At 36.5% G+C, this 144,179-nt stretch overlaps 7 protein-coding genes across 9 annotated transcripts; 3 read left to right on the top strand and 4 right to left on the bottom strand.

The window, feature by feature from the left end:
* Positions 1-9,465: 9,465 nt before the first annotated feature.
* LOC106058199 (uncharacterized) lies at positions 9,466-11,885 on the bottom strand. Its single transcript, XM_056036372.1, has 2 exons — positions 11,754-11,885; positions 9,466-10,575 (listed from the first exon to the last, which is right to left on the bottom strand). Exon 2 carries the CDS (start codon positions 10,510-10,512, stop codon positions 9,487-9,489), a length of 1,026 nt encoding a protein of 341 aa, XP_055892347.1. The 5' UTR covers positions 10,513-10,575; positions 11,754-11,885; the 3' UTR covers positions 9,466-9,486.
* Positions 11,886-13,562: 1,677 nt separating this feature from the next.
* LOC106076169 (cytochrome P450 1A4-like) lies at positions 13,563-30,252 on the bottom strand. Of its 3 annotated transcripts, none has more exons than XM_056036563.1 (8): positions 30,098-30,252; positions 26,118-26,326; positions 25,164-25,367; positions 24,072-24,263; positions 23,522-23,635; positions 21,248-21,536; positions 14,298-14,470; positions 13,563-13,996 (listed from the first exon to the last, which is right to left on the bottom strand). In XM_056036563.1, exons 2-8 carry the CDS (start codon positions 26,324-26,326, stop codon positions 13,663-13,665), a joined length of 1,515 nt encoding a protein of 504 aa, XP_055892538.1. In that variant the 5' UTR covers positions 30,098-30,252; the 3' UTR covers positions 13,563-13,662. The 3 variants fall into 3 exon arrangements, with proteins under 3 accessions (XP_055892538.1, XP_055892539.1, XP_055892537.1); XM_056036564.1 differs by having other exon boundaries at positions 29,994-30,104; XM_056036562.1 differs by lacking the exon at positions 30,098-30,252 and adding an exon at positions 29,477-29,580.
* Positions 30,253-35,003: 4,751 nt separating this feature from the next.
* Positions 35,004-58,158, top strand: LOC106076170 (serine protease 30-like). Its single transcript, XM_056036254.1, has 8 exons — positions 35,004-35,236; positions 42,883-43,014; positions 43,416-43,581; positions 46,719-46,829; positions 51,089-51,297; positions 54,825-54,980; positions 56,017-56,165; positions 57,875-58,158. The coding sequence occupies exons 1-8, from the start codon at positions 35,164-35,166 to the stop codon at positions 58,031-58,033; spliced, it is 1,155 nt and encodes a 384-aa protein (XP_055892229.1). The 5' UTR covers positions 35,004-35,163; the 3' UTR covers positions 58,034-58,158.
* A 7,769-nt stretch (positions 58,159-65,927) lies between these two features.
* On the top strand, positions 65,928-77,010 carry LOC106077908 (serine protease 30-like). Its single transcript, XM_013238610.2, has 8 exons — positions 65,928-66,172; positions 69,701-69,850; positions 70,111-70,285; positions 71,055-71,165; positions 72,087-72,253; positions 73,986-74,144; positions 74,688-74,830; positions 76,577-77,010. Exons 1-8 carry the CDS (start codon positions 66,103-66,105, stop codon positions 76,745-76,747), a joined length of 1,146 nt encoding a protein of 381 aa, XP_013094064.2. The 5' UTR covers positions 65,928-66,102; the 3' UTR covers positions 76,748-77,010.
* A 12,576-nt stretch (positions 77,011-89,586) lies between these two features.
* On the bottom strand, positions 89,587-91,940 carry LOC129927334 (trichohyalin-like). Its single transcript, XM_056035869.1, is given in 2 exon segments — positions 89,587-91,308; positions 91,896-91,940. Coding segments are annotated over 2 exon segments (1,767 nt in total).
* A 137-nt stretch (positions 91,941-92,077) lies between these two features.
* LOC106077507 (serine protease hepsin-like) lies at positions 92,078-97,013 on the top strand. Its single transcript, XM_056035874.1, has 6 exons — positions 92,078-92,184; positions 93,796-93,926; positions 94,125-94,175; positions 94,739-94,891; positions 95,720-95,871; positions 96,805-97,013. The coding sequence occupies exons 1-6, from the start codon at positions 92,078-92,080 to the stop codon at positions 96,958-96,960; spliced, it is 750 nt and encodes a 249-aa protein (XP_055891849.1). The 3' UTR covers positions 96,961-97,013.
* Positions 97,014-113,662: 16,649 nt separating this feature from the next.
* On the bottom strand, positions 113,663-134,462 carry LOC106052274 (trypsin-like). The gene is made up of 6 exons (XM_056035568.1): positions 134,304-134,462; positions 125,517-125,685; positions 122,866-122,996; positions 122,414-122,548; positions 120,751-120,905; positions 113,663-114,036 (listed from the first exon to the last, which is right to left on the bottom strand). Exons 1-6 carry the CDS (start codon positions 134,359-134,361, stop codon positions 113,878-113,880), a joined length of 807 nt encoding a protein of 268 aa, XP_055891543.1. The 5' UTR covers positions 134,362-134,462; the 3' UTR covers positions 113,663-113,877.
* Positions 134,463-144,179: the final 9,717 nt, after the last annotated feature.

Here is a 144,179-nt window from a genome sequence, read left to right on the forward strand (position 1 = left end):
CAAGTAAGGTACTTGAAGTACTAAATGTATTGATTTACAGATTAATGATTTTAAAATCTCATTAATCTAAGCTTATCTAATGTAACTTATGTATTAATGTAACTTATGTATTAATGTAACTTATGTATTAATGTAACTTATGTATTAATGTAACTTATGTATTAATGTAACTTATGTATTAATGTAACTTATGTATTAATGTAACTTATGTATTAATGTAACTTATGTATTAATGTAACTTATGTATTAATGTAACTTATGTATTAATGTAACTTATGTATTAATGTAACTTATGTATTAATGTAACTTATGTATTAATGTAACTTATGTATTAATGTAACTTATGTATTAATGTAACTTATGTATTAATGTAACTTATGTATTAATGTAACTTATGTATTAATGTAACTTATGTATTAATGTAACTTATGTATTAATGTAACTTATGTATTAATGTAACTTATGTATTAATGTAACTTATGTATTAATGTAACTTATGTATTAATGTAACTTATGTATTAATGTAACTTATGTATTAATGTAACTTATGTATTAATGTAACTTATGTATTAATGTAACTTATGTATTAATGTAACTTATGTATTAATGTAACTTATGTATTAATGTAACTTATGTATTAATGTAACTTATGTATTAATGTAACTTATGTAACCAGTGGCGTAGCTAGGAATTTAACATCATTCGGCGGCCCAGGGGGCTTGACCTCTTTGGGGGCCCCCTGCATTTCGCTTAATATTTAATGTAAAAAAACACTCATTTTAGGGGAACCATCAAGTGGGGGCCTGGGGAGATTTTCATATTCTCCCGCTCCCTTCCCCCACTCTATCTACACCTCTGTATGTATATATATATATATATAGTTCGTCCATCGTGGTTCGATGATGACCACTTTGTCATCCAGTGCGCTGAGGGTTTTGCACTGGGGTTTTATGCCTCCTCATGTGGCTGGTGAGACCTATGTGAGCCCGGAATGTTCGGCCGCACACTGGGCAGGTTATTCCAGCTGGAGCTAGTGTCGTCTGTCTTGCTTTTCTTTTCTGGCGTTTTTCTTCTGCCTGCGTTGTTCTTTTTTCCTCAGCAACCTGTGCGCCAGTTTTCACAGCGCGAAGCCATGATGCTCTGTCATGGGCCTCTGTCTCCCAGGTGCCAGGGTCTATGCTGAACGCCTTCAGAGAAGCTTTGAGGGTGTCCCTGAAGCGCTTTCTTTGCCCACCTTTCGAGCGCTTTCCTTCGCTTAGTTGGCCATACAAGAGTCGTTTTGGGATGCGGTGGTCTTCCATTCTGTAGACGTGACCTGCCCATCGCAGCTGGGACTGCATCAGGATTGTGTGGATGCTTTGCAGACACGCTCTTCGAAGGACTTCTGTATCTGGTATTTTGTCTTGCCATTTGACATTTAGTATTTTTCTCAGACATGTCATGTGGAAGTGGTTTAGTTTCTTTGCATGTTTACTGTACACTGTCCATGTTTCTGAGGCATAGAGCAATGTAGGGAGGATGACGGCTCTATAGACCCCTAGCTTGGTGTTTGTGGTGATACCACGTCTGTTCCAGACATTTGTAGACAGTCTGCCATAGGATGCACTAGCCTTGGCGATACGCAGGTCGATTTCACTATCGATTTTTCCATTTCTGGAGTGCTGCCAAGATATGTGAATTTGTCCACTGCGTTTATATCCTGTCCATTTATAGTAATGCTTGGATCCGAGTAGGCTTTCCCAAGAGCAGGTAGATGTAAGACTTCAGTCTTGTTTGTATTGATGGTAAGGCCAAAGTCTGAGCATGCTCTTGAGAAGTCACTGACGATGCTCTGCAGATCGTTTTCAGAGCAGGCATTTAGGCATACCTCTGTATGTAACTTGCCATTGTCACATATAATGGTAAAGAGAAACTGGGCTATGAATGTTTATTTTCTGTCTTATCGTACACATTGTTTGCTCTATTATTATTTATAATGCACAATTGTAAAACAAATGTTCTCGAAGAATATTATTATTATTATTATTAATTATTATTATTATTATCATTATTATCGGCTGGAAGGGTTCTAAGAAAAATGACTTGTTTTGTTCACTGACTGCATGTTCGTGTGGTATGCGCTCTGCACTTTAGTCATTCAAAAATAAAATTGAAACATCAGAGGATACGATTATAAATTCTATTTTTATACACAAAAGTAGAAACATACTTGTTAGATTTTCAAACTTTGGAGAGAGATAAAAACAATTGCACACAATGACAAAGACATGCTTCCATTGTTAGTACCTCAATTCCATTTAAAACATTAGAATAAACCTGACCCCGACCTCTACTCACAACACAGTCTTATGTAGTCCTTAAGTTAGTTAAAAGCCAAACATTAGATATAGTTTCAATTTTCTTTTTTTTTTTTTTTTTTTTTTTTTTTTTTTTTTTCTTAAGTGTTTATAGCTTTCAGTGTATTTGTATAAAAACAACACCAACAAACAACTTTGTTAAATGTTGGCAATGCAGAGCAGGACAAAAGATACGAGACATTCCAAAGGTCACTCTTGCTCCACGTCCATTTTCTGGCTGCCTTGACCTTGTAGCCAGATTTCTAAGCCTACCATTATTTCCTCTAAGCAATGCATGATACGTTCTAAGCACAGAGGAGTCAGGTCAAAATACATGCAAAGGGCTATAACACCGATTCTTTAAAAAAGAACTTTATAATTTTTTAGTTTTTATTTCCCTTTGCGTAAGTTAAAATAAATTTGTAGACATTTTAATTGGTAGTATTATTATATAAATCGTTTATGTTCTGCCCATTAAAACTATATGCTATTCATTTTAACATGGGATTTATAAATCTCCACTGAAAAAGGTGCGCACTGGACTATTAGATTATGGTTTTCATAAACTTGAATATATTTGCGAAACACCACCCACTTATTCATTCATAGAAATGATCTCAGAAGCAATTATCAGAACCAGCGAACAGATTCGCATGAAATATTGCGTAGTTTCTTTTTTCACATACTCTTTCAGAAACGGTTTTGATAGACTCGCAGTCTGAGCGCGGCTATTCATGAAACATCGCAAGATTTCTATTCAAACTTTATATTTAATCGCCAGTATTTCCCCAAAATGGCCTGAGTCTATAAATAAAGCTTAATTACAAATGTTTGATGTTTTTTTTTTCTTTTTCCATAAATATGAAATAGCTGATTAATTCGGTTCGTGGAGAAAAAAGGGGGGGGGGGACAACACAGAGCTTACTAAATATTTCTACATTGAATTGAGAAGCCAAAGAAAAGATGGGGATGGTATGTAGAACTATGTGTTGAGAAGTGGGGGGTGATACTAGAATTTACGGAACAAAATCTATTTTGGTGAGCATTACGATGAATAGGGTGCAAACAACAAAAGGTGTGGTAAACTTATAATCTTGTTGTTTTTTTTTAAATTTAATCAAAGATCATTAGTTGTGTCTGAGAAAATGTGACATTTCAGCTGCATGTTGTTGGTTGTTATATTAGCACTTCTGCTACTGTTAGACTTAAACTGTAATTAAACAAAGTTAAATAGGTCAAATAATAAAAACTTCGTCACATGATCACTTGCTATCCCGTTATCCAATGTCATATAATTTGTAGAGAAAAATAAAAGTTTTAACTTTTGCTCGGGGATCTTAGGCATCTTGTACAAAGTGAGAGAAACGTGGCTTTGAAGTTGGAGCTCATTTTCAGATAGATGAAAAACGTAACTGCGGCATTAGCAAAGTCCAATACGAATAGAAACCTTGTCACTGTTAGGAATAAGTAATGATAGTGTCTTAGGGAATAGAATTCAGGCTCGACCAGCTGCGCTGAGTAAACGACCATCCTCGGAAACAAGTTCCCAATTTTGATAGCGATGATTACTAAGAGCATGCTGGAAGCTCTCCGTTCACGTTGGGAAATTCCCGAAGCTGATTGGGTTTTCCCGATAAATTGGGAAGATTTTCTCAAGTAATAGACTGTGATTGATGAGGAAATACTAAGAACAATGAAACTTGTGAATGGAAGAACTATGGCCATGGCACTGTAGTAGGGTATTGCGAAATGCTGATTTTGATAGTAGAAAGTACTGTAGAAGAAGATGGGGGCGGTGGCGTTGAACTTAGAATAATACATGTAGTAGATGTCAAAGTTGAAGAAAACAACGAAGAAGGCGCCGAAAGTGAGCAAGGAAATGGCCACGACCATGAAAAGAGTGAGTTTCACTGTGACGATGGATCTGACCTTTAACGGCATGCTCACGCACAGACATCGCTCCACGGAGACGTAGGCCGTGAGTGCGTAACTGACGAAGCCTGCGAAAATGGAATTGAACTCTGCGTGATACGTATAAGTGAGCCAGATATGAGAGACCCACAGAGATATCGCTTGTAGTGGGCCGTACATCCGGTGGATCAGGCCGGATAAACACTTGACCAGGTCCCAGCAAGTAATGGCCATCATGGAGATGCTGACGCTGTCTTTGAGCCCCTGTCTGATAAAGACGACTGCATTGAGGACGTTGGTGACCACTCCAAAGCACGAGAGACAAAGCATCGTCCAGATGTTGATGGACTGATCAAAATAGGAATAAACATTTTCGTCGACAACATAGTTTAATACAATAGTGGCTTGGGTAAAGGTCATTTTGAGGTCGTGAATAGTACGTAAGTAGAGTTTACGCTGAGGTCAAGTAAAAGTAACCATCAAACGAAAAGGTCCGTAATTGAAAAGCAGAAGTACGTTCAGATAAAATAAAAAGTCGACAATGGTAAATAAAGAAACAAAGTTTGGGGCGCTCTTCTGTGTGAGTGAAAGAAATGTACCATGACCTTTAGAACAAGATAAACACAGATGAAACGTAGTCTGTATGTAAGATTGGAAACCATAATGGAATGCATTCTTATTTCACGTATTTTAAAACTCACACATAAATACAGCATTTTTTTTCTCTTAAGAAACGGGGGGAGTCAATTCTGCCTATTCATTGTCCTAAAAAATATATAATTGTGTAATCTTTAAAAATTAAAATTCAAAGATAATTAGGTCTACAACAAAATATAAACAATCTTTTGTTCAAAGAAACCAGTTTTCTGTGTATTATGTCTTTGAATGTCTTTAATTGGATGTTTGTATTGCCACAAGTTTGTATAAAGACATGTTTGTATTTGTAACTGAAGCGAGACATACTGCTTAATTACTGTAGAGGCAAGGGAGATTTCATTTTCTGATTGTTCATTTTAAGTCAGCATTGCTTACCTCGCTACCACTGGCCAAGAATTAAATTGAAATGATTGGAAATGATTGGTTCAGAATGGAAGGAGATATTTGTTTTCAAAATAAAAAAGAGTGACATGTTGATTTTGGTTAAGGACTATCTTGATAATCATATCGAAAACAAAATATTTTTTACTTTGAGTCACCTGGATCGCTCATCTTGTTGCAGATCAGAGGCTTGGCTAATTAGTGTTTGACTATAATTATTATTTGTCGAATGAGACAAGCTGTAGCTAATCAACACGTAATACTATTTCTTTGTCTCTCGGCATTTGGACCATTATATGTGTGGATAGATTTATGGGTGTCAGTATCATTCAATATGTGTAATTGTGCGTGTGAATGTGTGTGTGTATAGCGAATCAAAAAGAAGAGCTCGGAACTCTGTATACTTGAACCAAGTTTATAAAGGTCATATCAGTAAAAAAAAACAAAATTAAGTAAAAAAAAAAACATTCGCAGATCAAGTTGACAAAGGTCAAACTACCGTTGCCTCAGGCAGAAGATTGTCAAAGAATTCAAGTTCTCGGAGCAAACGTAAATTGACGTGATTTGACCCTAAACAAGACACTGTCGGACACTAAAGCTTGGACCCCAACAAGGCCAGAGAGCGATCTTACGGTTGTTAGTAAATGAGATTGTGCTTATGCTTCTCTGCGACCGAGGCGCTACGCGTACTCACTATGCAGTTCTCAAACAAGAACTCTCTTCATCTAACATAAACTTGTTTTATTACAATTTCCTTCCTCTTATTAGCTTGCAAACTCTTAATGAGTAGATAATGGAATTGGAAATTGGAAACAATGAAAGGTATATACAAAACCCGGCTCTAACGATATTCCTAGAAATGTGACAGTTTAGGTATATCATTGGAAGAAAAAAAATGCTAATAACGCAACACAGTGAAAACCCTGATTTTACCATTATAATTTTTCAAAATATCTATGTGGGGAGATTTAATTGAACTATTCTGAACACGCTTTCATCGGGAATTTTTTTTTTCAGTAACGAGCTGAATAAATAAATAATTTTTTGCGCGTTAGATAGACTGTAATAGAAGAACTTGATGGCCCATGAAAAAATTTATTCGGTTACCAAAACTTGGTCGTCTGTGGCGTATTTCCAATGTTCAGAGGTGATATAAAAACAACTAAACTCCATACCGGTAACGCCCTTTATTTTCTTTCCACAAATGTTTCTATAATAATTTGTTTATAAACCATCGTCTGATTTTAAAGATATTTTCAGATATTCTCATTATCAATTTTTTTTTTGAACTTTTTTTTTTTGCTCTAGGAAATAAATGAAAGCTGGTAGCCAAGAAGGCAACAAAAATACAAAAGACTTTGTAAGTCCATCTTGTACTAAATTAGTCTACCATTATTGTTCTCTCTCTTGTGTACAACTTGTACTTAAGAGTTAGCCACTATTACTACTGCGTGAATGTACATACAGCTTGTAGAGATGTGTACGTTTAAGCTTATCATAATGTATATGAATAAAATAAACATCTCACAAAGTCTATATACATATGCCTTATTCTAGTTGTGCAGTGATCGGGACGAGACAGCTGGAGGTCACTCACGAGGGCCGCGGGATACACATTAGAGACCAAAAGAAAATCTGCTGCCGAGGACAAACGCACAGGGCGAAAAAAAAAATCTAAATCGACCACCTTCGGACAATGGTTATGCTTGCCAAGCATGTGGCAAAATATGTAGGTCACAGCTGGGACTGCGCAGCCAAGGGAAATATTGCATTCCTCACTAATCTTCGGACTCGAAGACTAGCCTTATTATTATTGTTGTTATTATTAGTGGTCGAAAACCTTTTTGACGTGGTGGGCAGTTTGAACATTTGTTCCAATATTAAACCAATGTCACACATTATTTTCTATTGCAGTGCTTTTGAATTATAATTTGACTTGTGATTTGGTCCTATCATTCTTCAAAGTTTACTTTGGAAGTTTCGTCTGATGGTTTAATTTTTATTTTGTGATTTTGTAAACCGCATCTCTCGAGCTTATAGAATTTTAAGTGCGCTGTGGTCCAATCTCTCCTGTGGACATGTTGCAGTGGTCCAATCTCTATTGTAGATAAGTTGCTGTGGTCCAATCTCTATTGTAGATAAGTTGCTGTGATCCAATCTCTATTGTGGATAAGTTACTGTGGTCCAATCTTTTTTGTAGACAGGTTGCTTGGTCCAATCTCTTTTGAAAGCACAACTAAGCTAGAATTACATTGCGACAATTTGTCTTTGATACAATCGAAAAACCTATTTCGGTGGCCGCACCCTTATCTAGCTTCATCTGTAGTGACTCTCGACTAAATATCTCTTGCCAAACTTAGGTCGCTAACTGATCATCCACTATCTTTAAATAGATCTTGACCTGATGAGTCTTGTACAAAGACGACAATCATGCCTCATACAAATATAAACATCTGAGCAGTGTCAGAAATTACCCATCTCAAAGAGATTCTGTTCAGTTAAGCTTTGTAGCTTTGTTAAGAAATTCAAGTTTTCTGTCATTTTACCTTTTTAAGGGTATTAGTATATTCTACAACAGTGGTTCCCAAACTTTTTTGTCTCGTAAACCCCTTGCCTTTTTTTTTTCAGTTTTCGGTAGATTCTCTTCATTTTTTGGAAAATTCATCAACTTCAGATGTGTTTTTCTCGCTGATTTCTAAGGTACAAATCATTAATAGAAAATGAAATTTCATTGTTCAGAATATTAAATTATACTAATTGTTAGGCACCTAGTTTATATTATTAGTTAGTTAGAGACGCACCATAGAAGACGTATATTGAACGGGACTAGTGACGCTTGGGATATTTTGGGTTAGAGACTGGAAAATCAGTTAGCGATAGAATTCTCTTGGGTAAAGACGTGTTTATTTGACAGGGACACTTACTGTGGCCTTTTATTGGATTAAACTTATTATTCATTGTTCATCAGTGTTGACCACATCTCTACACTAGTTAAATAGGTTGTCTTGTTTATTCTGTATTGTTGATCAACTACATTGAATACACCCGAACAATAATACCCAAACGCTTGCAGAGTAATTGATTGAAATTCAACAGTCATCTATAGTTGACCTCAAGACAACCTGAACAAGGCCATCACATAATACATTTTACAGCAGTGCGTTTGTTTTTAGCAAAGAATATAAAAAGTTTCAAACAATATAGCTTTATAATATTGGTAGGACTGACTCATTAATTATTTGTCCAAACAATGAAGTACATTACAATTTGTTACAATTTTTTTGAAAAAATTATATGTCAGAAGTATTTTTTTTTTATCAAGATCGGCGGATGTCTTAGGCGAGTCACATGTTGCCACAATATACCAAAAGATTAAATTCACAACTGGCAGACCAACATTCAAGTATACTTGGTGAAGCATCTCCAAGAGATTTTATTCTTTTCATAATGAGCTTTAGCTCAATGAATTTAGCTCAAACCGGTATCGAACTCGCGAGTTTAACACCGCCAACTCCTTATACTAATGATGAGGCCAGGGGGCATTGTATAATTCAGTAATTTATTTTGGTACTTTCATTATATAGACATCTAGAACTAGATCTAGATTTCTGGTTTAAAATTCTTAAGATCTAGTCTAGATCTAGAATCTAGATACAATCTATAATAGATCTACGTGAAAATATTAACAAAGCTTAGATAATCTATTATCAAAATGTAAGAAACTTTAAATTAAAAAAAAAAAAAACAACTCCGTACACTACGGCTGACTACGCTATGTTTTTTTTACTCTTACTCCAATTTATAGCCAAATTTAGATTTATCTCACATTTACTTGAAAAATGATTACGGTCAAACTCGAGTTTTCCTCGTGTGGCCGACGAGCTAGTAATTCTTTTCTGAGCGACATAGATCAACTAGGAAAATCATTGAGTCCAGATTCAAATCTTTACCAATCCTCCTGGTTCCAGGTTCCACGAAGCTCTCACTTCAATATAACTAGACTACCAAACTACGCTGCATATATACATTACACTAAACAATACAAAATATTTAACACCCCAACAGTAGGCCTACAAAATACACTATAAAATAAATAGCACAATAAAAAATACACCACAAAACGTAACACAACATAATAGAGACCATAGCAGTACAGAAACACAAGACGAAACACACTACACTCTTAGGCTCATTTATTGACTTATTCTTTGGTCCTTTGAATATTGAAAAGTTTATCAAATGAATTCTGGAAATTGGAACTCATATTAAGGTAGATAAAAAACGTAGCACTGGCATTCACAATGTCTAGTACGAACAAAAATCTGGTCACGGTCATAAATAGATAGTGATAATGACGTAGTGTATAGAACTCTGGCTCTATCAGCTGCGCAGTATAGCAAATCATTCTGGGAAATAGGTTTCCAATTTTGACACCAATAACTACAAGAAGCATTTTGGATACTTTACGTTCTCTAATGGAAATTCCCGAAGTTGAGCTGATCTTGCCTGTACCTTGTCCGGGGAATTTAGAGGATTTCTTTAGATAGATAATTGTGATTGTTGAGCATGCGCAGAGAACCACGAAGCTTGAGAACGGAAGTAGTATTGCGATGGTGTTGTAGTATGGCATGACCACGTTCTGGGCTCTGTAGTAGAAAGCGCTGAAGCGGAAGAGGGGCAGTGATGTGTTGAACTCTGGGAAGTACACGAAGTATATGTCATACAGGAAGTAAACCACGAAAAAGGCGCCGAACGTTATCATGGAGATGACCACGACCATGACAAGCGTGACCTTCACCGTGATGATGGATTTGACCTTAAAAGGCATGCTCACGCAGAGACACCTCTCCACGGAGACGTAAGCTGTGAGAGAGAAGTTGACGTAACCGGCGAAGATGGGCGTATACTCTACGTAGTACGTAAAGTTCTGCCAACAGAAAGACAGCCACGGAGACAGCGCGTAGAGGGGTCCATACATCCTGTGTATCAGACCAGAGAGGCACTTGACCAGGTCCCAGAAAGTGATGGCCATCATTGAGATGTTGACGCTGTCCTTGAGCCCCTGTCTGATGAAGACAAGGGCGTTAAGAACGTTGGTGACCAGGCCGAAGCAAAAGAGAAAGAACAACGTCCACAGGTTGATGATCACCTCGAAGTAGGAATAGAGGTTCTCAGTAACTATGTAGTCCAGCACAGGATGCACCAGGGAAGAAAGTGTTGAGTTCATTCTGAGGTCAAAATATAAATCCAGAGCTTACTGTTGAATAAGTGAATTCTTAGAGACATTGATCTAGAAAGGGAGAGAGAAGAGAGTATTATATAGAGATATAGAGCGAAAAAAAAACAACATAAAAAAAGACAACTCAAAACAAGCAAAATATTTATGATTTGTGCTGTTTAAAAAAGCTAATTAAATCTCAAAGTTCAATAAAATGAAGTTTACTAAATTTTTTATTTAGAAATAAGTAGATACTATGTATTATGGAATGTATGCGTGTGCTTCTTTGGTAACCGTGTGGAACGGGGAGCGGATAGTTTTGGTTGTGTAGGAGTTTCTGATGAAACCTGGAGATCATCTGGAGTAATATAAGTAAAACAAAAGGACTGGTGTAAAAGTTGAAGAGAGGATCTACAAGAGAAAAGAGAAAGTATAGACGTGTATTTGTAGAGAGTAAGGTTTTGTTTCAATCATCATTCCATGTGTTACTACTGCATCTCATTTCAAGTTGAAGCTACGTATTTTTATGAAGCTTTTTAAAGAGAAAGTCTAATTCAGTTTATTTCAAGTCAATACTCCTACATCGGTTTAGTTGTACTAGCTGTTTGGAGCTACAAACCAATGAGCAAAAACACTATGCTTTTTGGCTTTTTTAGCGGCCCCCGAAAAGGGAAAAGACGCTATTAGTTTTGTGTGAAATGTCTGTCCGTCTGTCAAGTTTAGATCTCGTAAACTAGAAAGGATATTGAAAACCCGACATCATATTGACATATTTTTAACACATTTATGCAAACGGTTTTTGATTTTTTGTCAAAAAATATTTTTTTTTATAATATAAAAGTTGGACATAATTTAAAACAACAATTAATAAATAAGTAATTTTTCATATTATCGCGTAAACTGCAACATCAGAGTGTATCCACGAAACAACCAACTAAAGGGTTTTTTTTAAAGAAAGTTTATTTTAGGAATTAGAGATTGTCCATTTAGAAAGCTTTCAGAAAAAAAATTGGTCCGTTGAGTCAGAACTTTGTAATGTCTAAAATATTATGTTGTCGGATTTTCAATTTTTTTCTAGTTTCTGTGATCTAAACGGGAAAACGGAAGAACGGACAGACAGACCACACAAAACTAGTAGCGGCTATTCCCGTTTCGGAGGCCGCTAAATAGACAGAGAAGACAAAATTAGACTTTTTTTCAATACACTTTTGACAGATATTCTACAACATAACAGTGTCTCTGCCACTAACCTTGTTGACACTACCGATAATACCCCAGCCCATTGGAATCAGCCGATAACTCCTCTGAGGAAGTTGTCTAACAGCTTGCTGTTTGAACGAGCAGTGTTTAAATTGAAGGGGCTTAACATGTTCAAACGTGTTCATTTGTTTTGTTCAAGACTTTGAGAAGAAACATTTCTTTCATGACGTCGTTCTTAGGGTTTGTTTCAACTTGACAACAATTAGTTTTCTTTCATAATTACATAGTGAAAATAATTAAAATCACAGTGGTATCTTATTATCTTGTTAGACATCTTCTGGGGTTAAGTTAAAAAAAATAGTTCTTACATTTGCATGGGTAGGTTGATATTAGATGAAAATACAAATGTGGCTGTAACAAATGTGATAATGACCACTTTGGGTGTTGTGAAATTATGGAGGGCGTCTGTCAGAGCAGAATATCTACAATAATTGGCACTTGCATTCGTCAACGCTATAATTACAAGGCATGTCTTAGTGAGAGAGGAGACTCCGGAACCATTTTGTTTTTAACAATTATTGTAGCCACAATTATAGTTTAGTACTTTTGGAGTTGATGCGTCTTCTTGAATTGAGGGAAGTTTTACTTTTCACTGCGTGAGTACCAATGTACTTGTCCTGTGTGACTGAAGCGTGAGTAATATTGTAATTTGTTTGGCTAAATATTTGTGACTTTACATTGGTGCAGGTGTAAAGTAGTTTCTAATACTTCTATGCGGCACCATGAAATTTGTGGCCACAGTGCATACTCAAACCTTATATGATCGGCTCCATTGAAGCATCTTTGCGATAATGCGACCAATGAAACAAATGTCGTAAATTTGTATTGCCCCATGTTTGAAAATGGTTTGACACCTACTGATCTAGCACATGTAGTTTTTTTTTTTAAGTTGAAATCTTGCCTTCAATTTAGAGTAGTTCTTGTTAGACTTTGGTGTTCTAGAAAAAGAATCAGCACAAGAAATGGATGGGCTTTACATGAAGCGTTAGAAGGAGGGCAAGCTGATATGTAGGGAACTGATAGTTAATCATTTTAAGGGAACCAGGGGTCCATCCGAGATGTGAACAGTCCAACTTGAAAGAGTTTAGCAAAACGTTTAAGGGGACGTAGTCTATTCACATTCTTGTATCTGCTGTTTTCCAGCCTCATTATTTGTGTATGTTTCGATCACGAAGGAGGAGCTATAATTTGTGTATATGTGTTTAGGTCTTTGATATTGAAAATTTCTTAATTTAAAACCTACATCCCCATTAGGTACTCTGAATAAAAAATTCTCAAAAAACTAGTAATAATGTAAAAGTTATTTCCCTTATTTGACATCAAACAAAATTAACAGCAACTATGTAACGAATTTGGTATTTTAGTTTATTGGTTCATGTTTTGTTAGGTACAATAAATAATTATTTAAAGTATCAACTTTATCGGAGGTAGCGTGAAGGAGAAATAGAGTTAACAATTATTTAATGGGACTAAACCCAACAAATTTAGCCATAGCTGTGAATACTGAATATTAGTTTCCCTTGCTGCTATTAAACGAAATAATGAATTACCAGTAATTATCTAATTGCCTTTTTTTTTATTGATTCAAGTCTTGTCAATGTCAATGAATAATTGTACGAAGTTTCAGCATTATCCGAAAATAGGTGTGGGAGAACTAATGTGCATATACGTTATACTAGACAGACAGAGTGAGTTGATATAAGCTTTGTAAAATAATGCAGTAGGTGTGATAGCCAAAATATCCTCACTATATAAATAGCAATTACAAATAAAATACAACTGTCATGAACAATGGAGAGTGTAATACTGAAGTTTTATTTTACATTCATGTTTAAATCAATTACTATCCAAACACAGAATAATGTACATTTTATTCTAACTTAATTTTAGTCAAGAAAATTATCTCGGTGTAAATACTGCGTTAAAATCCAAGGGCTTTAACGTCAGCCCGTACTTGCTGTCAATGATTGGATTGTCTCCCTTGGCGCAGGACATCTTGCATGTCTGAATGAGTCTGGTGAAGAACATGAAGATCTCCATCCTCGCAAGAAACTCTCCTGGACACTTCCGTCGACCTGCTCCGTACGGGAGGAAGTTGTCCACCATGCTGCGATCCACCTGTCCGCTGGAGTCCAAAAACCTGAGTGGGTTGAAAGCTTCAGGCTCCTGAAAGTAGAAGTTGTCCCTGGTAACTGACCAAAGATTCACAAAGACAAGAGTCTTCTCCGGAATTCTGAAAAAAGTACGTCAAAAAATTGTAAGCAATTGGCCAATTTTACTTTATTTATCAGACCAACAAAGAGAACAGTCCGATTCTATAAACATTAGGATTTACAGCACCAACCAATACTGCCATAGTTAAAACATTAGGAATAACAACACGAACTAACTTTGCCGTACTGTAAACATTAGGATTTACAGCACCAACCAGCTTTGCCATAATGTTAACATTATGATTGTCAAACACAAAAAGAATATCTTTAATCTTTTCACATTGGTGAAGAATGGATTTAACTTATTTTGAAATGACCTACCTGTGACCATATAAAGTGGTTGACCTTGTGGTGCTGTGTGGTAAGGCAAAAGGAAATATACAAGAGTGCCTCATGACCTCGAGGATGGTGGCCTCGGTGAAAGGAAGCACTGGTAAATCTTCAAGCGTTGGTTGTCTCTCTTTACCTACAACTTGAAGAATTTCTTGATACACCTGAAAGAATATGATCAACAATGAGTCAAGTAATAAAATAAAATAATTGAATTTATACATGACAGGGAAAAAACAGATGTATAAACTTATTTCATGTGGGATGACGGTTTTTTTTAGTGCACCAAATTTGTAACATTAATGCAGAATGTAAAACCAAAAAACAAAACAAAATATTTTGAATGGTTGAAATGTTTGTTAAAACGATTCGAGCATACACACTTATGATGAAGCTCCTTGGGCACATGAACATGCTAAATAATGAATGAATCTAAGAACATTTACCGTTGACCTGTGTAAATTATTTCATTGTGGTAACTTTTAATGTAAACTTGACAGACTTCTTAATTCCTTCATAAGCTCTATGTTATTAGCTAGATTTAGAATAGTTATCAAATGTCATATTTCATTGATGTGATAATGCTACATGCTTAATGTGATTTAGTTTGAAAATTTACTTTTCGGACCTGTTATTACATCATAGAGCTGGGGGGGGGCTGTGTGGTAAAAGGTAATTGGATTGGAAGCGGTGCATTTCTACTAAGAACAAAAAAAAGCTGCTTAATTATAAGTAACTTTCACAACCTCAAGTTATGTACAAGTAGCATCAATGGTCAAAAGTCTTTTGTTTCTTGAAATCTTTGTTTCTATTATTGTATTATAGGTTTTGTGTATAGTTTGAGTTGAATGATGTCTGTATTAGGCTATTTATTTAACCATAGACATTACTAAATACTTTTTTTTTATGTAGATGCATTGTGTTTGGAATTAGAAATTGTGTTTCTGAAAAACTGACATTCCAAACTAATAATATTTATCTTATACTACCATCCTCAATTTTCAATTCTTCAGAAAAAAAAATCAAAGGGAATTGTTGAAATTAGTAAATAAAAAAAAAAACTAATTCCTTTGTCGTTAGTGTATAGGTACTTATGTTTGTTCTGTTCTTTTTCATTTCAACATTGTGTACATAATTTCATGTTTGATGCATTAGCATGAAAAGTTTTGTGATAATAAGCATATAAAGCCCAAAAAAGAGGCAAAGAAAAGAGGCATAAGGCCCAAGGATTCCTATGATGATAAAGCTAAAACTGAATAGCGCAAATTCTGAGGTTTCCTTTAAAAAAAAAAAAAAAATGTTTGCTGGACAATGTCAAGGTAATTATAAATTTATCGTTGGAATTGAAGATCACCAATGACTTTCAATAGTGTAAAATAAAATAACTGTTTTAACATAGATGTTTTGTCACCTGTTACGTTGATGTTGTGGAACTGTCAGGACAAACATAAGACGTATAAGACATTTTCTTTTTATTTTTGTTTTACTTATGTGTGAAAACTATTAAATATTGACTAAACTCAAAATTTTTTTTTTCAATTTAAGATATTTAATATCCAAAAGCCATACATAGAAACCCAGCGGTTGCTCGTTATCGAAGTCTGCAAATGTCTTTTCAGACCTGTTGAGTTGGAGCTCGACAAGCCAGCGGGCATTCAAAGCAATAAACTATTAAATAAAGTCAACGTTTAGTTTACAAAGTCCATTCGTTTCAGCTGCTTGCCTTTTGGACGCATGTTTGTGAGTGTGCGCGTGCGCCTGGTGATAAAAAATAGTTTGGATTATTCCAACAGTGAGTCTGATTGAATAAAGATGTTGGCTGGTACTGATTGGTGTTCACTTATCAGAACAACGTGTTTGATATACATCAGTTATCACAAACAAAGTTTGAAGTACTCTCTTACAAGTACAACAAACATTTCGTCTTCTAGTTTCTATTTTCGCCTTAAACTCTCCTTTAAGATCACACAACCAATTGGTCCGTGCATGTTGATCTATTGGTCCGTGCATGTTGATCTATTGTTCCGTGCAGGTTGATCTATTGGTCCGTGCATGTTGATCTATTGGTCCGTGCATGTTGATCTATTGGTCCGTGCATGTTGATCTATTGGTCCGTGCATGTTGATCTATTGGTCCGTGCATGTTGATCTATTGGTCCGTGCATGTTGATCTATTGGTCCGTGCATGTTGATCTATTGGTCCGTGCATGTTGATCTATTGGTCCGTGCATGTTGATCTATTGGTCAGTGCATGTTGATCTATTGGTCAGTGCATGTTGATCTATTGGTCCGTGCATGTTGATCTATTGTTCCGTGCAGGTTGATCTATTGGTCCGTGCATGTTGATCTATTGGTCCGTGCATGTTGATCTATTGGTCCGTGCATGTTGATCTATTGGTCCGTGCATGTTGATCTCTTGGTCCGTGCATGTTGATCTATTGGTCCGTGCATGTTGATCTATTGGTCCATGCATGTTGATCTATTGGTCCGTGCATGTTGATCTATTGGTCCGTGCATGTTGATCTATTGGTCCGTGCATGTTGATCTATTGGAATTGTGCATGTTGATCTATTGGTCCGTGCATGTTGATCTATTGGTCCGTGCAGGTTGATCTATTGGTCAGTGCATGTTGATCTATTGGTCCGTGCATGTTGATCTATTGGTCCGTGCATGTTGATCTATTGGTCCGTGCATGTTGATCTCTTGGTCCGTGCATGTTGATCTATTGGTCCGTGCATGTTGATCTATTGGTCCATACATGTTGATCTATTGGTCCGTGCATGTTGATCTATTGGTTCGTGCATGTTGATCTATTGGTCCGTGCATGTTGATCTATTGGTCCGTGCATGTTGATCTATTGGTCCGTGCATGTTGATCTATTGGACCTGTGCATGTTGATCTATTGGTCAGTGCATGTTGATCTATTGGTCCGTGCATGTTGATCTATTGGTCCGTGCATGTTGATCTATTGGACCTGTGCATGTTGATCTATTGGTCCGTGCATGTTGATCTATTGGTCCGTGCAGGTTGATCTATTGGTCCGTGCATGTTGATCTATTGGAATTGTGCATGTTGATCTATTGGTCCGTGCATGTTGATCTATTGGTCCGTGCAGGTTGATCTATTGGTCCGTGCATGTTGATCTATTGGACCTGTGCATGTTGATCTATTGGTCCGTGCATGTTGATCTATTGGAATTGTGCATGTTGATCTATTGGTCCGTGCATGTTGATCTATTGGTCCGTGCAGGTTGATCTATTGGTCAGTGCATGTTGATCTATTGGTCCGTGCATGTTGATCTATTGGTCCGTGCATGTTGATCTCTTGGTCCGTGCATGTTGATCTATTGGAATTGTGCATGTTGATCTATTGGTCCGTGCATGTTGATCTATTGGTCCGTGCAGGTTGATCTATTGGTCCGTGCATGTTGATCTATTGGTCCGTGCATGTTGATCTCTTGGTCCGTGCATGTTGATCTATTGGTCCGTGCATGTTGATCTATTGGTCCGTGCATGTTGATCTCTTGGTCCGTGCATGTTGATCTATTGGAATTGTGCATGTTGATCTATTGGTCCGTGCATGTTGATCTATTGGTCCGTGCAGGTTGATCTATTGGTCCGTGCATGTTGATCTATTGGAATTGTGCATGTTGATCTATTGGTCAGTGCATGTTGATCTATTGGTCCGTGCAGGTTGATCTATTGGTCCGTGCATGTTGATCTATTGGAATTGTGCATGTTGATCTATTGGTCAGTGCATGTTGATCTATTGGTCCGTGCATGTTGATCTATTGGTCCGTGCATGTTGATCTATTGGTCCGTGCATGTTGATCTCTTGGTCCGTGCATGTTGATCTATTGGTCCGTGCATGTTGATCTATTGGTCCATGCATGTTGATCTATTGGTCCGTGCATGTTGATCTATTGGTCCGTGCATGTTGATCTATTGGTCCGTGCATGTTGATCTATTGGTCCGTGCATGTTGATCTATTGGTCCGTGCATGTTGATCTATTGGACCTGTGCATGTTGATCTATTGGTCAGTGCATGTTGATCTATTGGTCCGTGCATGTTGATCTATTGGTCCGTGCATGTTGATCTATTGGACCTGTGCATGTTGATCTATTGGTCCGTGCATGTTGATCTATTGGTCCGTGCAGGTTGATCTATTGGTCCGTGCATGTTGATCTATTGGAATTGTGCATGTTGATCTATTGGTCCGTGCATGTTGATCTATTGGTCCGTGCAGGTTGATCTATTGGTCCGTGCATGTTGATCTATTGGACCTGTGCATGTTGATCTATTGGTCCGTGCATGTTGATCTATTGGTCCGTGCATGTTGATCTATTGATCCGTGCATGTTGATCTATTGGACCTGTGTATGTGGAGATAGCCGTTACCGTTTGATCGTCAAAGAGCTGAGCCGAAGGCTCTTATAGCTTTAGGTTTGAAAAAAAAAAAATGTTAATAATAACAGTAAAAAAAAAAAAACCTGTTTGAACAACCGCTTTGTCTGGAAGAGATCCAAGTCAATGCCAATGTAAAGCATTGATATTTTCGATATATCTGGCAGCCCGGGCGCATGGACTAGAATGCATGGCCGAAGGCCGAGTACACCGGGAACCTCCGCCATTTTCCTATGTTGTACCAAGCTAACCGCGGAGGACTCGCCATTAATTTAACGGTCCCTTGAGGAACGCGCATGGATTATCGACAGGGCCGTAGGAGCTCTCTTTCAACTCCGCTCCGTGCAATGGGACCACTCTCGCATTTCCTTGGACACTCCCACAGGAGTTTTGTTTTGCTATCCATTTAACTTAACGACTTCTTCTAATGGTCGTTTCCACCCGAGTGCCACGTTGAGGCAGAACAGCGTACCCGGGTGGGGAGATAACCTACTAGGCTTATTGACCAAAAGTGTACAGTGGAAAGAAAATAAACCAACAGATGTAATGTAACTAAACTGTGAGTCTTAGTGGGGATGAGATTAGGGGAGTGACAAGTAAAAGATATAGATCTAGTTATCTAGATTTTTTTTACAAGTTTTATATAGTTTTTTCAATCGAGCCCCAAAATGCTGGACTGAACGATTAAATTAACATGTATTAAGAAATTTTACAGAACAAAAGTAATCTCTGCGATTTCTTCCAAAAATTCAAATGTTTGCGATTTCTTCCTAAGTGTCAACTTTTCACGATTTCTTCCTAAATGTCAACTTTTTGCGAAGTCTTTTTCTTCTTTTACATGACATTGGTTACGAATAGAACGGGACACAAGAATGCATAAAACTTTCATTTTTATTTTCGTTAGGTGTTATCAGAAAAAAAAACACACAACTTAACACCATGAAAATGAATGCAAAAATGTTTCCATTGTTTCCATAATAAGACTGAACCAGTGGCGCCCTCAACAAATGTTTTGTTACTCACACTTTAAGGCCGGTTCAGATATGCGTCTATGTGTGAATGAGTTTTCATGAATAAATATTGACCACTTGTATGATACAATATACAAGTTTAAAATATGGAGCCGTATAAATAACTGCAGCATGATCTGCTATATTCCGTCACAGGTGACGGCCCGATGTGCTAGACGTTGGCATTTTTTTCCTTCTTTGATTTTAAACAGGTAGTCGTCACTTTGAATTAGAGAAAAAAGAAAGGATTCGTTTTCTCGTCTAGATCAAAATTTAATTAAAGCGCGTCTAGTTTGTAAACTTAAGTGTAACATATGTTCATTTTGTCTTTCTAGCCTCTTCCTCACACTAGAGCCAGTATAGAGCCAGTATAGAGCCAGTTTCCAAGCTGATAATCAACAATGATTTCATGGTCTCAGTGCACATCACACATGCAAAGGTAAATGACTCTTCGTGTGTTTCTTTTAGCAAAGATTACATTCAAACTTAATTATTTTAAATTAGATTGACAAAGTCCTAGCTGTGCTTTACATTGATACATTTTAGCAGTGCAGCAAATTTGGGTTGTCAATTGTAGGACCCCTTTACATTTCCTCTTGAGATTATTTCTATGGGAATATTGCGAACAAAGGTTTAGTTTTTATAGCTTGTACATCCAGTTAATATTATGTTTTCACATCTACCATACACTTGCTCATATATATTCTATATAAGGTTTCCTTACCATTTAATTGAAATAAAGATACCACTTAGTTTAAATAATGCAAATATTTAGTTTATATACAGGTCATATTGGCTTATATAATGCTAGCATAGGGTTTATATTAAGCAAAAATAACATTTATAGGAAACTTGAATTTGGTTTACATATAACTTATAAATATCTTACGCTTTGATTTTATAAAGCTTACATTTCATTCCTATAAATCTTACATTTCAGGTTCCTACGTTCTATTACTTCAACGACTATGGCTATGAAGAAGATTCCGTCACCACAAGTGGATTAGTTACAATCAGCGGTACAATCAGCAGCACAACAATAATTACAACGACTGAATTGATTGATTGATTGTTGATTTGAGGCACATCGGCACAATTTAGGCCATGTCGTGCCTGCAGTCCCTTAAGGACTACTCTCTCTCTAAACAACAAGGGCCAGATTCTATACAGTCATATAATTAAAATCAAGGTCTATTCACAGTTAAAATAGTAAAGGTAGTAAAAATTTAAATATTTGGTAAAAATCTAATGTACAACGACTGAAACAGCCACTAGTTCCAACACCAGTACTACGACTGAATAGAAACTTAAAGAAGCCCCCAAAAGATGCTTCTTCAACAGAATGCTAGATTTAAAAAAATGATTTGTGATTTTAAAAAAGATCTACTATATTGATACGCTTCTTTTTCATGTGGAAATCCTACATCTCATTTTCTAAAAATCCTTTTTCTTTTAACTTTAAATAATTGGTAATGCAAAAACATAAATGAAATTGATGAACAAGTTATTAAAAAAAAAAGAAACCTCACCATTTCCTGTATATCTGGATGTGTCACCATGTAAAGTACTGCCCACTGCAAGGTGCTTGCTATGGTATCAAACCCTGCACCAATAAGTTCTTGTACCGTGGTCAAAATGTGCTCGTCGGTCAGGCCCACAGCTGCCTTCTCTTCAGCAGCCGTCTCGTGCACAGCCCGGATGAGGCAGTCTGTGACGTCACGAATGGATCTCTGGTTGTAGGTGGCGATATGCTGCTCCAGTTTCTCTTTGCAGAAAGTGTCCATCAGCTGCAGGATCCGGAGAAACCCGTTGAAAGATCTGCTCGGTGCACACAAAGACATCAAATAAACAATTGAATAAGTAAACAAAATGTTAAGGAAACAGTAATATACTTTATTTAAACAAGATTACAAAAAGTTTGTGTTATCGCACAAACTCATAGACCGCTCCGACCAGATCCGCTCATGAACAAGGAATATTCAAACCATGAACTTATTTTGATTGTCTAAACTCTAAAGTAATACAATTTTAAAGAATCATTTGGCTTTGTGTCATTTGAAAACAAACTGAACAACCTATTACCGATAGAGGGACTTCTGACTTGTATTACATTTAAATTGTTTTCCAAAATGAAAAATGAGCTTTTCCTTTCTTTTTTTTTTTCATCTAAATATGACAGACCGGATGGCAGACGACGCAAAAGTGGTCATTTATCTTGCAGGAGCTGCTAAAAACAAAATACAGATTATTTGAGATTTTTGTGGCATTAATATAGTCTCCTGTGTACAAGAAAGACACACCAATGCACGAACCACTGTGTAGTAAAGTTTAGACCTTTTTTTTTTGAACCAGTGGGGTGGGAGGTATCTTGGAAAAAAGTTTCCATGCTGCCTTTACAAAAGCAATTTAAAAAGAATTTTTTTTTGTGCTGGAGTCGGGAGTCGAGTTCGAGCCCCTTTGAGAAATAGCCTATTATTTACCTCACTTGAAGTTTGTCATTAAACAGTGGTATAAGTTTATGAAAAAAAAAATAGCTTGCCGGTTTACCTTTAAAAGTTAAATGGTTCTGTTTCAGACAAAAAAAACTATGCAAGATCTAAGTAGTCATGATATCGGATTCTCAATTCTTGTTTCTGTATTCTAAACGGGACGGACAGACTAATAGGCCATACAAAACTTTCTGTATGTGTGTGTGCAATATGTGTGTATGTATCTGTGCTTGTGTTCTTTTCTCGCTTAAAATTAGGTAAAATTATATGTGTGCGTGTGGAAGGAGTAACTAGTGCACTGGTACAGAAGTAAAAGAAAAGGTTCTATTCCCTTAAAATATTGTTCTAAAAAGTCAAGTACAACAAATCACAAATCAAATATAAGTATATAATGTGTAGAAACTTCGCTTATATTTAGAGAAATTGCATCAAATGTTTTGAATCAGTCCAACTGTACACAAATTACTCTCCCGTCACTGCAATTTTTACGTATCTGCTATTTTGTATGTTGACAACAGTTCCATTCGTGCTTCGGGGGTAGAGCACCTGCTGTATCTATCATTATTGCAAGCACTAGCTCTCGTTAGCTTAGTGCATGTTTCATATAAAACTAAATTAATTAATTACGACTAATTATTGAATCATGTGTTGTCATCGACAAAGGATAACTGCAAAGTTTGAACAAGATCCGAGAATGGGAAGTGGGAGAAATAACGTGTAAAAGATTTCGACAAGACAGACAGACAGACGGAGTGACTGAATACAATCTTGGTAAAAAATAAACCTTAGTGCTGCCTTAAATGTCAGTGCTCGTAACTAACGTATTTAGTTTAATGATCCATATTAAGTCAAACTTTAAAACATGAAACATAATATATTAATGGTCCTATTCTACTGAGACTTGTTAGCGTAAGTTCCAACTCAACGATTACATTTCATTAAAACTATAAAAATAAATCTTGGCCTTTAGTGTCTTTAATAGTACGAATAATTTAAGGAAGTCATCTGGTCGTGCGGTATACGTGTTGGACTGTCGTTGGATCGTCTCGATGGTAGCGGGTTCATACCCTGCCCGCTGCCATTCTCCGTCTTTCTGTGGGAGTTTTGGACTCCGAAGTAGATTATCTTTAACTCCGAAGGAACATTCGAAACATGTAAAACAAACAAACAGGACAGACTCGTTTAAACAAAAGTTTACCAAACAAGTAGCAGCGCTTTGGTCGTTGTGGAGCCTGTGACTGATGGAGAGAAATATCTTGAGAAAATCTCAAAGCAAACGTTACAGTACAGAATTTATATAAGTACAAAATTCACCTTTGTGTGAAAAACCTCGTCCACGGCATGATATCCACAGGATTTCCTGCCCCTGCAAAGGCCATGAACTCATCGTTAAGCTTCACAAGCGTAAGAAAGTCAGAGTCGTCTCGCCTGAAAGACAAGAGTTATGAGATTCTGAGAAAGAGTGCTAAGCTAGACCCACTAAGATGTGGTGGAAACAACAATAATAAACATGAAAATAGAAACAAAATAGAGTTTAGATCTATCAGTGCATTGCAGAGTGAGCGAAGTTGATAGTTCTCTAGACTCATTAGTGAACATCTGTATTTAGTCTTTGAGATGGATTTTAAACATTAAAAAAAATAATTTATATTTTTAGTCATGGTTTTCTTTCTTTTGTTACAAATTAATATATTGATGCGTGAACTTAAAAACTTCAATAAAGTCTCCCATTCCTGAGAACAAGTCCAAATATTTCCAAATGGAATTGAACCCGCGGTGTTCGAATCATGGACTGAGCACTAGTGAGAATAGTAAAGCTTCAATACAGTTGAAATTTGACAAATAAAACTTTAAAAATTCTAACTTGTATTTCTTCCCAAAACAAATGTCGCAGATGATAGAGCCTACAGACAAGTAGATCTCATTGTGTGGGTTCACTGGCTGGCCGCTAGATCGTAGAAAGATCGATACCAACACGTCTGCTTCCGTGGCAATAGTTTTGTCAATTGGATTCGATTTCTTGTTGCTGAATGTGGCCAACGCGTTTTGAGCGATTCTGTAAATTTGCAATGAAACAAAATTAAAAATAAGTTCTGTTTTTGACAGAAACAGTCAAACAAACTTACAAACACAAACATGAAACATCGAACAAGACTCAAACAGTAACATCTCTATATAAATAACTTAATGAGAAAAATCGAAACACTCAACATATTTGTTGGAACTGGAGATAAGTTTCAACATACATTTTTCAGCACGAAACAAAGAATGTTATGTAGTACAAACTGTCGGCAATTACAAAAATCTTATATTTCCTGAGGATGTGACAGGATAGGTGTATTGTTAACTAATAGAACCAAACTGCTGGTAGATAACTAAACCAGTATATATTTTAATTTATAAAACTTAACTTGAATAACATATTTGTAAACAAATCGAAATATACCTTTAATTACAATATAGAGAAATTTGACTTGAGATGAAATGAAAAACTTTTATTTGAAACAACTCTAACTCACTATAAAAAACACGTCGTTACTCTCTGGCATCCTGGAGTCGTCTGGGGGACTTAGCTAACGACTGCGTCGCTTATCTTGCATCATTCTACTAGACTAACATTAAACTCTCTCTCTCTCTCTCTCTCCACAACAAACAATAATACTCCCTTTCTATATCACCTAGGAAACACACTTACGCACACATTCACACTCCATATCATATATAACTATTAAATCCTCCTGAAATGAAGATGAACTTAAAACTACTGGTTTAACAAGAATTTTCATAATAATTAATTTAAACAATAATATTTATAGTATTATATTATATTTTATATTATATTAAATTATATTATATTTATTATATTATATTACATTACATTTTTTTCTTATTGTGCCTGCTATTTCAGAAAGCTTGAGAAACTTCCCCCATTATCTGAATGGTGTATGTAACTTACTTTCGGTGCATCTTCCACCGACCGCCATAGTCTCCAAAGCCCATGCTGTTGCCATTGCCGATGAACTTGAAGGAATAGAAGTCTGGTCTGCCTGCGAAGTCTCCAGCTTGCTTCACCAGAGCTTGCTTGATTGTCTGCACTCCGTTCAGCACCACAGCCGCTCTGCTGCCCATTGTGATCTGGTAGACGTCTCCATACTTAAACCTGAAAGTGATCAATTCATTGGAAACTTTAACTCTCCTGATAAACAACTCAAGTCTTAAGACTTACATAAACTTATATCTTTTTTCCCTGCAGTTCGGCGCATTTTCGGTAGCCTCTCTCCACATACATCGATCTTAAAGGAACTTTCATATTGACATCCTAGCTGGTGCCTACGAAATTTTTGTTTTCTATGAATGTGTGAAGCCATTTTACACCTGTACGGCCCTCTTTTTTGGCCTCTGTACTATGGCTGTCTCAGGTAAACGTGTAATGATATATTCCGCGAATTTCACAAGACTTTTCGTTCATTATTTTGATAAGGAGAAAGATGGTGATCACACCTAGACATTCTTAAATAAGAAAAAGGCTGAAAAAGCTGCAGGGTCTGGTTATTACCATGGATGTATATCAAGGCTTCGTCTCTTTAGTCACACTACAAATTGAAGAATGGGGTATATCATATTCATAGATGTAAAATGACACATACATTTAGCTTTAACAGTTGGTTTCATGATTTCTCAAAGTAGCCTAACATGACAATTTAGATGTCAACTGACAAAAACTGTTCCTTTGTTTATGTTAGGGTCTTTACTTTGGTATCTGACATTAGTATTATAGATCACGGACACGTAGTGGTGATGTATTTGACTACGCCTTCATTGGATGCATTAGAAATACTTAGTCCTAGAACAGAGTAGAGCGCAAAGACAGTACCGAGCTATCGTTGATATCGATGCAGTGCTGCCTTACCTCCAATCGGTCAACGTCACATGAGGCTTTTTTCCAAGCTGTAGAAGATTGCCCAAAAGAGGAATTCCGCGAGGACCTGGGATGACAGCTGGTGTCACCGGAATAGACTTAATCCTCCACAAGGTGAGGGCGACCAACAGAAGTAGAAAACACGCCAAAGGGGTGGCTGTTAGTGACAGACATACATCTTGCAACCACAGCAGCGACATCTGTTAAATGGGAAACAGAGAAACAATGTTACGATCATCATAGTGTTAAATTAATGATAATGAAAAAAATAAGTTCTAGTGCACTAGTGGCGTTTTGTTTCTAGTCGCATTGTTGTGTAAAGTGTCTTTCATGTAGTAAAGAACAAAAAAAATAAAGTTTGACTTTCAGACATTTTGATCTATGTGGGCAGATTAAGTAACACCTGTCTGTTAATATGGCGACGGTTAACCAGGATGTCATGTGGCCAGTACAACGACCAACCGACTTTACTTCTGCAACGTATAATTAAGAGTTGGATAAATTCATGGGCGCCATACAAATCTCGAATTTCAAAATCCCAATGGTATCCGTGATTCGAACTCGACACCCGTCGATGCGGTAGACAACCGCTTTATCACTCATCCACCATGCCCTCCAACCCTCCCTTTATCTTGCAGGTAGCTGTGAATAAAGAGATTAACGTTTGCAGCTCTGAGACGGAACATTCTGACTTGTTCCTTGACACAAAATGAAAACTCAAAGACTTCTCCAAAAAAAAAAAAAAACACAAAAAACTATTATTCATTGTGAAAACAATAAACTCAAAATAACATTTAAATAGCTGGTGAAATAACAATTGACTAAGACATTTGTAAAAAAATATCGTGTCACTGGGAAATAAAAAAAAACTTAAAAAAAAAAAAACAAAGCTTATCTAAGGGAAAGAACTCTACTTACAACTGTATCTCCCAATACTTTAGATGTTACTTAAAACAATATAATTAATTACCAAAAATTAATGAAATAATTGGTTAATTTTTTTTATTGTTTCATGTCTTGTCTATGCCAATAATAATAATAATAATAATAATAATAATAAGATGTAAGATGCAAGTTTTAAAAATACGATCAAAACTGCTCGCCTCCAGCAACAAATTAGTTTCCTTCCTACGGAAATACGACTCCGATGCAACCCCTCTGAACCTACACAATGCTGATGTCAATATCGGTTTGGACGACGTAGGGCATGAGATTCGCCAATGGGAAGAAAAAACACTCCACGGAAAATTTCCGGCTTCATTACATGGGGACAACATCGACAAGGCTGCTTCCTTAACATGGCTCAAAGCAGGTCATCTCTACCCTGAAACAGAAGGCTTTGTTACAGCAATACAGGACAGAGTAATCAGGACAAAAAATTACGAGAAGCATATCCTGAAACTCAATGTTGTCGACAAATGCCGAAAATGTGGAAATGTGGGCGAGTCGATTGAACACATTATGGCAGGATGTCCAGCCCTATCAGAATCAGCCTACCTAGGTCGCCATAACCAAGTTGCAAAGTTAATACACCAACACCTGGCTTTGACGTACAAATTGATCGGTAAGGACACTCCCCCTTATTATAAATACTCTCCGCAAGAGGTTCTCGAGTCTACTGAACATCTGCTGTACTGGGATAGGCCTATTCTGACCGACAAAACGGTAGATTTCAATCGCCCGGATCTGCTGTTCATCGATAAAAAAGAAAAAACCGCTACCATTATCGATATCGCCGTACCACTGTCTCATAATTTAAGAAAAACTGAGATAGAAAAACAAAGAAAATATGGGAACCTAGGCTTGGAGATTAAGCGTCTATGGAAATTGTCCAAAATAACAATATACCCCATTGTTATATCAACCGAGGGGATAATAACAACTGACCTCACAGACACCTTCAAGGCCCTTAACATTCCTAGGAACATCTTCGTTGCCTGTCAGAGGGCGGTACCGCATGCAGACCTGCCACATCACCAGAAAATTCCTCAGTGGAAACTGTTAAAGGGACTACGATGAATTTTGTTTCTCTTTAGCGAAACTCGACCCTGGCAGCGCCAGAGAATGACTACTCGTTCATTTCTAACATAATAATAATAATAATAATAATAAAACTCGACCCTGGCAGCGCCAGAGAATGACTACTCGTTCATTTCTAACATAATAATAATAATAATAATAATAAAAATAATAATATTTGTTATCCATGAGAAAAATTTTTTTATAATTGTGCATTGCAAAATAAACAGTACATGATTGGAGCAAACATTTGTTTACAATAGCACATACGAGAGTTTCTCTTTAACATGTGAAGTTTACAACCGTAAATTACATATATTACTTGCAAAGAAAAAAAAAACAGCTTTTGTGTCCATTTGTTTTTATGATCGGGATCTTGGAACTTTTTTGTAAAAAGTTCAAATGAGGAAGAAGAGGTTCTGATGTTTTTATGCTTGTTGTGCATGGCTATCACGTGAACATAGAGACCTACGTCTTTTAACAAAGGAAATGTCAGGGATTCATTCCGAACAGAAATTGAATAAAAGCAATCAGAATAAAATGTAATTGTAAACAACGCCATCAAACTATCAACTATTTAATATAGGCTACAACAAAGTATGGAAACTGCCTTATGCAATACTTCCACGATTAGCCTCAAATCTCCGGCACTAACAATAAACAATCTCTTAAGGGCCGTAACTCTACTTTAACTAACAGACCATCGAATCAGAACAAATAAATAAAGAATTCGTCCTAACTTACAATAAATAATATTGCGAAGTTTCAACTTGATCCGTGAATGGCTGTGGTAGAAATAACATAGACAAACTCTAGGAATCAGCTATCAATATAAAAATAATTGAAAATAAATCCAAAACACAGGTTATGACTATTTCTTTATAATGTAAGTTCGAATGCTATTAATGTAGCGAAGTGATCAAACTATTTCAAACCAAACTAATTAGGAGTGCTAACAACACTGAAGTTTTTCTGTCCTCCATTCCAACGACTAGAAATCCAAATTCTGGAGAGACCAGTGGTTTACAATTTAAGCATAACTATATTTGTTTTCAAAGTGTTAGTAAGCTAGTATGTACTATCTGAAAACATTTATCAAATTATGTTATATCATTTACAACTCCCAGTCTCAAAATTAAAGTTTTATTGCTGACGAAATGTAATTTTATTATTTGTAAATTACTTTTATAGATATCTAATTGGACAATTCTAAAAAAAAATAAAAATGGCCAAAGATTTTGTTTAACAAGAAATATCTTCAGTGAAATACTGCCCCTTAACCTTCGGACTCGAAGCTAAGCCTTAAGTCAAACAGTAAGAGAATAACTCACCATTGTCTCCAATGTGGATATTATTTCTTTGTTATCTATTTTATTTGGCCAAAAGTTTCCTTTGATTTCAGTTTTTTTCCATATAATATTTTGATTTGATACTTCTGCTTTAAAAACAAATGTTAATTTAAAAAACAACAACTTTTTAATACATCATTTTAGCTATTCGTATTCTATTTAAGTTGATAATAACAAATAATAAAACAGTTTAACTCTGTAATGGTATTAGAGAGGCTTGAGCCTACTTCTAAGATTTGAATACCATTACATAAATAACAATTAGTATTTTTAATATAATGTCAATTCTATTGAATTACTGCAGCGATTACAATACACAAAATTAAGGGTAGGGAAAAAGCTGGTTATAATTTACATCAACAGATACATGGCATCATTTAGGCCTGATAGACCTGACAATGTATTATAGCCTACATTTTAAATGGAAACATTATGTACACATTTATAAGTACCATCTCTTATTTCTTTCTAGAAGACTAATTATCTGGATGACGCCTACCAGTGCAAAAGGAAAGTAGATCAATGCCTATTGACCACTTTAATGTGTTATCTACTTAACAGTGCTATAGAGATGAACAGCTCAACACATTCGAAATGCCCTACCTTGAACCACGACGTGCCGTTGAGTTGACAAAATTTGACCTGAAGATTCTTAGCGGGTCAATGGTCATGGTGTGTGACCTTTTGTTGGTCGCCTCGGGTGGCGGGGTTCAAAGGGTCACCGGCGCCGAGACGGGAGAGCTGTTACAAAACAAGCCAGATGGTGAACAGAGAAAGAAAAAACAAAACAAAAAGGGGGGGGGGGGTGGGAGGGATCGGGACGAGGCGGGTCCAGGCGAAAGAATATATGTTTAGAGATGTGTAGGGATTTGTAAAGATGTGTAGAGATGTGTAGCCAAAACATAATTCAATTTTAAAGAAGCAGTTGGCGATTAAAAAGAGACTGAGCGAAAGAGAATATAAAAAAAAATTAAAGAAGGGTGAAAAAAGAAAAAAGAAAAAGAAAGAAATGAAATGCTCATTCTGTAGAGTAACAAAGTTAAAATATTTCCCTGTCAATAAACCTTGAGATTTCAGTTAGAACCAGGTAATGGAACACGAGCATAAACTATTGTTGGATTTCGCTTCATCAAAAAAAAAAAACAACATTACAAAAAATAAATAAAAATATATACATATTTAGTGAAGGGAGAATACAAACTAATTGCTGCTATATTGCTATATCTCTCAATATTGCAATATTTACCTCGACCTTTTCAATATAATTATTTACCACTAACTGATTAACTAATTATTTTTTTTTATTGATTCATATGTTGTCATCGATGGTGAATAATTTCAACTTGATCCGACAATGGAATGGGGGAGAAAAAAAAACATGTAATCCACCCAGACAGACAGAAAGACAGACAGACGAAGAGTATTTATATAAGCTCTGAAACTAAACTAGAACCGCAAAAAGCGACCAATGAAATTTTTCTTTTATAAAAGGTATGTCAAGGACGAACTCAATCTTTTGGTGTATAAACACTGGAAATAACTCACTAATTTACTACCTAAATGTCAGCGCCCATGTTAGTATTTAGTCAAGGATGCACCCAGTTCACGAGGTATGCGAGGTAGGGAACTTCTTTTCTGGAAGGCAAACACTTCCCGGACTTGAAGTCAACAAAGCTGTTAAAATAGGGAGAAATACATGCGCCATGTTGACGTGTGTGATGTAGTCTACACTGACACTATTTAGCGCCATGAGACACTTGATATTTCTTTAGGAATAAATGATCTTTCTTTCCTAGTACCATTAGAGAGTGAAAAGGGTTGCCTTAGTCAGGCAGGGAAAACGAGAAATACGTAGAGTTATTCTCTCTAATTTGTATGACTTGACGATTAAGTTAACACATGGGTTAGTGTATGACGTAATAACCACTGACCAATGCTAGAGATCAGGACCAACATGATGACAGTCCGAAGTTCATACTACTCGGTCAGACAAACTATGATCACTGGGGTAATCCATTGTCAGAAACAACTACATATTACTAAAAATTTTAGGCATGATCTTACACTTGCCTGGTCGAGAGGTATTTTCGCTGGACTGTCGTTCGGACTTCTCGATTGTCCTGGGTTCAATCCCTGCCCGCCGCCATCCGCTGTTGTCCTGTGGAGGGTTTGGACTAGGAGGTAAATTATCTCCCACTCTGAAGAAACATCCGAAGTATGTGATATATTTGACAAACTTACAAAGTTATATTTGTACATGCGCTCCACTGAAACATGTTTAAATTTTCTGCTTATATTTATTGAATACATATATATATTTTCTTTTCATATAAACTGTTTAGTTTGAGACTTAGGATGCAAGGAATATTGGACACGACAAACGTATGTCACAGTGTCGAGAATAAGAAAAAATGATCATAAGCAACCAAAGTGTTGAGAAAAGATTTTTTTTTTTCAATATCCCAACAGCCAACTAGAATTTAAATATAAAGGGACCTAACCATAGCTATTTTCTAAACCTTTCTTTGCTTCGTGGTGGTCTTCCTTATGTCCGAGAATACACTTCACATTCAACAGTAAGGGGACTTAACTGGTTAAGCCAAAAGATTACCAATAGCTGTATGACTTGTGGAAATTAGCACCTTGCTGTTGCACACCTGTCCTGTACGCCAGTCTGACAGAAGACACACATAGTTCAGTTATAAACACAGCGATGAGAAACCAATTTCTTATTTGCTTAAAATGTATTTTTAAAAAAAGCCCACATCCCAGGGGCCAGGTGACATAAGTTGTGGGTCAATGTGAGGGTTTTTGTGACCCTTATTTTCAGCATTATACACAAGTATATGCACCTTTTCGTTCTCTTATTGCACACGCCTTTGAAGTACAGGCCATAGGTCGATGGGGCTCTACTACAGATTCTTTTACACTTTCACGACATCAGACCAGGTGACTTAGAACCGTACCTAGAGCTTTTCAATATGACTGGAAAAAAACTCAGCTGCTCCTATCCAAAAACTTTCACAGCCTCAATGTCCGTTAGAAATATTATGGATGAAACGAAGTGGCACAATCCGTATGGGTTGAATACGGAACTGGGTTCATTGCATTTAGCATAGATGAAAATAAAACAACTTTACTTTTGTATACGATGTTCTAGTTTAGCTGTCCAGAAACAATCAACTAAACACTTTTTCAAGAAGACTTAAAAGTAAAAAAAAAAAAAAAAAGGGAAAGTTTAAAGAGCTCATTGTTATCTTTTCACCAGGGAAAAGGAGAATTACTTAGATGTCCTTGTATGAGGAAATCTGCTCTGTCCATTGAACCATTGTCACGTAATCATCACTGTTAAGGAACATTGTTGTGGACGGTCGTTGACTTGTAGCACCAAACTGCTGGTAGACAATAAACCAGTGTAGGCGTTTTATATCTTAACCTTATAAATCTTGAAATAAATAGAATAACTTCCTTGTGAATAGAACTTTTATTACAATATAATCAAAATCAACTTGAGATAATATGAAATCAATGGTATTCTAAACAAAATCAAACTAACTTTTCAGACTCGCGTTTTTGGAGTGTCTGTCCTAGGACCGCTGACGACATTGCCGCATATCTTGCATCATTCAGAACCAATCGCTAACTTCTTCCCACCGTCACCATAGAAACACGCACACACATAACACACACTTCATAACAAACATCAACTTCTTTCAGCCTAAACCTCCCGATTTTCCACGAATGAGGCTTGAAGGTCCTACCACGTGGTTTTGATAAGACATGTGTCGCAATGAGGACATGTGTCGCAATGAGGACATGTGTCGCAATGAGGATTTTACAAAAAAACAACAACTCACTTTTCATTTAAAATGCACTCAACTTATATTACTTGAAGTGATTTCCAGTAGACGCCGGTGCTAATTTATAAGTCAATAATTCTATTTAACGAGATGAAAAATTATTGTTATAAATAGCTTCAGGATATTCGCGAGTGGATGACACATTCGTTGATATTTTGTAAAACCTCCGATCTGGCTAGGCAGACAAACAGACATCGTTTAGTTGGGAATTGAAGTCTATGAGACTTTCTTCATTCGACAGACAGTGTAGAAAGTTGTTCATTTTATTTCTCTGATATTTTAAATCCAATACTATAATGATTGTTTGGTTTTCTTTCTTTCTTTTTAGATATGTTTATCTTTTTCTGAGTTTCTGTCTCTGTTTCTCTCACACTCTGTTTCTCTCTTATACTGTTTTCTCTCATTTCTCTCAGTGTGTAAATTTTTATGGAGTGTGTAAGCGTGTATACAGAGTGTGTAAATGTGTAAGGAGTGTGAAAGTATGTATGCAGTGTGTGTAAATGTGTATGGAGTGTGTAAGCGTGTATGCAGTGTGTGTAAATGTGTATGGAGTGTGTAAATGTGTATGGAGTGTGTGTAAATGTGTATGGAGTATATAAGTGTGTATGCAGTGTGTGTAAATGTGTATGGAGTGTGTAAATGTTTATGGAGTGTGTAAATGTGTATGAAGTGTGTAAGCGTGTATGCAGTGTGTGTAAATGTGTATGGATTGTATAATTGGGTATGCAGTGTTTGTAAATGTGTAGGGAGTGGGTAGTGTGTATGCAGTGTGTGTAAATGTGTATGGAGTGTGTAGTGTGTATGCAGTGTGTGTAAATGTGTATGGAGTGTGTAGTGTGTATGCAGTGTGTGTAAATGTGTATGGAGTGTGTAGTGTGTATGCAGTGTGTACGAGTGTATGGAGTTTTTAAGTGTTGTTTTAGCACGATTAGGAATTAATTCTTTGTTTCGGAAATAGGGGAAGTTTTGACTTAGTGACAATGACGTGATTAGTTAAAAACAAGAACGGGTTTTAGGGATAGAACGAAATATCAGCCGACGTAAACAGACACTTCCAGAACAACGTAGAGATAGAGTTAGCTGACATTCGATGGTTCCCTTCATTGCTATTAAACTTGTTCGCCATTCAGTATCAGCGTCGTCTAACTTCTGTTGCTTGTTCGGCCTTTCGCCGGTGCTATTGGATTCTACATTACGTTGAGTGTTACCTCCAATGGGTTCATTAGACACCTCGGAAGCGCCTAACAGTGTGTATGGAGCAGGAATGAATGTGATTGCATTTCATCCAAAATTGGATGTGGGATAAAATGCAAGAAATAGAAATTGCATTTAAATATACTAAAAGAAAAGATAAATGAATGACTCCCCCCCCTCCCACAAACCTTCATACTCAAAAACTTTTCATTAGCAGTTTTCTGAAAGTACACCACATCTAGACCACCTCCCACCAATCTTCATCCCCCCTTAAAGATAGTAATTAATACTTACTAGTGGCCTGCATGAGACGGTTGCGGTGGAATGGGAAAAACAAACACTGTCAAATGGCTGGGTGTAGAGGAAATCGTGACACAAATATTCATCCCTATACAAACATCACTTGCAAGGAGCTGGGTTTTCTTTTTTCTCGACTTCTTGGGATTTTTTTTTTTTTGCTTCAAGATACACACACTCATCTAGGACCAAGGGAGGGAAGTTTTCTTTAAAAAATTCTTTGATCGCTACATTGAAGATTTGCATCTTTCGTTTAAGTCTCACTGTGGTTCTGCTGGTTCTGAAATTTTCAAGTCAGAAAACAGATTGACGAAGAAGATGCAGAACTTAGTCGCAGTACTTGGATTGGTACTTATATGCTTGGTTGAAAGTGCTCTAACTGGTGGAAATAGTACGTATTTTCTATTTTTAGATTCGTCTGATATATTTACTTTATTGCAATATTAAGTTTTTAATAGTTTGACCTCTGAAACATTGTTTTCAAGGGTTTTCTATGTATGTGAAGAAGACTTGGTGCCTGAGCGTTAAAACTCTTGGCTTCCCAACATAGAGTGGTCTTTGGTTCGAATCTTTGTGATTTTGAATTTTAGGATTTTAGGACGCTCCAAGGTCCACTCAAATCTAATTAGTACCTGACATTAGTTGGGGAAAATAAAGATTGTTGATTGTGCCGGTTATGTGACACCTTATTACCCAACTCGAGCAAAGTTGTTTTTTTTCTGAAAGTTTAAAGGTAGCTTGGAAACTTTTTACATGTCCACATAAGAGATTGGACCATATCGCACTGAGCGATAAACAAAAGTAATTTTTAAAGGTGAAACCTTAATTTTAACCTTAAATAAACTAATGTTCAATTCTTCTTTATAACTAGAAGCTGTCTTTTTTTATAATTCCAAATGACGAATTTTTTCCTTTGGGAAAAAAAAATGACGAATTTTTCAGTGAATGAACGGCAACCCCAATATATAATGTGCGTTAGTGTTATCTGCCCAGCATGTATTTATGTAACATTGTGTGAAGTAACTCAAGTAAGCAAGGGAAACAACTATTGAAACAATGTGTGCAATTATGTCACTGATTACATCCATTCATTGGCGTATTCCTTTTCTTTCTTTACCATTTCGAAATGAACAGGTACACATTTTGTAGTGTTCAAAGGGGCATAATCATGACTCGGCAGTTGACGTTCTGTTTGAGTTCTGTATAAAATAATTTGAAAGTAGTTAAAACTTCCTTCAATTGACTACCCGTTGTCAGAGTTCTCTGGCCCTGTTCTAATTTTGTGTCAATATTATAAACAGCACATTTGGCAAAGCACACTTTCTCTAGCCTGGGTTTAAAACAGTCGAAGAGATAGAAATGTCAACATGAAATAACGAATGCTAGACATACGAAACAATTATCAGTATAAAGTTGGATACAGCTAATTTTATGTCATCCAATATAAATAAGGGAGAAATATACAGGAAATTTCACTTAGTCCAAACATCCGATTTGGCAACCATGCCGGATCTTGCCAACTATTACAGTTGTAAGATCCTTAATACATTTAAGAAAAAAAATCATTTACCGTAACATTAAGAGATTCGAATGAAGAGATGGGTGTGTAAAGGGTTTGAACATTGCCTCAAGTAGAGGAGGAATTGAAAAAAGTAAACACCCGGGTGAGACCAGTTTAAACACAAGGCCAGGTTTTACTGTAGGCTGACGTTGTTGTGACTTCAACAGATTTTGTGTTGACTGTGTGACGTCATAGGTCATGCAGTCTACGTTTTGAACTTCTAACACCATCGTTTTCTCTCTTTCTCTTTCTCTCTTTCTTTATCTCTTTCTTTCTCTCTTTCTATTTCTGTCCTTTCTCTTTTACAAAAGTTATATCAACTCTATATGTCTGATAAAAAGTTTGTACACGTTTGTTCTCCGACACACAATATTGGATCAAGTTATTTCTTTTACCTGACAGCACAAGAATCAATAAAGAAAAATAACCAATTAGTTAATAATTATTGCTACTTCGAACAATGGAAAGAAATCGTACTTAACTGAAGAGGTGGTATAAGCTGAATTAGTCCCCATTATAGGTCGACGCTGGAAAGTAAGTTTGAAACAAATATTAGATAAATTGACAATCTTCTATTTTCACAAGCACTTCACTAGCAGAGTTGTTAGAATGTTGGCTTGAGGCGCCTTGAGCCATGAGTTTGATTTCAGGTCGTTTCTCCTCATTTTTGTTTTTACAAAGCTTATATCAACTCCATTTGTCTGTCGTCTGGTAAAAAATTTGTACACGGTATTTCTCTGACACCCAAGCTTGGGTCAAACTGAAAATGTGCATGAAAAAAGCATGAAAACAGAAACAATTGATAAAAATATTTCTAATTATTGTTGGTCTAGATCTATTACACGACTGATCCAAACTAATTGATGCCATCACATTGGGTATAAGCTGAGATAATTTTTATGTTTTCTTGTTCTCTGACTGCCACCCTCTACCAATCACTTCCCTATGAATTTCTTCCCTTTATTACTTTTAATCATTTTCATTCATTTTGCTGTTCGTCTGTCTGTCTGTCTCCTTCTCTCCCTATCCCCCTCTCCCTCTCTCTCTCTCCTTCTCTCTCTCTCCCCCCTCTCTCTCTTCCTCTCTCTCTATCTCTCTTTTTCTTTCTCGTTCTCTCTCTATCTTTCTCCTTCTCTCTCTCTCAATATTAATGTCGCTTTCTTTCTGTACTCATTTCTTTTCACCTTCTCTCTAAATATTTTAGGAGATTTCTTTTCATTTCTTCTATCTCCCTGTCGCCCTCTTTTATAATGTTTCTGTGAGTTCTACTCACATTCTTTGTTGTCTATTATTCCTGATCTCACAACTTCGCGCGGAGCTTTATTTCTCTCATTTGTTTTATACTTTCACTGGAAAACTATTTCACAAAATAGTGACGAAATACTTTTACTCTCTATTGTTAAAACTTGTAGTGTTTTGTTTAGTCAAACAAAACGAAGAAGCGATGTGACGAAATGTGGTGATGAGATAGTGGAACCCAAAGAAAAACGTATGAAAATGGATAGAAGATATTTTCACACAGTGACAAACGGACAATTTCGAGAGTGTCTCATTGAGAGATGATTTGTTGACATTTTAATACTAGACAAAAGATTGTTAGAACTGAAGTGTAGGAGTTTAGACATTTGATTCTCTTTTGTTGGTGAGCTAGTGTGAGAGCTAGTGAGTTAGTGTATGTGCTAGTGAGGTAGTGTGTGAGTAAGTGTGTGAGTTAGTGTGTGAGTTAGTGTGTGAGCCAGTGAGTTGAGGCTTTCGACATCTAGATATATAGATTGATATATTGAAACCCTCACTTGTCTCCCATGCTCCAACCTAAAATAGAAAGTTTTTAATTGAACGTTTTGCTTTCAAATCAAGGCCAAGATAACAAAATAAAGTAAATCAATCAAGAGATTGAGTCTGAACCTGCCCTAAATCAGCTAATTTACTTTTCTATGAGTTGTCATGGGTCCATTTTTAACTCTGTACCATTGAACCTTTCACAAGACCTCTCCTCAGTAATAAAACAAAAAAAAAAACATAATTTCCCAGGTCTCGAAACCATGCCCTTCTTACTGATTGCCAAAGGCTTCGCCACACGACTATCCCTCCCCTGGTCATACTAGAATTATCTTTTACGGAACAGATGTCTCATATTAGTGTCATTGAGTAGCATTGGAATTCTTTCTGTCAATACAGGATGTGTGTCCGAGGCGCGTGCACACACACTCTGAAGACATCTACGCATTTGCATATATGGATGTTCCAACACTGTCTCCTCAAACATCCTGGTCTAACGTTGAACACTCATTGACCATTTCTATCAGCCCCAAACAAAGGAAGGATGTATTGTATTTGCCCACCATTATTTTGAATATCCTATGAATACTGTTAGATATGTGGGTGTACGTGTGTGAAAGGGCAGGGAAGAGCAATGCGTTCCCTAGGGCCGGGGTCGGCAACATGCGGCTCGCGAGCCACATGCGGCTCTTTGGATGTGAAGCTGCGGCTCTTTAGTTCCATACGCAAATATTATTAATTGTTCAGAAATTTAAAAAACCTTTCTAAATCGATTAACGAGCATTAGACACCGATTCTATCTTTCAGCCTTTTGTACTCGCTTTTTACCGCACCCCATCCTCGTGACACGCCTCGTCACTGTCGTCAGTCTGTGAAAGCTCTCTAATAACGGTTTTAATTTTTTTAATAACATAATTAAGTAATTATTCAATAATTCAATAAATATATATATATATATAATTTAATTTGTTGTGAAAACGCTATTTATATATGAATAAATAAAGATATTTTTATGAATAAATAGATTAGTTTTTAAAATAAAAAACTTCATTTATGCGAGTACTTTTTATTGTTGGCAGAAAAAAAATTTGTGGCTCTTTAAAAACTTCGAAATTTTTAAATTGCAATTTTTGACTCTTCCGACTGAAAAGTTTGCCGACCCCTGCCATAGGGTCACTAAATCGATAGCTTATAATTAATACATTCTACAATAGTAGCGTCGAGTAACAAGCCTCAACTTTGTAAAATCTAAATTTTTTATTGAATTTTTTTCCATTAACGAATATTTATAACTAATAAAGTTGCACATTTCCAATGTTTAAATAATAAAAATTAGTGATTTAAAAGTGGTCACTCATAAGTACATTATTGTAATGATAAACTGGAAGAACACTGTAGGTAGATGTGTGAATTAAATTTTTTTTGTTCAATTCTACCTATTACCATAATAAACTCATACTTCCTTCAAACTCAAAAGAAGTTGAAATGATGAAGTTGAAATTAAGATGTTTCAAATTTAAAAAAAAAATCCAAAATTTTATTTCAAGCTAAAATCTCGCACATGATGAGACATCTCAGATAAAAGCGCGTCGCGCTAAAAACGCGAATATATTTGTTTCTCGTCATTTTTAAATAATACATTATATATGAATGATTAGTTTAGCATTTGATTGAAACCTAGAATAGTAAACTAATTTTTTAATATCATTTGTTTCCTCTAAAAATTTAAGGTTCTTAAAATGATATTCTTAAATATACTTCTTGTCACTGACCATCAAATACTAATTGTTATGGGGAATGATGTTTCGCCTACTTCTGGTTATACTTTTAAGTTATAGTCTGTACAGTGCTGGATATACCTATAACATAGCGTCTACATTTTTAAGAAAAAGCGATGGAGTAAAACGCCTTATGTTGATTAAAAGAGGTCATCGTCTCAAAGAACTAAGGGCCTTATCAAGTCTAAGACCGGCCCTGAGATTATACCGTGCTACGACTCAATTCGCTAGAAGTTCTCGAGGATGCACATGAAAGAGACTATATTTAAGTAGCATTACACACCGGCTTCACCCGTTGATTTATTCCCAAGCTTTATATTGTTAAATATGGTCGGAACATCCCGTCCTTTTTTAAAATAGCCCCATTAAAAGGGTTACATTTAAACGTTTCCTTTAACATACTTTTGGCCTATGAATTATTTTATTTCTATTGATAAAATGAAACGGCCCGCTTTCTTTCTCTTTCCTTCTCTCTCTCTCTCTCTTTCTCTCTAAAACCCTCATTTTTTCCCACCCCACTTTATAACGCCCCCCTTGACACACACACAGACACACACACACACGGTTTTGGCCCGTGAATACTAATGTTACTTCTACTTATCTGCTGCCCCCCCCCCAGCCAACAATAAAAAAGTTAGTACTACAAACAATTTCTGACTTCGACTTCTCCATTCAATATCGCAATATTGAATACATTTATTTTACTTTTCGACCGAAAACTCCCCCCCCCCCATACACACACAGTTTCTTTCACATTATTTGGTCCTTCAACATCACACACTGTTTTTAAAAATAAGTTTTTGAACTGAGATTTGGTTAGTTGTACTTTTGTTTTTTGCTAAAGCTTCTATCAACTCATTCTGTCTCTGTCTCGTAAAAAGTTAGTTCACGTCATTTCTTCCACACCCGAGCTGAAATGTTTGCACAATTGTTTGTTTTACCTGAAAACACAAGAATCAATTTTAAAAAATAAATTGATTAACTTTTGGTAATTAATAATTTTGTTTGTTACCTTCAGCAAGGGAAAGAAATCATACTTGATAGATGTGGTGGTATAAGTTGAATTAGTTCCCTTGAATAGGTGAACGCCCTGAGTGAACTCTTTTTTTATGCGAACACGATTACATTGAAAACGGGAACAATTGGTTAAAATATTTCCAATCGCAAATTTATTATCTAAAGTATAGATCTATTACAACTTTAATCACATGACTGATTTCAACTAACTAATACAACTAAGCCTAATATTAGCATTGTCTTTTTTTAATGTTTTGTTTTTCACTGTCTGTCTGGTAAAAAGTTTGTACACGTTATTTCTTCAACAGCAAATCTAGAAAAAAGTTTGAACTTGCACGAGACATAAATCAATAAAAAAACATTATTGAACTTATTATTAATATTAATTATTTTGTTTGATAACAACAAGGATAATTGATCCTTCAGAATTTACAAATATGTAGGGTTTGGTCTCTTAGACAATTGTACATGCCATTTCTCCCACACCCCCTTCTCAGATCAATTTACAACTTAACTTGCCGTTCCTTTGTATAAATCAGCGTAAAGAGGGGGGGGGGGACTGCTGTGTAGGCGACATCGCTTAGGGCTTAGACCATAGCCAATGCCAGGCATTCATCTCATTCGCATGACTGAAATAGGCCACATATTGGGTATTAATTATTTTGTTTGATATTGAATAAGGAAAATAAGTTCTACATTATTGAGAGATATTTTTGTAGGTGCGGAGTTCTTCCCCTTATAAAAGCTTTTTTTTTTTTAAATGATTTTTTTTATATTCACGCACCGGTACGGCGTACCGACACCTTTTAAATGTGGGGGAAAATTATTACTTTTCTTGTATTTTGAAGTTTATAATGAATTTAGGCAATCCATCACTGAGTACCAGTACCCATTTCTTTACAAAAATCTCTGTTATTAAGTATCTCGTTACCAAGTGCTTCAATAAAGAAGACAATTGTAGTGTAATCTTAATCACATAATGTGTTTTTGACTTGCTATATGTCAATTCTGTGTACCCGCTTATCCTCTATGAACCCTTCTTGGCCTAGAAAAAATCCGGACGGTACTAGTTTGTTAATAAATTGTTGTGACTTAACTAAAAACTTGTCAGCTGAAAATCCATGCATATGTCCAGGTTGTCACAGAAGGATTTTACTCGAGAAACGATGAATATAAGTCCAGTTAGTTTTTACAGTACATGCCCAGTTCATGGCCTTCACTTGGAAATGTACTACTGTAGCCTGGTTTTAAAAAAGCTCAATAACATTAAATACTTTTAACAGATCAAAAATCAATTCGTTTACTCTAATACAGATTAAGTTCTATGTATCATCATTGTGCAGCCAATGATTAAATTCTATTTAGTTTGACTTCACTGCCTTATTTTGAAAAGACCCAAGAGCCTCATTTTGAAAAGACCCAAGAGCCTTATTTTGAAAAAACCCTATAGCCTCATTTTGAAAAGACCCAAGAGCCTCATTTTGAAAAGACCCAAGAGCCTCATTTTGAAAAAACCCTAGAGCCTCATTTTGAAAAGACCCAAGAGCCTTATTTTGAAAAAACCCTAGAGCCTCATTTCGAAAAGACCCAAGAGCCTCATTTTGAAAAGACCCAAGAGCCTCATTTTGAAAAAACCCTAGAGCCTCATTTTGAAAAGACCCAAGAGCCTCATTTTGAAAAGACCCTAGAGCCTCATTTTGAAAAGACTTAAGAGCCTCATTTCGAAAAGACCATAGAGCCTCATTTTGAAAAGGCCCAAGAGTTAATAGTGTTGTTATACAAGTATTGGACATTCCTCAGGATTAGAAGATTATTACATCCTAGCTAAACCTCTCGCAGGACGCTTTACACATTCAATTAGTATTAGTATTATAATTACTCTCATGGTCTCTGTTCTGGTAGGATGCAGTTCGCTGACCACTGGCGTGTGTGTGAGCAGATCTCAAGGATGTCCAGCTGACTATATTGAGCAGGCGGCATACAGCAACTACATTGGATGTTATACACTGGACAAGATCTGCTGTACTTTAAAAGGTCAGTAGATGGAACACACACACAAAGATCTATCTATCTATCTATCTATCTATCTATCTATCTATCTATCTATCTATCTATCTATCTATCTATCTATCTATCTATCTATCTATCTATATCTATATAGATATATATAGAAATATATATATATATATATATTCATATAGATATAGATATATATAGAAATATATATATATATATATATATATATTCATATAGATAGATAGATAGATAGATAGATAGATAGATAGATAGATAGATAGATAGATAGATAGATAGATAGATAGATAGATAGATAGATAGATAGATAGATAGATAGATAGATAGAGAAAGAGAGAAAGAGAGAGACAGAGACATTATATATATGTATATATACATACTAATGCTCTTTTTGTCTCCAGTTTCTACAGACTCTACCACAACCACAACCACTACCACAACCACTCCTACTACTCCATCACCTACACCACAGCCCCAGTGCGGCACAAGCAGCAGCGTCGTGTTTGATAGAATTTTAGGTGGAGTACCAACTGCACCTTGTGACTGGCCATTCGTTGTGTCTATCCGGTAACAAACTAGAATTAGGAAAACTTTGGGATCAACTTAAGTCAATTACATAACAGTAGTAATTAACAATTGGAAAAAGCCGAAATAAGATTGACAGTTTCTTTTTTTGTTGTTGTTGTTGTTGTTGTAGAAATGGTTTTTATTATGAAGCTCCTTAATATAATAGTGTCAACGTTTTGAAAACAAACAAAAAAAGAACAGTATGTACATATATATATATTTATATGTATTTTACTACGATAATATGTAATATCAGGTGACCGAGCCTCGCTCGGATGAATAATTTGTTAAGGAAGGATATATACCCGAAGTCATTTTGGTAATATTGTTGTAATTACGAAAATGAACGATCGGGTAACGACTATCAATCCGAAGAGTTGCTTTTTCGTTCTGTCGGTTCTCAATGTAATTGGACAGCTCACGTCTTAACGTTTTACATTGCTTCTTTCGCGTCAAACTATTGGGCTATTATAGGCTTGGAAGAAAGTCTTTGCAGTGTAACTTCTAAAATGGTTACTTTCTGACATTTAATATTGCAATTAATATATTCATTATGGCTCTGAGACATGGACACTTTATAGAAAACAACTAAGACTTATTGAGTGCTTTCACCAAAGATGCTTGCGCTCCATCATGGACATACGGTGTCAGGACCGCACTACAAACAGCGACGTCCTTGCCAACTCCGTTATGGACAGTATAAAGGGACTTCTTATGGTCTGACAGTTGCACTAGGTAGGGCACGTATCCCGTATGGGAGACGAACGTATGCCAAACGCAGTCTTTTTTTGGCGAGCTAAAAGAAAATCTGCTGCCGAGGACAAAACGCAGACGGCGAAAAGAAAATCTCAATCGACCACCTGCAGACAATGGTTATGCTTGCCATGAATGTGGCAAATTATGTAGGTCACAGCTGAGGCTGCGCAGCCACGGGAAATACCGCATTCCTCACTAATCTTCGGACTCGAAAACAAGCCTTATTATTATGGCTTTAGTAAGAATCATCAAGTGATACAAAATCTCTACGTTATAGTGTAAAACGTGCACCTAGTAACAAAGTAAAATCGTGCATTTTTTCCTAAGACACTTAAAAACATCGCGTTAGTATTCTAAAGAAGCGTTATTGTGAGGCATCTCTGTTACTCCGACAACCTTTCAGCTTACTAAAAAAAAAAGATTGCCAAAAATATGTTCGTCCCACAAACGAAATAAGTGCCCTGCAATGCGTGACTGTCGGATTATAAGAATATCGCTGTTTGTATTGCGGTCTTTGGTGAAGTCGTTCAAGAAGTCTTAGTTGCTTTCTATAAAATACTCATGTCTCAGATCTAAATAGAGGGGTTGAGAGAATCACTGGTTGAAACTGATTTTTGTGGACAGGCGGAGCGATTTATTTCGCCACACTCTCGTTTGGAGGCGTCCAAAAGCACGACTATCCCTGATCACATATCAACCTTAAAAGGCAATGCGTCATTTGATACTATGCTTCCCAGATAATGTGAAGTTATCTACCACTTGAAGGGATGTCTATGCGCGGTGATCTTGGGGCTGAGTAGGTTTTATTGGAGGACTTCTGGAATATGACTTCTGTTTTACAGAGGTTTAGAGGTAAACCAAAAACAAAAAAGCAGCAGCGTGATGAAAATTCGCTGACCGCGAGCTGGATATCATCAGGGCCAGCCCTAGGCCTAGGCTGCCACAGTGGACCCCGAAGGTTAAAAAGCCCCGCGCTAATTTTAGGTGTAACTTATTAAATTAAACCATTATAATTTATAATAGGGTCCCCGTGGTCTCCTTGTTTTCAAGGAGCTCCTAGAAATCTCCTGAAACTCATAAAAATGTCCTTAAAAAGACAAAATAGTCATTTTGGGGTGTCAATCAATATGGTAAACGCCAGTCCTACGCGTGATATAAAAAAAACGGCATCGTCAGCTTTCATTTAATAAAAATTTAATGAAAATACGAATTTATTTTCTAATACAAAATCTTTATTTTCACTTATTATCCTTATCCCTACCCTTACTGGTCCGCGCGCAATCCATTTCACATAGGGCCCCGCAAATGTTAGGGCCGGCCCTGGTTGTGCAAGTAAGGCATAGATAAGCTGTGTTATGACCATTTCCTATGTTTTGGTATGGGACAGTAGACTTCGAAGCTTAAACACATTGCAATAATTCACCAGCAAAATAATAACAAAGTAAAAGCTACCTACGGGTGTACGCAATTCAAGTGTAAACAATTTATAAAGCCTTTAAAACACAATAACTTATCATACATAAAGATATTTAATTTCATTATTTTTCTTCCATAGTTTCATAATAGATCAATCTACAATAAGATGGTGCGCAAATGTTTAATTACGCCAATTGAATCATTAAAACCTTTTTCTTGTTTGCGAAGAAATGTCTTAGTGTACTGCTGTGAGCCTAGTGACACAAGCGGTGTCAAGTTTTTTTCCCATTGACGTCATATAGAAAATTTTCATTCATAAATAATTCTAGCCAAAATTAATTTTTCGATAATGAGCCATTTTCAAACCGATATAACGGTCGACTTCGAGTTTTCCCGATGTGGCCAATGAGTTGAGAATTTTTTTCTCACTATTATGCAAATACCGTGAAATTTTAAAGAAAATCGTTATAGCCGTTTTCGAAATAAAATTTACATATAAATATATATACATACATACATACAAGAATTGCTCGCTTAAGAGTATAGGATGTCATTAAAGCTTAGTGAAAGGCTAATGATTAAATCCTATTGTTCATGGTCAAACAATTTAAACAGATCTTAAACCTAACACTATTTTATTTAAAAAAGTCTACTTTGTTTCATTATATAGAAACTCAAACAGAAAATAATTGACATGAACATTAGTCTACATTTTACTTATTTTTAAAGCCACTAGGGAGATTGTGCACATCTAATGGCGAAATATAAGTAGGGCGTTAGTTTCCTCACTCAAAATCTGTCATGGTCTACAAGTGGACTAATTTGCAAAAAAAAAAAATGTTGCAACCTGCCCAGTAGCTTATTTATTTATATATATGGAAATAGATCACAGCTATTCTCGTATTATTTTTGTATTTCAAAAATGACTTAAAGATATTTATTTTTATTTTGCAATGTCCATACAGCTCGTTGTTGAGGGATCAAACTAATATTGATTTGTCGACCACTGGTCCCGCATGTCAAGGTGTACTTGTGGACAAGCGATGGGTTTTGACCAGCGCATTCTGCGCCTTGGCGTAAGTCTAGCAAATTAGTCTTGATTGAATTGCAATAAGGTCACAAGGTGCCAATAGACTTAAATATTTAGACGTTACCGTGCGGCGACAAACTCTCTCCTCATAGATCGATCACATAGTGATATACCAACTAGGTCATCTAATAATGTGCGACGGAAAGTTAGACATGAATTTTTTTGGGGGGCCTCCATGTTTTGTCATGTCTAATGTTTAAGTATATGTCCCACTATCCTGACGCCACGTTTTGTCATGTCTAATATTTAAGTATATGTCCCGCTATTCTCATGCCACGTTTTGTCATGTCTAATGTTTAAGTATATGTCCCGCTATTCTGACGCCACGTTTGGTTACCACATTGGTTAGGGTGCTAGTGCCGTTGGAATAGAAGATTTCTCTATTTTTGACATAATACCGTTCCAAGGATCCTTCTCAGCCAATGTCGCCTAGCCTTGTTTAGCCTCTTTTCTGTCTTTATAAATGACTTTCATGTCTCGCAAGCGTTGGTCTTGAGGAGGGTTTTAAAAACATGGAGGGGGCTTTCAAATTTCACCCCCCCCCCTTTGGCTACGCTCATAGTATTTGGTAACTATAGTTTGCTTTAGTTTTATATTCAATCGGGTTTTTTTAACCTTTAAACCTGCTGGAGGGGGATCTCAGACTCAAAACCCTCTGGAAGGGGTTTAAACCGCTGAGGGAATTTTAAGTTCTGGTGGCTATTGTTTGCTTTAGTTTTATATTGGAGAAGGGATTTTAATGTCCAAAAACTTTGTAGGGGGTCTTAAACTTAAAACCCCTTTAGCTACACTCACGCAATTTGGTGACTGTCGCTTCATTTATTTGTATTTTGATTTATTGAAAGGGGAGTTTTAATCTAAAAAAAACAACAACCCTGGGTGGGGATTTTAACTCAACCCCCCCCCCTCCCCGTTTGGTTGTGCTTGGGCAAGTGATGGTTTAGCATTTAAATCTTAAGTGCAATAAAAATTAAAAAAAAGAATAAGGCAGTTACAAAATTTGTCCCCCCCCCCCTTTTGAGGAGGTTTTTGGAAGAGGGGGGGGTCCATTTCGCCCATGCATTATTATTATATGGTTTAAGAGCCCTACGTTTGTAGAGTGAAAGACACAAAAAATAGGATGTACAAATTGAAGGCGAGAGAATTGTGGCGGTGGTGGAGGAGCCCTGTAATGATTGGGCGTCTTAATGAGTGGGTGTAAGAGTGTAAGAATAAGCAAATAGACTATTTAAACCGTAGCGTAGCATGGTATCAGCTTGTTCATATTATTCTGTACAAACCGTATAGCTTTGTAAATTAAATTCTGCTGGGCTAAAAGTGCTAAAAAAATATATACCTTTAAAAAAGAATGGTTATCAACACATCCTCATTCGCTATTCTGTTCATGGTTGTTACGCCACTGACACTATGCATTCATAAAATAGTTAAATAATTAACCCCATTTTGTTCGTGGGAAGCGTGGGAAGGATTTATACAATACATACTAGCATGGGCGTAGCCAGGATTTTTTTTCGAGGGGGGGGGGTTGCCCCCCCCCCGCGTTTTTTTTTTTTAATATGTATTTATGTGTGTGTGTGTACATAATCTTTACTGCATTCTGACTCTTCATTCTTTCGGAAGACGTTCATTATGTCCTAGAATAGGTTCTTCCATGAGTTAGTGGAAAAATTGTAGATTCCCCGCCAATACTAGCAAGGGGGTCTGGGGGAGCGCAAGGAGCTCCCCCAGCGCGGGGCGAAGCCCCGCCACCAAGCACTATTCTGATATTGAAAGCCAACAAAATGCATATTCTGAGGTATCTACAGTACATTTTCCTGCTATTAAAAAGTTTTATTTCAAAAACCTAATGTGCTATTCTTACTGACTTAGACACTCCCGCGCCGTTTGGCGCATTTGCCGTCAAGCTATTTCCATAAAATTGTAGATTCCCTGCCATTACTAGCAATGGGGTCTGTGGAGCGAAGCCCCGTCGCCAAGCACTATTTCTGGTATTGAAAGCCAACAAAATGCATATTCTGAGGTATCTACAGTGCATTTTCCTGCTATTAAAAAGTATTATTTCAAAAACCTAATGTGCTATTTTTACTGACTTAGACCCTACCGCGCCGTTCGGAGCATTTGACGAAAAGCTGTTTCCATAAAAATCTGTCACTGGTAATGTCTGAAGCCTCTTCCCACCTGCCATGAGGACCTCAATGAATGAGTGGCGTCAAGTTGTACTAGGATATCATTGCAACTCTTCTTATGCGTAATTCATTTTGTCGGAGAACATGTCCCGCAAACCTCATGCGTCGCTCTCTCACAATCTTACTAAAGGGTCGACTCCCAGTTCGGCATAGGATTTCCTTGATTTAAACCCGATCTCTATAACTGACTCCTAAAATCTGTCTTAGCCATCTTTGTTGAGCCACATTTAGTGTTTTTCAATTTCGGCAGATGACTATTCACTGCAGTTTATTAAGGGAGCCCTGCCACTGGTAAAAATGTGTAACCACTCCTGAATACGCTATTGGAATTAAGTGACTGTAGTTTGCTTTAGATTTTATATCGAAAAGAGAAGTTTTATCGTCAAAATTATCTGTTGGGGGTTTTCCACTTCAAAATGCTCTGTAGGGGGATCTTAAACTCAAAACCCTCTGGAGGGGTTTTAAACTTTAAACAAACGCCATCTGTAGAAGAGGGGTTTAAACTCAAAACCCCCGATTGGATTGGCTACGCTCAAATAATTTTAGTGTGTAATTCCCTTTTTTTTTATATTGAAGAGGTATTTTTAGCATTAAACCCCTCTGAATGGAGTTTTAAACTCAAAACCCCTTTTGGCAACGCTCATAGCATTTTGAGTGCGTAATTTGCTTTTTTTCTTACACTGAAGGTGTATTTTTTAGCCTCAAACCCCCCTGGCGGGGGGTTTAAACTCAAAACACCTTTGGCTGCGTTCATAGATTTTAGTGTGAGTAATTTGCTTTTATTTATATTGAAGAGGTACTTTTTAGCTTCAAACTCCACTGGAGGGGAGTTTAAACTCAAAACCCCTTTGACTGCACTCAAAATATTTTGAGTGTATATATTGCTTTGTTTTTATTATTAAAGAGGTATTTTTTACCTTCAAACCCCGCTGAAGTGGGGTTTAAACTAAAAACTAAGTCAAAACCCATTTAGCTACGCTCATAACATTTTGAGTGCGTAATTAACTTTTTTTTATATTGAAGAGGGGGTTTATCGTAAATTTTGGAGGGGGTTTTAAAATCAAAATCTCCCTTAACTGTGCTCTTGGAATTAGGGGATTTTCGTTTGAATTTTTGTTTGGTTTTGTTTTATAGAAGAGGGGGGGGGTTAACTGCAAAAACCCCAAGTTGGGGGTTTTAAACTCAAAACCCCTAGTAGGGGGTTTTAAACTCAAAACCCCAAGTAGGGGGTTTTAAACTCAAAGCCCCTGATAGGGGTTTCTAAACTCGAACCCCCCTGGTAGGGGGTTTTAAACTCAAACCCCCCTGGTAAGGGGTTTTCAAATCAAAACCCCATTGGTTGTGCTGGGGCAATTGATGGTTTAGTATTGAAATCTCACCTAAAATAAACAAAATCAAAGCAAAAAATCATTCACTAAATTCCGATCCCCCCCCCCCCAAACCCCCCCCTGGCTACGCCCATGCATACTAGTATATGTATATTTATACTACACCTACTAGTATATGTATATTATAGTATAGGACGTAGTATAGTAGAGTTGGAAATATGTTTATTATAAAAATGTGTGTTTTCTAATATATCGTCAGAAATTCTTGTGACAAAATGTCCTGTCAAAAAAAAAATGGTTCGCGCCAAAACGACCTCGATAAAATGACCGCTTCGGAAAGGCTGCCTTAAAATTTTTTATGCCTAGTTAACAATTTAAAACTGTACATTATTAGGCTTCTGTCTAATGAAATGATTATATTATCAAATGGTAGTGTACAAAAATTACAGCTGTTTTAGAATTAGTTTATTACTAGTGTAAAAAATAGAACCACTTTTCGTCCACAAAAAAAGCGTACTTGCGAATTTCGAACAAAATTGATTTAGCAAAAAGGAAAAAAAAAAGGGAACTTAACGACAAATTGTAAACGAGCCAAAATGTTTACTTTTTAAAAATGTGAACTTGTGAAGTAAATGCATCTCTTTAAAAAAAGTGTACTTGTAAACACATTCCCCCCCCCCTCTTTTTTCAATGTCAGGATGTACAATAAATGTGATTTTGCTTGTTGACAGAGCTGGAGGCAGTATTGAGGACACATCTTACGTCGATCGTATGCTTGTGGTGGCCGCGGAATATAATGTGAGCCAAGTTGACATTGACCCTTCTACTGGACAGCCTCAGGAACAAGTGATAAGAGTGGAGAGGATGATCTTGCACCCAGACTACAGATTTAAAAGCCAGTCCGAGTTTTACCCTTTCAATGATGCAGTCGCACTGAACAGTAAGTAGAGACCATAAGATGTTCTAAAAACAGAAGCGTTCATTTAAAAACAAAATGTCGCTCACAATTACTGGCTGATAATTTTTCGCAGATCGCATCCAATCATGTATTTAGAAACTAGCAATTTTTAGCCAGCGTTGCTCATTTTGTATCGTTCCTTAATATAATAAAATGCAACCAGGTCATTTCAGTAGTTATAATCTACGTCAAGATTTCTCGTTGATCTTAATCTAGTCAACTCTTTTGTTGTAGGCTAACTTTACATATCCTAAATACACCGATGTTATCTAGGGAACGCTCATGCCAAGTTTTAATTCAAACGGTTGTGATTTCTATAATAATAAGGCTTGTCTTCGAGTCCGAAGATTTATGGAGAGTGCAGTATTTACCGTGGCTGCGCAGCCCCAGCTGTGACTTACAAATTTTGCCACATCCAGGACAAGCATAACCATTGTCCTCAGGTGGTCGATTTAGATTTTCCTTTCGACGTCTGCGTTTGTCCTCGGCAACGGATTCTCTTTTGGTCTCAAAAGTGTATCCCGCGGCCATCGTGAGTGACCTCCAGCTGTCTCGTTCTGAGGCCGCATGCAACCAGGTGCTCTCTTCTGTGTCAGCCAAGGAAAGTTGACGCCTAAGCTGATTTCTATAAAGGACATACATACATACATACATACATTCATACATACTCCTTAAATTCTACTTTCTATATTAGATAAGGTATAATCTCCGAATCCTCAGATTACTGCAGAATGCAGTACAATGAAACATCGGCTAGCGAACCCCTAGTTAGCATTTGAAGAAAAACAAATCGAATACCGATCAGCTACGTCACTATTACTCACACGGGATCGATTTTTACAATGTCACATGTTCTTATGGAGGGTGGTACCACCCCGTTCTTCCCGTACCTCCATCAACCCACGCAATAACATCGCCATGAAAACGGAACGTTTTCATATGCTCACTCAGTTTTCTTATGTTAAAATGTTGATGCTTTCTTCCTTTAATGTGTTTATTCTTATTTAACTCCGTTTATATTGTACCAGAACTGTTTTCACATTTAGAATGAAATAGCCTAAAACTTTTTTATAAGAGAGTCATTAAGTTCTTGGAACAAATAAATCACTTTTTTTTTTAAAGGAAAAAAATTCTTTTGGATACCGAGCATTTTGGGTACTGACCATCTTTCCAGAATGGACAGTGGTCGTTAGCCGAGGTTCAACTGTATTTCAAATTACAGCATTGAACTGTGACCTATTCAATTTTCCTATCTCTTTGTGGACCAGTGGAAGAAGGGGAAATGGAGAGTCTTATTCTAAGACCTGGGCTACCCATGTGTTGTAAGCCGTTAATTATATGATGATCTTTTTTTTTTATTTCCCCCAATATTAAAACACAAAACTGTTTATGTTCTAACAATTAGCCTCAATGAGTGTCAGTCTGTTGCCACGTTCATTGCAGGTTCAAGTTATTTAAAGTCGCAAACAAATAGCCAGCCATTAATTATTGGGATTTGAAGAGCACAAAGAATTGAGAAATATGCCCAAAATGTTGGCGATTCTCACGATATATTCTAAACACACTCTACGTTTTGAGTTTTAAAATCTGGTTTACATTTTTCAAAGCTAAAAAATACAGTAACTTAGAAAAAGAAGGGGGAAAAAAGCGATATGGGGAATGAATATGGATATAATGTAAACTAAAAAGAACAACGTAAGAAAATGAAAAGAGGAAGATTGTCTAAGAGAGATTCTTCGTTTAAAAAAATAAAACAGAAAAAAAAAAGAAAAGTCTAGGACACTAAATAAAGAGATGACTGTTGCCAAATTAATATTCCGGGAATTTCGTTTTTAGTTGCCCCACTGTTATAAAGCAACCATCTTTATATTTCTTACAAATTGATATTATTTTGCTAAACAAGGGAGAGCATAAAAAATGGACTTTACAATTCGAAAGAAATACCGATAAAATTAATAGCAATACCTTTTGAAATAAGCTCTATACTTTGTCAAAACTTCCTAATTTTAGCTATTAATCTGCCATTAATGCAAATCTCTTATAAAAAGATAAAAGAAAGATAGGCAGAGAATAGTTATTAAAATTATTAACGAATTTTAATGTATAACTGTACGATTCATATATTATATGCATTCGTTTCATTTTCAATTTGCATGCATCTATAAATAGTCATTTTTACGATTCATTCTTTGAACTGAATATTATGACCATGGGCGGACTGGCTATATGGGCAAAAGGGCAAATGCCCGGTGGGCCGGCACAAAATGGGCAGGTAGGGTTGCGACAAAGAAAAAAAAAATTCAATGCAGACAACTTAACAAAAAAAATGGTATCAGCAGCAAGACACAGATGACCGAACACGTTTTCTTGTTTTGTTTTTACAATGAATTTTGTTTGAAACTCAACAAGAAAATTAAACAAAAAAACATTAAATTTAATTACACTATACCGTATTACCGTTTGCAAAACGTTAGACTGTACTTTTTTGCTATGTACGAGCGGCATGGACTTCAACACTGCTTTTATGTCTTCCAGGTTGTGTTTGGCCTAATCACGTTACTGGTCTTCGAGGACGTTTGATGGCACTCCCATATCTTTTTGCTCTTTCCGACCCATTTCTTTTGATGGTTCCATTGACAATTTTACCGAAAACGAGGGAAAAGAGATAATAACGTATCCTACAAAAGTCGCGTTTGTTGTGAATATACTAGAACGAGCTTTTCACATTAAGTAACCGTTCTGCTTTCTCTTATCTTTATATGGAATGGGTTGTCTGAGTCAGCCAGGAAAACCAACGACTTAGCAGAGTTTAAGTCATTGATTAACATGCATGACTAGGTTGACACATGAAATGCGTAGGACGTAATTATCTTCTTTTTAAAAAGTAACACATGTAATCTATAAGTAATACCAAAAAGTTTACAAAACATTTAATAATTTATTCATTTCAAACTCATTAATGCTGCAATTATATTGTTTATAATTTTCAGACCACATACATGTAAAAATATAATAGATTACGTAATCCTAAGTAAGCATACATACAATTTTCAATGCATTATTCAACTTTATATGTTTTAAACAGAAGTAGGCGTACACATATAATACGACACAGGGGAGTAACCGGGGGGGGGGGGCTCAAACCATCATTTGCCCCAGACTTTATAGCCCCTTGCTCTCCGCCCCGAACCCCAGATTACTGAGCTGTCAAGGGCGGTGTGTACTGTCTTTCCACTAACTAAATGAAGAGCCTATTCTAGGGTAGAAAAGATGAGTCCGAAAGAATGAAAGTTCAGTCTGTAATGAAGATTAATTACATACACACACAGTCTCATATATCCTAGCTACACCTATGATATGAAATGCCATTTGTGGGCTGGTTTATATGGTAATGCCCGGGCCGATTTTGATACCCTGTCCGCCCTTGATTATGACTCTTTGATTAGCTCTTGAATATGGCTCTAGTCTATCCAATTTCATAACAAAACGTTTTTGATTCTATTCACCAGGTAATAACGTGGCCCTCATTAAGTTAGCGGAGCCAATCAACGGCAAGTGTTCCGGTGTTATCTGCTTACCAACTCAGAGTGAGGTTAACAATTCTTGTCAAGGATATGACGATTGCGTCATCACTGGATGGGGATTCAGTACTGAGTTATTTGAAGGTGAGTGATTTCTTACTAATAAGGCATGAACTCGATAATAAAGTCCAATACAATGTTTAAAATAGGTTGCAGTGAGGTGCAAACAATGAAGAGGTTTTGAATATCTTACAATTATATCTGTTACATAAAATGTGGCGATATTTTATATAAATAATTAAAATTATAATGCTAATCGTGGACCTAAAATACTTATTCAACGGTTTCATTCGCGAAATCTTCCATAACAGTATTTCCATTCACAATTTTGTAGTAGGCCTGTTTCTGATTTTTAGCTTCTTGCTGTCTGAACCATACGGAAGTATTACAGCTTTGCTAAGCATTGCTAGTTGTACTGGATTTAACGCATACAAAACAAAAGTGTGTCTGTCTCGTAATGTACGCGTGAAGGTCTCATTTTTTAGGTAATTAAAATCTTTACAATAAAATTAATTCGAGATGATAATCCTACTACTAAAAATAGACATAGTTTTTTCCATTGTACTAAAATAGATTTCGAGTTATTTCGTCGACGTTAAAGACGCTAGTGCTGGTGCTTTATATCTAAAAAGGAGAAGATAAAAAGCGGGATCATTCGTTGATCAAAATAAGTTTATTATCTACTTTTGATAATCTATTATTGAAATTAAGTTATATTGTGTGTGTTTAAAGCGTGCGTTCAATATTTCCATGCTTTCTCTAGTTGATAATTGATGTTTTATTTAGTAAAGAGAATTTATTTTATTTCTTCTCTTAAATAAGTATGTCTGGCAATACTGTAGATTTTGTGTCATTGGACATGTTAATGGACATACAGGATTTAATTATATCCCATAATATTAGCGTAACAGTGTATTTTGTGAACATAACAGACAATTGATATAGTTATTTCGTATATAGTGCTTTTAATAGAATGTAAATAGATGAATAATCATTATTAAACAAAACTATGCGTACATATGACCATAATATTAAATCCATTTAAAATGACCTACATTTGAACGGACTCTTTATTTTGCAATGTCCAACTCACTATTAATGTTTACCACGTCTACTTTAGGTACACCCATGGAATTACTCGGCGCAAGGGTGAAACTATCTTCTAGAGATGCATGTGGTTTCCTAGCAGAGCGCCTGGGTCTAACAACAGTTAGACCTGTTGGATCTTTATGTCAAAGTCCAGTGTTCCAAAATACAGACAGCTGTCTGGTAGGTTACAGAGACATTATCTAGAAAAAAACATGGTTAAATCTGATGCTCATATGGCAATGCAATAATATTCTCGTATCCACAAGCCTAATGGGCTGCTGCCCTTTAACATGCATAAAGTTGGCACCAAACCAAGAGAAGGAATTTTATTAAGGCACCCATTAGCAGTAGATTTTAATATTTCTTAAAAGGACAATCAGCATAAAAGAAAAATATTCACGATTTTATCTACAACATAGAAAATTACAAATAAGTTCATTATGGTCATCTGTCCCTTAACTCTTTCTCTCCATCGTTGATTTTGACCTCATTAAATTAAATTAGTGTTTACTTTTTTAAACTTGACTTTGAATTATATTAAAAAAAACATGCATTCCCCTTTAATTTTATACCAAATAGAACATTTTCTGAAAACAAACAACAATGCTATTGAAGCCTAATCATAACAGGGTGGTGAAATAGTAATGAGCAAAATGAAGAATTCCTTCCAAAACGTGGAAAAATAATTGCGGAGAGAAAGAGTTAAGTTACTTCTGTCTTAGAGGTGCTATGACAGTTAGAGTATAAAAAATCCATCTAATTTTCCTGGTCAGTAGCTGTCATCAGCAGAATATCAAGAGATAGGTCGGCCTATTCTTTCAAGTTGTCCAGCCAGCTTTTCTTTTGACGAATCTTTCTTGGTTCACCCTCCTCTGTACCTTGAAGGATAGGTTTTGATAGTGATTCCTGTCTTACACTATGACCAAACCAGATCAGCTTTTGTCTCTTTACAGTATTGAGTTCTTCCCCTTTGCAAGAGTGTAGACTCATTTGTTTTTAAATACGAATTTAGTTGCGCCAGCTTTTAATACAACAAAATTAATGTTCAGATAATTGTTTTAATGATGGTAATTAAATGATTCTAATTAATAACTAAACCTTAACCTTAGAACGTATTTTGACTCATTTTGGAATTTTATCTTTATCTTGTTCAAAATTCTTTAGTAATAGATTTTATTTTAAGCATTAATGCACATGCCATACATATGTTCTCAATGGACATACTATTAACAGTCTCAAATATTTTCGATAAATGTGCATTAATTGCTAACCTTCAAAGCAGTTCATCCATTGTATAAATACAACCAAAAGTAGCTTGTCACTGATGGAACGAAATAGACTAAAGGATCTGGGTGGAGGGTTGGTGTTGTAGTCTTTCACTTGAGTTAATATTGTAGACCTCTTATAGGTTTTTTTTTACATTTATTAACTCATTTAATGCACACGACTAGAGTCTACTTTCAGTGTGGGGATATAACCATTTAACCATTTTCATATTTTTCGGTTTCTGAATTTCATTATGCAACGTTGCAATGTTACAGAATGAGATTATAAAACAAGCGAAATGAAAAAAAAAATATTTAAAAAAAAAATCAATACTTATCGAAGAGTAATAACTCCACATTTACAGCAATAACTCAATACCGTACGAATTATTTCCCTTTTTCGATATTAAACAAAATTAACTACCACTATTTAAGTAATTTTAGTTTTATTGATGTATGTGTTGTCTTTGACAATTAAATAGTTGTGCAAAGCTTTAAAAACGTGCTCAAAACTTGTAGTTTGATTACGGGATTTTCCGAAGTTATTTTGGTTTGGTTGTAAGCTCCTGTACCGAATGACCTCGAGTTGTTTTAATGTTTTCATCTCTATCTCTGTCTGGACAGGGGGACGAGGGCGGCGCCGTCATGTGCTTCAATGGTAGGAGCTGGACAGTCAGAGCCCTGCTACCATTCAACCTGTGCACCAACAACAAATATAATCTGTTTGTCACGGACGTCCATCCTTATATCACCTGGATACAAAATACCATCAGCAGGAACTAGAGAACACAAAACAACTGACAGTTTATCTCTAAATGTGCTCTTTATAATGTGTGGCATACAAAAAGATAGCTGCCTTAGCCATGTGTTGTTAAAGTTACAAAATAAATGAATAAGTTATCCATGATTATATGTTTTCACTACTTGCATTATTTGAATAAAACTATTTCATTATAGAATTGGTTAAAAGTTAAACATCCTGTATAAATATTTTCTTATGGCTTCAATATTTTGTGATGTTCCAACTTCTTGTTGTGATACTTGTTTCGCTAAAATTATCTTACAAATTGTCATCATTATTATTATTATTGGTTTCTCGTCACATCTATCTATACATATATATATTTCTCTTCATGGCTCAACCATTCCTGACACCAAGAAGTAATGGAAAGAGAACTCTTTTATTTCTGCAAGTCGAACTAGAGTTATCCCACGTATCTTTAGCTGCGAATAAAAAAGAGGAGGGAGGAGAACAAGTCATCTTATCTGTATTTACACGTCATTAAATAGCAGGGCCGGACTTAGCCATTGTGGGGCCCTATGGGAAACAGATTTCGCGGGGCCAAGTTTGGGTAGGGATACGGATAAAAAGTGAAAATTAAGAGTTTGTATTAGAAAATAAATTCGTCTATGCATTTTCTTAATTGTTTACTACGTACAGAATTACTTTACGAGCCTTGCGTGTAGCGAAGTCATACAGTATATCATAATAATTCTGTCTCCTACATAGATCACGCTCAATAGCAAGAATTACCAAATGCTTCATTCTGTCTTTGAGAATTGTTGACCTAAGGTAATTCTTCATTAGTTTGAAGCGCGAGAAGCTTCTTTCAACAGATTCCACAATTAAGGGTATTGCATAATGCCGTTTTTTATCGATCTTAGAATTTGCGTTTTTCATATTGAATGACACTCCAATATTACAATTTTTGGTCTATATTTCAGCAGATTTTAAAGAGTTTTCGAAAGATTTTAATAATTTCCGGATATTTCCAGGACTTTTTCGTATATTTTGCAATTTCAGAAGATTTCCAGAGCTCCTAGTAAATCAGGAGGCCGCGGGAAATCTGTTATAAAATTTACACCTAGAATTAGCGCGGGTCCTATGGAAGTGCGGGGCCCACTGCTGTCGCATAGGTTGCAGTGATCTATGCCGGTTGACATTTTTATTTTTAGTTTGAATACACTGTTAATAATTCAGAATAATTAAGAGAGACAGAGAGAGGGGGGGGGGAGAAAGAGAGAAAGAGAACATTAAAAAGATAAATCTAGATTTATTGTCATTTCGCTACATTCTAAATGGGTCAAATAAACGGTCACAAATTAGAAGAGTAAATTGATATTTTTTTTATTTAGAAAACAAAATACCAAGAGAAGTGTAGAGAGGGGAGCGGGAGTGTGGCATTCAATTGGGACCTTAGGAAAAAAAATTATCTCGAGGCCCGATACTGAAGGTTTGAAGAAATGTATACATGTTTGCTGTGTCTAATACCGAAAAGTCTTTGAAATTGGATGTCTACGAATAGGTTTTAAAATTTAAAAAATATATAACTTGAAATATAAACAAAATCAGCTAGAATGTTATCATATAGATGTTACCATTTAATTGAAATCCTCATTCACAAAAAAAATATAATATAAATTGAGAAGACTCAAAAGTAAAGTTACAATTATACATAAAACACTGAACCATAATCTTCAAATAGAATAGATTCTCAGAAAAACACAAAGATAAAGGCACATTCCTCGTTCCATATGCTAGGACAAATTTGTACAATTGCTCCTTCTTCCCTAGTGCTATTAGAGCATGGAATGAGTTGCCTGAGCCAACCAGTAAGAAAAAGTGACTTGACAGAATTTAAGCCATTGGTTAACATGCATGACTAAATTCATGACGCGTAGGACGTAATCATCTTCTTTTTTAAAGTAACGTCTTATTATATAAGATAAGATATGATTTTTATTGATAGAGGATAACCCATTTATAGCTTAGCTTTTGAGTATATTCGGCACAGAGTTACGACATCAATGATTACCGAATTACTTTTTTATAACAATTTTTATATTGCGGTGTGTAGTATTAAATTTGAAACTTATTTCGCTTTTAGCACAAAGTATTGTGGGTTTTTTTTAAAGTTAGCAGCAGTAATCTGTCGTAAAGGCCTTGACAATGTTTATTTTCTCCATTTATTACATAATTTCTCCCAAATTATCTCTTGTCAGTTTGTTACATTGTTTGCTAGTTTCCATTATTTCGCCGCCACATTGTTTCATTTTGTTTTTTGTTCTTTTTCTCTCTTGCTGAAGTTTTAAAGAAATCTTTAATAAATCAACGCTAAAACAAAGAGAAGATAACTCAATCAACAAATTACATGCTCACGTACATTTAGAACTAATCAGGCTCTCTTAATACAATACGATACACTCAAACATTAGTCTGAGAAAAACTAAACTGTTACCAAAATCCAGGTATTACAACAGGAAACACATTTTAAAAAATACTTTTATAATAAACAACAAAGCTTATTATTGGAATAATTGTATTAATTACCTTGGATCAGTCATGTGATTGAATTTGAAATAGATCTAGAATCTAGACTAATAAAAAAAATAAATTTGTGCGATTACAAATATCTTTACCAATATTTTTTTTGTTTAGCGCAACTTTATCCTTTTAGCTTTCTCACTACGCTATGATCCTATCGAAATTGTAAGGAGGTTGGAAAGGAGTCGGGTAAAAAGAAGGGTTATCTGGGTGATCGCTTTTTAAATGCATTTATTAAAACAAAACGTGAACGAAGTGCATTCGAACTGGAGGGCTAACGCCTACTCAAGCCAACACACTAACCACTGTGCCAGGGAACATTGTTTTCTCTCTAAATGTATTAAAGGTACTAAATCAACTTTTACCTCCTTACCAGTCAAGTACAATTTGTTTCTCCTTGTTAGAAATATCAAATACAATTATCATTGCCAACAGATAATTAACTAAAGCACTTTTTTAAAAAATTGATTCTTCTTTTTGTCAGGTAAAAAGAAATAATTGTACACAATTTCAGCCTGATCTCAAATATGTGTTGGAGCGATAACGTTTACAAACTTTTTACCAGACAGACAGACAAAGTGGTTAAGCTTGGTAAAAATTATTCTAAATTTGGCTTAGGACTAAACTAAACAATCTTCATCATGAGAAGATTACGTCTTCGGGTATGTAGGCACTATTCATTAAAGAGTTTAATAAATTAATATGCGTACTGGAATATTTCGCGTACCGTCTATATCTACAGGCCTAGCATTTCTTCATATACTCTCTTTGCAAATTTCTACATTTCTACAAATCCGGCCATGTTCATGAACGAGTTTTTCTTATATTGCGTTTTACATTTACTATAATTTCAACATTCGCTTAACCAGAATTTTTTTTTGGGGGGGGGGGGGAAATGTAATTGGGGTAAAAAAAATTATATCTATCACACATTAGTTATTAGGACTAAAATGTTCGCTTTTACGAAACAGTTATCGTCTTTATAAAGGAGGAATTGTCTTTTTTTTTTTAGTAGTTTTTTTTTAAATTATTTTACTTGTTATTCAGTAAAAATTTCAAATTTTATTTCCAAGAACACACTAGACAAACGTTCCCTGGAAATGCTAGACAGTTTCACAAGATCAACATTATTGAGATTTTGATCATGACTTTCCATGACTTTTCAGCTACATTACGAAATCTAAACGTCTTGAGGACCCTCAACAGTTCATTACTTTCTGTAGTCTTGTCTTAATGTTTTACATCAGTTGCGGTTTGCGCCCTGGATTGTCGTTCGGATTTATAGATGGTCAGGGGTTCAAACCCTGCCCGCTCCCATCCCCCATCGTCCTGCGGGAGGTTTGGACTAGGAAGTAAACTATCTTCAAATCTCAAGGAACATCCAAAACATGTAAAACATTTTACAAACATTTAAAAACATCTCAATCAGTAGAAGGTCGTCGTGATCTCTATCTCAATTTTTCTAGGAAGAATTCCTTTTCAAAATAAATAACATTTTAATGCCAAGATACATTTACAAGAAGGCAACACAAAGCAAAACACAAGACTACGTCTCTCGGTCTGAAAGAATAAGGTTTTTTAGACTCATGATCACTGAATTGCCAGTTAATGGGCAGGCACTGGTTTATTGAGACGAGCTCCGAAACCTATGTTTGAAGGTGTATGTGTAGTATTGCATTCAAGATGAATGTTCCACGTGAACTTTGTGTCTTGTAAAAGTTTCTTTCTGGACACAAGTATGTAGGTATCTTTTTGGGGAAATTGGCACACTTATTGACATGATCACCTCTAGATATCGAATCTGCATTCCCCATGTTTGTCTTTGTACACATCTCGAGTTCATAGAGGATAACTTTCAGGATATGTTCATCTTCTATTTGGCTGACATGACCAAGCCAGCTCTTAAATATGCAGAGTTAAGTTTAATAAAAATTATTATTATGTGAGAAACAAACAATTATTGACAAGCACTATTTCCGGTAGTAAAAGCCAACAAATTGCATATTCTGAGGCGAAGCAGGACTTTTTGGCGCCGCCGTTTTGGTGCGAAGGTCGTTTTGGCGCGGGCCGTTTTGGCGCGAAATACATTATGTACGTTTATTGTATTATTTCTTTTAAAAGAATTATTCATATCTATGTTTTGCATGCGTGTCTGTGTTAAGACATATTTTTCACGTACTAAATGTAAATGTGTGTTTGTTTTTCACATCATTTTCTTTAACAAACATTTTGGCTTGTGTATGTGTGTTTATTAAGAGACACTTTTATTTTCAAAAAAGTTTTTTAAGATATTACTTTAAATTTAAAAACAAAAATCGCGTGAGAGAGGGGAGGGGTGGAGGAAATAGTATATACAAAGAGTGAAATGTGAGCAGAAGAGAGGGGGCGGGATAGGTGTCAGATGTAATGATCATTCCCAAGGAAATGATCGCCAGACGCATGACGCCAACGACCAGTGCTCGGTGCTGGTCTTGTCTTCTTTTCACGTTAGAGTTTGTACTGACCACATTCCGTGTCTTGATCTTTACTATGTGTGGAGTTATTGTCGTCATTCAGCGTAATAGAGCTTTAGATGTTAACATGGTTTTTGTTATATTAAAGTGTGACACTTAGCTAGTTCGTATATTACACTAATGTCAAATAAAAAAAAATCTTTTGGAAAGAAATCCAAAAATGTCATCCAGTGCGATTAGCAGAACTCACATATAGCATGTCATTACCATTCAGGAATCTGACTTATTATAGGCCTATATTCATGAAATAAGCAAAACCTTTATAATTAAAAAAAAAAACAATTCGCTGAATGGTGTTAGAATTCATACTATACATACAATATTATGGTAGAGTGAAATAAACATTGTTATAAAAGATACGTGCTTATTAAATTATCGTCAAACGATATCTCGCGCCAAAACGTCCCGTCGCCAAAACGGCGGTGCCTAAACGGCGTCGCCAAAACGGCGGTGCCTAAACGGCGTCGTCAAAACGTCTGAGGTATCTAAAGTGCACTATTAGAAAGTTTTATTTTAAAAACCGTATATACTATTCTTAATGACTTATATCTTTCCGCGTCGTTCGGCGCATTGGGCGGCAAGCTGCTTCCACAAAACTCTGTCACTGGTAATGTCTGAAGCCTCTTCCCACCTGCTCTTCCCACCTCCATGAAAGTGTGGCGCCAAGTTGTACTAAAATGTCCCTGTTAGCGCTATAATGACCTCCATGTCATCGCAACTCTTATTATTCGTAATTCATTTTCTCGGAGAACATGTCCCGCAAACCTTATGCCACGCTCTGTTACAGCCTTATTAAGGGGTCGACTTCCAGTTTGGCATAGGATTTCCTTGATTGAGACCCGATCTCTAAAATCCGTCTTAGTCATCTTCGTTGAGCTACACTTAGTCTTTTTCAATTTCGGCAGATGACTATTCACTGCATTAATGGAGCCCAGCCACTGGTAGAAATGTGTAACCTCTCTTGGCTACGCTCTTGGAATTAGGTGACTGTAGTCTACTTTAGATTTTATATCGAATGGGAAGTTTTATCATGAAAATCATTTTTTGAGGGGTTTTAAACTAAAAAATCTGTGGATTTTTTAAAAAATAAATTTAAAACCCCATTAGCTACGCTCATATAACTTGATACTGTAGTTTGCTTTAGAATAAAATTGAACAGAGAGGTTTTCAACCTCAAAACTCTCTGTATTGGGTATTTAAACTCAAAACCACAAGGAGGGGTTTTAAACTTAAAAAAAAAGCCCTCTGGAGGAGTAGGTTTAACTCAAAACCCCCTTGGCTTTGCTACGCTCATAGAATTTTGAGCGTGTAATTTGCTTTTGTTTATATTGAAGAGGTATTTTAAGCTTCAAATCCCTCTGAATAGGGGTTTTAACTCAAAAACCCTTTGGTTACGCTTACAGAATTTTGAGTGTATAACTTGCTTTTTTGTATTGAAGAGGTGTTTTTTTTTTAGCTCTAAACCCGCTGGCTACACTTATAGAATCTGGTGACTGATGTATAGGTAGTCTTATATTGAAAAGGGGGGGGGGGGTATCGTAAATTTCGTAGGTGGTTTTAAAATAAAAATCTTCCTTAGCTATAGATGGTAGGGGGGGTTTTAAAAAACTCCCTTAGCTGCGCTGGGGCGAGTGATGGTTTAGTATTAAAATATTACCTAAAATAAACAGAATCAAAGCAAAAAATCAGTTATTAAATTCCAATCCGCTCCCCCCCCCCCCATTTGTTTATTTCGCTAGTCATGATTTGTTAATTATAAAAAAAGTTAATTAAAATTAATTTATTTATTTATTAAAAGTTAATTATAAAGGTTAATTTTGTATCGCAGTGCCTTAATGCGATAGTAATTCACACTCACTTCATTCGCTCCTTCTGTGTTAGTAAAATCTTGTAACATGAGGAAGCAGGAGGCTGTCTAGATCATATTATTATTACAGCTTGACTTGGTTTAGCTCTTAAAATCAGCTTTTTACAAAATATCTAAGAAGTCCAGTTTATATTTCTTTATACAGTCTATGCAGTTGGAACTCTAATCGTGTCAAAAAAACAAAATGGAAATCTACTCCACTATTGCGGATGTGAGTTCTTTTTATAGCGAGTGTTTGCTTTAAACCTGTAGACCCACCGTGAGATGTTTCATGCACAATGAAGACTAGCTCTATATATAGAATGTTAAACGTTTGACACACGAAATGATAACTCTCTTTCATCTTTCTCTCTTCCTCTCTCTCTCTCTCTCTCTCTCTCTCTCTCTCAACGAGAAAATAAGAAATTCTATTAAAACTCCTTGTGGTGCCATTTATAAGTCCAGATATCGTATTATAATGATAGCTGTTTCCTGGGGTCTCTAAGCTATAATTTGCGTTACCTATAAGTAAATCCGGCCATGTTCATTACTGATTTTGACATATATTACGTTCTAGTTTTACATTTGTATAATTGAGGTATTTTTTTTAATCATTTCATAAATATGTAACCTGTGATTAATAGTTAGACTAGAAAGCTTAAAGAATGTCTATTTTCAGATAAATCAGATATGCAAATTAAATACACAGAAAAAGAAATTAATACCGTTCTTCTAAATTGTAAATGAAGTTTTTTCTACGCAAACAATGCCTTGTTGTGCGGCAATTTTTCTATTGGTGTCATCGTTGTCTAAGTTCTATCTATAAAACTTACCACACTTGAGTGAGTAAGATAAGCCCATACCTGTCCATAGTGAGAACCCTTGGCATAGATAGATGGGCGGCACTTAAATGTTACAAGTAGACAAATATCCTGGAAGACGTTTCAACTCTTGCCTAAAGATGCTTGCTCTAGACAGCGATGCTAGGTCTGTAACCAGCCAATCGCTATCTGAAGAGACAAGAAACAGGGAGCAGGGGAGGTATCAGGAAGTACCGCATTTCTTTTCGAATAAATTTAAAACTTTTGGAATCTCACAAACTGTGGGACCCCATCGGTTTGACTGAGCAGAGTGAATCAGAGGCAGACTGAATCAGAGAGTAGGCACAATGTCGCTACAGAGATGTCTTACTTGCTGGGCAGTTGTCTTGGTTAGTGTCCACATGGCATGGGCTGCAAGTAAGTGACATATCTTTAGTTTGAGTTTTAAGATTTCTATCATATATTCTTTTAACAAACTAGGCGACATATTTAGATTATTGCAAAAAATTATAAAAAATCCCCATTAGTGGATGACAAAATTTCATCTTAAATATATTGTGATAGGTTATTGCAAAAACCCATTGTAGTATTGATCAATACTGTAAATGAGTTAAAAATAAATTTTCATTTTAAATATATTCTGATAGCTTATTGCAAAATGCCATTGTAATATAAATCACTACTGTACATGAGTTTAAAAAGAACCTTTGTATTTGATTGTTACATTTTGTAAACATTTAGTTAGCATTTTTCATTGAATCTAGAAATTTAAAATGACAGATTGAATGAAAGGTAAAAAAAAAATGGAACATTTGGATAGACATGCTTCTGTATAGATAGATAGATAGATAGATAGATAGATAGATAGATAGATAGATAGATAGATAGATAGATAGATAGATAGATAAACTGTGTCCTAAGAAATGATATAACAACAATATTGATGCTATAACATAAAGTTGTCAAGTGAAACTATGACACGCTAATGACTCTCAATAGAACCAAACTGCAAGTGTGTGCGACCAATTCAATTGAAGTTAAGTCCCTGTCAAATACGTACCTAAGGTATTTTATGACCATCTGTTTCCGAGGCGCATACTGACATACTGCCTTACACACACACACACAGACATAAAGGAACTCTTCCCACTGAGGCTATTGACACTGTTGAACTATCTGCTTCCTTCTTCTTGAGCCCCAAATCTGTATTTGATCAGCCGATTGCGGTGTTTACACTCAAAGGGTATTTCGATGCTAAAGTAGACTTGAGGAATGGAGAAAGATTATGTTAACATCTCAGTCGGTTTAGGTACAAGTGAAGTCACGTGTATCATTACCAGACGATATATGTATGAGATTTAACGACACCCACATCTCCTCTCCTTGTCCTTAACACACGTATAGGTATTTTTTCACGCGGTTTAGATCTAGGTCAGACCTAATGAAATATACAGTATAACTGAAACAAGAAAAACATTAAAAATACTTTTTTTTTTTTTGAAAAGACAATACCTGCTACTTATTGAGCAATTGTTTTTCTTTTAAAAATTAATGAATGTTAGATTTTAAAACATGTTTACCCCTCCCCCTTGCCCCTTCTCCCTGAGAAAGAATCCTGGTTAAGCGAATGTGTAGATCTAATACACCTTTTAATATTCCAATGATAAACATTTAGATATAGACTTAGACGATAATGTGCATTAATTTATTTAACTCTTGCATCAATAAAGCCTTAAATTCGGAAATTCTCTAACGCGATAGTCCTTTCAAGAACGTGATAGTCCTACAAAGCAGATGTAGGATCTAGATCTAGTTCTCTAGCCAAATTTACATTTATTCATTTTTTACTTTGAAAATTTATAACGATCAAACTTATTTTTCCCCATGTGGCCAACGCGCTAGTAATTCTTTTCTCAGCGATATACATCAACTGTTAAATGTAGAGGTAAATCATTACAGCCATTTTTTGAGATCAGCGTCCGCCCAACCTCCACGAAGGAGTGACTTGAATAGAGGTATTGTAAAAATATTTTTTAAATATTTTTAAAAAAATCAGACTCAGACTTCTAAGATGGTGCGCTAAATAAACATGTATTTATTTAACTCTTTAATCATGTATACATGCGGAAATACCCGCAGACGTGTGCGTTCAAGAGACACCTTTTTTTTTAATCCCAGTATGGCTAATTAGCAAAATAATTCTTTTCACAAAGATATACAAAGATACTGTAAAATTTTTAAGAAAATTGTTAGAGCCGTTTTCGAGACGCGTGTCCAGGTTCCAGGTTTTGCCGATTAATTTGCAAGCTGAATTGAAGAATTTTAACAATATACTTTAAATAGAACGCACTCACATATCATTTGAGTAAAATCAGATGTATGAAAACAGTTATGGAAAGTAATGTAGTCGAAATGGTTAAGGGAAATGTCGAGACTAGAACTAGAATATAAGTTAGGATTGTGGGCTTACACAATAATAATGACGAGTGAACATCTATATGTTTATACAAAGCTTATATCAACTCCCTCTGTCTGGTAAAACGTTCCTACACGTTATTTCTCCCACAGCCAATCTCTGATCAAGTATACATTTTGTACAATTATTTCATGGACCTGACAAACAAGAATATTTTTTTTAAATTAACCAATTAGTTAAATAACTATTGGTAATTAATTATTTTGTTTGGTATCAAACAAGGAAAAGAAACTGTACTTAGCTTAAGTGTTATAATCTAAATTAGTCCCCCTTCTACTTTGTGTAGAGAATAAAGTGTGTCCTTAAAAGTTCAAAACTGACAATAGATAACTATAAAACCGTCTATTTTCTTTAGCACTTTGCTGGCACAGTGGATACAGTGGTTACCGTTTTAGATTGAGGAGGTCTGAGAACGTGAGCTCGCATTCAAGTTGTACATCTTTTTCCTTTATAAATATAAAATGCATTCAAAAAGCGATCACGGAAGCATTGATACAGATTTTCTCCATTTATCCACCTCTCCCTATCGGCTATCCCAACTGGTCCAGAGAAGTGATATACAGCAGTAAGAAAGCAAAAAGCATGGTATTGTGCTTAAAAAAAATATTTGCTAAAAACAAGCAAAATAAAAAAAAGCTTATATTAAGTCTAATTGTATCAATCAGTTCAGTCATATAATGTGATATACAATCAACCCTGACATAATAAATACTGTGTGATTAGAAATAGTTTTACAATAGTTTCTGTTCAGCTTTTAGCTTTCCTAATGCGCTATGATCCTATCACTTGTCTGGACCAGTTGGAGAAGGGGGCGGGAAGAAGGGGGTATTTTGGTGAATGTCGTTTTTTTAAATAGCATTAAAAAAAAAAGTGTTCACTCAGGGCTCGAGTTCTCAAGGGGACTAATTCAACATATACCACCACATCTGTCAAGTACGATTTCTTTCCCTTGTTCAAGATACATACAAAATGGTTAATAAGCAATAGTTAACTAATTGGTTATTTTTTTCTTCGTTCTTCTCTTGTCAGGTAAAAACAATTGTGCAAAATTTCAGCTTAATCCGAGATTGTGGGAGAAATAACGTGTACAAACTTTTTACCATACAGACAGACTGACAGACAGACAAACAAAGTGAGTGAGCTTTGTAAAAAGATTGTGGGAGAAATAACGTGTACAAACTTTTTACCATACAGACAGACTGACAGACAGACAAACAAAGTGAGTGAGCTTTGTAAAAAGATTGTGGGAGAAATAACCTGTACAAACCTTTTTACCATACAGACAGACTGACAGACAGACAAACAAAGTGAGAGAGCTTTGTAAAAAGAAGCAAAGTTTACCTTATTGATATTCTTGATAATATTGTTGTTAAGATTGTTGTTATTGTTGTGGCCTATATTTTTTATTTTGTTGTGTACATTTTGCTGTTATTGCGGTTGATCTTAACAAAATTTTCAACACTTTAAAGCCCGCTGCAGTTCACTTGTGAGGTACGGAATTCCAGGACAGTGTGTGGACAAGAACCTGGGATGTCCTTACGGCACAGAAGAGTTCGCTATCTATAGCAATTACATAGGCTGCATTACACCCGTGCAGTTGTGTTGCCTAGCATTGCCTGGTGAGTAAAGAATTAGTCAGCCTCTAATCCAGACTGTTGCATACCATGTCACAAAACTCTTTTGCTTGTAAACGTGTGCATTATATAGATATATATCTTAAAGTGTATTTTCAGAGACCATCTTCTAGCCGGCTAATTTACTCTATGCCAGTGAGGGCAAAATGGCGCCTTTAATATTTTCTGAATAATCACATATTATCAATGCCTGCCTAAAAGAGATTGTATAAAATAATTCTTGTATGTGTATTTCCTATCCACAGCGACCACAACAACACCTACAACCACAACGACCACAACTACCACCACGACCACGACGCCAATAAAAGTAACAAGATCGCCTTCCACGTGTGGTGTGGCCAGCCGAGTCGTCTTTGACAAAATCTACAATGGAGCCCTTACAGCACCTTGCGATTGGCCATTTGTTGTCTCATTGAGGTAATGAAATGTGAAGACAATAGTGGTCAGTGTCCACTACCAACGTATCTCCTGTTAGGCCATGAAAAGGAATTTGGTGTGTAAAAGTTAAGATTTGTTTTGTTTTGTTTTTATCGGGTTTAGGTTTTATATAACGACAAAAAAAAAGGCTCGAGTTGGAGATGGCATTAAAAGTAATTGATAGATTAGCGTCTTAGAAGGCAGTTGAGTTTTTCTTTTAGACAGTTATTTTCTTTAGCAGCGACGACACCTACGGATTCCCTTTATCACTGCATTTTAAAATGTTCTGAATTATCAACACTCGTTGTCAACTCATTTCTTTGAATTCGTCTAAGCTGTACTTGCAATTGTTCTTTGAGGTTACCTCCGCGTTGGCTTAGTCATTACTATACACAGGACACAGCGAAAAGGTTCCCGACATTTCCAGTAGTATGTTCCTATCACGAGCTTAGGTTCTCTCCGCGAGGGCATTTTCCTCTCTCAAGGTGATTTACAACCACGAAAGTGTGTTCTTAACAAAAATTTATTTTCTCACCGCGAGCGTGTGTTCCTATATTGTAACCGGGGAAAGGGTGTGAAATAATTAGTAGATAACTCTCAGCACGTTTTTCATCATGGAAGTTATCTTCCCTTAGAAATACGCAAGATGATTTCAATAAATTCACCGATGTGCTCGGTCTCCGAACTCTAAAATATCTTTGGGATACTATATAAATCCGATTGGAAGTTATTTCAACCATTGTTAACACCTAATTCTATGATTTTTCAGAGGTCTCTTTGATGATGCAACTATTTTGAGTTATGATACTACTGGTCACGTCTGCCAAGGTGTTTTGATAGGCAACCAATGGGTACTTACCAGCGCTAACTGTGTTCTACAGTAAGTGTTCACTGTTTCATGGGAGAGAGAGACAGAGAGAGAGAGAGAGAGAAAGAGCGGGAGAGAGGAGAGAGGGAGGGAGAGAGAGAGTGAGATAGAGTTTGAGAGAGAAATAGGGTATTTAGAAAAAATGTTTCAGATATGCCTATCGGGGCTAAGCAACACAACTCAGCTCAAGTCACATGTCTAATAAAAAATTCCTAGTCTACATCAAGATTTGAACTCTAGGCGCCTCAGTTACGTAGTCAAGCTGTTAATGTCACTTAGCCACACCGTGGCCTTATTACATTAAACAGGACAATATGACAATATATGAGCTAGATCTATTATTACAGTATAAAGATCGTTCTAGCAGAATAGTTGATGTTAAGGTCATCTGTATCTCTGGCCAACGGTTAACATGCAGTGTGTCAGGTGGCCAACATAATTTCAGGTAATTTTTAGAGTTGGGTAGACTCAGGAGCTCCCTAAAATTGCCGAAATTCGAAATTCCAGTCTTCACCGAGATTTGAACCCTGGACTCTAGGCTAGGAAGCCAAGCACTTAGCTCAGCCACCGCGCCCCCTATCTGACTACAGTTTTGCTATTAAAGACATCAAGAATAACGTTAGAATTCAGTGACGTTGGGCCTATGTTAAAAGGCGACTAGACGATCATATTATTAAACGAAAGCATGTCTGCAGGGGTTTAATGTGTTTATTTATACAAGTAAAATTTTATTGAATAATTCTTTAGATATAACTAAGAGTAGTATAAAAGAGATGTAAGTATTTGCGGAAGGGATTTCAATTAAATGGTAAATATGTAAGTATTGAGGGGGGAGGGATTTCGAGATTTAAAAAAAATGAAGGAGGGAGGTGAAGACTACTTACATGGCTACGAAATAAATCAATCAATGTCTGTTCACTTTTGTGTCTCTAGAACTGCAGGAAGTGTGGCCGATGTTCCTGCCAAAGTTCTTGTGGTGGTCAGTGAGTACAATGTCACAAAGCTAGACATTGATCCTTTGACTGACCTCCCACAGGAGCAGCTGATGAGAGTGAGTCAGGTTTATCTTCACCCAGACTACGTTCAGACTTCAAAAGCAAGTAAGTTATATTTAATGTTTTCTAACTTGCCGCGATCGAAATGACTCTGCCACTTTGTTGAATAGATTGTTTACTACTATTGATCCTTGTTACCGCATACATCAAAGTCATAATAGTAAAAAAAAAAGCAAGGTTACAAAGACAGTTTGTGTGGAAACACAAACTCAAAATCGGCCCCCGAAGTGGTCCACCCAGGCAGGTTTCAATATTTTCAAAAAGAACATCTGAATGAAATTCTATCAAAGAAAAATGACAGAAAAGAATGGAGAAAGAAGGTTGACAGATCTTGTGAGATGCCCCAGTGGTCCAGCAGACCAAAGGATAGGTGAAAGTGAATGTGTACATCCATAATGTAGGTTATCATCAGTGCATCTATAATGTAGGTTATCATCAGTCCATCCATAATGTAGGTTATCATCAGTGCATCTATAATGTAGGTTATCATCAGTCCATCCATAATGTAGGTTATCATCAGTGCATCCATAATGTAGGTTATCATCAGTCCATCCATAATGTAGGTTATCATCAGTCCATCGATAATGTAGGTTATCATCAGTCCATCCATAATGTAGGTTATCATCAGTGCATCCATAATGTAGGTTATCATCAGTCCATCCATAATGTAGGTTATCATCAGTCCATCCATAATGTAGGTTATCATCAGTCCATCCATAATGTAGGTTATCATCAGTCCATCCATAATGTAGGTTATCATCAGTCCATCCATAATGTAGGTTATCATCAGTGCATCCATAATGTAGGTTATCATCAGTGCATCTATAATGTAGATTATTATCAGTGCATCCATAATGTTGAACTGATTTCTCTTTACTTTCGCTACAAGGACGTATCACTTCACTTTGTGTCGCTATTTCCCTTCAGAAAGTAATTCATGGACCAAATGTTGGGAAATCGTTCCAGCCCACATACTTCACTACATTCAAGAACATACGTGCTCCAAATATTTTGTACATTCATCTTATTTGAATGAGTTTATGACTGCTACGTTCCATTTTTTTCCCAACGGCGATATATAAAAAGTTATAATTATTGTTTATTTCCTTACGTAGGTCAAAACTAGTAGAACTATATCATATGTATGTGTAACACTCATAATAATAAGGCCTGTCTACGAGTCTGAAGAATAATGAGGAATGCATTATTTTCCATTGCTACACCGCCCCAGCTGTGACCTACATATTTTGCCATAGTAGCACAGACCTAATCATTGTCCATCAGTGTTCAATTTAGATTTTCTATTGATCGTCTACGTCTGTCCTAGGCAGCTTATTTTCTTTAAGTCTCTAATGTGTACCCCGCGGCCTTTATAAGTGACCTCCAGCTGTCTCGTTCTGAGGCCGCATGCAACCAGGTGCTCTCTTCTATGTCAGCTTAAGCAAGTTGGCGCCTAAGCTGGTCTTTAAATCGTTTCCGTGGGGCACCACTTTCAGCTCTCAACAAAAGACGTGTGGGGGATACGTGCCCTGCCCAGCGTAACTGTTGGACCATAACAAGTCCCTCCATGTTGTCCATACCGGCGTTCGCAAGGACATCACTGTTGTGTAGTGTGGTCTTGCCACCGTATGTCCATGATGGAGCGCAATCATCTTTGATGAAGGCGCTCAAGTAGTCTTAAGTGTTTTCTGTATAATGTCCATGTCTCACGTCCCTGTAGAAGTAACACTTATAAGTCACAAACAACTCTATTGAAGACAAATATATCTACTTACAGACAACGATGTTGCCTTGATCAAGCTCCAAACAGCGATATCTGGGCGCTGCTCCAACACCATCTGCCTGCCTACTACCGCAGACGCCGCCAACACATGTAACGGTTATAACGAATGCGTCGTCACCGGATGGGGTTTGACCTCCACAGAGAAGATAGACGGTAATTAACAAAATTAATGTCAGTTTTTATGCAACCTACTGTTTTAATATTGGAGTATCACAGAGTTATCTCTCATCATGACATCGACTTTTATGAAAGGTTACTGTAGATGTTTAGCCATGTGTACGTGTATATGGGGGCGAGGTGACTGAGTGGGTAAGCGCTTGGCACTTGAATTAGAAAACATATATGGAATTGTCATTTGCATAAAAACTATTTTAAAAAATCTTAAACTGAAAGAGATCACTCCTTACATTAAGTAGATTAAATAAAAATAAATGTATTTATATATAATTACTTAGACATTTATACGGTATTTATAGCCAAGTAATTAGATCTATGTGGAAACGTTTCTTAGCTAAAAATATTTTACATTTAGGCATACCGAAGGACAGATAGACGGCTATATGGACGGATTGGTAGATAGATAGATAGATAGATAGATAGATAGATAGATAGATAGATAGATAGATAGATAGATAGATAGATAGATAGATGAATAGATAGTCCGCATTCTTTAATTCTTCTACTGGTTTCCAACAGACTACTTTGGCGGACTCTTCTTCGGAGCGGTCAGTCTGCTCTCCAAGGAAGCTTGTGATTTGATCAGCACACGTCAAAGTTTACCAAGACCAGTGGGCTCTACATGCATGTACCCTAGGGACACTGACACTGGTGCCTGCGATGTAAGTCTCTACGCACACACAACACACACAACACAGAAACACACACTCACACTCTCTCTCTCACTCACACACACCCATACTCACACGCACAGGTGCTTAAAGAAATATAAATGACACATCAAATAAGCCTAACGTCCAACATATTACATAGAGGCAATAAGATTGGCAGATGACATTTGATAATTAAATGAAATGTCCTTTGCATGACATAGATACTACATAGTTTCAATCCCGACCATAAATGAGTGTTGTGAACTCCCGACCTGGTTTTGACATGGCCACATAAACGTATGTAGTTTAACTCTTCAAAGAAACACCAGGGATGTATTAGGAACAGAATATAGATTTAATTAAAGTAATCAGAATGAACTTATGTAAATAACGTCATCAAATGTTGAACTATTAAATATACAACAAATTATGCAACTCCCTTCTACTGCCCTTCTACTATTAGTCTCAAAACTCAGGCCTCTATCAACAATAACAATCTGTCAAGGGACGTCATTCTACCCCAACCAACGGACCTAGAAATAACAAATAAACCTAGAAATTGTTAACTCTTAGACCCAAGAGTCTATAAAGTGCCATCCACAATTCTACATTTAAACCACCACAATGAGAATGCAAAAAGATTCTGAAAACAACAAAAACCAGTCAATGAAATGGAACAATTATTTCAGCACTTTTGGAAACGTATGATTGCTAGCAGATACTATACATTATGAGAAACAAAACATGACATGGAACATAGAATCATAGCACCACTAAGGTTAACAATATTATAAAGAGTGGACGAGGGCGTGTAATCACGTGGCATGGGGTGGCGATGCTAACGGAGACCAAGAGATCTCAAGTTCAACTCCCGTGATGTTTTTGTTCTAATTCTGCGGTTGGTCGTTTTGTACTTTCCATCAAATATTCTCAGTAACAGCAGTAAGAGCTAGTGTGAACACTAAATTACTATTATTATTAATAGTTTTACGATTATTTAACTTATTAATTGTATTAATTTCCATTTCGTAGTTGAACTGAAGGGACTTCAATCACTAAATGTTTTGTTCCTGTTCACCTTCACCTATCCCTTAGTTTGTTGAACCGTTGGGACACCACGCAAAATTTGTCAACCGTCTTTATCCATTTCTCTCTAGCTTTATCCTCGGATAAAGCTTCGTTCATTTCTTTGATATTGTCTTTCAATCACTTTCTTTGTCTACCTCTTCATCCCTGACGGTACAGTCTTACACTACCTTCATAGCCCCCGAGAGCATCTTCCATTATCTTTCAATCCTATTACGATTGCTTAATTTATTATTTGCATTAATCCCTATTTAGTAGTCCCACTGATAGGAACTAAAATGCCTACAAAAAAAGTTTTTTTCATCTAACAATCTTATCAAGATTAATAATTAATTTCAAAGCGGTGGAGGTTGATATTTTGTATATAACTAGATCGTAGTGAAGATTGATAGACTTTCAGTTTCTATATTGAAAAACATTTTGCTTTAGAAATTACTCACAGCAAACAATTGTTGTTGAAAATATTTTGCAAGTCCTTTACATTTAATTGTCAAGTCTTTGCTTCCACTTTTAATTTTAAAAATGTTTTATGAAGTCTGTATATTTAGGGGTATTGCCTTGACAACGGTGAATAAATAATAATAATTGATATCATGAAGGCTTTTTTTGTGTGTGTATTTTCTATCGTTTATTATAACTGATATCTCAACCAATTTTCTTTTTCTGCAGGGGGATGAAGGAGGAGCGGTTATGTGTTTTGATGGACAGAGGTGGACAGTTCGAGGGATACTTCCTGCGAATTCGTGCCTGAACGGCCAGTACTCATTTTACCCCACAGATGTGAACCTCTACCTGGACTGGATCAACACGGTTGTCACTGCCAATGGTGGTTATTTGTAGACCTCAACTCAGGAATAGTTTTTTTTTTATCATGGATGTGTTTCTTTTAATTTTTTCTTTTAAAGGAAACCTCAGCATTGAAGATTATACTACTAAAAAAGAACAAATTTTGTTTTTCTAAATAATTACAATTCTTGTTTCATTAAAAGGTTAGCCATTTTCTGCATATTATGACGTTTAAGTTAATTCTATAGTTGGCATCATGTCTAAATTTATCTTATGAGAGAACTCATATCAGTTAATTAATAAACGCTATTGTTATAGACGGGTGTTAGTAATGTTGTCCCTATATAAACACATACTTTTGATGTAATTGAAATATATTGTTGCATGTATGTTAAACATAGGTATGGTTAAGGATGTTTACCATTCAGTGCAGTGTAATGGCGACCGTCACGTTATATTACTGCAATTAATTAAAACAACAATATTTTGTTACTAATAAAAGTTTCTTATATTAGTCGAAGAAATTTAATTTATTTGCTACTATAATAACATGGATACATTGTATCTGTACAGCACGCCCCCCTCTCTAAGCTACTAAAACGGAATATATTCCTTCCCCACCCTAGAATTCTAAAAATCCTCGAATCACTGATGCAATTTTAAAAAGCAAATGTATATTATATATCATAATAATAATAATAATAATTTTATTTATTATTTATAAAGCGCTGTTCACAAACAAAATGTAGGCTCAAGGCGCTGTGATAACATTACAAACATAAACACGAGAGCTAAAATGGCAAGATAATCTAAAAAAAAATTTAAATAGGTAGGTTTTAATGTTCTTCTTAAAAGTAGTTCCAAACCTTTGGTCCGTACACTGAAAAAAGCCCGCAGACCGTAGCTTTTGAGGGTGAAACGTGGCACTATTAGAAGCGTTGAGTCCATTGAGCGCAGGGCTCTCTGAGGGACATGTGGAGTGATCACTTCGCTAAGGTACAAGGGCATTCCTTTATTATACACTGATGACAAAGTATGCCCACCTTGTAGTCGATTCTCGCTTTCACAGGAGCCAATAGAGCGTGCGCAAGAGCGTAGTAGCAGAATCTCGTCTTGTTTTAGTAGGACTATTCGTGCGGTGGTGTTCTGAATTCGTTGCAGTTTGGCGGGTATGCCAGCGCTAGCACGGCGTTGCAGTAATCAAGGCGGGAGGGTATGAATGTTACAGCTAGTTGACTCCGTTGTTAAATATGGTCGGATCTGGCCTAATCTGCGCAGCTGCAAATAAAGACCTTTGCAGAGCTGACTTACGTGTGGGTCGAAAGATAGTGCTGAGTTAAAGAAAACTCCAAGATTCTACTCTACACGGACATAAGGAACCTTAGATCCTCCCGCGCCGTTCGGCGGATTTGGAGGCACGCTGCCTCCACAAAAATCTGTCACTATTAATATGTGAAGCCTGTTCCCACCTGGTGTCCACTGCTCTGAGGTCCTCCATGAAAGTGTGGCGGCAAGTTGTACTAGGAAGTCCCTGTGTGCGCTTTCATCGTAATGTCATGTAATGTCATAGCAATTCTTAGTATGCGTAATTCACTTTGTCGGAGAACATGTCCCGTAAACCTCATGCGACTCTCTGTCACAATCTTACTTAGGGTTCGACTTCCAGTTAGGTATAGCATTTCCTTGATTGAGACCCGATCTCTATAACTGACTCCTAAAATCAGTCTTAGCCATCTTTGTTGAGCCACATCTTTGTTGAGCCACATCTTTGTTGAGCCACATTTAGTTTTTTTTTTATTTTGGCAGATGCACTTCATGAATGAAGCCCAGCGACTGGTAGAAATGTGTCACCTCTCTTGGCTACGCTCTTGGAATTAGGCGACTGTAGTTTGCTTTAGATTTTAAAATATATGGAAGGGAAAATATATCGTCAAAATCATCTGTTGGGGGGGGGGTGAACTCAAAACCCCCTTTGGCTACGCTCATAGAATTTTGAGTATGTAATTTCCTTTTTTGTTTATATTGAAGAGGTAGTTTTTAGCTACAAACCCCACTGAAGCGTGTTTTAAACTCAAAACCATTTGAAGGGGTTTTTAATTTAAAGCTCTCTGGAGGAGGGGGTTTAACTCAAAACCCCTTTTGGCTACGCTCATAAAATTATGAGTGCGTAATACGCTTTTTTCGAAGAGGTGGTGTTTAGGTTCAAACCCCGCTGAAATGGAGGTTTTAAACACAAAACCCCTCATGGCTACACTCAAATAATCTGTTTACTGATGTATGCTTTTGTCTTAAATTGAAGAGGGGTTTTATTGTAAAAAAAAATTTCGGAGGGGGTTTTAAAATGAAAATCTTTCTTAGCTATGCTTTTGAATTTGGGGATTGTCGTTTGCATTATTTTTTTTTGTTTTATAGAACCGCAAAACCCCCTGTAGGGGGTTTTAAACTCAAAACACTCTTGTCTGCGCTAGTGCAAGTGATGGTTTAATATTAAAATCTCACCTAAATAAAGAAAATCAAAGCAAAAAAAACAGTCACCTTATTCCAACTCCTGGCTACGCCCATAATATATATATTGTTTGTTCTTTATGTATTAAAAGTGCAACCAGAGTCTCATTAGTCATCATCTCCTTGATGCCATTTGCATTATCTCTTACTCTCTACTCGTATCAATTTATTTATATTTTTAATATTAGAGATCTACATGTAAATGAACGATAGTGAGTCAATATTAATTGTTGTTCCCCTAAAATTAGTGGACGTGAGACTAAATACCCAAGCGCCTCCCACATCAGTGCGCTAATGAAACCGTTTTGCTTAGAAGCAGTCCTACGAACTTTTGATGCATATTTACAGTGTCAGATTATTTAGCATGAGTCTTTCTCAGCGTAACCTTGATAGTACTTTTCTTTCCGTCTCTTTCTGTATTTTGTTCTCGTTCTCTTGTTCATTCTTTTCCTATTCCCACTCATTGTTTTATCTCTTTCTAGCACACCTTTTCTCTCTTTCTCAGCCCTTTACGTAATCAAATACTCTCTCACCTCATCCTTCAATATTTTTGAAGTTCTGATTTTGTTTATCCAGCCATTATCTTTATATCTTAGAGTCTGCCTCTCTGAGTCTGCCTCTCTGAGTCTGTCTTGCTGTCTCTCTCTCTCTCTCTCTCTCTCTGACTCCGTCTCTGTTTCTCTCTCTCTCTCTCTCTCTCTCTCTCTCTCTCTATATATATATATATATATATATATATATATATATAGATAGATAGATAGATAGATAGATAGATAGATAGATAGATAGATAGATAGGATAGATAGATAGATAGATAGATAGATAGATAGATAGATAGATAGATAGATAGATAGATAGATAGATAGATAGATACATATGCTAACTGTTTTATCTGTAAACCGAAGACTATTTTTTTTAGAATAAGGAAAATATTTTTTTAGTTAAATCTTAGTCGGTGTCACTAAATAGTAAATACTTAATGTAGAACACAGTTGGCGCTGTTGGTAAGAGCCCATTTTTCTTTTATTTATATATATATATAAGATAACATAAAATATATAAGATAATTTTTATTGATCCAATCAAATGGAAATTCAGTTTGACAACAATTGACAACCTCAGCGTAACTACAGTAACAATAACATTCTAGATACGAACAACATTCACAAACGAAACACATACACACTCACAACCAGCGCTTTATGAATTAGACTTCTATGAACTTCTCGATGATGACAGATGATCTTGTAACACTCTGACCGAAAGTGGAATGAAGGAGTTTTTAAATCTTTCTGTTTTAGTTCTAATGGAAAAGAGACGACCACTTCGTTCAGATCTTATGTAATAGTTGTTTACTGGGTGAAGGTTATCTTTAAGAATCGTTAGTGTTTTGGAAAGGCATCTTTCATGGAAAAACCCTTGAAGAGATATATATGTGTGTGTGTAAAGGGCCTGATTTAAAGGAGTGCAGGTGGGACTACAGCCACGGGGTATCCACAAAAAGGGGCTCCACAAAAGAAAAATAAAGAAAAAAAAAAGAATTACTATTTTGACTCACATTCGCTTTGAGTTTCTATACCCCGCTATAGGGGGTCGTTTTAACATTCTTTTCATATTTTCACCTGATGCTGGCTTGTCTCTAACTGGCTATCAATCAAGGCAAGTCAAACATGTGCATTAAAAATACAAAAACCCTTAAAGGCTGATATTAATCTTATCCTGCAAAATAGTTTGTTCATGGACGTAAAGACTAGGGACTTCATCAGCTTTTTGGTCAAAGATTTAAAATATTGTTTTCCAAAAAATAATATATATAATTTTCAGTTTATTTGGGCATCTTGTTTACTAACATGATATAATACTTGGTTTATCTGGGTTGCTTGTTTACTAACATGATATAATACTTGGTTTATCTGGGTTGCTTGTTTACTAACATGATATAATACTTGATTTATCTGGGTTACTTGTTTACTAACATGATATAATACTTGGTTTATCTTGGTTACTTGTTTACTAACATGATATAATACTTGGTTTATCTGGGTTGCTTGTTTACTAACATGATATAATACTTGGTTTATCTGGGTTGCTTGTTTACTAACATGATATAATACTTGATTTATCTGGGTTACTTGTTTACTAACATGATATAATACTTGGTTTATCTTGATTACTTGTTTACTAACATGATATAATACTTGGTTTATCTGGGTTACTTGTTTACTAAAATGATATAATACTTGGTTTATCTGGGTTACTTGTTTACTAACATGATATAATACTTGGTTTATCTGGGTTACTTGTTTACTAACATGATATAATACTTGGTTTATCTGGGTTACTTGTTTACTAATATGATATAATACTTGGTTTATCTGGGTTACTTGTTTACTAACATGATATAATACTTGGTTTATCTGGGTTACTTGTTTACTTAAATGATATAATACTTGGTTTATCTGGGTTACTTGTTTACTAACATGATATAATACTTGGTTTATCTGGGTTACTTGTTTACTAAAATGATATAATACTTGGTTTATCTGGGTTACTTGTTTACTAACATGATATAATACTTGGTTTATCTGGGTTACTTGTTTACTAACATGATATAATACTTGGTTTATCTGGGTTACTTGTTTACTAAAATGATATAATACTTGGTTTATCTGGATTACTTGTTTACTAACATGATATAATACTTGGTTTATCTGGGTTACTTGTTTACTAAAATGATATAATACTTGGTTTGTCTGTGTTACTTGTTTACTAACATGATATTCTGATTGTATCTGGGATATCTGTTTTAAATAAAACCTTGTCATAAAAAAAAGGGAACTATTGAAGAACAAAAACAAAAGTATATTTATACAACCGAAAACTAAAAAAAATTGTTGCAAGGGAACAGTATATTAAAGGAACTCGATATTCACCTAACTTCAAAGGCAAAGCTAATGCTATATATATATGTAGCCCTTTAATAGTCACCAGACATACTAACAGGTGATGAATAATACAGCAATGAAGTCATTAGTCAATTTGTAGGACACCCCCACGCACTTCATTGACAGGGTCAGCAGTTATATAAGTTCATGTCGCTCGTCCAATGACCAGTGATAGGTCAATTCTTGCCCCTCCATTCAAAACAATTGTGCTTTTATTACTTTGGTGTTAGAGAATTCCTTACATAAGCGAGTGACTCAAGATGATGTTGTTATGTTTGGTTACGATTTTACTAGGGGTTGGCCTATGCGTCAGTCAGCAAGGTATGTATCTTCCGTGGCATTTCTTTTTCAATTAAGGAAGTTAAAAATTAATTTTCTAGCATAAGAAAGTAACTGTGTAAAAGCAACAAAGTATTAAAAAATGTAAAAAAAAAACAACAAGGTTACAAAGATAGTTTGTGTGGAAACACAAACTAAAAATCGGCCCCCGAAGTTGTCTACCTAGAGTCTTCACCAAGATTCGAACACGGGACTTCTGGTTTCAAGTGCCGTTTCCACTCAGCCACAACAATTCCATATATTCATTTAGCGTACACTTATATTTTTTTTAATAATAATTATTAACCTTACCGATACATTCAAAACTAATGACATGTTAATAAAGAGAAACTAAAAAAGATTTATTCTTCCTACAAAAATTAGCAAAAAATGGCAAAATGTAAAAAAAAAGTTCTTTACCTTTTTTAGTAAGCTAGCAAAAATGACTTGGACCAGACATTCCCCATGCAAAATAAAAATTATCATCTCCATCTCTATTTTATAATGACGTTTTTATGTTGTTGTTTTATTAGACAGCCACACTTCCTTATTAAATAAATATGTTGGGTTATTATAATGTTCAACAACAAAGTAAAGATATGTATACTTTTCCTGGTAGATTCTACATTCAGAATCCCATTTCATATACACACAAATGTTAAAGATCATGATACCAATCCATCATAGAAAAAGTGAGAGTTCAAACGTAGGCAAAGATATATTTTTTCAACCTTTTTCTTTTGTTTGGATGGGGAAGTTCCACACCTTGTGCCGACGTTTCGGTGGGCCGGATGGAACCACGTCGCGTGCCGGATCTGGCCCGCGGGCCGTATTTTGAGCATCACTGGTGTAAAGTATGAGCCAAAGGGACAGCGGACGATCCTACATTGTCATATAGGCTAATATATGGCCAGGGCATATAGATCGATATAGAAAATAGATAGATAGATAGATAGATAGATAGATAGATAGATAGATAGATAGATAGATAGATAGATAGATAGATAGAGATAGATAGATAGATAGATAGATAGATAGATAGATGGATGGATGGATGGATGGATAGATAGATAGATAGATAGATAGATAGATAGATAGATAGATAGATAGATAGATAGATAGATAGATAGATAGATAGATAAATAGATACATAGATAGATGGATGGATAGACTAAGATAATTAGAAAGAGAGAGGAACATATTGATATTGTCTAATTGTAACGTTGAATAAATAGATGATACATTTATCGTACTTGCAGTTGCAAAGGTCGATAGAGGCTAACATATAAATTATTGATTTAAATTAACTTTAAAAAATGTTGGACGTTAATTAAAAAACAAGGTTACAAAAACAAGAAACACGAACTCAAAATCGGCCCCCGAAGTGGTCCATCCAGGCAGATAAAAAGACAGGTTTTATTATTTTCAGAAATAACATCAGAATTAAATTTTATCAAAGACAAATGACAGAAAAGAATGAAGAAAGAAGGTTGACAGATCTTGTATGGTGCCCCAGCGGTCTAGCAGAGCAAAGGATAGGTGAAAGTGAATGTGTAATTAAATGAGAACTTGGCCTAACTGATGTCTTTTAATGAATATCTAATTATTCTAATTGTTTTGTGAAGGGTTTCGTTAATAAAAATTTCCTTACGTTAAACCTATAGTGAGTGCTACATCCTGCAGTTCAAGAGATAATATGAAAACCTACTTATCAATTGTTGTTTTAAAGTATGTTCAACTTATATGCATACTGAATAGATTTTTTTCTCTTTAAAAAAAAGTAAACATTATTTTTTGGTTAAATGTAGTAGCTAGTAGGACAGAACTTACAGAACGTAGCAATACAAATGTAAAAGACATTTTTTAACAAAAAGTCTAAATCCATTTGCGTAATAGTTCCCCCCACTAAAGAGCCTTGCATGTCTATTACTATTAATAGTGAACAGTTGTATAAGTGGTGTATTTTTATGAAAAAAAATGCTTGCATAAGTGATTTAAAAAAATAGATTTTTCGCTTTTAGAAAAGAAAAAAGTAGCCATTGCATCAGAACTTTGAATGGGCTAAAATATTATGATGTAAGATTTTCACCATCTTTTCTAGTTTACGAGATCTAAACGGGACGGACAGACTGACAGATATTTCACACAAAACTAATAAAGTCTTTTCCCCTTTCAGGGGCCGCTAAAAATTAAAGAAAAGTCCAGAAAAACACTTTTTTAATGACATTTATTAAAACATGAGTAAATTTTATCGTGTGTAAATTTTCAGTTGAGGAAGTAGTCACACAAGTCTCCTGCAAGTCAACTCATAGACATAAAAAGTTCAAAACGTATTGTCCATTCTTGAACAATGACCTGTCTCAACCACTAGTTGTAAGAATCGATAATCAATATTCTGCACAGAAATGTCTTAAGGTAACGACCATGATTATACGCTTAAATAACGCTCATAACATTTGTTGGTAACGCACACACATTGTGTTTGGAAACGCCCATTTCTTGTGTTTTATTAACATGTGTGTCAACATTTCAGTTGTGTTAATTGAATGTTTCTCGTACATGTGTCTTAACGGAATCTAATTACTTAACTTTAACATTAGTTGGTGCATGTGTTGATATGTCAAATTTTAATACGATAAGTATATACATAGTTTCGTCCAACGTCGATACAATTATGACCATTTTGTCATTCAGAGGGCTAAGGGTGTTGTGCCTACATATACAATAGCATCGACAACACTTTCGATACGTACACATGTCTTCTTTATGCAGTGGCGTAGCCAGGGTGGGGGAGGAAGGGGGGGAGAATGTGAAAATCCCCCCGGGCCCCCACTTGATGTGGGTCCCCAAATGAGTATTTTTTTACATTAAATATTAAATAATACGCAAAATGCTGGGGCCCAGAGGTCAAGCTCCCCGGGCCCCCAAATGATGTCTTATTCCTAGCTACGCTTTCTTTTTGCATTGGAGGAGATAGGGTTGTGTTTCTCTTTCTTTTATGATGCATAGTTTCTTATATTATGCTGAACATTAGATGCTTAAAAACGAGTTAGGTTTCTTTGGTTGCAGTCTGTCTTTTAGACGCGGATCCATGGAGGCATATAAGGGGATCGCGTCTGAGTTTGTGTGAAGCACAAACTATTTTGTAATCTTGCTAAAAATGTTTGTTTGTTTGTAAAGTGTTTTGCCTGTTTTGGATGTTCCTTCAGAGTTGAAGATAATTTACTATCCTAGTCCGAACCTTCCGCAGGACGACTATGGATGGCAGGGTATGAACCCGGGACCATCGGCAAGTCCTAACGACAGTCCAGCGCACAAAACCGTACGACCAAGCAGCCATCCTATCTATATAATGATCTAAAAACTTCAGACATTAGGAAAACCAACTTTAGAAAAAAATTCATCCAGCCCTCGCTACCCAAAAGCTAAAAAGACTGTGTGTCCGACTGATTTAAACAACCTGGTTGTGGGCCTACACACGTAGTTCTAGAGTTGGGTTTATATGACCATCACGCGTTTTTTTTCCTTGGGCATACACCAAAGCGTTGAGTGGTCAAGCAAGAAAATAACACATTGGCATGGTCAGTCAATCATGTAGATCTATTGCACTAGTTACAGAGGTCAAGTGTTTCACTCCAGCATATTTTTTCTTTGGTTGCTAGATCTAATTACTATTGATTAAATTAATTTCTTTCTATATGTGATTTTAAACGTTACTGTAAGGTTTTTAGTTGTATAATGAGTCAATAGAATTAAAAAAAAATGAAAGTAGCTTTCTTTCTAAAGGTTTTAATACAAGGCAGAATTACATAAACATGCACATCTTTGTGTTATTTTATTGTGCAAAAACGTATGTAAGTAACATCTTCCTTATTGTGACAAGTCAAAAACTCGCTGTCAGAGTCACTCAAATATATCACAGCATTAATTATTATTTATCTTTATTTATTTATTTTATTTTAATTATTTCCCCACCCTACCCCCAAATTCTACACCCGCACCACCTTTTCCGCTCCAGGCTAGACTTAGTTGACCACATTTGAGATAGCTAGGCCACGTCTTTCGATTTGTCTTCCCTTGACCGGGGCAAAGATACACACAGACTCTTTGATCTTATCGGCAGGATGTCTGACAGCCGCAGTGGACACCACCTTGTGTGGAATGCAAGTCAATCCTCCCACCCCCCTTTCTCCTACGTCTCTCTTTGATCCAGGAGATTACTCGAGTCAAAGTGCCTCTCGACGTACCAATGTGCGACTCCCATCTCAAGTCTATTTCACCCACGTGTAAGATAATTCTAAGCCTAGGACATTTCCTGTTTCCGCCCGCATTTTCCAGGCCTATATAAAGTAGATCCAAATCAACTCAGACCCTCTTATTTCTCTATCGCTGAGCAATCGAGTCTGGACTACTTCACTTATTCTTACTCCTAGAGGAATACTTGGTGCCTCCCTCATGTGTCTGCCTATTTGCCGCTTAGTGCCTACTCGACACTACTCAACTATTTGCCATTTGCTGTTCAGTGTCTACACGACACTACTCAACTCTACTACTTGGCGCTATCGGCCTTGCCCGCCTATTCGACAGCCCACCTGTCAACTTGTTAGGTGCGACGTCCCTATAGATACAGATCTGTGTGAGACGTCATAGCTACGCCAAACCCTCTGCAACTCACTGGAATTATCCTGTTCACTACGCTGCCCACGGCAGATCCGCTCTGCCCGCAGTAACCTTGTGCCCACGGTAGCCGGCCACCCGCCCTACTGTGCCCACTACAGATATCAGAACTTTGGATTGAAACTCCACAATAACTGAATCACCAGCGTCCCTCTATCCGCTAGAGCGCCACCTCCAGCTGCAGAACCTCAAGCCAGGACACAGCCAGCTGCGACATCAACAGGAAAACCAGCTAAGTCAGAGGACAAAGTGACATACTCTCTTATTAGGTGCAAGAGTGATGATTAAATCTAGTATTATTTAGAGATAGATGCAAACCCTCCCCCTTTTTATTCTTATATGTATATTTATGTAAATAAATATTCTTCATTTTTAACTTTTGTATCTATCTTTCATTGCTTGTCTCGTTGCGTGTCTGCTCCCGATTCATATGCTGATAGGTTGGTGTGTGATAGCTTTAAAAATAATCATCCCCTAGACATTAAACACGCCAAACACACGTCACATTTCCCCACCTGTCACACTTATTACCGACATAAAGAAATAACATAAGGAGTAGGGGGGTGTTTAGATCTCCCTTTAAGATAGCCCTGGTCAGTGTCTTTTACCCTAATAAACATAAATCTGAGCCTTGTTTGTTTGCTTTACATTTTTCGGATGATCCTATAGAGTTGAGGATAGTTTACTTCCTAGTCCAAACTTCCCGCAGGACGACGGGGGATGGGAGCTGCAGAGTTTGAAACCGAGACCATCGATAAATCCGAACGACGGTCCAGCGCGTAAACCGCACGACCTGGCAGCCATCGTGGTACTTTTACTTTTAATTAGTTAAGGCTTGCTGGGCTATGAAATATAGTAATATACAGATGATTTGTGTATCAAAAGGTCACTCATGTAGGTATGATATATGGTCCTGGCTACTAATAGAGATTTATCTCCAAGTAAGCAAACTCGGCACTCGTGTAGATGTGTGGTTTGTAGTCCAGCGCTTTACTTGACATTTTTTTGCAAGTAAACAAACTCATACCTGTTAAGTTTACACGTGTAGAGGTGTGGCTTGAAGCCCCTCCCCCTAATTAAGATAGATTTACTACCAAATAAACAAATGTTTCCCTCAGTGTCAACATACTGACATAACTTCCGTCCTGACTTTAACGTGGTCACCTGTCAATCAATAAACTCAATTTGACGAACTAGACAAATAAAAGGGAGTGCGAGTTGTTCATCTCTACGGCCTATACCTCTGGAGATATACCCGCACAGCTAGACGGACTTTTGGTCAGAATGACTTAGTTAACTAGCCTCCCTCAAAGGTTAAGACAATGTAGAAAAAAATGTGCCAGCCATTGCTGATATGTGTAATGCACATTTATAATGATATGTTTCATTTCTATTTATATTAACACTCCTTGTCTTTATAATATAAGATGTTTGGCGCATATTCAAATATTTTTCAGCACATTATTTTATTTTAAACATACATTTCAATACATTCCATAACAGACATAAATGAAATCACGTCCACTTTATACATAGTAATAGAAATGCAGGTACTACTGTATACTTTTTTACTATCTGGTCAATTATTCTGCAGTGATATTCGGCAGGAGCAGAATATGACTGGATAGTGAAACATGGCTAAATTTTCGACCGGAACGGAGCCGAGGCCATATCCGGTGCACCCGTTATATATATATATATATATGTGTGTATATATATATATATATATATATATATATATATATATATATATATATATATATATATATAAACATGTGTTTACTTGACTTGATATGGGAGCATTCTTTTTTTTATATATTTGATATTTATTGTTTTTTTGGCCCACCGGCACAATTGAGACAATTTAGTCCATGTCGTGCCCATAATCCCTCAAGGGTTATTTCTCCTTTATAGCTCAAGAGCTAAATGTTATACAGTTAAGTTATTAAAAATAGGGTCCATTAATAGCTCAAATAGTAAAAATAGTGAAAATTTATATAATTTAATAAAAAAAATAAATTATTTCTTGTTTGACATAAAAAAAAAAAGTTCAAAATCAAAGAGTACAGATTTAATGCTAAATGTTACTTTGCTAAAACTCAAGGTTATGCTTTTAAAAAATATTTTTTTAAAGCATTCTACTCTCTCTATATGTATAAAATCCTCTCACATCATTCAAAATAAAATAATTCCTCAAATATCTTTGTTTACTCTCAGGGTGTGACCTATGGTATCGAGGGTAACACACGTATGTGGGTATCAGGGCACTGTAACGCGTTGTTCACTGTTTCCAGAGCGTACCCTTTCACCATCTCCGCCTGCACCACAAGCACCTCGGCTGCTATACCAACTACAACGACCACCGTATCCACGACCACTTCGGCTACAACTACTACAACTCCTGTAGTAAAGGGCAAGTATTTTAGCGATTTCATTTTCTCGTAACCTTTATACCTGAACGTTTCCGACGAAATACATGTACTTCTGCTCCAGAGCTGTTGATTCACGTTGTTCACGTTGTTCACGTTGTTCAAGCTGTTCACGTTGTTCAAGCTGTTTACGTTGTTCAAGTTGTTCACGTTGTTTAAGTTGTTCAAGCTGTTTACGTTGTTCAAGTTGTTCACGTTGTTCAAGTTGTTTACGTTGTTCAAGTTGTTCACGTTGTTCAAGCTGTTTACGTTGTTCAAGTTGTTCAAGTTGTTCACGTTGTTCAAGCTGTTTACGTTGTTCAAGTTGTTTACGTTGTTCAAGTTGTTCACGTTGTTCAAGTTGTTCACGTTGTTCAAGTTGTTCACGTTGTTCAAGTTGTTTACGTTGTTCAAGTTGTTTACGTTGTTCAAGTTGTTCACGTTGTTCAAATTGTTTACGTTGTTCAAGTTGTTTACGTTGTTCAAGTTGTTTACGTTGTTCAAGTTGTTCACGTTGTTCAAGTTGTTCAAGTTGTTCACGTTGTTCAAGTTGTTCACGTTGTTCAAGCTGTTTACGTTGTTCAAGTTGTTCACGTTGTTCAAGTTGTTTACGTTGTTCAAGTTGTTTACGTTGTTCAAGTTGTTCACGTTGTTCAAGTTGTTTACGTTGTTCAAGCTGTTTACGTTGTTCAAGCTGTTTACGTTGTTCAAGTTGTTCACGTTGTTCACGTTGTTCACGTTGTTCAAGTTGTTCAAGCTATTTAAGTTGTTCAAGTTGTTCACGTTGTTCACGTTGTTCACGTTGTTCAAGCTGTTTACGTTGTTCACGTTGTTCAAGCTGTTTACGTTGTTCAAGTTGTTCAAGTTGTTCACGTTGTTCACGTTGTTCAAGTTGTTCAAGCTGTTTACGTTGTTCAAGTTGTTCACGTTGTTCACGTTGTTCACGTTGTTCACGTTGTTCAAGCTGTTTACGTTGTTCACGTTGTTCAAGCTGTTTACGTTGTTCAAGTTGTTCACGTTGTTCACGTTGTTCACGTTGTTCAAGCTGTTTACGTTGTTCACGTTGTTCACGTTGTTCAAGCTGTTTACGTTTTTCAAGTTGTTCAGGTTGTTCAAGTTGTTTACGTTGTTCAAATTGTTCAAGCTGTTTACGTTGTTCAAGTTGTTCAAGTTGTTCACGTTGTTCACGTTGTTCACGTTGTTCAAGCTGTTTACGTTGTTCACGTTGTTCAAGCTGTTTACGTTTTTCAAGTTGTTCACGTTGTTCAAGTTGTTCACGTTGTTCAAGTTGTTCACGTTGTTCAAGTTGTTCACGTTGTTCAAGTTGTTCACGTTGTTCAAGCTGTTTACATTGTTCAAGTTATTCACGTTGTTCAAGTTGTTCACGTTGTTCAAGTTGTTCACATTGTTTAAGTTGTTCACGTTGTTCAAGTTGTTCACGTTGATCAAGTTGTTCACGTTGTTCAAGCTGTTTACGTTGTTCAAGTTGTTCACGTTGTTCAAGTTGTTCACGTTGTTCAAGTTGTTTACGTTGTTCAAGTTGTTCAAGTTGTTCACGTTGTTCAAGCTGTTTACGTTGTTCAAGTTGTTTACGTTGTTCAAGTTGTTTACGTTGTTCAAGTTGTTCAAGTTGTTTACGTTGTTCAAGTTGTTTACGTTGTTCAAGTTGTTTACGTTGTTCAAGTTGTTCAAGTTGTTTACGTTGTTCAAGTTGTTCAAGTTGTTCACGTTGTTCACGTTGTTCAAGCTGTTTACGTTGTTCCTACAAAAGTGTCTTTGTCTTGTCTCAAAAGTTTGAAAATAAGATCAATGAAATCACTCTTTCGATAAAGACATTGATTGGTAGAATTACTTGAACAGAATGGGTGTGGCAAAAATAACGTGTACAATTATCTAAGGACAAAACTCCCTCATATCAAGCCATATCTCTTAATGCCGAGAGATTAATTTCAATTTTTAAATATCAAACAAATAATTAATTAATTATTGCAATTATTTAATTGACTCATTTGTAATTTTAAATGCAAAAAAAATTGTGTAAAGTTTCAACTTGATCTCAAAATGGATGTGGGAGAAATAAAGTGTTAAAATTTGTACCAGACAGACAGACAGACAGAGTGACTTGATATAGCTTTGTAAAAGGAGAGAAAGAAAGTGCTTTACAAATTTTGATTCTACAGTAAAAAGTAAAAACAAATACTATAAACCTTTATATATGCCATATCTTCTAGTTATAACAGGGTTACACCAAACAAAGAGCTATTTATAGTATTTTTTCGCCATTGATAAAAATCTAAAATTATGTAGATTTTATTTCTTGTCTGATAATTCTAAAACAAAACATCTTACAAAAACTACATTTCCTACAGCAGACACACAATAGGAGTAAGTCATAGCCTCTTAAAAATATTGTCAAATATATCATCTTGTTTAATGTGTACCTGTCTTCCTATGTAGACATATGTGGTGTGTCCAACAAGGTTGCCCGTATCATCGGCGGCACCGATGCCAAAAGCTGTGAGTTCCCATGGATGGCCATCGTCTACAACAAGGTTAAATACAGCAAATGTGGGGGCTCCATCATTGACAGCACCCACATTCTGACTGCCGCTCACTGTGTGACAGTATACAATAATATGTAAGTATTCAGAGGCGCCGCCAGCTACAACTGAGCTATATACAAGGCAATGTGTAGCTAGTAAGAGTTCCTATAGCTAAAAAGTATTTCATTTAAATGTCACCCAGCAACGTTATTGTTTATACTTTGACTTACACCGGAAATGACGTCGATGTCACAAAGGGGTTTCCCTGGAGGGTTGTCATGGTCGTTATCTAGGGGGATGGATCACTAGGATCAGTCTCTTGACCACAGGAATATTTAACATGTAATCTGGGAGCATCAATATTATCTCCAAAGAGTCACAACTCAGAACTTTATAGTTTATGAAACACTTTATTAGCTATTCAACCTATTTACAAATAGTACGTATGTAGATCATCAAATCTACATTAAAAATCAATGAAATTAACAATATAAAACGTATAACATGAAATATCTGCCATAGTACTCTTCTACTAAGCAACTCTCGAGTGCCTCAAACAAAAGTATAGTCTCCGGCTCTGAAAATATCCGCAGTAAAAAGATCTTCTCCTGTAGTCGCTAAACTCTACAATTCCATTAATTCCTCGTAGTTGAGGACCAGAAAAAGCTTGTATAGATAAGTGCAGGACGGCACAATGCCCTGTTAATTCATATTTTGCAGGCCAGATTTCAACTCACGGTGTCCGCGATGCGTAAAGAAAGAGAAAATGATGTCACATATTCTTTTAGCTGTTCCAGAAACGATGTATCCATTTCCTACAGGTCTAGGAAGCCAAATGTTCTTGACATGTTTAGTGAAATATATGTATTGCGCATAATTTGTTTTTATCTAGGGCTTCAGTAAAAAGGGATTTAAGCCTCTCAAGCCCCGGAGTATGATGACGATTCGTCCATTTTTTCCAAGCATTCTTCTTGCAGCCTGACAGTTTTCAGTTAGAGGCAACTTTACTGTCATTCTGATATACAAGAAAAACAATAGGAACTGCGATGTTTGTTTTTTTTACATAGACATCATTATCATCATCCAACTGCATGTGAGAGGGCGTTCGAGAGGCTCAAGTCGTTAGTCTACCTTTCAAGAGAGCCTGATTTTAAATTCCTATTCGAACTGCGTGTGCGCCTAAAAGCATCACGAAAATTTCCATTAACTGCCATTTGTTTACAAAGTTATCGGACCAGATCACGATAAACAAAAAGTTTTTATTTTACAAGGCGAGTACTAAGTATAAATGCCATAAACTGTAGTATATTTTTTTTTCAACTGAAATAAATTCGTGATATTATCTTTACAAAATTGCATTTCTAGTGAAATGGAGCTGGTCTTTAGTATCCACGGGACACTATCTCCCTTTACTCAAGAGAAGTTCTTTTCACTACTACGACAATATTGTTGTTTAAAAAAAGGGGGGGGGGGTGCAGGACTATTCTGTTTAATCACGACATTCACATAAACATTGGATGTGAGGTATTAAGATTCGGCCACCAAATGTGTTCAATCGTTTTATGAAACTACCCTAACGAAACTAAATGTATATGAAATGGGTAAAAACATGAAATAGATGCCAGTATAATATTATTTCATTAATAAATTTATTGATTTATTTTGATTTACAATAACTGACGTTCATGGATATAAACTCTCTACAGTACAAAGGTCACCAGAGTAGAGCCTGCCTCAAACTTTATAGTATTTACTGGATCCTTGAGTCTCAAAACCGCTAATAAACGATCTGTTAAAGAGGTCATAAGTCACGACCAGTACAGCGGAGCAACATTAGGTAATGCATGACGTACATTTCTTGTCAGTAACAGTAGTGTGCACTGTCTTTAGGCAAACATTTTCTCCGCTCAATTTATAAATCATAGTCATGAATTGTTTTGACAAATTCTCTGAATAGTTCGCAATCTCTTCCTGGCTGGATGAAACGACTCTAATGATTTTCTTAGAAATGTATCAGTTTATTTATGTCTTTAAGAATTACCTACCAGAAAATTGGCCACACACAGTGATAAATCTGATTTGAACGGTAATTATTACGGTATACATTTTCAAAATATATTCAGTTTAAAATTAAATTTAGCTATTTTCAACAATATTTATGCGGGCTATGTTTTGTGTTTCTCACATTCTATGCTTTTTTTTTATAAAGCTTATATAATGATTAACTTATTCGGTCTGGATGGATGGATGGATGGATGGATGGATGGATGGATGGATGGATGGAGGGATGGATGGATGGAGGGAGAGATGGATGGATGGATGGATGAATGGATGGAGGGATGGATGAAGGGAGAGATGGATGGATGGAGGGAGAGATGGATGGATGGATGCAATCTTGTACATGCTATATACAATCCCATTCTTATTTTGCACAATCATTCATTGTCGAATACAATACATGAATCAATCAAAAAATTAAATAATTACTTTATTATTCGTAATTAATAAATTTCGTTTTATATAGGAAAAGGAGATAAATCCTGCAGTATTTAAAGCTATGGCAGTGATCGCATGGGGCTTTTCGCTTATATAAACCTTTGCTTTTATAAAAATATTTGTATTTTTTGCTTTCTTTTCCTAACTCTTTAGAAAACGACATCGCTATTTTGACATTGTCATCCCCAATGGATCTCAATCCGTGTGAGCTGCCCATTTGCCTGGTGACTGCCACAAGTTCGCCCCATGACAACACGTGGTGTGAGGTCATGGGATGGGGAGTGACGGAATGGGAGGAGCCTAAAGGTAAATTCTAAGTCCTGACTTAACACAGTCTCTATCATGCACCTATATGAACACAGATGGTCACGTGTACACACGCGACACAGAAACGTTCCATCGTGCGGTGTATTGTGCGGATTTCAGCATCAAGTTCATTCCCTTAGATATGCATCTCCTACGATGAAACGGTGTAGTGTGGTCTAATACTTTAATAAACATATGAACTTAAAGGGAAGGAAAGTTTTAAAGTTGAATCCGATTAATCGGATGTGAGCATTTCGGTCCTAATAACCGACTTGCCCAATTTCCGGATTCCTTTTTATTTTCGGTACCTTAGGTGTTTAAAAAAATGCAAGGTCAATATTCAAACATTCTAGAATGACATAAGCACAGTACTAAGACAGCACAGTAAGATATATTTACGATGTATATACCATACGGAGATTTCCTAATGCCATTAGAGCATGGAACATGTTGACTGAATCAGCTAGAAATACCAATGACTTAGTTGAAATTACTAATCCAATTAACATGTAAGACTAGATTCACTAGATGAACACAAGGATGCACCAACTAATGTAATTATCTTACTTTCTAAAGAAACTTCTTTAATTCAATAGAGTCGTTAAGACTATAGTGCATGTAGTGGAGCATTTCGGAAGGTTGGATATTAATATGGTAATACTATTACTCGTCACATTGACAGACCCTCGCACATGTTACATGGACTCAGCAAAATTCTGTTTTACATATTCATTTCATTTTCTCTACTTTTTACTTTTGTTGTTGCAACTGAAGAATATCCATTTGAAAAAGAATCTATATATAATTTTATCATATTCGTCTTTCTAGCAGATTCTGTACATGATTCAATGTCTAGATCGTCCAATTTACAGTCGGTCTGGATACCCATTGTTCCAGACAACGTATGCAGATCGATGTATGGAGCCTATGTGAGGACAACCAATTTCTGTGCCGGGTCACCTGGTAGAGATTCTTGTCAGGTAGTTACATAATATGGATTAATGTTTCTTATGTTAAGCAAAAAGTTGTGATCAATAATTTTTAGAGTTATCGGTTTAAAAATAACTAAGCCAGTAATCTATTTCAACGCAACGAAGCACGATTAACAGAGATACTAGATTTCACTGGCCAAGAAGTATGTAAGTGTCACAAAATAGGCCACAACAGTCGCAGATAAAACCGCACTCTGCTAGGGATCAAATTGACTTTTTCTTCAATTGTAGTCTTTGTTGGAGTTCTCAGAGAGTGTGCGGAGATCTTAAAGGAATGCTTCATCAGCCTGACATTTCTAACATTTTTACAAAGCTTCTATCCACTCACTTTGTCTGTCTGTCTGTCTAGTAAAAAATTGTACACGTTATTTCATTTATTTAGCAATAGCTCTTTTTAATATGGCAACATTGACATTGATTAGTCTGTCTATAAATTTACAAAGCTTAAATCAACTCACTATGTCTCTCTGGTTAAATTTTTTTACACATTATTTATCCTACATCTAATCTCGGATCAAGTTGAAATTTAGCACAATTATTTCTTGTACCTGACTAAAGTATAGTTCCATGACTAAACAAGAATCATTTTAAAAAATTAGATAATTACTTGTTAGTAATATTTGCTCGAGTATTGCTCGACCGACTAACCCACTCTTTAGTGGACGAGGTGTTAACTGAGAGCCACATTCTTCCCTCAAACAGGTCAAGTGATAGCATCATAGCGCGTCGTGAAAGCTAAAAGCATGAAATTGCGCTAAACAAAAAACAAGTGGTAAAAATATCTCTAGTCACACAGATTTATTATTGTTAGCCTATTACAAATTTAAATACATGACTGATCTAAACTAATTAATATTATACAACTTAATAAAAGCTTTTTTTCTTTAAAATGTGTTAAAATGTTTGTCTATTTATTCCCAGGGTGACTCGGGTGGACCACTGGCTTGCAGAGAAAGCGACGGAAAGTACTACATTCATGGAATCGTGTCTGGCGGCTACAGGTGTGGCGTAGCTGCTGGGCTGTACACCAAAGTATCTAGTTTCATTCCATGGATCAAGAGCAAGATTAATCTATAGTGACTGTATGTTTGGTATTTTAAAATGCAGTTGTCATATAGTTCATCTTACCAATAATCAACTTTTAGCTGGTTAATAAAGTACGCATGGTGTTTTTATTGTTCATATTCTATAAGACTTCATTATTTTATTCCACGCTCACCAAAGTGAAGGAAAGAGGAACACAGATGATTGACACGTTTTGGGAACTAGTTGTTTATTATAATGAATATAACATAATATGTGGGTGTGCTGTAGTAAACACATTTCTTTGTACTAGTATTTTTTTTCCCATGGTTATTTACGAGCCATAACAATACATATTTCATCTGACATGAAGTAACTATATAATCATATTACATTGGCTAAACAAACTATAATTCAAAATCATCTAGTAAAATAGAATGCATATAACAAGATAACATAAAAAAATAGTTTTGTACAAAGACAATATCTACTTTATACAACTCATAGAACGAATAGTTTTCTCTTAATCACTAATAAATGTTAGATTTAAAAATGGAATATTTTTTACTGCCACATTTCACCCCCTCGACCTCTGAGAAACAATCCTGGTTAGCGAACGAGTATAGATGTCTTATATAATACAGACGTTACTTCAAAAAAGAAGATGATTACGTCCTGCGCGTCATGCACTAGATGTACTAGACTTTATGCTTTTAAATCTAGTGTTAGAAGACGATTCGAAAAATGCTCCTGAATCTTAATTTTTTAAACAGCCATCCATCCCAGTGGCGCTACAGCCCATGGAAGGATCTGGCCTGCTTCAACATACATGCGGAAATACCCGCCGACGTTTAGTCCGCTCAAGATAAATATTTTCTAGTTCTCTAGCCAAATTTAAATAATTATTTTTTCATACCTTGAAAAATTTAAACGCTAAAACTAGAGTTTTCCCAGTGTCCGAATTAGAGTTAGTAATTCTTTTCCCAACATATTGTTACGAATCTCACTATCCAGGTTCTTTGCAAACTGCACCTTACACCACCAACTTAAAGAACTTGACAACTCAGGGCTCCAAAGTAACGTAACACTTTAATAGTTGAATAAATAACAGCCAACACTGTACAATTGGCAACACGTACACTGTACGACTATCTCTCCGCCGTATCAAACTCTTGCACTGCCCTCTCCGTCTCGTTCCGGGCTTGCGCTGGGTTCAACAGTTCAGAACTGACTTCACACACTAGGCTCGTTGTGTCGGACTCGATCACAGACCAAGATCAAGACGCCAGTCATCTCAACTGTACTTGACAGTACTCCGCACTAAACCGTCGTAATGTTCCGTACAGAACCACACCGTTGAACTGTGCTGCAGTGAACCTTCTGTCATGAACCCCTTTTCTGAACCGTCTTGACTGCGACACCTCCGCTCTTATATAGGGTCCCTACTGGCCTTCTCGAACCGGACAGAACGCCGCTCGACGTTTCTAGGTGGTCAGATGACTACAACTATCGTGACGCTCCTGAGCTCTGTTCACAACGGCGATCCTTCCCCAACCGCCGTCGATCCTTCTCGAACCGCCGTGTTGACACTCGTCTCGGCTGACCGTCGTAGCTCGTCACGATTGACCGCTCGTCTAGCGCTGGCCTGGGGCGATTTGCGTCGGCTGACTACACTCACACCACTACCCCAATCTGTGCCACCACCAGGTTTATAACAATATACATCAATTGTTAAATTTCAAGGAATTTTATAAGAGCCTTTTTCTAGATCCCTGTCCACACAGTAGGTTTTTCCCATCCAGAAGTTTTTTTCCAACGCAAAAGGTTTTCACGAAGTTACGAGTTGAATAGAGCTGTTGAAATTGATATAGTATTTTTTTAAAAAGACAATAACCTCCTTTATACATCTTATAGAGCGATTATTTTTCTTTGAATAACTAATGAGTGTTTAATTTAACAGTGGTACTTTATTTCAAAGTTATTAAGCTGAAGTTTGAGCATGTTTAATTTAGCATCATTTATAATGTCTACAAATTAAATCAACTCACTCTGTCTGGTAAAAAGTTTTTGGTACATGTTATTTCTCTGACAATCAATCTCGGATCAAGCTAAAATATTGTACACTTATTTCTTTAAACTGACGTCGCAAGAATCAATGTAAAAAAAATTAACCAATTCTTTAATTAACTATTGGTAGATGATTATTTTGTTAGGTATCTCAAACAAGGGAAACATAATAAGTTGACTGAAGCGGCGGTATAAGTTGAATTAGTCCCCTTTATAGGTCACCGCATTAACGTAAGTTTGAACTGAACAATATACATAACTATACAACCTTTTTTAGTTATAAGCATCCCACTAGCAGAGAGGTTAGTATGTTTGCTTGAGGAGGCGTGAGCCATCAGTTCGTATTCAGGTCGTCCCCCCCCCTCTTTTTTATGTGTAAATGCTTAAAAACCGATAACGGTAAAATTCACCAAGATATTTCTTCACTCCTTCTCCCCCCCCCCCCATTTTCCATTTTCCAACTGGTCCCGATAGTATCATAGCGTATTTAGAAGCTAAAATAATAAAATTAAATAAAATAAAACAATTGTTAAAAACATTTCTAATCTCACAGACTTATTGTTGTTGGTTTAGATCTATTACAAATGTAATGACATGACTGATTCTAACTAGTTGACAGGAACACACTTCACATAGGCTTTGTTTTTTTTTTTGTTGTTTTTTTGTTTTTTTAAGGTATTTTATATATTTTTTTATGAACAATTTTTATCACTGATGATTTGGACCTATCGAGTTATCATTGACATATTTTAACTAATAGATTACATCTTTTGTCCTGTTGTTTTTCCTTGATTGCAGGAGTCTTGCAGACTGCGGGTCATCACTGTTGATGTGCTTGTCGCGATGCTAGTTCAAACGTGACAAGGTTGCTATGCTGGGCGTACGGCCTAATGTTATCTTAGGTTTTGACAACATTTATTACCACAAGGAAAATAGTTTTTTCGACATTTTGGTTTGGGATGAAGAGATGTTATATGTAAAGGTCAAATACACGCGCTGGTCGCTAATGAAAATAGTAAGAAACCTATCACGTCATCTATTGTATAGTTAAATATTGATTTCATATTTATTTCATATTTAAAAATACATTATTCAAGAAACTCTAGGAGCACCCATGTAAGGAAAAACACAGACTGTGAGGAACAGACTATACTACAATAATCTCAATTATGCAGCATCCAACGAAAAAAAGGTCCATTTCCTTCTTCCTCTTTGAACAGTCATCTGAGATATCAACAGGGGACAGACTATATAAGCACAACACTCACTGGTCATTTCCCAATGGTGCTACCATCCCCATTTCTATATTGGCTCTATATTTCAAGTGTTACAGTGTCAGCAGTTATTGGACTTAACGTCTACGTTGTCAAGTGTTAGGCTCAATCGTGCCCATTCGTTCAGAAAAATCAAATTTTTGTTTTGCACATTGATCTTACTGAAGAGGGTGCTGTTGAATTTTATGCTCATTTGATTAGGTGTTGACCTGTCTCAGCCAGCAAGGCATGTATCTTCTGTGATTTTTTCACTTTTTTCTTTATCAAAATTAATATGAATGTATCATTCCTGTCATAAATAGACAGACCTTTGTACACCTCACAGTATAGACATCTTAAGAATATTTATTACAGAGCATCATGTACATATGAAAAGAATAAGAAACACAAAAATAGATAGATGAAAAAATCTAGGAAGGTAAACAGATAGATGATAGATAGCTACATAGCAAGATAGTTAACTATCCAGCTAGATACAGACAGACAGACAGACAGACAGATAGATAGATAGATAGATAGATAGATAGATAGATAGATAGATAGATAGATAGATAGATAGATAGATAGATAGACAGACAGACAGACAGACAGACAGACAGACAGATAGATAGATAGATAGATAGATAGACAGACAGACAGACAGACAGACAGACAGACAGATAGATAGATAGATAGATAGATAGATAGATAAATAGATAGATAGATAGATAGATAGATAGATAGATAGATAGATAGATAGATAGATAGATAGATAGATAGATCTCTTAAACTAGAAAAGATGTTGAAAATTCGACATTATGATATTGTTATAAACCTGGTGGTGGCACAAATGGGGGTAGTGGTGTGTGTGTAGTCAGCCGACGCAAATCGCCCCAGGCCAGCGCTAGACGAGCGGTCAACCGTGACGAGTTACGACGGTCAGCCGAGTCGAGTGTCAACAGGACGGTTCGGGAAGGATCGCCGTCGTAAACAGAGCTCAGGAGCGTCACGATAGCTGTAGTCATCTGACCACCTAGAAACGTCGAGCGGCGTTCTGTCCGGTTCGAGAAGGCCAGTAGGGACCCTATATAAGAGCGGAGGTGTCGCAGTCAAGACGGTTCAGAAAAGGGGTTCACGAGAGAAGGTTCACGACAGGGGTTCAGAGCCCGGTTCACTACAGTCCGGTCGACTACAGCACAGTTCAGCGGTGTGGTTCTGTACGGAGCATTACGACGTTTCAGTGCGGAGTACAGTCAAGTACAGTTGAGACGACTGGCGTCTTGATCTTGATCTGCGATCTAGTCCGACACAACGAGCCTAGTGTGTGTAGTCAGTCCTGAACTGTTGAACCCAGTGAAAGCCAGAACGAGACGGAGCGGCCAGTGCAAGAGTTGATACGGCGGTACGGTGTTATCGGAGAGCACAATAACAATATTTTAGACATTTCAAAATTCTGGCCACTTTTTTCTTTTCTGAAAGCGACAAAATTAATTTTGTCTACTGTGCAAAGCAGCTTTTTCATAAAATACACCATTTTTACAATTATTCATTATTAATAGTGTTAAATATGAACAGTGACAAGTAGAGGTCAACGTGTGACCCCAGCGAGATGACACAGCAGCCAGTATTCTCTGGAATCTACGCGTATAAACAAAGACAGGATGTGACGTTTCCTCACGTGTTGTTCCAGAAAATATTAGCAGTGTTTGTGCAACTTTGGAGGAGCGATTAGGGACTCTATATAAGCCAGAGAGTTAATGTGAAAGTCAGACGTGAGTCGTATGGAGTCGTAGGTAGAATCGTCGGTACATTCTTCGTTACTGTTGTCTACTGTGCGAGACAGTGGAAGAGAAATGTGTACGACTCGATGCAAGTTAACTAGGGTAGAGTTAACTGGAGTGGACTACTGTCGTTAAAGTCTATACAGCGAACTACAGTGGACTTGAGCCGTTACAGTCGATGTAAGACGTGTGCGCCTCTGATTCAGTAGACTTGAGTACGACTTGATTCAGATTTGGGAGACCTGGAGCGACACTGGGAAGTGTGTCGTTGGTCTGTTCTGTGGAATACGGCTCGAGGCAACGAATTATAGAGATGAATTACAACGAAGTATAGCTAACTGTAAAATGACAGATATTGTACAGTCTTCTACGCTACATGTTATAGTGACGAATTGTCAGAGTTAATAGTCAATAAAGTTATATGAAGCTGAAAGTTGAGTCGTCAAGTTCTTTGCAGTGCTTTTATTTGTGTGCCTACTAATACATCTAGCCAGAAGATTCAGAAATACCTAACAATAGTAACAAACACGGGAGGCTTTTTAGTAGGGGAGATAACTATTTACCAGATCCTATATACATTTATGCAAACGGTTTTAGATTTTTTTGTAAAAAAAATAATAATTTACAAAGTTGCTAAGTTACAAAATTTTTTTTTACTTTTATAAAGAAAAAATATCTATTTAATAAGTATACGAGTGAAAACAAAATTTAAAACAACAATTAATAAGTATTTTTTCATATTATCGCGAGAACTGCAGTGGGGCGTAGGCCGTAGGAGACCGAACTAAAGGAAAGATATTATTTGTGTTTAGAATGTTTTCTTTTTCTTGAGGTTTGGAATAAGAGATTGGCCCTTTACAAAAAAATATCAAATCAATTAGATGTAAACCTTTCTAACTTATGTCATATACTGATTATCTTATTGATTTAATGGTTTAGGAAATGGACGATTTTGATTGAGATGAGCACACAAACTGTCGTTGTAACTTTGTTGTGTTGTTTTACATTTAGGTTGGCAGCTGAAATGTAAACGTTAGTATGTACTACAATTAGGTTCTGTTTATTTTCAGTTGAGGAAGTAGTCACGTAATTGGTCTGCAAGTCACATCATAACTACCAAACTTACTGTCCAGTCTATAACAGTGACCAGTTTCAACCAATGGTCGTAAGAGTGGATTCGCTAAAGTAATGGCCCATTGGATGTGTTTTCGTTATTGTGTGTCAATGAGATTTATTAGCTCCATTGATCTAATTTAATATCCTTCATAGTGAAGATTTTCACGATAAATTTTAATAAATGTCAAGGACGCCAATTTAAACATCAATGTTACCAACTAAAAAAACAAAAGTAAGCTAAAATTCAAAGTTTAATTTTTTTATTCAATGCACTAGCCTATACTTTCAAAAGGCAAAACTATATTAGTGTGATGCCGTGCTGCCCACTGGTTTTTAAGTAAGTTTAAAATGCAAACTTTCATAGAGCAAAAGTCAGATGCATCAAAATAAATAGTTTAGAAACTTTAATTCTGCAATGCTTAAGACAAAATAAATTATCCTATAACCTTGCCTCTCACACCGCAACTAGCAGAAAGAGTGCTATAGCTCGTGCACTTCTAGGTACTAGACTTGATAGGAATGTGGATAACGTAGTTCCACCTAAGTTGAGGGGTTATGAAGAAGCTTTGCTTAAGACAGACTTTAATGATTCATGTTTATGATGTCTTTTAAATAAAGGCCAGACCTTGTTGAGATGCCTCAACCAAAAAAGCTACTATAGCTATTTATTGTCAACATAAAAGCTACTATAGTTATTTATTGTACATGTAAAAGCTACTATAGCTATTTACTGTAAACCTTAAAGCTACTATAGCTATTTATTGTCAAAGTGAAAGCTACTATAGCTATTTATTGTCAAGGTAAAAGCTACTGTAGCTATTTATTGTCAACGTAAAAGCTTCTAGCTAATTTTTGTAAATGTAAAAGCTACTATAGCTATTTATCGTAAATATAACAGCTACTATAGCTATTTATTGTCAACGTAAAAGCTTCTAGCTATTTTTTGTAAATGTAAAAGCTACTATAGCTATTTATCGTAAATGTAACAGCTACTATAGCTATTTATTGTCAACGTAAAAGCTACTATAGCTATTTATTGTCAATGTAAAAGCTACTATAGCTATTTATTGTAAACGTAGCAGAGCCGGACCTAACCATTGTGACCAAGAAGTCATGGAAAGATAAGTCTTTTATTTCTGAAAGTCGGAATAAAGTTACCTCACTTAACTTTCGCTGTAAAAAAAAAGGGGGGGGGGGAAAGAAGAAGTATTCTACTTTTTATTCACCCGTAAATAAATAGCAGGGCTGGACTTAACCATTGCGGGCCCTATGCAAAACGGATTGCGCGGGCCCAGTTTGTGTAGGGATGCGAATAATAATTGAAACTTCATCTTTACATTGTATTCCTTCTTTACTACGTACAGAATTACTTTACGAGCTTGGCGTGTAGCGAAGTCATACAGTTTATCATAAAAATTATTTTTCCTACATAGATCACACTCAATAGCAAGAATTTCCAAATATTTCAATCTATCATGGAGAATTGTTGATCTCATTTAATTTTTCATTAGTTTGAGGCGCGACAGTGCGAGACAGTGGAAGAGAAATGTGTACGACTCGATGCAAGTTAACTAGGGTAGAGTTAACTGGAGTGGACTACTGTCGTTAAAGTCTATACAGCGAACTACAGTGGACTTGAGCCGTTACAGTCGATGTAAGACGTGTGCGCCTCTGATTCAGTAGACTTGAGTACGACTTGATTCAGATTTGGGAGACCTGGAGCGACACTGGGAAGTGTGTCGTTGGTCTGTTCTGTGGAATACGGCTCGAGGCAACGAATTATAGAGATGAATTACAACGAAGTATAGCTAACTGTAAAATGACAGATATTGTACAGTCTTCTACGCTACATGTTATAGTGACGAATTGTCAGAGTTAATAGTCAATAAAGTTATATGAAGCTGAAAGTTGAGTCGTCAAGTTCTTTGCAGTGCTTTTATTTGTGTGCCTACTAATACATCTAGCCAGAAGATTCAGAAATACCTAACAATAGTAACAAACACGGGAGGCTTTTTAGTAGGGGAGATAACTATTTACCAGATCCTATATACATTTATGCAAACGGTTTTAGATTTTTTTGTAAAAAAAATAATAATTTACAAAGTTGCTAAGTTACAAAATTTTTTTTTACTTTTATAAAGAAAAAATATCTATTTAATAAGTATACGAGTGAAAACAAAATTTAAAACAACAATTAATAAGTATTTTTTCATATTATCGCGAGAACTGCAGTGGGGCGTAGGCCGTAGGAGACCGAACTAAAGGAAAGATATTATTTGTGTTTAGAATGTTTTCTTTTTCTTGAGGTTTGGAATAAGAGATTGGCCCTTTACAAAAAAATATCAAATCAATTAGATGTAAACCTTTCTAACTTATGTCATATACTGATTATCTTATTGATTTAATGGTTTAGGAAATGGACGATTTTGATTGAGATGAGCACACAAACTGTCGTTGTAACTTTGTTGTGTTGTTTTACATTTAGGTTGGCAGCTGAAATGTAAACGTTAGTATGTACTACAATTAGGTTCTGTTTATTTTCAGTTGAGGAAGTAGTCACGTAATTGGTCTGCAAGTCACATCATAACTACCAAACTTACTGTCCAGTCTATAACAGTGACCAGTTTCAACCAATGGTCGTAAGAGTGAATTCACTAAAGTAATGGCCCATTGGATGTGTTTTCGTTATTGTGTGTCAATGAGATTTATTAGCTCCCTTGATCTAATTTAATATCCTTCATAGTGAAGATTTTCACGATAAATTTTAATAAATGTCAAGGACGCCAATTTAAACATCAATGTTACCAACTAAAAAAACAAAAGTAAGCTAAAATTCAAAGTTTAATTTTTTTATTCAATGCACTAGCCTATACTTTCAAAAGGCAAAACTATATTAGTGTGATGCCGTGATGCCCACTGGTTTTTAAGTAAGTTTAAAATGCGTACTTTCATAGAGCAAAAGTCAGATGCATCAAAATAAATAGTTTAGAAATTTTAATTCTGCAATGCTTGAAACAAAATAAATTATCCTATAACCTTGCCTCTCACACCGCAACTAGCAGAAAGAGTGCTATAGCTCGTGCACTTCTAGGTACTAGACTTGATAGGAATGTGGATAACGTAGCTCCACCTAAGTTGAGGGGTTATGAAGAAGCTTTGCTTAAGACAGACTTTTATGATTCATGTTTATGATGTCTTTTAAATAAAGGCCAGACCTTGTTGAGATGCCTCAACCAAAAAAGCTACTATAGCTATTTATTGTCAACATAAAAGCTACCATAGTTATTTATTGTACAAGTAAAAGCTACTATAGCTATTTACTGTAAACCTTAAAGCTACTATAGCTATTTATTGTCAAAGTGAAAGCTACAATAGCTATTTATTGTCAAAGTGAAAGCTACTATAGCTATTTATTGTCAACGTAAAAGCTTCTAGCTAATTTTTGTAAATGTAAAAGCTACTATAGCTATTTATCGTAAATGTAACAGCTACTATAGCTATTTATTGTCAACGTAAAAGCTTCTAGCTATTTTTTGTAAATGTAAAAGCTACTATAGCTATTTATCGTAAATGTAACAGCTACTATAGCTATTTATTGTCAACGTAAAAGCTACTATAGCTATTTTTGTCAATGTTAAAGCTACTATAGCTATTTTTTGTAAACGTAGCAGAGCCGGACCTAACCATTGTGACCAAGAAGTCATGGAAAGATAAGTCTTTTATTTCTGAAAGTCGGAATAAAGTTACCTCACGTAACTTTCTCTGTAAAAAAAAAAAAGGGGGGGGGAAAGAAGAAGTATTCTACTTTTTATTCACCCGTAAATAAATAGCAGGGCTGGACTTAACCATTGCGGGGCCCTATGCAAAACGGATTGCGCGGGCCCAGTTTGTGTAGAATGCGAATAGTAATTGAAACTTCATCTTTACATTGTATTCCTTCTTTACTACGTACAGAATTACTTTACGAGCTTGGCGTGTAGCGAAGTCATACAGTTTATCATAAAAATTATTTTTCCTACATAGATCACACTCAATAGCAAGAATTTCCAAATATTTCAATCTATCATGGAGAATTGTTGATCTCAATTAATTTTTCATTAGTTTGAGGCGCGAGAAGCTTCTTTCACCAGATTCCACAATTACGGGTATTGTATAACTCCATTTTTTTTTTATCTCGCTTAGAATTGCATATTCTATATTGAATGTCACTCCGAAATGACAATTTTGTCTATTTCATCTGATTTTTATGAGTTTTCAAAAGGTTTTAATAATTTCCGGAGATTTCCAGGACTTTTTCGTATATTTTGCAATTTCAGGAGATTTCCAGGAGCTCTTAGTAAATCAGGAGGCCGCGGGAAATCTGTTATAAGTTATAAAATGATTTAATTTAATAATTTACACCTTGAAATAGCGCTGTCTTATGTAGGTGCTATCGCATAGGTTGCAGTGGCCTAAAGAAAGGTCACGCCGTGGGTCGACTAGTACACGTTATTTCTCCAACTTCACTCTTTTGTTCCCCTGGCAATCAAATCATTAAATAAGAACAATCTGGTATAAACTTTGTCACATCTAAATTATGAGTGAGTCTGGTGTGAATGTACACTTTGGTTTCTTATAGTTATAATGTTTTTTGTTTGATGTAATGCACAAATTGTAAGACAAATTTCCTTACGGATAATAAAGATTATTATTATTATTATTATTTCGGACCAAGTTAAGACTGCATAATTATTCAGTGTCGATGATAACACATGAATCGTTCAAAACGTTATCCACATAGCTTATTAACTAGTGGTAATTAATTACTTTTTTTCATAAAGAAAAGGGGAGAAACGTATAGCAGTATTGAGAGATATGGCAGTAAAAGCGCTGCTCTTTCCTATGATTCAGATTTTTTTTTTTTTTTTAAAGTTCTTAGCTGCCCTCGAAAGAGGAAAAGACGCGAAAAGACGCTATTAGTTTTGTGTCGTCTGTTTGTCCGTCCTTCCGTCCTTTCCGTTTAGATCTCAGAAACTAGAAGAGAAAATGAAAATCGGACATCACGATATTTTAGATCATTCAAAGTTCTGATGCAATGGCTACTTTTTTTCCGAAAGTGAACCATCTAATTTTAAAATTATATATGCAAGCAGATTTTTCAAAAAATTACACCACTTTTAATTGAAAAACTTCAGGGGAAGTAAGTTTTTTTAAAAGGTCACAGACTTCTTCATTAATAACTCAACCTTCATTCATACATTCGAGCATTGGTTCAAAAAAAATTGCACAATGGAAAGAGTATCAATGTATTATTATAAAATATATTTTCCATTTATCAACTAACTCTTAACGTAAAATACTGTTTACAAATTTGTTTTTAAAAAATAATTTTATACGAACTTTGCTTTAGTATTAAGTTTTAAAAAAACAACTACTTTTATAGCTCGCAGTTTATAGCTCTTCCGCATGTTAGCAGCTGTCGACAATGCCCTGACGACCTTGTATACCATCAAATAACGACAGCTATCCTGGGCATGGCTAAAAGGTTTATTCCTCAAACTTAACCTTGTAAAAAATTCAAAAACTTTTTGATGGCTGAAATCAACAAACTTGTTATGGCTCGGTAAAGGGCATACCAAAAGGTCCAAAAGAACAAAAAAAATCCAACACTCAGGCAGAAATATAACAGACTCAGCCTATTAGTCAAAACGTCTGTTAACTGGGATAACTCGGGAGCCACCAAGAGCGCGATTTACGCCTGCCATTCTCCAAAACTTGGCATCAGTAACCATAAAATCCTACCCATCAGATGCCATTTTCTGCTATACCGATGGGTCGGTATTGAGGGACTCCGATAGATCACGGTATGGGGCCCTTATAGTCTACCTGACCGGACAGAACCAGACCGGCTCTCTGGTCCATGCGGGTACGCCGCATGCTCAATGGACGCCGAGTTAACAGGGATAAGTCGGAGTTCGAGGCCATTAGGGCCCGAATGACCCAATGCGAAACTGGTGCTACTGCTGTGGTACTAGTCACAGACTCTTGCTCCAGTCTCCAAGCTATGGGTGGCGGCGGGGGAGGGTCGCCCGTAATAGAAGAGGCAATCGGCGCCGCAGATAACATCCGCCGAGCTATTGGAGCTGTCGTTTTCATGCAGTTGGCGCCTTCACAATGCGACGTGAGGGGCAATGAAACGGCAGACGCCCTCGCAAGGGAGTGTGCTTTGGCAGCCACACACCTCGAATCACCAAGCACGTACTTACAAGCAACGGCACAAATCCGAGCACTCATTCATGAGAAGTGGTTAAAGTCCTGGGAGGAATCCGACAGAGCACGTGGTGGCGACTGAGGAGGTCAGAGCAGTCAATTATTGCGCAGTGCAGAACGGAACACTGTCCTATTGGGGCATACTTTGCCAGGTTCCGCACGAACTTTGACTCCCGATGCCGTCACTGTGGAGAGAGCGTCGAAACAGTGTCGCACGTCTTGTACGAGTGTCCCCAGCTCCGCGAGCTAAGGGGGGACCTGTCTGAGCAGTCACTGGACTTGTATGGTAGCTAAGAGGCACTACGCCGGACGGCTAAGTTTCTTGCTAGAGCACTACGGGAGGACTAGTCCTTCCTGATCTGATTTTTCAATAGGAGTTCATCTCAGGTTAACATGGAAAAACGAGAACGTTGGACCAACACCTGTGCAAGGTTAGACCTAAGGGATAGCTCTAAGGCCTGGAGTCTTCTGGGAAATCTCGAAAATGCTGAGCGTACGAAAACAGCAACCCCATTATCTTCACCCAGTGGTGTAACCATTTCATCAAAGAAGAAAATATTTTGCTAAGATCAACAAGGCTGCCAAGAAGTCTCCAATGTCCAAAGCCATTGATAAAGCTCGCAAAGCTAATGAAAAAACAGACCGAAAGGAGCCACAGACCGAAAGTGCTGAGGCAACGATGAACTCCCCCTTCTCGATAGGCGAGCTTAATGCTGCCATAAAGAAATGCCAGCTTAAAAAGACTCCCGGGCCGGATGGTGTCCCCCCCGAAATGCTCAAGCATTTAAGGGGGAAAGGAAGGGCCGTGGTCTTGTCATCTGCCCAGGGCCCGGAAACGTGCCACCATTATCCCTATACCAAAAAAAGGGAAAAGATGCTTGCACTGCTGAGGGATACAGGCCCATCTCGCTCACATCTTGTGTGGGAAAGATGGCTGAAAAAATTATAAATGAGCGTCTGTTTTAGTACCTTGAGAGTGCCCGTCTTATAGCTCCAGAACAGGCTGGTTTCAGGGCTGGAATGTCCGCTATAGACCAAGTCAACATCTTTATGCAGAGCGTAGCAGATGGATTCCAAAGGACCGAAAGCACATATGCAGTCTTCATTGACTTAAAACAGGCATATGATAAAGTATGGCGGCCTGGTTTGCTTCATAAAATAAGAGCCTTGGGCTGCGGGGACGGATATATTACTGGATTAGAGACTTCCTACAAGATCGTATAATAAGAAAAAGAATGTACGGAGAAGTCTCACGAGAAATGACCCTCAAGCACGGCCTCCCCCAGGGCTCCGTCCTGTCATGCGCCCTTTTCACGGCCTTCATAAATGACCTACCGGCTCAGCTAAAATTCCAAAAGCTGCTGATGATATTGTCCTTTGGAAATCCGGAAATAGCCCAACCTCTATACGCAAATTGTTGAAAGAAGATCTCCATACACTCTGTTCATACACAAAAAATGGAGGTTAGAAATAAACACCTCCAAGACGGTCTATTCTCTGTTCACGCTCGGGACTGGCCTTCTCGGGAAACTTTTGCGGCTCTACCTCAACTAAATGGCTCTCAGCATGGAAAAGCTACCCAAGTACCTTGGTGTAACTTTAGATCGCAAACTAAAAATGTGTGAGCACATCCAGGATGATGCAAAAAAGGCCTCAGGGAAACTTTGCATTGTGCGGAAGCTGGCATCCACAAAGTGGGGAGCCCGAGCAGACATGCTCCGATCCCTGTATTTAGGAGCAGTCCGATCACAGATAGACTACAGCCTACCTGTGCAAATTTATGGCTCTATCACTGCTCTTGAACAACTTGATAAAATACAGTCCCAAGCATTAAGATTTGTCTGTGGAACCTTTCGGACAAGTCCATTAAATGCGGCTGAAATAATCGCTAATGTAGGTCCACTAAGCCTTAGGAGGGAGAGGTCAGTACTGACCTGCTTTGAGCGGTATAAAAGGATGGATGAATACCTCCCAGCTAGAAAACTAGTGGATGGTTGGAAATGCAGAAGATATATTCATCATGTCACTAGACAATCTGAAAGAGCTGGCCTCTCCACCAACCGACAAAACATTCAACGATTTCATCCCTTTCCCCCTCGGTGTTGCCCAACGACCCCAGACTTACGTTTGAAACTAGTAGACCCTAATGCCACTAAGCTAAGTCGTTTATCTAACGACCTTTAAATTCTAGCACTGGAGACCATTAAAACCTTCAAGCCCAGTGCTATTTTTGCATACATTGATGGGTCGGCATCGATAGATTCTGGAAGAGCAGGCTATGGATCCTACATTGAGTTTCTTGGCTCTCACTCAGTCAAAATCTTTGGACCATGTGGTAGTGTTTGCAGTTTCGATTCGGAGACCATGGCATTCTGTGAAGCCTTTAAAGTCATTGACTCTCAAATTGGCGAGGGACATTTGAGGTCAACAAAGATTGTTGTGGTCACTGACTCAAAATCTGTACTACAGGCTTTGCATAGCCCCGGACCATGGCCTCTCAATATCGACACTGTCATCATGGCTTCACACAACATAAAACAACGCTTTGGCACCCCTGTAATAATGCAGTGGGTACCGAGTCACATACGTGTGATTGGCAACACTATTGCAGACTCCTTGGCCCACCAGGGAGGGCAAATTCCACCCACCGAACAGGCTGTAAATTTTCATCATGCTCTGGCTATAATTCAAAAAAACAGAAATGGAAAAGTTGTTTGAGTGCTGGGACAAGTCCCAAAAAGCCCGTGGAGTCTGGGAGCGCATGAGGCGCCCTGGCCGCACTTCCCCATGGTGGAGGCTTTCCAGGCCTGAGCAAGCTATTATAGCACAGTGCAGGACAGGCCATTGTCCTGTTGGCTCATATTTCTCACGGCTATGGCCGAATTTCGATTCACGGTGCCCCCGCTGCTGGGAAGAAGAGGAAACCGTGCCTCATGTTCTGTTTGACTGCCCCAGACTTGCTGATCTAAGTTTCGACAGGTCTGGGAAACCCAAAATTCTCGACCTGTATGGCTATATTTATGCACTACGCAAGACAGCAGGGTTTCTGTCCAGGTCTTTTGCAAGAGAGGATTTGAGCCTCTCAAGCCCTCACTCAAATGGAGTTTGATGATAATGATGATGATGATAATTTTAAAAATTTTGATGAACTGATTAGCACCATGTCTTGCCGCTGCTAGTCACGCTACTGCAGGAAAGTCGCTGCATAAAAAGTCCATTTAAAAAAAAATGTTCGTGATATTTACATACATATTACATTCTTAGCTTTTATAAACAAACATAAATGTTTTCTTAATTTTAGCAGCTCGTTGACCAGAAAAAATAATTTAATAATTTTTTTAAAAATATTTATACTTGTTGGGAACATTTCTTGTAAATGTTATAAATATATTTGATTTAAGGATACTGAAAACACTAAAAAAAAATGTCTTTCTTTACTAAATATTGTAACGTTATCAACTCCGCCATCTGCCGGTCCCAATCCCGGGTGAGAAAGGAGGAGGGTTTGGCGTGGGGCTAGTGACCCCACCCTGTAAAACCACAATTGCTACAGAAACAGCAAACTTGATATATAGAGAAAACCATACATGTGCCGAGGGCTGCCAACCCCTGATAACGGTGTTGGATCAAACCCAACTGGAAGTCCAATGCCACACCTTCATGGAGGACCTCAGAACTGTGGACACCAGGTGGAATGAGGCTTCAGATCTTGCCAACGACAGATCTTTATGGAGACAGCCTGCTGCCCAATGCGCCGAACCGCGCCGGAGGACTTAGGTCTAGGTAAGTAAGTAGCGTAGTCTTCCTGACATTTACGTTATTGTTTTAGAATTGGTGTATTTTTATGAAAATATCGCTTGCATAATTAACTTTATAAATTGAACGGTTTGCTGTTAGAAAACTAAGAAAACTAAAAGTAGCCGTTGCACCTGAACTTTTCAAGCCGCATCGCATGGTGAAATAATATTTTTCATTTCTCTTCTAGTTTTCAAGATCTGAGTGTGACAGACGGACAGACGAAAATTTTGCACAAACCTAATAGTGGCTTTTTCCCGTTACGGAGGCCACAAAATATTCGCCACACCGTTCCACGAAGGGGGCCGCCATAGCATGGCAGCCGGCTTTGGCGGTTCTCTCAAGGTTATTGTGGCGGTTACATAATAGGAGTAGGAGGTCCTTTTCCATTTGAATGCCACGGTTCGGTCTCGAAAGCTTTATAGTTGATTGCATAATTGGTAGGACCTTTTAGCAGCACTTCTGTTTATAAAACATGTAACACAGGAAATTAGATTGAGTTTAATGGTTTAATCTTACTTTAATAAAGAATTTTTTAGAGCGCCTTCTTTAAACATTTTTTAATGTAAAAAAAAAATGTTCTTTAGAATCTCAGGTTACTTTAAAGTTGTTGACATATTTCGCCTATCAAATTAAATTTATATATTTCGTTAAATTAAAAATATATATCCGATGATGTAAACATTTGTTGTTGATTTTTTTCATTGTTTTCATTTGGCGATTTTGCTCTGGATCCATGGAATGAAAAAGGCAACTTTCATGTAGAAGCCAGTCTGGCTGTTACAACCGAGGTTGCTCGACACAATGCCATGAACAAAGTATTCTTTAGCGGTATACTTTTTACAGACCAGTGGTCCACCAGAGTCACCCTGTTGAAAGAAATGTTAAATACGTATATAAACTGATTTCTGACATAAAAGATTAAAGCATATTAACAAAGTTAGAGGGATATACTTCGAGACAAATAGAACCCACAGTCGCAGCACCATTTAAAATTTTGTTGAATTATTTCATGTAACTGACAAAACAAAAATCAATTAGTTAATTAACTATTGATAATTGATTATTTTATTTCGTATCAAACAAGGGAAAAATCATATTTGACAGATGTGTTGTTTTAAGTTGAATTAGTCTACTTAAGGACGCTTGAGCTTTGGAGTTCGAATTCAGGCCGTACAACTTTTTTTATGTATTTAAAAAGTGATCACGGTAGCATTCATCCTTTTTTAACTGGTCCAGACAAGTGATAGGATCATAGCGTATTGAGACAAGTGATAGGATCATAGCGTATTGAGACAAGTGATAGGATCATAGCGTACTGAGACAAGTGATAGGATCATAGCGAACTGAGACAAGTGATAGGATCATAGCGTATTGAGACAAGTGATAGGATCATAGCGTACTGAGACAAGTGATAGGGTCATAGCGTATTGAGACATGGATAGGATCATAGCGTATTGAGACAAGTGATAGGGTCATAACGTATTGAGACATGGATAGGATCATAGCGTATTGAGACAAGTGATAGGGTCATAGCGTTTTGAGACAAGTGATAGGATCATAGCGTACTGAGACAAGTGATAGGATCATAGCGAACTGAGACAAGTGATAGGATCATAGCGTATTGAGACAAGTGATAGGATCATAGCGTACTGAGACAAGTGATAGGGTCATAGCGTATTGAGACATGGATAGGATCATAGCGTATTGAGACAAGTGATAGGGTCATAACGTATTGAGACAAGTGATAGGATCATAGCGTACTGAGACAAGTGATAGGGTCATAGCGTATTGAGACAAGTGATAGGATCATAGCGTACTGAGACAAGTGATAGGGTCATAGCGTATTGAGACAAGTGATAGGATCATAGCGTATTGAGACAAGTGATAGGATCATAGAGTACTGAGACAAGTGATAGGGTCATAGCGTATTGAGACAAGTGATAGGATCATAGCGTATTGAGACAAGTGATAGGATCATAGCGTATTGAGACAAGTGATAGGATCATAGAGTACTGAGACAAGTGATAGGGTCATAGCGTATTGAGACAAGTGATAGGATCATAGCGTATTGAGACAAGTGATAGGATCATAACGTAGTGAGACAAGTGATAGGATCATAGCGTACTGAGAAAGCTAAAAGCATGAAATAGCGCTAAACAAAAACAATTGGTAAAAAAAAATATTTCTAATTGCACAGATTTATTATTGTTAGTCGACATCAAATACAAATTTAATTAATTGACTTATCCAAGCTAATTGATACATTTTAATAGAAGCTTTATTGAAGTATTTTTTTATTTCGCTTTTTTAAACTGCTTTATATGAAGACTGCAGCCTTTTGGTGAAATAATGAAAATAAAATACAAAAGTTCTCAGAAAGCTATTAGCGGTCCTTAAGTTGTGAGTCTGTCAAAGTGGGTTGTTAGCAAGCGTCTAGGAGGTAAAAGTCACTTGTGTACGAAATATCATGCGGATACGTACAACAGTTTAAGAGATTTCCTGATCAATGAATCAGTGAATTAGACAGGGAGTGGAAAATTTTTGTTTAAAAATTAAGATTGTTAGTCTATATCTATTCCACATCTAATGACATGACTGATCTATACTTATTGATAGAATTACAATTAATTGACACATGAAATACGTCGGACGTAATTATATTTTTTTTTGAAGTAACGTCTGTAATATATAAGATAAAATAAGCTTTTTGTAAAAGTATTTTAAATGTCTTATTTATATTATTATTTTTAACCATTTTCATTTTTGTAAGTTACTGAATTTTGAAACTATTTGAAACTTTCTGATTTATTTCAGTAAATAAATTGTAGATACACAGACCAGACTGTAATCAGCGCTTGTCGTATTGGTTTCTTATACTCAAGTTTTCTTGACACTATAGTCTACCATTTAGTATACGTTACATTCTCCTATTTAGTCTACAATATATGGTCAAAGTGAATATTATTATCATTATTATAGCTTTTATATAGCGCTACTTTCATGCTTATAGCATGCTCAGAGCGCTTTTGGTCTAATCTCATTTGTGGACCAGTGGGGGGGGGGAGGGGGTATCTAGGAGTTGGTTTTCCGTGCTGCCTTTAGGCGCTCAGTAAACACAACTCTGCCCGAGTCGGGTGTCAAACCTCGAGCCCCCTTCTAGGTAGCCAAGCTAAGCCAAGTTCAAGCGCACTTGGCCTCTCGACCACGCTTCCCAGTCAAAGTCTACGGTCTAAGTCTACAGTCAGAGCATACATTCAAAGTCTACGGTCAAAGTCTAAAATGAAAGTCAATGGTGAAAATCTAAGGTCAAAAGTCTATGTTCAAAAGTCTACGGTTATAAGTCTACGGGGATAGGTCTACGGTCAAAGTCTACTCTAAAATCTACGGTACTAGGATTGCTGCATGGTCGTGCGGTATTCACGCTTATTTGTTTCGGTCATTATCCGTCGTCCTTCGGGAGGTTCCGACTAGTAAGTAGATTTTCAACTCTGAAGGAACATACGAAACATGTAAAACATTTTACAAACATTTTTTACACGATTTTTTAGCTTTAAAAATTATTTTGGATGAATGACTACATGACCAAGATAATGGGGCAAGTTTTCTTAGTGATAGTTGAGGGAACAAATTAGCAACTTGAAATGAATTTTCTGAATCATTACTTTAATACCAACAACCAATAGCTCAATAAGTGTCCTCAAAGTCATACAATAAATGATACTACATAGCATATTAGGTAAGTTCTAACACTGCTTGCCAGGCTTTTTTTAATTGTTATATTATAAAAGGCATTTGTGCTGTTTTAATAGTTAAAATATCAAGATGCCTCATTGAGCTAAATTTAGTAAACTCTGTTGCAGTAGGGGCAACTTTACGTATCCTAAGATCCTCGCTATTATCTAAGGAACGTTCGTGCCAAGTTTCCTTAAAATTGGTCGAACGGTTTTGATTTCAATGAAGGACATACATCTACCTTACATTCTACTTAATATATTATAAGCAGAGTTGCCTAGAAGTACGCATCTTGCGTATTTTGTAAGCAAATGGACTCAAAAATACGCGAATACGGTTTATCATCTGAAAATACGCATTTCCCCCTCTAAAGCAGAAAAAAAAATAATTAAAAAAAAACAACAAAAGACAAGTACTTCCTGCTAATCATATATATAGATCAGTGCTTCGATGCCTGGAATGGACTACTCATATGATATATCTAGTATAGTTTTTTTTTTTTCGCGCGCGCTGACGAAGATTCAAATATTTAAGATTTAAATATTTACTAGATCTATATCTAGATCTTACTGATCTAAACAAAGTTGAGTTCCTTTCAATGTGTCAGCTGTGACGTCTTCAAAATAATTGGGAATTAATTGATTGATTAGTTCTAATTCATCTAGACTGCATCTAGAGCAAGAGATATGTCAGGCACCTATAATTAGTTTAATGCCTATACTAGAATGTACGTACATCTAGATTTAGAATTGAGATCTAGATCTAATTGTGTAATCTAAATATAGATCTAGTTTTTTCTAGATTTAGATATAAATATAGATTCTAGATCTAAATCTAATTCTAGTCTACATTCTAGCTCTAGATATGACCAGGTGTGTAATAGACTTAGATTTAGACTACTGGCTAGATGTAGCAATCAATGTAGGCTGTAGGTTTAGATTCCACACTAGTAGAAGAGGTACCTCAAAAACTCAAGGCTCTAGATATATGTAACTAGATCTAGAGTCTAGCTCTAAAAAAATCTACCCAAAAGAAGCAATTTCGTATCAATTATGGAATCTTAAATATGCACATTAAAAAACAATCAACTAATAATGAAGCTGCTTACAGATCTAGATCTAGATTTGGATTAGATTTTTTTTAGGTGAAAATGAGAAGGGCAGAGGTTTTCATAGAAGAAACATTGGTTGCGCTTAATTTCTCTTTTAGCATGATAAAGGGAATCAAACTGATGTTGCATTACTTGCATAATGTATCTTCTGTGGTAACTACTGTTATAGTCACTAGCGACTAATTAGGTTCCATTACTTATGAAGGCCTAAGTTCAAAGAATGAAATCAGGGTAATTTAAGGCAGACTCAATAGCAAAGCTTTTATATATTAGAAACAAGTTCAAAGACTTATTAGGATTATCTGCCTGAAAAACAAATATTTAAAATGTTTGTTATTAGTGATTGTAGAGGATGCCAAACCTTTCATAGCTAACTCTGCAAAAAAGGTCTGGAAGAAGAAAATCGGAGTGTTATAAAATATTTCCAGTTGCTGGATACCTAGTAAAAAAAATTGTCTATAAACAAAATTACTTTTATAAAACTAGATGTCACTGATCCAGCTAAATGTTCTGTTGCCGCTATTATGGGATGTGAAGTACACAAGAAGCATTATGATCATAAGATCATTGCCAACTGACAAGAACGTTATCATCCTAACATATTCTAGAAAAGTCAAAGACAAAGACTAAAAGTGTAAATATTTTGACAAATGTACAAAATGTCTTAGTCTTATATCACTTTATGCTGTGTTAACCTTATGATAGCTTCCCTTTCGTGTATGTTATGTGCTTGAATGATTTAATTTTAGTCTTTTCTGGGTATATTTCTTGATATTTAGGAAAATACGTATTTGCCCCTCAAAATACGCATTTCCAGGTCTGGAAATACGCATTTCCATTTTAGCATGTAGACATTTCTGTATAAGTCTGAATAAGGTCGATTAGCTATTTTTTAGCTCCATTCATAATATTTGTATATTCATACATTTGCTTTACTTCTAACATTATTATTTTGTTTGTTTGGAACAAATGCAACCTAACACAACTACACCAAGCTGCATTAAACTTTAAACAAACATTCTTATCAGAAAAAGACATTAACCAACCAGTTGATGACCTCTGGAATTTCATTAAAAACTATCTTAAAAACATTATAGAAAATCATATACCTACTAGATATATGAGTAACAAAATAAATAAATGCTGGTTTAATAGTAAATTAAAGAAGCTTTGTAAACAGAAGGAAAACCTATATAGAAAATTTAAAGAAACTAAGGCAGAAAGAGTTTATAAAAAGTATATTAAAATTAAACACCTAACCCAAAACGTAAGCAGACAGTGAATACATAAAAATGTAATATCTAAGGATAGCAAAAAAAAAAACAATGGTCATACCTTAAGTCCAAGAAAATGGAAACAAAAAATGTAGCACCATTAAAAGGAGAAAAAAACTTAGCACATAATGATAATGAAACTAAAGCTAACATCCTAAATAATTACTTTCCATCAGCATTCTCAGCTCCAAGAGACAAAGACATATTACTTAATTTGAACTAGGAGATAGGAGATATAAAAGTAAAAGGATCCAAAAACTATTAGCCAACACCAAACCAAATAAAGCTTCTGGACCTGATGGTCTGCTAGATTACTCAAAGAACAAAGCAATGAGCTAGCACCAGTGTTCCAATACTTTTTCAGGCATCTCTTAACCAGGGCAGAAAACCAAGGGACGATAAGCTATTTTTATACCTCCATTCATAATATTTGTATATTCACAAATTCGCTTTACTTCTAACATTATTATTTTGTTTGTTTCTAATACACTATATCAGTTTTAAGTTCTGCGCATGCATAAACTTTGGGTCTTGTCAACCGAAACAAGCTCAGGATGAATGGAATATAAAGTACGTCTAAAGGTCTAAATTAGCCGATAAAAGGGAAAAAAATATGTAAAAATGCTTTTGAAACACAAATATGAAAGTTAATTTGATAAAATAATGAAATGAATGGACTATACCTCCTATTTGTAAGTGTCAAATTAAAAAAAAAAGTCTTTGCAAAGTGTAGTTCTTAAAATTAGATCTATATTTTTTCGGTCTTGTCTTATGTAAACAAGGCTATATGACATATCCATGAAATAGTAATACTTTCATAGAACTGGGCAACTTTTTGTTAATTGTCTTAAGCTTGTCTCAGGGCTACTTTACTTACGTTACTGTTTCAGTTAGTATCCAAGGAAAATCTATGCTAAGATTTATTAAAATTGGTCTAACGGTTTTTATTTCTATTTGGAACATACGTACATACACACACCTTACTTTTTTATTATATACTAGACATATGTTACCCGCGACCCGCGGGTCTTTATTTGCGCATTACTGTCGATATAGTCACTGAGAGTGTTTTGTAAACAATTAAACGAAATAATAATGTAATAAGTAAAGCGAATGTGTCAATGTAAAAATAGTGTGAATGAAGCTATCAAATCAAAATAGCTAATAGGCTTAAATCCATTTTTTTTTCAATTAAAACATTTGCTTGTAGGCCTACATATATTTGATTAAAATTTGAGATGAATAGACTAAATTTTGTATGTATATATATGTGTGTATATATGTGTATGTGTGTGTATATATATATATATATATATATATATATATATACAAGAAAAGTAATTTTTTTTTCCACATTGAAAAAGGGGCCGGTACGCCGTACCGGTGCGTACCGTCACAAAAAAATCACTGTAAATATATATAAATATGTGATTATTGATATATATATAACTTTGAATAATTACACGGCAAACGTCTGAACCACCTCTTCCTTTGGCGCAGAAAATAGATGATGGTAGATTAGGAAGTTTATTCCTAAATAAATCTTGGCATTTATATTCGTTATGAATGAACACCGTTGCATACTTGAGAGTGGAAGGACCTGCATCTTTTTCGGAATCTGGTAAGAAGAACATATAATAAACAAGCAATTTCCTTTATTCTATATCACTCAAAATAATTAATTTCCAATAGTTGATTGACTAATAGAGTTATTTTTTGTTTATTGATTCCTATTTTGTTAGATAAAATAAATAATTGTTTAAAGTATCAACTTGATCGGATAATGCGTGAAGGAGAGATAATGTTAATAATTATTTAATAATAATAATAATAATAATAATCTTTATTATCCGTATGGAAATTTGTCTTACAATTTGTGCATTGCACCAAACAAAAAACAAAAAACATTATAACTTTAAGAAACCAACAATTTTATCCATATCTGTGAATACTGAAGTATTTGTTTCCCTTGCTGATTTTAAACAAAATAATTAATTAGTTAGGCCTACATTAATTAATTGTCTAATTTGTTACTTTTTAAAATTGATTTATGTTTTATTTATGTTAATTAAATAATCGTGCGAAGTTTCAACATAATCGGAGAATGGGTGCGAGAGAACTAAAGTGTACACACTTTTTTATCAGAGTATTGTACTCACTGAGTTGAAAAGATGCGTAGGTGGGTGGCATGGAGAGTATGTGTTATTTATGATGCAACTCTGTAGAGTTTCGAATGAAACGACGAGGTAGTCTGACGAAATTGAAGTGAATAAAAAGGATTGTGGGATAGTTGAATAGTTGAATAGGAAACTAACTTGCGATGTTACACAGTAAGAACGTATTTTTTGTAGTGAGTAAGATTTTGTTTTAATTTTCATTTCATTTTCTTTCCACTATATCCCAATTCAAGTTGAGTTTATGTCTATTTATATAGAAAAGTTAAGGTTTGCTAAAAAAAATAAGTTTATTCAAGCTTCTTTCAACCTAAACATGAATAAATAGATACGAGTTCATAAGTGTTTTTATCCTAGCTCTCTGGTAGAACGACGAAGTCTACGAATAACAACGGTAGGTTATCATTGAAGCCACGGCGAACATGAATATATTCGTACCGTTTGGAGCAAATTAATTGTTGTGGCTGAGTAGTAAAGCACTTGGCTCTCGTAGTGAAAGTATCTTGGTGAAGTCTGAGATTTTGAATTTCGGGATTGGAAAGACAAGCTCCAATTCGATTCTCATTAATTTATTTCATCTAATTCTCTTTGTAAAAATTCTTTTTATTGTGTTGTATTTATTTCAATCGTCTGCAAATAATTTGACTTTTGCTAGTAAACCAATGCAATTAGGTGGGTCGTTTATGTAAATTAGAAAAAGTAAAGAAACTAAAGACTTCCGTGAAGTACACACGAGTTTACTGTTATTGGTGTTAATTTAGAGCCAAAATATTTTAATTTTTCAAGTTGAAATTTCGCACAATTATTCATAGTCAAACAGAAAACATGAATGAGTTAAAAGGTGAACCAATTAGATATTAATTAGTGATTTTGAGGTTCTTTCCTTCAGATATTATTTGTTTTTTTTTAATTACATTTTATATTCTACTTGTTTTACTTGTAGTCCACTTACCTGTAGTAGCTCCCCAGCCCATGACTTTGCAATCTTCGTCTAACAATTTTGTGGTGGCATTTACCAAAGGTATCGGTTTAGTGCAGTCATTAAAAGTAATTGGCGATGCCAGAGTCAGTATGGCAATATCGTTTTCTATAATGTATAAATAATTCAAGTATGCAATGCATAGAACCAATAAACATTAAAGGTATAAAACATAAAAGGAACATAACATTTAAAACATAGAAACAAATCTAAGTTTAAAAGACATATTTTTATAAAACAAAACAAAAACAGACAAAGTATTCTGAATCATTCTATCAGAAAGCATGGTCAAGTATTGCTAAGCTATTCCTCTAATATTGCTAAGCTAATGTTCAAACACTGCTAAAAAATTGCTCAAATAGTGCTCAGATAATGCCCAGACATGGCCTACTTTAAAATAAGGTTGTTGCTACAAAATAAATTACCTGTTGTTATAAAATTGTACATTTCGTGAGGTGTGACCGTTTTAACTAGAAATTTTGTCATCTTTCCTAGATCCGAGGACCCAACATATACATAAAGGTTGGCACTTGGTTCCGCGCTGGAAACTTTCGACCTGAAAAGAGTTTTTGTTTTTTTCATTGAAGTTAGTCACTATTTGTAACATTGTTATCTACTAAAACAAGATTTGAAAAAACAACATAAGTTTATAGCAAAACTGAACAAAAACATGGCAGGTCTTTCGATGCAAAGAAATCAATCCTAATTGGCACATGGAACTTTACAAATATTGTAAACTGACCCAACTTCTGAAAGAAAATGAAACCTCCCGGCTGGACATCCTTGGAATCAGCGAGATGCGATAAACATTATGCGATTGAATAGTCCAAAATGAAAAATATATATATATATTGTTATAAACTTGGTGGTGGCACAGAGAGGGGTAGTGGTGTGTGTGTAGTCAGCCGACGCAAATCGCCCCAGGCCAGCGCTAGACGAGCGGTCAACAGTGACGAGTTACGACGGTCAGCCGAGACGAGTATCAACATGAAGGTTCGAGTAGGATCGTCGACGTGAACAGAGCTCAGGAGCGTCACGAGAGTTGTAGTCATCTGACCACCTAGAAACGTCGAGCGGCGTTCTGTCCGGTTCTAGAAGGCCAGTAGGGACCATATATAAAGAGCGGAGTGTCGCAGTCAAGACAGTCGAGAAAAGGGGCTCAATACAGCAAGGTTCAGAAAGGAGGTTCACGACAAGAGTTCAGAACACGGTCGACTACAGCACAGTTCAGCGGTGTGGTTCTGTACGGAGCATTACGACGGTTCAGTGCGGAGTACTATCAAGTACAGTTGAGACGAACGGCGTCTTGATCTTGGTCTGTGATCGAGTCCGACACAACGAGCCTAGTGTGTGAAGTCAGTCCTGAACTGTTGAACCCAGTGCAAGCCCGGAACGAGACGGAGAGGCCAGTGCAAGAGTTGATACGGCGGAACGGTGTTATCGGAGAGATATTTGTACAGTGTACGTGTTGCCAATTGTACAGTATTGGCTGTTATTTATTCAACTATTAAAGTGTTACGTTACTTTGGAGCCCTGAGTTGTCAAGTTCTTTAAGTTGGTGGTGTAAGGTGCAGTTTGCAGAGAGCCTGGATAGTGAGATTCGTAACAATATTTAGGATTTGATTTGGTTTAGAACATCTGAGTAGAGTCAGCACTTTTTGCTTGGAAACCAGCTCAGCATTTCAATTATTAAAGTTCAAGTTTTAACCTACCAACGTAAAATTACTTTTCTTTTGAGTACATGACCCGACCGAAGAAAGAGAAAATTGATGCAATCCACAGAGACATCCAGTCATGACCTCATCCTACTGATTGGAGAATTAAACGTCCATAACAGTCAATGGATTCGAACACACACTGGGACCATATAGCTCTGCAAAAAAAATCCATAATAATGCCGATCCTAGGATTTCTTTCTGCACATCCAATAGCAAGTCAGTTGGAAGCACGCACAGTATTGATTATTTAAAAAATCACTAAATGGAGATGGATTTATTAGCATTTCCTAGAAATGAGGTCGTCAATGTTGGGCGTGCGGGCACAAAAAAGATTGGATATTAGCTCAGATAACTACCTTGTCTTTGACAAAAGCAAACTCCGATTTAAGCCCTAATCAGAACATGTCACACGCTTGCGTCCGTTTAAAGTCTGCAATATTGCCGAACAGTTCCAACTAAATCTGAAAAACGTCTTCGAGGCTCTTGCAGATATATTGAGCCAACTACAGCGAAAGAGGCTTTCCCAGTTACAGGGCTACTAAAAATAACAAGGCAGCAGATCAGCAGAAATGTCAAAATACGAAGGATACTAAATTGTAGTTTATTTATCTGTGCAGACTAACGTCATATTATCTCTCAAGACTGGCTACAATGAAGTGATAATAAAAAAAACTCCCCCAAAAAAGGAAACCTGGCGAAGAGCAACAATGGATGAGATGTTCAGTACTGTTCCACTATGGCAACTACAACAGCCCCCACCCTTTTCATTTATAAATGCTTATAGAAAAAACGATGATGGTAAAGCTCAAACACATAAAACCCTTTCTCCCCTCCCCATTTCCCCAATTGGTCCAGGTGATAGGATCATTGCGTAGTGAGAAAGCTAAAAGCAAAAGCATGAAATTGTGCTAAACATAAAAAAATTGGTAAATATTTCTAATCGTACAGATTCATTGTTGTTGATCTATTTTTTTTCCAAATTTAATTACAATTACGTAACTGGTCCTAAGTAATAAATACAAGCTTACAAAGAGAGTTTGTGTTAACAGATGTATAGATAGTTAGGAAAGGAAATTCTTTGAATACCACGAAGAAAAAATGTCGTTGGCCAAAGGAATTAAAATCGGATTGACAGGATGATAGCTATTAGACAAAAAGGCGTTGTATTTACCCAACCGTGATGTCTCATGTAGAATAATATTAGCAATATCTTTAAGGAATTGAACTTCACAGAATTTTATTTGATAAATAAAAGTTTAATACTACATAAAGTCCATGTACGTTTTTTCGTCTTATAAACCACAGAGGTTCTTGTATAAATAGTAAGTATGATTAGCGTGACATCTATCAGTACTTACGTTTTGTTAGTGACAACCACACAGTGGGCAGCGGTCATAATATGGGTGTTGTCAATCATAAAGCCCCCGCATCCAATGTTTTGTCCATAATTTTTGATGAAGGCCATCCAAGGGAATTCACATTTATTACCATCCTTGCCATTAATTATACGCGACTCGATATTGACTTCTGGCGGGAAAAAAAAGAAAAAAATTTTAGCATTCGGAACAAAATCAAGTCAATTCTAGTATTTTAGTGATGGTGCTTGTTAAAGGAGTCAAGGTTAATATTTTAGTGATGCTGCTTGTTAAAGGGTTTAATTCTAATATTTTAGGGATGCTGCTTGCTAAAGGAGTCAAGGTTAATATTTTAGTGATGCTGCTTGTTAAAGGACTCTGGGCATCATGTAGTGGTAAGAGTGGGATGAAAGAAATTGAAATGAAATCAATCTATATACAATGATACATATTCTAAAGTTGTTCAAAAGATACCTAAGGCTAGACATCGCTAAGCAAACATTGTTGTTTAAACCACTTGTTATCTAGTAAATCGATGTGAAATTTAAACTACAGTTCTTAGTTATCATCCCATTTATTTTTGTTTCGAATTCTGAATTCATTATCTATAGCTATCTTTTGATCCATATTATAAAAAAGTAAAGTACCCCATTTACACGTGATCTGTATGGCCTATGATGAAAACAATGCCCGCCAACCTCCTCGTGGGTGTCCTCTGGTAACCGGAGTAAGTTCATCCCCTTGCTCTCGGGACGTTTCGTAAAGGGCTGACGTTGCGGAAGACCCAACTTTCCTAAAAGGCTCTCACTGGTGATGTTTGGGGAAATGCTAAGATCTGGCTGACATAGCTCTTGCACGCTCGTCTGGTGTAGAGACTGTGCCTGTCGGGGTCTATAGACTTTGCTGAATTGACCAGCCGCGGTCCTGGAGGCTAGTGAAGGGTCAAGCCATAAAAATCTACGGGCTTTAAACTGGTGATTAATGAAGGACTCCTGTCTCACTCCACTTCCGTGGATTAAACCCTGCCCTCATGAGTGAGTGGCTGAATTAACCGATCTATGATCGTTTTATAGTCCAATGCTAATGTCTGGACTGTTTTCACTTCTCGCTCTAAGGTGCAACCCAAATCTCCTACCCCCCCCCCTGGAGAAACCCATACTTATGTCGAGAATAAATACAAAGAAAACTCTATCTGAGCAGACCCTAACAGGCTCCGCTAGCCAAATAAAGGGCGTATGGCCTGGCAGCGAAAAATGTGCTACTAATCGCCTCGCAACGTTGGTACAAAGGGAGAGCGGGCCACGTTGTGAAAAAAGAGCTACCGTTCTTCCCAACACACAAACCCTGAGAACATCCTTTTCCTCCAAAGCGAACCAAAAAAAAAAACAAGTCTCAGGAAAAATTAATCCCAACATCTCATACTGGGAAAGTAAATGCCCCTCAAGCTAATTTAGCTGGAAGGATTAGGCAACATATTTCCAAATCTGATCCTAAAACTTTTAAAGTCCTTCAATGTAACTTGAAATAACTAATCTGCTCCACAAAGAGTGTGTGGATGTAACCTTACTACAAGAATGTCTGATAGGTTAATAAAGAAGTGTCTCAATACCCGGGTACTCTGTTTTCCGCTGCTCCTGTAGGGACTGCAAGGCCTGGTTACATTGGTGGCTATTTCTCTTGTCGCCAAGAAAGTGCCCACAGACTTAAGTCAGGGGAGGACAGACACTTTGGTGTTAGAAATTTGGAAAAATAATAGACGCATCAAGTGCATCAATGTTTATAATCCACCAAAACAAGAACTGGCTTTAGATGTCAGAGAGACAATAACTGTAGACACTATCATAGCTGGAGATCTAAATGCCTATTCACCTTCCTGGGGCTATGACGGTGATCTGTCTGGTAAAAAAGTCCATGACCTTGTGACAAGTCAAAGCTTGCTGTCAGAGTCACTCAATTTTATCACAGCATTAATTATAATTATTTATTATTTATTTATTTTATTTTAATTATTTCCCATCTTTTGTCCCTATTTCCCTACCAACCCCCACCCTTTTCCTCTTCTCACTAGACTTAGTCCACCACCTTGGCGACAACTAGGCCACGACTTCCTTGTTTATCTCCCCTTGACAGGATCAAAGATTAAACAAACAGTCCCTTACTTTGGTCCTAGGCGCCGGTTGTCCGACTTTCACGTCGAAGCCATCTTGGATGAAACACGCTTCATTATTTCTTCTGGTCCCACCCACGTCTCTCTTTGATCAGGAGATTATTCGTGTCACCACGCCTTTTAGCCCTTCCAAGGTGCAACTTTCGTCGGACTTCACCCACGTGAGAGAATCCTTATCCTTGGCGCCTTTCCTGTATCCGTCCGCCTCTCCCGGACCTTTATAAGGTAGACTAAGTCAAACCAGACCAGCTCAGTTCTCTCTCGCTTGCAATCAGGTCTGGACTATTTCATTTATTCTTACTCTTAGAGAAATACCTGAGGGTAAGCCGAACTTAATCAAAGTTCCACTTAATTACTTTGTGCATATTTCTCACTGGATATCATAGTGTGTATTTTATTATTTCATTTATGTTTAATTAGTGCATTGTGTATTTCTCACTGTCGTAAGTAGCAAACAAAACATTGCATATGTGTATATTTATATATTACATTCACCTATGTCCACAATATTATGGCCACGTTGCTCAATTGATCCTTGACGCAACATTGTATATATTTGTACCTCTTATTTTATTCCCTTAATCTCGGCTGACCGCCTTGATAATTTTACTAGCTCACTAATAGAGATATGAATTATCTCCCCTTTAGTCATTCTACGTTTACGAGAGTTGCGCCCCTTGAACGGACTCTCTCCCCATTCAAGCTCGCTCCTTTGTTTATGAACAACGGCCAGGTGTAAACAAAAGCGTCATGGTCGCTGACCAGCGTCCGTCCCCGGCGTCCCTCTACCCGCTAGAGCGCCACCTCCAGCTGCAGAACCTCAAGCTAGGACACAGCCAGCTGCGACCCAAGCAGGACAACCAGCTAAGTCATAGGACAAAAGTGACATACTCTCTTATTAAGTGCAAAAGTGATGATTAAATATAATATTGATTAGAAATAGATGCAAATCCTTCCCCCTTTTATTCTTCTATATAAACTTTTGTATCTTTCTTTCTTTGCTTGCCTCGTTGCGTGAATGCTCCCAATTTATATGCTGATGGGTCCGTGTGTGACAACTTCAAAATAATCATCCCCTAGGCCATAGACATTAAACAAGCCAAACACACGTCACTCCCTACCACCCGTCACAGACCTGTGCAATTCTACTAACCTTTTGCAAACAAATACTCTCCTTTTACTCGTCTGCATGCTAGACATGGTTTACTATCATGACTAGATCTTTATTTAGTCTCTTCTAGCTTGGAATTTGTCATAACTTATCAACTACTAGGTGATATTGGAAGTGACCAACTTTCAATATTACTGACTGACCTTCTTTAGAAAATCAAAACCAAAATCAAATCCAAAACCACTAAATAGCACCGAAAGTGGAGCTACAGTAAAACTAATTGGGAAGCTTTATTCACCTTGTATACCGTCAAATAATAGCAGCAAGCATGGCTAAAAATTTTATTCCTCGGACTTACCTTTGTAAAAAAAATGTCAAGAACTTTTGGACACCTGTAATCAACTAACTTGTTACGGCTCGGAAAAGGACACACCAACGGTTCCAAAAGTACCCAAACAATCCAACACTCAGACAGTAATATAACAGACTCAGTCTACTAGTCAAAACGTCTGTTAACAGGTAAAAACGAGAATGTTGGACCAAGGTTAGACCTAAGAGATGGCACTAAGGCCTTTAGTCTTCTAAGAAATCTCGAAAATGCTGGGCGTAAGAAAACAGCAACCCCATTATCCTCACCCAGTAGGGTAACTATTTCATTAAAGAAGAAAATTGCCACCTTGAACAAATACTTTGCTAATATCAACAAGGCTGCCAAGAAGTCCCCAATGTCCAAAGCCATTGATAAAGCTGATGAAATTAAAAGACAGAAACGAACCACAGAAAGAAAGTGCTGAGGCAACGATGAACTCCCCCTTCTCGATAGGCGAGCTTAATGCTGCCATAAGGAAATGCCAGCTGAAAAAGGCTCCTGGTCCAGATTGTATCAACCCCGAAATGGTCAAGCATGTAGCGGGGGTGGGGAGGAAGGGCCGTGCTTTTGGCATTTGTAAATAAAAAAAAAAATTTGTAATCACAACAAATTTCCGTAAGGATCAATAAAGCAGTCTTAGTCTTAGTCTTAGTCTTAGTCTTAGTCTTAGTCTTAGTCTTAGTCTTAGTCTTAGTCTTAGTCTTAGAACCTGGGCAGATGGTCACCAACTTGCCACCATTTTTCCTACACCAATAAAGGGAAAATATGCTTACACTGCTGAGGACTAGAAGCTTATGTCACTCACATCTTGTGTGGGAATGATGGCTGAAAAAATGATATATAAGCGTCTGGTTTGGTCCTTGAGAGTGCCCGCCTTATAGCTCCATAACAGGCTGGTTTCAGGGCTGGAATGTCCGCTATAGACCAAGTCAACATTATTATTATTATTATAGCTTTTATATAGCGCTACTTTCATGCTTATAGCATGCTCAGAGCGTTTTGGTCCAATCTCATTTGTGGACCAGTGGGGGGGGGGGGGGGGAGTTCAAGCGCACTTAGCCTCTCGACCACGCTTCCCACTACATCTTCGACCACGCTTCCCACAACATCTTCCTACAGTGCGTAGCAGATAGATTTCAAAAGACCAAAAGCACATACTAAGTCTTCATTGACTTAAAACAGGCATTTGATCAAGTATGGCGGCCTGATTTGCTTCATAAGATAAGAGCTGTGGTAATGCTTGGACGGATATATTACTGGACAAAAGACTTCTTACAAGATAGTATTTTAAGAGCCATAATGTACGGAGAAGTCTCAGGGGAAATGACCCTCGAGCATGGCCTCCTCCAAGGGCTCCGTCCTGTCATCTGTCCTTTTCATGGCCTTTATAAATGATCTACCGGCACAGTTAAAATGCCAAAAGTTGCTATATGCTGATTATATTGTCCTTTGGAAATCCGGAAGGAGCGCAACCTCTATACAAAAAGTGTTGCAAGAAGATTTCCATACGCTCTGCTCATACACACAAAAATGGAGGCTAGAAATAAGCACCTCCAAGACAGTCTATTCTATGTTCACGCTCGGGTCTGGCATTCTCGGGCAACCTTTCCAGCTCTACCTCAACGGAGTGGCTCTCAGCATGGAAAAGCTACCCAAGTACCTTGGTGTAACTTAAGATCGCAAACTAAAAATGTGTGAGCACATCCAGGAAGTTGGAAGAAAATTTGCATTGTGCATCCACGAAGTGGGGAGTCCGAGCAGACATGCTTCGACCATTGCTTTTATGAGCAGTCCAATCACAGATAAACTACAGTCTACTGGTTCAAATCTATAGCTCTAGGACAGCTCTTAAACAACTTGATAAAACACAGTCGCAAACACTAAGATTTGTCTGTGGAACCTTTAGGACAAGCCCAGTAAATGCGGCTGAAATAATGGCTAATGTAGGTCCACTAAACTTTAGGAGGGAAAGGTCAGTACTGACTTGCTTCAAGCAGTATAAAAGGCTGGATGAATACCTCCCAGCTAGAAAACTAGTGGATGGTTAGAAATACAGAAGACGTATTAAGATGCGGTCTTTTATGCATCAAGCCACTAGACTACATGATAAAGCTGGCCTCTCCATCAACCAACAAAACATTCAACGTTTTCATCGCCTTCCTCCTTGGTGTCGCCCAACGACCCCCAGACATATGCTTGAATGCCGATAAGTCTTTCATCTAACGACCTTCAAATTCTAGCACTGGAGACCATTAATACTTTCAAGCCCAGTGCTTTTTTTGCATATACTGATGGGTCGGCATCAATAGATTCTGGAAGAGCAGGCTATGGATCCTACATTGAGTTTCTTGGCTCTAAGTCGGTCAAAAACTTTGAACTATGTGTTAGTGTTTGTAGTTTTAATGCGGAGGCCATGTCAGTCTTTGAAGCCTTAAAAGTCATTTACTCTCAACTCGGTGAGAGACATTTTAAGGCAACACAGATTATTGTGGTCACTGACTCTAAGCCTGTACTATTGGCTTTGCAAAGCTATGGACCATGTCACCCCCCCCCCCATATCAACATTGTCATCATGGTCTCACACAACATAAAGCGAAGCTATGTAATAATGCAGTGGGTACCGAGTCACATAAGTGTGGCTGACAAGACCATTGAAGACTCCTTGGCCCACCAGGGAGGCCAATTTCCACCCACCAAACAGACTGCTAGTCTTCATCATGCTCTGGCTATAATTAAATAAACAGAAATGGAAAAGAGGTTTTAAATCTGGGACAAGTCTCAAAAAGCCCGTAAAGTCTGGGAGCGCATGTGTCGCCCTGACAGCACTTTCTCGAGGTGGAGGCTGTCCAGGCCTAAGCAAGCTATTATAGCACAGTGCAGGACAGACCACTGTCCTGTTGGCTCATATTTCTCACCGCTATGGCCAAATTTCGATTCACGTTTGCCCGCTGCGAGAAAGAACAGGAAACCCTGTCTCATATTCTGTTTGACTGCCCCAGACTTGCTGATCTCCGTCTCGACAGGTATTGGAAACCAAAAATTCTCGACCTGTATGGTTACATCCAGGGCCGCCACTACCCTATTGTGCAATCTATGCATTGAACGCAGGTGGCCGAATGAAGGGGGCGGCCAAATCATTATTACAAAATTACGTTAATTATTTTTTTTATTAATAAAAACATTACTCAAATATTTTAACATGTTATATAAATTTTAATTATTCCTATATACTTTGATAACTATTTTAAAAAAAAGATATTCGTACATAAGAAGCTATTCGGTAAAATTTTAATAAGAAAAAATAGAACGGACCGCGAGGGATTCCCAAGGGTTTTTCCATAGGCACCTACATATTTTTTACCTGGAATTTTCGCGGTTGTCTGTAATTTTTTTTTTTTTTAATGACGCTTAAAGAAGCAGATCAGTCAAAACATTTTTCTACTTCTTAGTATCTACTTACTACATATAAATATTGTTGTTTAGTCAATATCCCGTCCTGTATGTAGATCTAGTACTAACAATTCAATGCTAAAAACATGTCCACTTTTATGTTAAATGGCTGTTATTTAGCGTTGACTATTCTTGCCTCATCATAGATGTAGATCTACATCAAGTTGTAGGCTACTAGCTGTATGGAGCAACAAGCCAACGACCGACCAACAATGAAGGGGGGTGGGCGGAGAAAAGAATGATTTATTTTTATTGTCGCTAGTTATCCGTGTCTAAATATTACCAGATATCTTGAGTAAGAGACGTCGTTTCATCTTTTAATAAGACTTTGTCAAATGTAAACAATTTTTGCGAGAGGCGTATTCAACAATGTGGATTTAACATTTTTGCAAAAAACATTTCAAAACGTCCCCGCTAGTGCAATTCTTCTGGATTATTTTTAAATTTCAGATTGGTCTAATTTCTTTCGACCATTGCACTTCACTAGAGTGACGATTTCTGAGTAAAAAAAAATAATCCGAGACAAAGACTTCTTACTTAGCACGAACATTATCTTAAAAGAGTTCACGCCCGTGACAGACGACCATGCGCTATATATACCTAGAACGTCCCTCGAATACTATTTTACCAGGGCTTCCTCTTTATTATTTGACTTTTTTATTACTAGGATGAATTGTGCGTTCTAAAAGAAAACTCATTAATATTTGCCATTTTTATATTTTTTCTTCTTATTAATGGAAAAAGATGTAAACGCCAGGAGAAAGAATTCCTGAAGCTAATAACATTACATTCACGGCGCGCTTTTGGTACAGTGTCCCGCTCAGTCGTAATTTATTTCTTTTTGTCGAAACAAAAAGGGGGGGGGCGGCATTTTAAATTCCGCACGCAGGCGGTCACAACCATCGCGGCGGCCCAGGTTACATGTATGCACTACGCAAGACAGCAGGGTTTCTGTCCAGGGCTTTTGCAAGAGAGTATTTGAACCTTTAAAGCCCTCACTAAAATGGAATTTAATGATAATGATGATGATGAAGAGCACATAGAGCACATCTGTTGACGGTTAACAATTCTGTCATTAAGCCTGAACAGCCACCAACTACCTATATTTAAACTTGGATTGACTTAGGGCGGTCATAATAATCACAAAATTCAAAAACTAATACTTCACAGAAATTCGACTCCCCAAGTATTTTGCACTTAACCAAGCAGCCACCACGACATATTTATCTATAGTTATATACTTCTAACAGTTCAACTGTCTTTGTACTTAGCATACTTTCACACCTGTCTCTTGATCTAACCTTAATGATGTTCTTTAAATAATAATAATCTTGAAAAGTGAAGACGTTGTGAAAACATTGAGCCCTAGACCGCACTACGTGGAGAGAGATGGTGACCAAGAAAGTCATGGAAAAAACATGGGTCTCGGGTCTGGAAGAAAAGTGTGCCATACGAAAAATAACTGTCTCATCTACCACCAAAGCGAAAACCACCATAGCCAGCGAAACATGTAGACGGGAGTGTCAAATTAGTCACATAAAAAAGTTTATTACGAGATGAGCCATAGTCGTCGTCCGACTGAAAGAAGCCAACAAAAAAGCTTGAAAATTATTTATACTTAAGCTAGGTAAAATATCTTGTCATTACTTTGACTAAATGGTAAAAGAAACAAAAGTTGGAAAAGATACATACCTTTCTGGCTGGCACACAGGCCAACACCTAGCAAACACAAGAACAGTTTTAGCAGCATCTTCTTGAGCTGTTGAGATGTTATTAGAAAAAAACTGTTTTGAATAAATGACAATATTTAACCGAACACTGCACATCAGAACAAAGACTTGAACTTATATAGCTTCGGACAAAGTCACAGTTTTAATTGCCCCGAATGTGGGAAAGAGAAGGAGAGCATTATGGGAAATAAGCAGTCTGTGCTGTTTTTTTTTTATATCGTCCATAAACTGTTTGTATTTATGATGATTAATCAAAAGGATGCGAAAACCTTGAATTATGGCTTCGCTTTGATATAACTACAATATCCACAACAATAATACTTTGTTCTTTAATTCTTTTACCTTTTGTTTTACTTGTAGCCACCTTTAAGTAATTACGGTTTAATAGTGTTACCCAAGTGTCCAGAGGTCATTGGTGTTACTCAAGTGTTCAGATGTCAATTGTGTTTCTCAGTGTTGAGATGTCAATGATGTTTATCAAGTGTTAATATATCACTGGTGTTACTCAACTGTTTAGAGGTCAGTGGTGTTTCTCAAGTGTTCAGATGTCAATTGTGTTTCTCAGTGTTGAGATGTCAATGATGTTTATCAAGTGTTCATATATCACTGGTGTTACTCAACTGTTTAGAGGTCAGTGGTGTTACTCTAGTGTTCAGATGAGGACAATGGTGATACTTATGTGCTCTGAGGTCAATGGTTGTGCTGAAGTGTTTAGAGGTCAATGGTAATATTCAAGTGTTCAGATATCAATGATGTTACTCAAGTGTTCAAATGAGGTCAATGGTGAACAGTGATGTTCACGTGTTTAGTTTTTTTTGTGTGTGTGAGTGTTCAGCGTGTCCTCGGTTTGTCAATGTTCTGGCTAGTCTCTACGCAAGTGTTTTCCAAACTTTTTCATCAACGGAACACTTCGCGTATTCTCAATATTAAGCGGAACACTTCGCGCATTCTCAATATTAAGCGGAACACTTTGCTTATTTTGTTTAGAGAGATTAATTCACTTCGTGGTCGAATAGTTAATTATACTAGTAGTTCGTGGAACACCTATGCAGGCGTTGTGTAACACTAGGGCTCCGCGCAAGGGCGGACTGGGTATCAAAATCGGCCCGGACATTACCATATAAGCCGGCCCACAAATGGCATGTGATATATTTTCGGTGTGGGGGGGGGGGGATTTTTACCCCATTCCGCAATATATAAATATATATATATATATTTATATATATATATATATATATATCATGGGCGTAGCCAGGATTTTTTTCGGGGGGGGGGGGTTCTCCCCGTCCCCCCCCCACGCGAAAAAAAAAATGTTTGTATGTATGTATGTGTGTGCGTGTACAAAATCTTTATTACATTCTGACCCTTCATTCTTTCGGAACAAGTTTATTGTGCTCAGAAAAGGTTCTTCCTGGAGTTAGTGGGAAAACTGTTGACTCCCATCCATTGCTAGCAAGGGGTCTGGGGGAACGCTAGGAGCTCCTCCCAGCGTGGGGCGGAGTCCCGCCACCAAGAGCACTATTTCTGGTATTGAATGCCAACAAAATGCATATTCTGAGGTATCTACAGTGCATTTTCCTGCTATTAAAAAGTTTTATTACAAAAACCTAGTGTGCAATTCTTACTGACTTAGACTCTCCAGCGCCGTTCGGTGCATTTGCCGTCAAGCTGTTTCAACAAAAATCTGTCACTGGTAATGTCTGAAGCCTCTTCCCACCTGCTCTGAGGACCTCCTTAAATGTGTGGCGCCAAGTTGTACTAGGATATCATCCCATTTCTTATTATGCGTAATTCATTTTGTCGGAGAACATGGCCATCGAACCTCATGCGACGCTCTGTCACAATCTTACTAAGGGGTCGACTTCCAGTTCGGCATAGGATTTCCTTCATTTAGACCCCATCTCTATAACTGACTCCTAAAATCTGTCTTAGCCACCTTTGTTGAGCCACATTTAGTGTTTTTCAATTTCGGCAGATGACTATTCATTGCACTTTATTTATGGAGCCCCGCTATTGGTAGAAATGTGTAACCTCTCTTGAATACGCTGTTGGAATTAGATGACTGTAGTTTGCTTTACATTTTATATCGAAAAGGGAAGTTTTATCGTCAAAATCATCTGTTATAGGTTTTAAACTAAAAAATCTCAGGACTTAGTTGTTGTTGTTTTTAATTCAAAACCCCATTAAGCTACGATCATAGATTTTGGTAACTGTAGTTTTCTTTAGAATAATATTGAAGATAAAGGTTTTCCACCTCAATACTCTATGTAGGGGGATTTTAAGCTCAAAATCATCTGGAGGAGAGGAGTTTAAACTCAAAACCTCTAATTGGCTTATCTACGCTCAAATAATTTTAGTGTGTAATTTGCTTTTTTTTATATTGAAGAGGTATTTTTTAGCATCAAACCCTTCTGAATGGGGATTTAAACTCAAAAACCCTTTTGGCAACGCTCATAGCATTTTGCTTTTTTTTTTTTTTACATTGAAGATGTATTTTTTAGATTATCGTTTATCGTAAATATTTGAGGGGGGTTTAAAATCAAAATCTTTCTTAACTTGTAATTTGGGGATTGTTTTTTTATATAGAAGAGGGGGATTTAACTGCAAAAACCCCTGGCGGGAGTTCGCGGTGTACTCTGCCTTTTGGCCATGTATTCTAGTTCATGAGCCCGGAGTGCAAGATACATCGGAAATAGCAATGTTTTACATGGTTTTGGTTTACAGGAATCGTCATAAAATGTCTTGGATCCTACCTGACTGAACGCACCCAAAGTGCCGTTGTTAACGGAACAGAATCAACAAGCTTACTCTTGAAGTACGGAGTACCCCAGGGATCAGTTCTAGGCCCAGTACTGTTCACTATGTATACATATCCACTTAGCGGTGTCATACGGCCAACCGTCACCCTATACCATTTCTTAGCCGATGACTCACAGTTATACGATTCCTCAGTACCATCAGAGGTGTCGCATCTGGCAGAGAAAATCAGTAGTACCGTTTCAAGAGTGAGCAATTGGATGGTTAACAATAAGCTCAAGATGAACGAAGATAAGACAGAAATAATTAGGATTGGCACTCGGAACAACGTCTCGAAAGTTGAAAGCACAGATTCTCTTTTTATTACGAACTGCCAGCTTGCTTATGTCCATGTAGTGCGGAATCTTGGAGTTTTCTTCGACTCAATCACTATCTTTCGACCCACACATAAGTCAGCTCTGCAAGGATCTTTATCTGCAGCTGCGTAGATTAGGCCAGATCCGACCATATTTAACAACGGAGTCAACAAAAACGCTAGCTGTGGCATTCATACTCTCCCGCCTTGACTACTGTAACGCCGTGCTAGCAGGTATACCTGATGACAAAATAGCCAAACTGCAACGTATACAGAACAACGCCGCACGAATAGTACTTAGAAAAACAAGACAAGATTCTGCTACAACGCTCTTGCGCATGTTCCATTGGCTTCCCGTGAAAGTGAGAATCGATTACAAGGTCGCCACACTTTGTCATCAGTGTATATATAACAATGAGATGCCCCTGTACCTTAGAGAACTGATATTATATGTCCCCCAGAGAGCTCTGCGATCAATGGACTCAACGCTTTTAGTGGTGCCACATTTCTCCCTCAAAAGCTACGGTCTGCGGGCTTTTTCAGTGCACGTACCAAAGGTTTGGAACTCACTCCCCATTGATCTCAGACAGACAACATGCTAATGATGCTATACCACTTTTAAGAAGAACATTAAGACCTACTTGTTTAAAACTTTTTTAAATAAGTTTTTGATCCGAAATGTCGTGTCTATGTTTGTAATGTTATTACAGCGCCTTGAGCCTACATTTTGTTTGTTAACAGCGCTTTATAAATAAAATTATTATTATTATTATTATGCATTGACTTGGACCTCTTCCAGACTGAACGGTTCGTTCAAACAGGTTTACAAGCCTAGAGCTCGAAGAGTCTCGGCTAAGCTCTTTTAACTATCAAACGGTCTGAGGCAAGTGATGGTTTGAACCCATGCCCTCCAGACTACGCCCATGTATTATATTATAGGTGTAGGCCTAATGTTCTACAAAATATATAAAGTTTGATAACGAATCGTAAACTGGATGGATGCATTCGTAGGATTACATAATGTATTCTATTTATAAATGTATGTAGTCTGGAAACTATAAACAATACAACAGCAGACTAATGAGTTTGAAGCTTTTTGGTAAAAGTTATAGATTACAGACGTTTCTTCAAAAATACGTCCTACGCATTTTATCTGTCAATCTGGTCACGCATGTTGATAAGTGACTTAAAATATGCTAAATCATTTGTTTCTGGCTGATTCAGGAAACCCATTCCATTAAAAGATAAGAGAAAGCAGAACGGTTAAAGAGGTACTTACTTAATGTTTAAAGCTCTGGCTTCGTCCTAGTACATACATAATATATATATATATATGAATATGCTATGACCCATTATTTAAAATATAAATTAAATCTCCTTTCATTAAATATCGGATGTGACAGCCCTATATAAATTATTGTAATTATTGTAATAATTCTCATCATTAATGACTTCATACTAAGCATAAGTTTGCCATTAATTATAATAGTATAAAAATTTATTTAGTTCTAGATTTATTTTTTAATTAAATAAGTGTAGCATTTTTAGATCTATGTTTTTAAAAATAAATAAAAAGAAACTTACTATTTCTTTTCAAATGGCAGGAAGTAGAACTTTATACCCATATTGAGCTGTGAATAAGTTGGGCGGTTTGCAATTTTGAGGCTGTGTGTATGTGTTCAAGTTAATTTCTATTAAGTATTGTTAAAGAGCTAATTGTCGCGCCTATTTTTTTTATTTTTTTTGCTTCGTTATGTCAATGTTTTCTAGCTTAACGTCTCTCATCCCTCTTTTTCGTTAACTGACAATGGAACCATCAGAAGACGGGGGACGGAAGGAGCAAAAAAAATGGGAGCGCCATCAAAGGTCCATGCCGACCAGCAAAATGATTAGGCCAAACACAGACTCGAAGACATCAAAGCAGTCTATGCCACTCGTGCATTGCAGAAAGTACAGTGTATAATGTATTTTTCTTGGTATTCTTGTTGAATTTCAAACAAAATTAATTGTAATAATAATTTAAAAAAAAAAAAAAAAAAAAAAAAAAGAAAACGTGTTCGGGCCTTTGTGTCTTGCTGCTGTCACTTTTTTGTTTAAGTTGTCTGCATTCAATTTTTTTTTTCTTTTGGTCGCGACCAGACCGGCCCATTTGGTACCGGACCACCGTGCATTTGCCCGTTTGCCCATATAGCCAGTCCGCCCATGGAACTTTCGCGGAGAAGATTTTGGAAAATACTTGTGTACGTAATTCAAATTTGCACAAGAAAATTCAACAGTTATCACATATATGCTTGCAAATAATGAAGACAAGGTTAACGAAAGCAGTGACATAAATATAAAATATGTTTGAAGTTTTGTGCTATTCATTTGGGTGCCGTCTAATGCTCATTTACTTTTTATTTTTTGAGGAACAACAGATTTAACTAAAACAAATAACCTAAACTCATTTCGATTATATATTTTAAGCGGCTCTCGAAAACACAAAGCTTCTATTAACATGTCAATCTGAATTCAGAAAATTTAGAAAGCATATAAAACATGGAAACTATATAACTTACAGCCTTAAAGTACGAACCTTGGACATATCTGGGACTACACCATGTCTTGCCCATCGTTTAAATCAATAACCTTTGTAGAAACCCACTTGATAATATAATGACTGGATATATGTCCCATAGATATATGTCTTTACATAGACTGAATAATAAGCCAATAAAATAGGTGTGTCCAACATTTATAAGTTTAGAACCGTCAGTTATATTGTTATATATCTCACATTACTCATACAGTCATAGAATTTTAACAAACAGGGGATGTAACATATTATTGTTATGGCTGGAGGTCAAACTTCACAGGCAGTGGCTATGCCCATTAAAAAAGATCTTTGTTGTTTTGTTGTTTTTTGTTGACCCAAATCCCCCCCCCCTCCAGCATTCACCCCACAGGTTTCTTAAGGTGACCTGTAGTAAGAATATAGGGAGAGTTGACATAAGGAGAGAGAAAAAGACAGATAGAAAAAGCAAGAGGCGATAATGCATATCAAATAATGCAGCTTTTTGCGTTCCCTAAAGTGGAATAGACGGTATTTTGTGTCATCTGTCTGTTCGTCCGTCCGTCCCGTTTAAATCTCAGAAACTAGAAGAGAAAATGAAAATCGGACATCATGATATTTTAGATCATTCAAAGTTCTGATACTACGGCTACTTTTTTGTTTTCCAAAAGTGAACCATTTAATTTTTAAGAGTATCTATTAAAGCAGAATTTTAAAAAAAAATACACCACTTTTATATGAAAAACTACAGGTGAGGTAAGTTTTTTAAAAAGGTCAAAGAGTTCTTCATTAATAACAAAAGCTTCATTCATACATTCGAGCACTGGTACAAACAATAAAATGTGCATCTAAGGTCTCAATAGAAAAAGTATCAATGTATTATCATAAAATATAGTTTACATTTATTAACTAACTCACGAAATGAAATATTGATTGAAATGTTGTTTTCTTAAAAAGAATTTTGAAACAAACTTAGCTGTAAGCTGAAAAAATAGACTACGTTTATAGCACGCAGTTTTCACTTATCCTCATTATACATCTTCTTTTTTGAAGTAACGTCTGTATCATATAAGATGAGATAAGATACAGTTGACAGACTAAATAGAGCATACATCGATATATAATTTATAATATACTAGACATATGTTACCCGCGACCCGCGGGTCTTTATTTGCGCATTACTGTCGATATAGTCACTGAAAGTGTTGTGTAAACAATTAAACGAAATAATAATGTAATAAGTAAATAATTTTTAGTACGCGATTCATGAATGAATATAGATCTAGGCCTATCTCACCTCGGCTTCGCAGCTTTCGTAAACGAATGTAGATTTAGAAAACCAAATTTGAATGTTTATTTGATCAAAATATGAAATGAATGGACTTTAAATAATATATTTATACCTGAAAATAGTTGGATTAGAGTTTTAGATCTAGGGATGGTATTATAAAGTGAACAATTAAACGAAATAATTTTTAGTACGCGATTCATGAATGAATATAGATCTAGGCCTATCTCAACTCGGCTTCGCAGCTGTCGTAAACGAATGTAGCTTTAGAAAACCAAATTTGAATGTTTATTTGATCAAAATATGAAATGAATGGACTTTAATTAATATGTTTATGTGTTAAAGTATAAAACTATCCGTGCGAAGAGAAGTTTTATCATCTTAGAGTTGAATTAGAGTTTTAGATATAGGGATGGGATTATAAAGTAAACAATTAAACGAATTAATATTTAGTACGCGATTCATTACGGAATTGTCTAATGAAAGAATGTTCGTCAGGAAATCTGTAATCACAGATATAAGGAACTAATTAATGTAAAAAATGCTTTTGAAACACAAAATTGAAGGTTAATTTTATTATATAATGAAATCAATGGATCTTCTTTTGTCTTTTCATGTGTCAAAGTAAAAAAACTATCTGCGCAAAGTGTATTTCTTAAAATTAGATCTAGGTCTAAATCCTTTCTATCTTTTCTCATGTCAACATTGTAGACATGGCCTAGATCCATAAAATACAATAGCTGTAATAGAGTCGGACAACTTTATTTTTTTTGAGGGTCTTAAGTTTGTTTTAGGGCTACAATACATACACTATGGTCTAAGTTGGTACCCAAGGAACATTCCTGCCTAGTTTTATCAAGATTGGTCAAGCGGTTTTGATGTCTATAAGTAACATACATCCATCCATCCATACATACATACATACATACATCCATACATACATACATACATACATACATACCCCTCACATTCTACTTTATAATATATATATATATATATATATATACATATTAATAATTTGAACAAAATTTTTATAATTAAGGCAATAGCTTTTCTTTTGACAGCTTAGGGGCGCAGATTTATTTATTATAACAATCTTGTAAACTGTAGTTGAGTAGTATCACATTAAGAAGGGAAGCCGAAACGAACAGCATAATAAATATAATACACTATTACACAAAAAAAGCCTACTATTCATGATCATAACACTGGTCTAGGCCTAGTAATTTTAAGATTAAAAGTGTAAAGTTATACGAATTCTAGTCTAGATCTAGAATCTATATCATGATTCTAGATCCTGTCTATACTGTAGATCTAGTTCTAGATTCTAGATCTAGTTCTAGATCTAGATCTAGATCTATATCTAGTTCTAGATCTATATCTAGATCTATATAATCTAGTTCTAGGTCTAGTTCTAGATCTATATCTACTTCTAGATCTAAATCAAGTTCTAAATCTAGATCTTGTTTGTATGACAAATAGAAGGGGAGATATTTTACTTTTTATTTGCTTGGGGAAAAGTAACATATAATCATTTCTAGCACACTACCTAAAGTAAGTCAACAGTATGTTTTTCTTGTTGCCAATTTATGTAATTTTGTTTTAAGAATAATTTTGTTTTGTTTCTCTTAATTACATGTAACTTTTTATTAATTTTGAATGTATTGATAAGATTAATAATTATTATTAAAAAATAATAAGTGTACACAAAATGAATATATGAAGGCACGGTGGCTGAGTGGCTAGGCGCTTGGCTTCCGAACTTGGGGTCCCAGGATCGAATTCCGGTAAAAATTAGGATTTTTACACCCGTGATATTTTGAGCGCCTCTGAGTCCACCCAGCTCTAATGGTTAGATGGGGAAAAGTAAAGAAGGTTGTTTGTCATTATGCTGGCACCCTCGTTAACCTTGGGCCACAGGGTCGGACTAGGTATTACCATATAAGCTGGCTCACAAATGGTATATCATATATTTTCGGTTGGGGGGGATTTTTGACCCCACTCCGCAATTTATATATATATTTATTGAATATACATGTATTATTGTTATTCATGGATTGCTGGAGTTGGAGTTGAAGTGTATCTAGCAATAATTGTTCTTATTTGAGTAACCCCTAACGAGCCAAGCAAGAAAAGAACCTTGAAAGTCACAACAGACACTTAAGCTTGTAAGACTTGGAAGTCTATCTATAAAGATGAAAATAGGCTAAACGGGAATCAGCATAAATAGCTAATAGGGATCTTTGGAATAACCGAAATTATGTCACTAATGATAATAATAATAATAATAATTAACAGCAATGAACTAGTTACCTTCCTACGCAAATATGACTCCGAAGCAACCCCTCTGAACCTACACAATGCTGATGTCTATGTCGATTTGGACGAAGTAGGGCATGAGATTCGCCAATGGGAAGAAAAAAATCTCCATGGAAAATTCTGGCTTTATTAGATGGGGACAACATCGACAAAGCTGCTTCCTTAACATGGCTCAAAGCAGGTCATCTCTACCCTGAAACAGACGGCTTTGTTACGGAAATACAGAGCAGAGTAATAAGGACAAAAAATTACGAGAAGCATATTCTAAAACTAAATGTTGTTGACAAATGCCGAAAATGTGGAAATGTTGGTGAGTCGATTGAACACATTATGGCAGGATGTCCAGCCCTATCAAAATCAGCCTACCTAGGTCGCCATAACCAAGTTGCAAAGCTAACACACCAACGATTGGCTTAGACACACAATTTGATTGGTAAGGACACTCCTCCTTATTATAAATACTCTCCACAAGAGGTTCTCGAGTGTACTGAACATCTGCTGTACTGGAATATGCCTTTTCTGACCGACAAAACGATAGATTTCAATCGCCCTGATCTGCTATTCGTTG

The sequence above is a fragment of the Biomphalaria glabrata genome, chromosome 7, assembly GCF_947242115.1.
Source record: "Biomphalaria glabrata chromosome 7, xgBioGlab47.1, whole genome shotgun sequence".
Taxonomy (NCBI): Eukaryota; Metazoa; Mollusca; class Gastropoda; family Planorbidae; genus Biomphalaria; species Biomphalaria glabrata.

Coding starts and splice junctions, on each gene's coding strand:
- LOC106077507 (XM_056035874.1), top strand. CDS start 92,078: ATGGCCATCGTCTACAACAAGGTTAAATACAGCAAATGTGGGGGCTCC. Junction 94,892..95,719: donor GGAATGGGAGGAGCCTAAAG/GTAAATTCTAAG, acceptor TCGTCTTTCTAG/CAGATTCTGTACATGATTCA. Junction 95,872..96,804: donor CTGGTAGAGATTCTTGTCAG/GTAGTTACATAA, acceptor ATTTATTCCCAG/GGTGACTCGGGTGGACCACT.
- LOC106076169 (XM_056036562.1), bottom strand. Junction 25,368..26,117: donor GTGACGTTGACCGATTGGAG/GTAAGGCAGCAC, acceptor GATCACTTTCAG/GTTTAAGTATGGAGACGTCT. Junction 24,264..25,163: donor CGGTGGAAGATGCACCGAAA/GTAAGTTACATA, acceptor GCAAATTTACAG/AATCGCTCAAAACGCGTTGG.
- LOC106076170 (XM_056036254.1), top strand. CDS start 35,164: ATGCAGAACTTAGTCGCAGTACTTGGATTGGTACTTATATGCTTGGTT. Junction 43,582..46,718: donor CCATTCGTTGTGTCTATCCG/GTAACAAACTAG, acceptor ATGTCCATACAG/CTCGTTGTTGAGGGATCAAA. Junction 54,981..56,016: donor CAGTACTGAGTTATTTGAAG/GTGAGTGATTTC, acceptor CGTCTACTTTAG/GTACACCCATGGAATTACTC.
- LOC106058199 (XM_056036372.1), bottom strand. CDS start 10,512: ATGAACTCAACACTTTCTTCCCTGGTGCATCCTGTGCTGGACTACATA.
- LOC106052274 (XM_056035568.1), bottom strand. CDS start 134,361: ATGCTGCTAAAACTGTTCTTGTGTTTGCTAGGTGTTGGCCTGTGTGCC. Junction 125,686..134,303: donor CCTGTGTGCCAGCCAGAAAG/GTATGTATCTTT, acceptor TTTTCCCGCCAG/AAGTCAATATCGAGTCGCGT. Junction 122,549..122,865: donor GTACAATTTTATAACAACAG/GTAATTTATTTT, acceptor TATACATTATAG/AAAACGATATTGCCATACTG.
- LOC106077908 (XM_013238610.2), top strand. CDS start 66,103: ATGTCGCTACAGAGATGTCTTACTTGCTGGGCAGTTGTCTTGGTTAGT. Junction 66,173..69,700: donor CCACATGGCATGGGCTGCAA/GTAAGTGACATA, acceptor AACACTTTAAAG/CCCGCTGCAGTTCACTTGTG. Junction 69,851..70,110: donor GTGTTGCCTAGCATTGCCTG/GTGAGTAAAGAA, acceptor TCCTATCCACAG/CGACCACAACAACACCTACA.